Source organism: Nesoenas mayeri (assembly GCF_963082525.1).
Source record: "Nesoenas mayeri genome assembly, chromosome: 12".
NCBI lineage: Eukaryota > Metazoa > Chordata > Aves > Columbiformes > Columbidae > Nesoenas > Nesoenas mayeri.
Window position 1 is genome coordinate 750,473 of NC_137547.1, and position 144,179 is coordinate 894,651.

General features: G+C 43.5%; 1 protein-coding gene across 1 annotated transcript; it reads left to right on the plus strand.

Moving 5' to 3' along the window:
• Window positions 1-35,892: 35,892 nt before the first annotated feature.
• Window positions 35,893-91,443, plus strand: LOC308044945 (netrin-G1-like; the record flags this gene model as incomplete). The annotated part of the gene is given in 3 exon segments (XM_080351931.1): window positions 35,893-36,138; window positions 90,799-91,059; window positions 91,063-91,443. Coding segments are annotated over 3 exon segments (888 nt in total).
• Window positions 91,444-144,179: the final 52,736 nt, after the last annotated feature.

A 144,179-nucleotide genomic window follows, 5' to 3' on the forward strand; every position in this document is an offset into this window, starting at 1 on the left:
AATAGTCACAAACCTATTGAGGACTGTTCACCTACCCTTTCCACCCTCTCCCTCTTGCTGAGCATGTCCCCACCATCTCTGAAATCTGTTGCAGCAACTGTTCTCATGTAAGAAATTCCCTTGGGGCCTTGCACTGTCCTGCACTAGCCTTCTTCAGTGGCCAGTATTTCATTTATGCTTTGTTTCTCAATGGTGCTTTTTTTTAATGTGTCTTAAATCCCAAAACAAGTTCATGTCATTCTATCCAGTTAGTGTCCATCCAGTAGCCTATGTGAAATGAGTTGGTGACCATTTTCCAATTTTGCATCAATAAATCCATTATCCCAGACAGCATGTGTGCTTGTCCCATGAGACTGAGCATTTCATCTGAAGTCCTGCAAGTGCCAGACCTCAGGTTCTGCTCTGTGACGTGATTGTGACAAGCAAGAACTGCTCAACCAAACCATGCTTGTTGTCTAAATGCAGCATCTGCTTCTACCATACAGGCTTCAGTTTGCCTGGAGATATCCAGATATGGGTGGAAGAAGGGATGCCTGATCATCTATCAACTATACCTCGTCTGCAGAAACCCCTGGTGTAAAGCCAGTGACACCAGCAATCTTGCACACTTATCAGTATAGCTAGGATCACCCATCAGAGCTGCTCTTAGTTTATCTGTGGTAAAGCAGCCAGGCCAAAGATGCATTCAAAATAAGGATGCACTGTGAGGGTACTGGTATTTCCCTGCTGGGGCAGGGTTCCCAATGCAAAGAGAGCTAAATCACATGTGTCTGTCCAACCCTGCCATGCTGTCACTTCCACCAGTGGTATCAGCCCTCCTACTGCCAGATTTCCCCTTTGCACGCAGGGAGCAAGGAAAGGGCTTTCATGCTGTTCCCATGAAATGTGAAAGGTCAGGAGTAACTCAGACTGTCAGGATTTATTCTGAATCACCTTTGTCCATAATAAATAGAAGTCCAGTTCTCTCATGGTTAAACAAAATGAAATGCACGCAGTGAAAAAAATTAAAGCTGCTGAGCCATTAGATGACTCATAATTACGTGCATAAGCGTTCCGATTTTAATGGTGAAAGGTGTGAGTGTTAGTAATTAATATTAGATGTTGCCAGTAAAGATTAAGCTTAATTATCAGAACACTGGCTGACCTCTCTAAACTCCAGATCACTGCAAATGAGATCCTTTTTTTCATTACACAGTTAAGTGTTCACATACAGCATCCTATTTCTGATGAATATAGCAAGCAGAAGGGGTATTTCTTACAGTGATTTCCCTACAGGTTTGAGAAGCCTGGAGTGGAGAAGAAGGAATTTAAACAACTAGCTGCTGACAAGTTGGTTATACTATAATTACTATCATAAATGATTTTTACCTGAATTTTCTGTTCTATATTTCAGTTGTGAAGGGGTGAGGTTTTTTATTTTTTTGGACTGAGCATTTTAACTACACAAAGTATAATTTACATACCAGGAAGTGTAATTCCAGGTCTAGTTTTCAACAGTAATTCTAGAGAATTAGGGAAAAATACTTAACAGCTGTTCCCCAAGTGACAATTTTTGACTGCTGAGCATTCAGCCCGCAGCAGCAGACCATGTGCTGGACAGTCTATGGGGAAAAAGAGAAAAGTATCCTCTGCTAAAAACTGATGCTAAAAGTAGCTACCGAGTTATTCGCTTGCCTACTGTTTATTTCTGTTTCCAGTAGAAAGCAGGAGACTCATTTTCCGTAACGTTCAGTTCAACCCAGCTGGTGGTGGGTGGGTGGCCAGCCATGTCCTTCCTTCCTTGTCTCTGTAGTGACATGATCTGCCCTGGAGCCCTTCAGGCACATAAGGGATGGCCACCTGCTGGCAGCCACAACAGCAGACATTGACCCTCCGCAGCCTCCTCGGCACTGACTGGAGCAGCCATAGACTTTCCCTCTTTTATGCAGCTGATAGGATCAGCACACAGGGAAGGAGTACTGTTTGGGAAGAGGGCAAGGGCAGCAGGCCAGGAGAACCCAGCAAGAGCTCCAGGTGCCTCTCCCTGTCAGTGCTCTCACACCTGGCACCACCCCAGCACCACACTGCATGCACAGCAGCAAAGGAGAGGATCCCAGCCCATGAAACACTCCAGTTCTGCTGTGTCTGGTGGAAACAACACAGCAAAAGCAGGATTCCCCAGCTGTCCTCATATCCCACCGCTACTTTCAGAGCAAGCTCACCCAGACCTACCTATTGCCTGTTTTTACATGGCATTGTCACCAAGTTTTCTTCCATTACACTTTATAGTGATATGCAAAGTACTTAAAGATGTAAGCTATGAAAAGCAATTAATTTTCATTGGCCATTCAAATCTAACAGCTATGCTCGAATAACCTGGCTGCTCAAGCCTCCTCCCAGCCTATTTTGTTGCAGCATTAGATCATCCCAAAGTAGGGGAAAATGGGATTCACTTCATGAAAACCTGAATAGAAATGATTTTTGTTTTACACACCAGAAAAACATTGAAGTGAAAGAGGAGAAAATTACATTAAACAGACTCAACTCTATTTGCTAAATTATTAATCTAACAAAAGCCAAGCAAAGAACACACATTCTAGAAATACTGCATTTTTTTATTAATTAGCCAAAAAGAAAGAAGCCTCCCAGTAGCTTGCTCTAAGACTCACTATTGCTTAGTAAAGAGGATTTCTAAACAAGAAAGTTAAATTGGTTTGTAATTAGCATAACTTGTAATTCATCATGTGTGTGAACTAACAGGTATATTAATATCACCATTTTTACAATTACTCCTTGTAAAAGCCCACCCATTTTACATCATACAAAGGAATCACGCTGGGCTTTATGGCACACAAAATATTCCCCATGGCTGAAGTAGCTACTGAGGTTCAGAAAACTTAGAGGTTATACTTGGGAATGCAATAGCTCTTCTTCACCTGATAGCTTTCAAAGGCTGGTTCTGACCACCCTTCCTAACTACTTGCCTCATAAACACAGTGCCAGGATAAAACTTACTATATCTTTGGATATCTGAACAAGGCAATGGTTTCACTAGGTGATGGGTGGTCACTCGGCATGCAACACTACACAGCAGCCACCACCAGCCTCCAGCCCAGCTCAGGCTCCCAGACTGGGCAAAAGACTTGGCTCTTTCACCTCTAAGCTGTAATCTCCCAAGAGGATTTACCTGGGGAGGCAGGCAAAGTCTTTACCAGGTGAGGAAATACTCGCCAGGATATATCACAGGGACAAGAGTTGTCTTCCTACTACAGAGTTTCTAGATAAAGAAAGCATGAAATCAAATGGAAAGCCATCCACCTTACAGGCTTTCCAACAATTCCTCCGACTCCTACCATAAAGCCACAGATAGGAGCTAGATTTATCAGTCTGTTCTATTCCTGGTTTAGAAAGAGATTTACTTCAGTTTCTCAGATAGCTTCCTACCCAATACTGCTGCTAAAACAATTTTAAAAGCAAAAACTCTTCTATTCCTGTTCCCAATTAAAATACATGTTCCAGAGTCCTTGAACACAGGTATTCCTTTTCAGTTTTGGTTGCTTGGTTGGGGGTTTTTGTGTTGGATTTTTTTTATTTGAAAGAAAGTGTGATAGAAGTTTATTTCGTTTCTGTAACACATAGATATATACCACCATCATTCAAGTTCCTCTTGGAGAGGGACCTCAAGTTGGCCCTGCTTTGAGCTACCAGATGGAATAGCAATGTAGTGTTTGCAGCATTACTTACAGATACCTTATTAAATGCATAGTGTGCCCTGCAATACGCTTAGGAGCAGTTATCTGGCAACAGCACAGTATTACCAAGTCAGTTCCTAGATGTCAGTCAAAAAAAAAAAGGCAACAAAAACATCCATAGCATTACATGCCTTGGCAAATTGTGATTAAAGAAATAGGTAATTATTTGTACATGAAAGTACCTAGACAGTAGATCACCTGATTCTCCTGTAACCTTCTTGCTGCAGAAGTTGTCTACTAGAAGTTTTATTTAGCATTTTTTGCTTCTTCACTTTTTCTTTTTGTCTTTAGCAAAACCTTTTCCATCTCAATAGCACAAGCAGGATTTTTTGATAGATACAGAACTGCTGATGGCAGCACAGACATCTAGTATGGTTCATACTCAGTCCACTCCAAGCAGGCAGGCACGGCAGAAGCTCCACATAACCTGGGATAAACAGGCAACAGTATTCCCTCCGCAGTTGTTTTGCACTTGTGTACAGAACTAGGAACCAGATTGCCAGTGTCCATGTCACTACAGCCTTATTCCACCCAACCACTAGACAGGAGCAAGAGCTGATGCTACAACTGGGATGATGGGCTGTGTTTCCTCTGCAGCAGATGCAAGTAGCCCTGTCCTGTGCAGAACTGTATGGGAGGTATTGCAGAGATTAAGAGAGATCACTTTCTAACAGTCTGAAGGGATGTGCATGTGTAAACATGTATTTATCACAGAAATAACTCTTATAAGACAGAAAGTAGTTTTCCACACCAGTTCTCCACTTGGTGCCACAAACCCACAATATGTAACATAAGGGAGGGGTATGATTAAGCGTTTACAACAGGTGTTGCAGAGGCGAGGTCTGACAAGGGGAGGCCAGGTCTAGCCCGGCACTGAGTGGGGGGAAGCATCTCCCTACTGCAAGACCATTAGATGTTTGTGATGCAGGGGGGAACCTCACCAGCATCAATAAGGACATGGAAATTTTAATGGCTGATATAGGAGGCACCAGCCAGCCTTTCTAGTGTCTGGAGGAAGGAATGTGCCTCCTCTGCTTAACCCCTTAGTGGCCTGCAGGAACTCTTGCCAAGGAAAGGGGACATGGGAAAGTGTCTGCCGGCCCCTCATAGCGTGTCCCAGTCTGGACGAATGCCCAGGCTCAACCTTGCCAGCACACAACCTGCTGCAAGGCAAAGCAGGGCTGGAGAAGCCTCCTCTCTCCCACATCCTGGGCGTACTTGAGGCTGTGGCTGCTCACTGCTCCCCCCGCTTTTACAGCTGAGCTCCCCTCTCCACTTTTCCCACTTAACCAGGTGCCTTCTGCACACCCTCCTATACAGACGTACCAGTACCATCTAAGGAAAAGCTCACTTCTATTACAACAGAAAAAAATCAGCAAAAACTTAGACTTTCAAGCTAAGTAGAACATAGAGACAAATTTCTGGAAAGAAATAGGTGAGTGGTTGTGGTTTATTTTTCCTCTATTCCTACTAAGGAAGACAAAGTAGCGGTGCAGGGGCTATGTGAACTTCTCACCATGCATTACTGTTCCTTACAGAGCCTCATCCAGCAGGGAACACCAATCAAACAGGCCATGTGAAAGATGGAAGCACCATTAGCACCCGAGCAACAGCTAACAAAGGTGAGGTGCAGCCCTCTGCAAGGGCAGGAATTCAGCTGTGCAGCCTCCTTCATCTTCATCATCCCATAACATGACTGCATAGGGTTGTAAAAGGAAGATCCTCCTGCCGAGACTGACCGCAGATGCAAACATAACTGTCTACAGAAATTAGCAAGGCAAATAGATCAGCAGTCTCTTAGCGAGGCTTGTGACCACTATTATATTTGGCTGCTGCAGCTTTCCTGGTGGATATCAAACACTAAGTGAAGGGAAGAAAAGAAATCTATTGCACCATCCCTGTCAGTGAGCCATGCGCAACCCAGCCTGTAAATAGCCGAGCTAATTAGTAGCCGTCACATTTATAAATGCCACTGAAATGCTGAAGAGAATGCAGAAATCCAGAGCCGTGCATTGTCCCTGATCAGCCAGAACAACGCTACCAACCCCTGCTCCTCTCTGCCAAAGGGCACTGGACTGGCTTATAAGTGTAATTCAGAAGGTCAACTGTCAAAGCAGATGAAATGCATGTTTTCTTCCCAGCCTTGTGATGCAAATCAATATGTCCTGTTGAAAAATGACAACCTCAGGTTTCTTTCTTGTACCCAAATAAAAAGGTGCCGGCTCTCAAGATCTGCAGAGTCATATGCTCTTTCTGTGCAGGGCAGTGAGGGCAGCCAGCTACACCAAGAGACTTGCCAGCATCCCCTGCCAATGTGCTGCATGCCAGACCTCAGGCACTCAGGCAGGGGTTGCATTGAGTGCAGCGTTGATGGACGGTGGTGTCCACTAGGAACCAAACTGAAAGCACAAGTTCCCTACGCCTACATTGCTGCATTCTGGAAGAAAATGTAAAACACCTGTTTGTTGCTAATTGGGAAAGTAATGGACTGTACTTAGAGAAAAATAATAATAATAATAAAATATATATATATATATTTGCATCTTGTAACCTTGTCAAAAAGCAAATGTCATCTGTGCTAGGGTATGCACAAAAATGTTGCTCATGTCTCACCCCTGGTGTGAGAATCAGATTGCTTCAGAAAACATATTTAACATTATAGGAGTTTAAGCCTCTGCTGAAACCTTTTAAAAACATCATATACAGCCCTTCAAAACTCAAATCCTAGAGCCTTCCTGAGGATAATGGAGAAGTTAAATCAACTTTACTCTGCGATTACCTTGCCCTTCCAAGTCTCCCTTTGGTCAGAAGTAATTTATTAGACGATTACCTCCATTAAAACAAAATCTCTACCCTCCTTGTAAGTATTCCATTCCAAAGAGTAAAGAGCTTATGTTGCACTTTGAAAAGCTGGTTAATCAGAAGGATATGAGTTAATTTCTCTAACATTCTTCACAAAGTGCTGCCATGGAAGATGATCTGGTCAGGTTTGTGGCCAACCATCCAGCCCATTTTTCCTATATTGATTACAGACAAAAATTCATTCTCCACCAAAGTTGCACACATCCTACTGCTTTTAGTAACATCCTTGATATGTGAGCAGTAGGTGAGCTTTCTCGTTAACAGCAACTGCTTTTAGTCTGTGTATCTGCTTTACAGTACAACAGCTGGAGCTCTCTCTGCCTAACTATATAGGACGATAAATAATACAACATAGGAAAGTGTTAATGAATCTGTAAAGTAAGATAGCAGACAGGGTCAATGTTGTATTTATTGTCTTTAAAAATAGATCAATCTGGCTTAAAAGGTGGTTCTGCCAGTAGAAACATGTGAAATCCCTATCTGTTAGCCTATGATGTAGAGTAAGCAAAAAGAGCTTAAATACCAAGTTTTCTGTGCCAAGTAAACTGTTTCAGAGAATGCATAATTCAGTGCTTTAAAAGGGTGGAGCTGTCTTTTTAATATGTTTAAATTATATTTGTTTCTTGCTCAAGAACAATAAAATGTGAGAACAGCAGAGGCCTTAGCTTGAGGGAACGCAAGCCAAGGAAGTGTTTGCAGTTTTCCCTTGCATGTGGTTAAGCACATATATAGCAGTACTCTGTTTCTATGTACTCCGTCCACTCCACTACTGTCCTGCACAGCCTCTGGCAGCTGAAGAGCAACCACTGCAGGTGGGCAGAAAGGGGGTACCCCGTACCCTGCTGGAGCAGGATCAGGCTTCCTGTCCAAATCCCACGCTCCCCAACAAATCCCAACTCCAACAAGAACCCTGAGACAATGAGAAAATTGAATTAGCCAAGAACATAAAATGTTAATTCAAATACTTGGATGATAAGCAGACAGGATTTCAGCTGCATGGCTTTAAAAAAATCAACAGATATAAAAGGATCATAAAAGTGTAATTTCAGATTTCACACGCAGAAGAACTGGGTTTCATCGATGATGCACTGACATAAGAAGCACTAGAATAGAGTCTTTGCTTGTTTCTGACATCCCTTTTACTGTTTGGTGGTATGAGCTATATCAGTGCAGCATCTTTCTGGCATTTCAGATGCGTGTTCTACCTGCCCTCATCTCTCCCTACCCTCCCAATACCATCATTTACAAAAGGAAGGATTTTGATTAATGAGTTCTTCCTGCCAAAAAGCCTCACAAGCAGCAGAATGAAAATAAGTTAGATTGTATGGAGCCCATAAACACAATCCTTCTGCACAAAAATCTCCAATTAGTAGCCAGGCATACTAGCTTATGAGTCATTAATGAATACTTCTATATGTGAACACTCATATCTTTCTGTTTGTGACACCACCTCCAAGCTTGACCTCCTGTCATCACATCAAAAGGATCAAGGTTTGTAAATGTGATATTAACAATTTCTTAAATATCTTTTTTTAAACAGCATGGAAAAACTGTGGAACCATGACTGTTAAGTCATAGATGACTATTGAAAACCCAGCACATCATCTCCTCAGTTCCTCAGTAGCTGAAGGCATGAATGCCACGTGTTTCACCATATATAGCATTCCTGTATAAGAATGCAGGAATTTTTGGCCATGCAGTGAAGTCTTTGCAGGCAGCTTCCCTGCACTCACATGGAGATTTGTGGGTGCAGACAGCAGAAAAGCCAGGTTCTGTGTGACAGCATCAGGAGGAACTCACCTGTAATTTGCTTTGACTTCTAAAAGGCAGTTTGATTCCACTAGGTATATAGATTGGAGAGAAACTTAATTTGTACATCTTTTATTCTTCAGCTCTTTTTACTATCCCTAAAACTGTCTTTTTCATTATGTACAACTTACTCTTTATTTTAAAGTGAGGTAATTACCAAATCTGGGCAAATTGCAATTGTTTTAAATTTAGGATGGCTGATGCCATTTGGTTCTTGAACCATGTCTCTAACAACCGTAACAGTGAGTATCACAAGAGTAGTAAACAAGGGGTCTGCAAGGGTGGAAGTAGTTTCTTTCTGCTCTCAGCCCTGCCCTGCACAGCAGGGACAAACCCAACAGCTGCAGTCCCAGCTGTACTCAGTTCTCCGACCCGTCTCACGCTCCAGAGCGCTCTGCACCCACAATATGTTTGCTACTGGTTGGTATTGGATATGTTTAAAACCACCAAATTTCTATAGTATTAGCGTGCTCCCAGGTTGGGCGCAGCAGGGCTGGCCACAGTGTGATCCCCAGTGTTGTCCCAGTGCTGGGCACGATTCCTGTCCCTTCCACAAAGCTTCCAGGTTCAAGTCCAACATGCGAGCAGCTGTGACACAGTCAGATGGACTCTGCTGGGGACATGGTCCACTGTTCACCCTGCCCCTCCAAAGAATCAGAGGATTTTACTGCAATCTTGTTCACACAAAAGCAAAGGACGAAGATTCAGATATGTTCATCTGGCCTCACTGCTTAATAAATGAATGCTGTCAAAAGAAATCCAGTTCTTTTTATTTTGAGGCTTGCATAGGGTCATTATATGATGATTGTTCCTCAGCAGTGGAGGAAAAAAAAACAAAAGGAGGCTATTTTTGTGGTAGATTGCTCCGTTATATATGAGAAACTGTGCAAGGCAGAGGATATTAAAAAAAAAAAAAAATGCGCAGAAGAGGCTCACATACATTATTTTCGGCTGAAGAAATACCTTTCAGTGAGAGACCTAAACAGCTCAATCTGTTTATCTTACCAAGAAGAAGATTGAGTGGTGAGTTGATTACAACAGATAAGCACCTCATGGGGAGAAAATACCAGGCACTAAAGGGATCTTTAATCTAGCAGAAAAAAGTGTAACAAGAAGCAAGGGCTGAAAAGCAAAGGCAGATTAATTCAAACTAAAAATTAAGAACATATTTTTAATTATTAATTCAGCAAGTTATTGAGCCTGATAGCAAATGGGGAGAAACTGAAAGGTGTAACAGAAAGAGAAGGTTTAACTGGCTGATCTCAGGCTCCTTCTGGCCCTGCACTCCGAATTTCAGAGTGGGGTGGGGGACTGGGAAACACTCTGGTTTAAGAAAGTGCAATTCATACTTCTTGTCAAAATCAAACAACTTCACCCACCTATGCTTGTTTACTTTCTTTCACTTGTTGGTGAAACGGATATTGTTAATTTTGTTAATTAAGAATATTTCAACAGCTAAATCATTCATGTATTTTAATGCAAATTTATTATTATAACTCCTAATGAAGTCACATCCAGATAGCATGTTAATAAGTACTGGGAAGTACAATTCTCTTCATATACTTTGCAGAGGAATATTCTGTCTATAAGTGTTGTTCATAGTAACAGAAGAATAAAGTTAGAGAGCTAGAACTGGAACCAGGTGAAGGAAGGTTTTAAAGGTTGATTAGATGGGACAGTTCCAAGGGATAAGAGTAGCAGCAGTGTTCACCTCTGGCAGAAGCCAAGCTGCACCCCCTGGGCCCCTCCCCATCCCACAGGGGTCCAGCCCACCTCACACTGTGGACGCACCACCTCGGCTGGGACAGGCAGGGGTCTCATAGTGACCAGCAGAACACAAACATGCCATGGGGGCCTCATTCCAGCCAGGCTAAGAGAGATGTAGCTTGGGGTTCTCTTCCATGTCCCACCGGCCATTTCTTGATCAGGCACTTGGACAGGAGTGCTGGAGAAAGCATTATGCTTATGTGAAAGCAACTGGTTTTGTGCATTTTCAGTTCCAGATCGCTATATCCACCAGAAAACCAGTGCTGAAAAATAAAGCCTGTATAGAAATTGACTGCTTTCTCGTAGCACTCCCTGTTGTGCTATGGGGAGCTATAAGGCTACCGATGTTTACCTTGAGCTTTATTTTTCTATTTACTGTAGATTTCAGTTAAAGTAATTGCTCTGGAAACCCTCATGCCAGTTACTATGATCTCAATATATACTGTGCTTTTCTTTAAATGCACACATGCTACAAAGAATGCAAAGAGTATCATAGGAACTACTACTTTTTAATTAGAAATTGCATTTAACTTAACAAAATGTAATAAATTAAATTCTGCTCAGTTTTAACCATATAATCCAAAAGACATCAGTACAATTACATTCATGTAAATTAGTACAGGATTTCACCCCGTAAAGAATGAAAAAAGGTTTTAATATTTACTGAAGAAACAAGAAGAGGATCCATGTTGTGGTCATTGTTCCATATGAAACAAAACAGGTACTTTAGATACTGCAACTTTGCCCAACTGGACAACCTGGTGGGTGAAGAAGCTCGGTGCCTGGGAACAAAGTACAGCTATCTCCCAACTCTGTATCAGGATTCCTAATAATTCTCAAGAAGGAAATTGCATACATCAAAAACACAGTTTGGGTCGCTACCCGAAGTGACAGCCAGGAAGCTTCAGGAATCACCAGAAAACATTTGACCAACACTAGAAATGGAAATTGTTCATGGTGAGAGCTGAAATTATAAAACCGATTTGACTATCTCAGAAAAAAAAGACAAACAGCGTAGATGCTGCATAATACGTTATGCAGTGTGAAGATCTTTTAAGTGTTCAGGATTTTCATATCTGTAGTAAATGCTCTTTACTAATCAGCTTAAATAGTGATTTGAAGTTCCTATGGACAAGAAGTCCTTTGAGGCCACACAGGACCAGGCAGCCTGCACTGATGGGCTACCTCAACTGAAAGGCACCCACAGAAAAGGAAGAGAAGCTTCTACACCCAAATGACACATCAAAAGATTCATCTGCAAAAGGTTTAAAGTAAACAGAATATCAGAGATTTAGGCAGGTATGGGATGAATACGTATTTGGCTAATCAGAAGCCCTGTGGCAGGGTATGAGATGTCCAGATTAGCACGAGTAGGCTAAAGCAGAGCAGCTTATTCCTGTGGTTGCTGTGTTACGGGAGCAAAAAGCACATGCTGAAGACAGCTTAACTTGTCTGTGACACCATCTCATATATTTAATACAAAACGCATGAGATAGCTAAGCAAAGTCTGAGGATGTAGAGCCATGCTGCAGGTGTGGGATCACAGGCAGAGAAACCAGCAGGTCTCAATACAGCATTAGGCAGAGAAGTGGAAGATGTTTCTATTCTATAGGCTTGGCCTCAGGTTGGTAAGAGAGGGGAAACGGTGAGACAAGTAAAGGTTGTACCAATTATAAATTACCCACATTAAAATCATTACTATCTTTCAGATATGCAAAACTTAGGTAGAAGTTTGGAATAATAAATTTGAGTATTACTCAGTTCAATTCCATCTGTAGTTCTGCCTGCCATTTGATTTCCATAGGATAGAAAATATCAGGGAAAATAGAACTAAAAGCAAGAACAGCAGAAAAAATTTGCCTTTGGCTTACAAAGTGCAACTGCAGGAAGCAACTGGCAGAAGCTTGGAAGTGGAGAGCTCCCAGGGACCTGAGCACCATTTAGAAATGCTTTTCAGGGTAACAGTTGACATAAAAGATGGGGATTAATAATGGTCTCAGAGAGTAGTATGACAAAAGATAGTGAAGCTGCAAAAGGAGAATTTTAGGCTGGCTGGTTGTTGCCAGAAAAGCCGCTGTGCCACCTGGATGGTGCTGGGCACCCAAGCTAGGGACATGGGCAGCCTTTGGCAGCCTGACCTGTCATGATTTATCTCCTGTGCTAGAGCCCAGTGGCTCCCAGGCAGTGGAGGGAAAGCAAAACATAAGCAGACTGGTGCAATAGTTCATGGAATTATTCTCTTAAATATTACTTAGGCTACTTGCTAATCATAGCGCAAACAGCTACTTCTTATCAGATTGCTGTTCTGAATGGGGTTTTCTCTGTCTCCTCTAAACTTTACTTTCATCTGTTAAAAAAAAACAAAAACAAAACATAATGCTGAAAACTTGATATTCATAGCAAGAACAGTTGCTCTTTGCCCCTCTGTACTCTTAATATGTTACCGATAAGTAAGACTGAGTCAGATTTACAATTAAGATATTTGGTCATGCAATTAATGATGAAATTATCTGACACGTGTGTCAGTAGTGCAGCAGGGTTCCTATGGAGGCTGACAGTTCTACTTTTGACTTCAGTGGCAGCAGAGCCAGCCTAATGGCGAGCAATTCAGAGTTTTCTAGCTTAATGCTTTTTTAATGCCATGAATAGCAGGCTGTATCCTTGGCAGCATGTCTTTGAGGCTATCTGTTGGCATGGCGTAATTATCCAGTATCAGTTTTCAATTACAAGCATATGAATTCTGACATGGCTGTTAGAAGTCTAGCAGCTCTTTACCCCAAATTTACCTGCATTCTCTGGTGTTTTTAGGCACAATTTTTCTTCCCTGTCATGGCAAAATGTGACCTCTTTACTGGCATTAGCAATGACATTGTAGTTCATAAACTATCTTTAGTTGGGTTTGAAAAGCATTGTAATGATGTGGAATATTTCCCTGGAAAAAAATAGATTCTGCCTGCTGAGGCACTGCCTGACAGCTTCGACACTCAAGAATCAGAATACTAAAGATATTTTAAGTCAAAGAAAGCTTATAGTAATAAAGTACAGCCCAGTATATACAGGAAGAAGTCATTGTCTTAAGTGTGAAAATAGAAGAGGACTCTGACTTCCACCACATTTTCTCTTAGTCTTATAATGCATCTTATTACATCTCTCCTGCAACTATGGTGACAACAAGACCAGTTTAGAGCAAATCTTCTCTAGGACTGCAGTCCTGGAGGTCACAGCGAGTCTTGGTGTTCCCAAAGGCAGCACGCTACCCTGCTGAACTAGGATGAGAAAAATGGTATCAGTGGGAGCAAGCTACGGAAAAAATTATTCTTCTGGAGAAAAGCTTCCTAATTCTATTATGATTTTCATTATGTTTCCATTTTAAAATGTCCATATGATAAACTCACAAACATACATAATAAAAATAGTCAGACCATTAACTACAGTCAAATGCATTATCACTATAATAGAACTCACAGGTGCTCCTAGAATCATCAAAGCAACATGATTCACATTAAACAAGGAAGAGGGGATTCTTTGAAATCTTTTACTCCTGCTACCAAATATTTAGAAAATGCAGTTTTAACACTTCAAATTATGTTTCTTTATGTTGTTATTTTCCTGAACTGGATGCTGTGACAGCAGTCTGCATTTGATACGGCATGTTTTCCAACCAGCAAAATCTATTCTCAACAGGAAATATGCTCCACTTAGTCAAAATGTTCTGAGGACATCAAACATTTGTATAAACATGCTGCATGATAGTTGAGAGACTTGCTAGTACTCGGGATTTAGACAACACTTTACAGCTTCAAGGTGCTGTACAAACATTTAACTTGTTTATTAATAAAGTTTTCTAACTATGGACATAACCTAGATTTAGTTAGAAGGTAGCTGTGGATGAGAGGAGGTTGGGTAAACACATTTATCATGTTTATGTAAAAGACTGTACCAAGTCCTCTTAGAAGAGCTTCCTTACCAAAACAAAAAGGCAAAATTGAGAAGTTTCTAAAGCCTCTAATCCCTGGTAGGCAACCTAATGGGCAGCTGTGCAACAGGTCAGCTCGGACAGACCAGGCAGAGAGTTTTGGAGGTATTTGTCACTGGTCTCCCCAGGTTCTCCCAGGGAAGCAAATATGCTTTCCACTGAATTCAGTGCAACCTGGATGAATATTTAGGAGAAATTCTTCCTGCCACTCAGCCATGTCCTTCTCTACTCTATAAACTAGAGCACTGCGAACCATCAGCCTCAGTACTCCTGCTCTGGCTTCTAGTTTTTATTACTGTACTGGGGGATATTTTGAAAGAATCAGTTGGGAGTTATGACCTAGATTTGGAAAAAAAAAAAAAAAAAAAATTGTACTTCCTGTTAGCTGCTGAACATTCAGTGACATCAGCAGACTCATGGCCCATGTCCAGCAGGGTTTTTGGTAAGAATCATTTACCTCACAACTGAATTTTGCCCAAACTCTAAAATTGCTTGGAGTCAAACACAGTATAGTTAAAATCATCTGCGCTCTACGGGTTTGTGTTCTGACAACAGAGGAGAGTGAAACTCTCTCATCTGATATAGAAGTGTCTCTGCAACTTATTACTCTTTCATTGGCACATAGTAAATTGAGCTTTGGCAATAGCAATACTACTGTGAAATAAAGATAATTAAGAAACATAAAGCATGTCACTCTTCTCGAACCCAGTGGGAATCTTGGTTTTGTGTGTCTCTCATCATAGGATTATGAACCTAGCTTTAAGCCTGTATTCTCATAATTTTACATAATTGACCATTTGCAATCTTCTATAATCCAAAATGTCTAATAACTACGCACAGAAAGTGAGCCCTTTCCATGATATTTATAAAGATTTCATATGAACTGGAGTTAATACAATTTATTTATAATGCATGGGAGTCTGCAGTGGGTTTATAAAAATAATGGGTGTTAACATGCAGTCATGATTTAATAATCAGAGACTAACTTCTAAAATACATATGGAGAGTGGCTGGTTCCAGTAATTGGCAATGGGATTGAGAAGTGTAGATATGGAGAGATCACTGAGCTATGGTTAATAAACCATACAGGGGGGAGCAAAGATGACATTAACAAGAACTTCATCCTACTTGTACCTTTATGCTTTTCAGTATCTGCCAGGAAAAAAATAACTTGAATACTTTCTCCGGAAATCCTCAGGCTGCTGGATTAATTCTATCCTCCTGCTAACAACCACTGTGGTAGAGGATGATGTCATATATATTATGTCACCATGCTGCAATAACACCACCCAAGGATTCTGACCTTCTCAGGATGCTGCCAAGGATCCAACAAGCTACATGAACCACTAACCAACTATTAACTAATTGATTCCAAATTGTTAAAAGGCAAGAAATGTTCTTTATCTGTTCCACAGTAAATGCCTCTCTCTTATCTGATGCACCAATGTTGCTTAAGCAATTCCCACAACATTTTAGAGATCTACATGGCAGACGAGAGTGAAGAAGCCTACCTGCAGGAGAAAACAGCTGAAGTTATTAGGTCGACTGGAGAACATGCATACAGCTGAAATGGACCTTTTGGATTTTATTTGTTGTGAATAAAAGGACGTAGAAATAAGCAAGTGGATGAATCTGATGGTGATAATGATAAGACTTTGGCTGCAGCGAGACAACCACACACAAGTTATCCTAGAGAGCACCACACCAAGGGAACATACTTTCCATATTAATGTCACTTTTTACACATATCTCAATTAACTTCCCATACTCTTTTAGCAGCCTGTATTTGGAAGATGATGGAACAGCAATTGTTCATGCCACTAGTTGCTCATTTCTGCATTTGGGGGAGGGGAGAGCCATAACAGCCACAATTAGCCCATGAGATTGCTATTGCAGTCATGCACATGCTTCCTCCCTGCAGTTCCAGCTGCACATTGTTTATTATTCATTATGAGACTAATCACACTTTCTATGATGGTCCAGTGACAAAATGACGCTAGATGTATTTCTTCAAGATTTTTTGCACTACTCAGCACCAATAAACTGTGAAATGTATTAGAAAACAATGTTTCTAATGGCTGTCTCTTAAAATACATTTCAAGCTGTTCATGTTGAGAAATGCTCATCTTTCCAACTCTCAGATTGCTGGGCTGAACAAAATGTGGCCTTTAAAAACAAACAAAAAAACCTCAACCAAAAACTAGTTAAGATCCCCATTATAATAGAATTTTTTATAAGAATCTGAAAAGAGTAAGCAGCTATTTCAGGGCAGCTGGACCAAGTTCCTCAGAAGTAAATAGGTGTTCAGGCAGCAACTTGTGCTATGACATGACCCTAAATATTGCAATTCCCTATTGTAAGAGACTGTGTTTTCTGTTTGGTAAGACATCCTCCATATTTTTTTTTTTTTACAAGAGAATGCAATTACAAAGACAAAAGAACCCTTAGGAACTAAAATGAAATAACTCACCTAAGTAGAGTTACCTACAAGCTTCAGCATCTGCAGTTACAAGCTGTACTGCCTCAACTCTCATAGGAGTATTTAGCATCTTCCCACTGGCTCCCCTGCCCCATCTTGCCTGCTGGTGGTGCCCGTTATGGGTTGTTCCAGCAGGCTCACTTCAGATTGCAACCAAAGTAGCATACTCTTATTTCCTGTAAAAATATTGGTTAGATCCATGGCACCAAATATTTACAAATGTAAAATAATATATTTATGACTCACTATAAATAATATATTTTTTTATATGTTGCAATATATATCAGTCAAGCATACGATGTTTCTCAGCTTGGATATAGCTTGTGGTTTCAGGCATTAGGTGAATAATATGAAAAATGAGAACAAGTATTTCAGTCTATGTTCTAACGTATGTTGGCTATGCTCTTTGTGCTCTACTGCTTCAATGGCCAATTGTATGTTCTTTGTATCATTTTAACTGCAATTTTTCTGTTCAGGAAAAAATATAAAGAGGCACTGAAAACCAGACAGTCAGAAGGATACACATGGCCAATACTTAAAGTCATAGCTTCAGTAAACAAAGCTGCTGAAATCAAAGAGCCAAAGAGGGGGTAGAAGGCCCAAAGGACACATTGCAGGTGTCTTCAGAAGAGCCAAATCTGCCCCTGCACCTGTTGAAAGCAGTTATGGCTTTAGCATCAACTACAGATGGATGTTAGATGCATACCCTTGGCATTTAACTTCTGGTTTCAGAAACTTTTATTTCTAATCTTTTTTCTTTGTGCTAAAGTCTTAAAAAGAAAAAAAATAATAATAATTCTGTTCAACTATTTGCATTTGGAGATCTTTCATACTTTACCAGCAGATTGTGCCCATCACCCAGCCTTCTGCTCTTAACAAATCCCAGGTTCAGCATGATCCAGTTTTGCTTTTCTGGAATTACTTGTCTGTTGTAAGCAGTCTATTTCAAGCTCTCTTTTATATGAGAAAATTCAAGGTTCACATCTTTTGTTCTCTTCACATGCCTTTTTGGAGCCTGGTACAGCAAGTACCCATCCTCTCAGTTCCCAAAATCAGTCCTTGGACCCCACAAAAGGTCCAAACTCAGAGGAGGAGAGGGCATGCAAGTACCCTTCCCCAGCAGCATCAAGGTCACAACTGTGTGTGATGTCCAACACAATGCCTTTTCAGAGGATGTGTCAAGAAAACGAGGAAGAAGAGATTAAGAAAAATACTTACCCACAGAAACCTTACTTTTACATGCCCTGGAGAAACACAGAAAATAAACAAAAGAAATCTCCAGAGACAGATTGCCCTGTGGTCTGAGCTCACAAGCCTGAGGCTGGTCCATGTTTTAGATGGTTCTGACCTCCTCCTGCCTTCCCTCTTCTCCAGCTCTTGTTCATGCCAGACACCTGCAGTCTGTGCTCCCTGGCCTTCTCTGTTCTCTTGCTCAGATAGACAATGTTGTCTGGGAGGGCACAGCCACTTGGGAGGTGGCAGCACCTTCCATACCCAGGGACAGCCTCACCTGCGCTCCTCAGCTTCCCCTCATGCACAACAAGCACCACAGCTAGTGAGCCAATGTACAGACATGGTATCATTTCACCTGGGGGAAATGGGGTTTTTTTTATTATTTTTGTTTGTGTTTTTTTGGTTGGTTGGTTGTTGCCATGTTTGTTGGGGTGGGAGGTGAAGCAGGAGGAGAGTGTGTGTTTGTTTGGGTTTTTTGTTTGTTTTTGTTTGGGTGTTTCTTTTAGATGGAAGCCCCACCAATGCATGGAAGCAAGGAATGCAGAGCTCCTCAAGGTCTCTGAACAACAGCAGCAGCTTGGGCAATCAGGGGTAATCAGTGCTCAGGCTGAAGTGCCAGGGGGCCACGTGGGTAACCTAGCATACTTTTAACACGATAACACAATAATAATGATGTATATGAGAATAAATGTGTAAATATTACTGATGAAACTTCAGATCAAGAGATGTTTTACATATCTGAGTAAACATATAAACTTCAGTGTCAGCTTAAGCTTTTAATAATTTAATTCATTTGTTGATTGATTTGTCTTTTCTATAATCTGATCTATTGGTGTGGTTCTCCAACATAAAAACCATTATTGCAGCAAATGTGGCTATTTTAATTTGTAACCAGTGTCTCAGTTGCATCCCACAAAATATTATTTTAATTCCTTAAAAGGAGAAGGGGAATTTTTCCTGAATTAATTGGACAGTCTTGCACATGAACTATAGTAATAAATGTCTTGCAACACAGGTGAAATTTAAAATATGAATAAATATTGTTGACTATAGGAATGTGAAAATCCTGATATTTATGTTTAGTTAGTACACAAGCCTGCTAGAGAAAGAAAACAACTAGAGTCATCTTGGCCCTGGCAACTTCCCTCCACTACCGCAAGGCTGAAGGTATCACATATGTGTGTGAAAGAGAGGGTGAGGAAATAAAAGCAGCACCACTCTCAAAAGTGGTTTAGCAGAGCTGTCCTGTGGCTGCAGTGACAGGGCCCAGGGGATCACGCTCCTGGAGCCTGCCCCAAGCCACAAGGCTCCCAGTTGAGTCCTCTCTGCAATGAATCTTCCCTAATTCAGCTCTCTTTCCTGACAGGAACCTTCACCTATCTCATCCCCTCACACCAGAGAGCCAAGGTAACTCGCTTAGATTAAATACCTGCTTTTCTGTGCCTGGAGTGCCACGGATGTCATTCCTACCCTGTTCTCCACCACTTGGACCCTTTTTGGCAGGTAGTCCAGCTGTACACCAGAAAGACTTCTGTGAGGACATCTTTAAAAAACCCTACTGCAAAACATTGCAAGTACACATTAAGAGACACAATCTGAATTCACATTAGTACTTTAAATATTGAGAGTGCATAAAACAACAACAAAAAAAATCCAGATAAAGCAAGGAGTTCTGTTAACTCTAGCAACTGTTTATAACTTTTCTGATAAACTGGCTTTTTGCTCACAGCAGAGGTATACACAATGATTATTCATACATGTATCACACCCCAAAGCTTCTGAGGTAAATAGGTGCTTTTGGAGTAATAAGTAAGGGCTTTCTCGACGGCTGGGCCTTAGGCTAATCTTTACCATGTGCCTACAAAGGTAATCGGCAGTGAACCACCCAAAGGGTCAGCAGGAGTCATGCCACTCAGAGCTGCTCCTGGAGACCCTGGGCATGTTCTCCATCTCTCTGCAGCCTTGGGACCACCCTGGGTCTGCACAACCCACCATGGACTGGCACGGCAGCCAGAGGCGACAGCGGGCAGCGCAGAGGGGAAGAAGACAGTAAGCCTGAGCGTGTGTATGCTTGCAATCTCTTTAGCGCTAAAATACTCCTAGTATTAGAATAATTATTTGCTCTGTAAAAAGGAACAATGCTGCTAATTAATATTGCTGATAGCTATTTGAATACGAATGGAGAGACCCTTCCCTACTATAAAATCACAGTGAAGTTCTGTACTTACAGGGTATTCAGTTAATCATCTAACAGGACTGATTCATCTGCTTTTCACAGCCATGACAAATACTACAAGCCAATAGATGAACCATTGTGTGCATGAACTCATAGTATAACATATCTTCCTATGGAAAGCCAAGACATTTTTGCTGGGGGCGGGGGGGGGGGGGGAAGTTGTTAAAGTAATTTTTACATGTGCACACGGGCATAGAATATTTAAAATGAGACTAAATGGTAGAACACCTTCTAATTTATTCCCTCCCAAACACCATAGTAAATAAGACAGAATTTTGAAAGAATTTGTACAAGTTTACAGTTAAATTTTCAGACATGAGGAAAAAAAATTGCCAATGAAAGTTCTTTCCAATATCCTGCTATATTGAGTATAAAGATGAGTTTATTAGATATAGCAATCATTATTTCCTATAAAAAAATGCTGAAGGAAATTTCAGAAATAAATTAATTAATCTCATGTACCAATTTGTGTAGAAAACCATACCTCCAGTGTTTTGAACTACAAAAATACCTGTATTATCCTTGACACATTTCTGATATGAACCATAATTCAATCTGCTAAAATCTGTTTTGATGCGTAGATCCTATGGTATAACCTAATAAAGCAATTGAACTGACCATACTCTTAGCAAGAGATTCAGCTTTTCAATAAATTAAATGCCCTTTCCTAAAATCTATTATAAGTAAGCTGTTAATTTGTAGCTGCAGGATTCCACTCTGATGATTACAGAATGCTCTTAAAGGTACTGTTTCGCACTAACACAGCAATGCAAACAATTTCATAGCAAATCCAACCAAACAATTAATGTTTATATCATTTTAAACTTTAAAATAAAATTAGTGATCTTTCTAGTTACCTAAAACAGTTGGTTAGTGCTGCCCTTCACTGGCTTATAATGGTATATCACAAATCAAAACTAATGGTTACCTGACAAAAGTGTCATTCAACCATATGAAAATTGAGTTTTCCCTACTACTCTTTCCAGGAGTCCCAAACTCCTGTCATATGAACAACCAAAACCACCTCTTCATAATCCATGTTTTCAAGCAGTAAATGTTTTTATATACTTATTTTTCCTTTTCATTGGGAGGGAGAAGACAATTTCAAATACTGTCTCTGCCCAATATTCTTGTATTTTTATCCCATGTCAGAGCACTACCGTAATTCACTCTGGAATGTCAGGTTTTGCTTTGCCTTCATGAAAGAAATTCATCAAGAATAGAACAATGAAAATCATCCCTGGAGTGTTTCTATTCAATATTAGAATATTGGGCTGATTAAAATTGGTACTAAGTAATGTCCATATTTGTGCAGGAATGCATGTGGGATTAGAAAAAATTACCAGTCATTCTCAATGTATGCCTTTTGCCCTGCTGAGGGAACAGAATATAGCTGGTTCTTTAACACAACAAATGTAATCATCATTGTACCCAAACATTAGGCTCCATTTGGGAACTGAATTTGGAGTGGCTACCTATCACATACACACTATGAGAGCTATACATCTTTAAACAGCTATTTTTGAAAAGGAAAGATGTTTAGGATAGTATTAACAGCTAGAAGATATCTGAAAACAGGTGATGAATTTTTGTTAATGACTGTGTGTAATATATATAGCCAGTCCAGCCTTAGATGCATAACTCAGATGAGAACAGTGTTAGGTTCTGTATATAAATGTAAGAAACAGTGCCTGACTCCAAAACCTGACAAGTCTATCTGCTAAAAACAAACAAAAAAAAAAAACCCAAACAAACAACCCCCAAAAAAACCCTACAAGCACATGAAATATTTTCAAAACACAGAGTTAAAAAATGGAACCTCCATTTCAAAAACAGGCTCAATATTTTGGGGCAAATAATCTATTCCATTTTATAATATATTATGCTTACTATTATGCTTGAAAAATTGCTGAAGTTTGCATTGGTGCTGGCCATTGCTATAGAACATCTCATTCTTAAAAGCCTTTTTCAAAGATGCAAAAAAACCTTTGCTGTGTACATTTTTAATCAACTGTATTGACAGCTGTACCCTATGGTCACCCACATGGGTGACCAGGCTCCCCCAGGACTCAGCTCCATTACAGCAACATGAGCCCCCATGAAGCTCCACATGCCTGTGGGTTTCCAGCAGAAAATGTGCCCAAGAAGAAGGTGAAGTGAGCAGAGAGAAATTCAGAAAAGAGTAAATTTTGAACACTTTCCTCCAAAACACTTTGGAAATACCAGTCAGGGATTTTGTCACTGTAAAAATGGCTGAGTCAGCACAGCCTGGTTACTCTGAAACCACCCTCATTAGGGTGCTCTATTTTCATTTGATCAATAAGGGCTGGCCCATGAATAGCACTTGGACTTTTATGATCTTTGTCTTCTACAGAATGCATAATGATAACGTGAAAATGCTCCAGATAAATCTCTTCCATCTCCTCTCTTATTTCATGCTGGAATATTAAGGTTTACTTTTTCTGGATGGTTTGACGAATTTCTGGGCACCCTCATGTCATCCACCCTACTAATCATAACCAATGAACTGAATAGCTAAATCTTCGACAAAGATGAGAGTTATCAGTTGGTTGGAACAGAATGAATAAGAGCAGAACAAGCACAGAAACTATGAAGTCTTCACACAACAGACTAATAAAACAGCCTCTGGTATGAGCATATCACTACCTTTCCCAAAACGTCAGCTCAACCTCCACTGGAAAGCCAGCTATTTTCAGTGCAGTTTAGCAAACCAAAGTTACATGTGGCTCGACTGATGAGAAGACAAACTACATTCCATCTTTTACCAGTGTTAAAACACCATGCAATTTGTTGAGTGGGGCTCATGAGCAGAGCTCCAGCTCTCAGCCCGGTGGCTGCTGCCGGCTATGCTCGTAGACAGGAAGGGCCGTCACACCATAACCCAGAGCCAGCTGTGTTGCCAGCCACCAGTGGGACAGCCATTAAGAGCAATACAACCCAAAGGTTTTGTCAGGAGGTTACCCAGCTACTGCTGGTTTCTATGAAATAATAAAACCTAAAAATACTGAGCTCTGAAGAGAGGAATCAGTAGGTGAGAGAAGGGGTACCTACATCTGCCACTCTGCACCACTCTAGTATCTTGTTCTGCACCATGTGGAGTCATTCTCTGCCCAACCACAGGAGTGACTTTGACCCCAAGAGGTCGTTTCACTCTTTCCACTTCAGAGATGAGCACTGATGCTCTTGTATCTCACGTTCTCATCCCTCCATTGCTGGGATTTTGATATTAGCCACTTCCTCTTTTTTAATAATTATAGACTAATTTTCTGCTGAAAAAAAAAAAAAAAAGAATGTGTGAAGTATTAGTTCTTTTCAAAGGAAAACGTTTAGTTTAATGACATGTTTGTTCACAAAACAAATCATGAGTGATTGAAAATAGGATGTATGCTACCACTTTGTGAAAGTCATTTACAGCATAGAAAGACCACTTTGGCAGACACATTTATGTCTATACAAGATTAAGTTTTGTATTTATTATGGGCATGTGGCATATTATTAATTATTAACATCAAAAATAAATGTTTATGTTTGCAGAAAAACAAGCTGCTAAATTCTGAAAAAATATTGTGAAGGATTTCTACATTGTGTCATGTGTGTTATGTAAATGGAAACAGCAGAGATTTGGTATTTATTATTAGGACAAAACGTTTTTCATCCTGCGAGTGGAAATCCAGTCTATAATTTACATGCACCTCTGAATCAACAAGTCCAATATTTAAGAATAACCCTTTGTATATCAAATAACTGACTTTACCTTCTCACTGAGGGCACACCTCATGCAACTCCTTTGTCCTCATTTCCCAGAGATCTGCTCAGGAATTACAACAGCACTTCTCCCAGGAGACCTGAAGTGGTTCATTTTCTATCCTAAAGTGAGGAGTAAGTTATGAGGTCCTGCACCCTGCCATCAGGAAATAATCCCAGTCAAATGAAAAACCCTGCTGATGAGGTAGCCTCTCTCCCAGATTTCATACATACCCATTTTCAAGATTTCAGACCAAGATGTCCTGTTCAGAGTAGCTTTCAGCCCTGAAATATGATTGGGAAAGATGTCCTTACTCTCTAAGGAGAAAAAGTCATTATCAAGCCATATGGAAATTGAGGCAGGAGTAGGATGTCAGACTCGCATATCTCTCTGTGTAATGCTCATCAGTGCAACATCATACTCCCAGGTGGCCGCCCAAATTACCTTACTCAGGGGCTGGAGGGCTTTTGAGGGTGCTGCGTGCCTCCACTGGCCTTTTCCATCAAAACTTCCCAGCGCAGCTAGACGGGTTGGCTCTGGGCAGAGTGCTATGATGTAAGTCCTGGTCTAGACAAGGCACTTGTAGCTGCCAGCATCTTTCTGTTCTGCCATTCATCCTGCTCAGAGAAAACCTCTTGCAAAGTGTACTGTGATGGAGGTTTAAGAGCAAGGGGTGACATTTTTTTTTTTTTTTTCAGTAGTCTCCCTGTCTGCTGCCTTCAAGCTGTTTTGGAGCTCAAGTAGTGGCAAAACACTGCTTGGAGATGTCTGCATTTTTGCTGTCTTCCTGAATAGAGTCAGGATTTGTCCCCCTGCCTGCACAAATGCAGAAACCTTTTGATTTTGTCATTTATCTCAATACAGTTTTCCAATCATTCTGCTGGAAAATACACTGCTGGAGGCACTAAAGTTGCAAGTCCAGACCAACACTCAAATCCTCACCAACCACTTGACTCTATAGAAGGTTAAACTACTGTGGGCAAACCAGCAATAAAGTGGACACACCAGCTCTGCCTCTGGGAGAGTTTGCTATTTCTTGGCTATTTCTACCCCTGTCTCACGCCAGCAGGGAGAGGCAAGGGCAAACTAGCACTCCTTCTGCTCTTGCCTCCAGCACCTCTTGCCTGCTGCTTTGCAAAACCTTTGCAAAACTCCTTTAGCTGACAGCAAAAGAAGTTCAGAAATGTGCGTGTACTGTGCTGGAGGAGCAGAGCAGCACATGGAGCGGGCAGCAGCTCCACAGCACAGAGATCCCCGCTCGGCATAGGGGGACCTCCCCTGCCACCGCTCAGCCCTGAGCGGCTGCACCCACTGCCTGATCCTGCTCCCCTGCCAGGGCACCAGCCCCACGGTGATTAGCCTCTTTGTTTTGAGGTCAGGCGTCAGCAACTGCATCACGTCAATGTCCACATATTTCACTTCAGGCCTCCGATACCACTACTGACTGTGACTCCAGACACTTTTCCAGGGACACCTGCTACTTCAGGTAAAGCCAGGGGACTCTGCTGCTGTCCAGTGCAGTGGTCCTCTGCTGCAGGAAATGCATCTGTAAAATAATTCTGCTGTATCATTAGAGGTCAACTAGGACTAGAGCAGGTAATAAAAGGTTCATAATGGCACATGAGGGGATGCATTAAATATCTAAACTGCAGCTTGAAATCATGCAAAGCTTGATTAGGTTTAGAACTTGGTTAAAAACTCGCAGTTCAGCTGGTGTTTCACAGAAAAGTTTGTAATCAGTGATACCACTTCTGTGTCAGCAATTTATGCTGCTTCCAGTATAAATTATGCCTTGTAGCAAGGAGTATCCTAACAGGCATAGGTGCTCCCATGTTCAGGCCAGTAGTCAAAAATTAATCCCTTTCCCTCATTCCGCTAGAGGCCGATACCAGCTATTACTGGGAAGACATAAGAAATACTGCTGGAAGCACTTTCAAGATAACACCTTCTCAGTTTTGTGACTTTCCATCTTTTGGTATTTAATGACTGGCTAAATCTTCGTTTTAGCCAATTTCCAACCTACTCAGGCAGGTAGTGGGACCTGCAGTAGCCTTTACCTTTAACCAAAGTTAGAATGGAATATTTATAATCTTATTTCTGTCTAAATATCAAATCTGCTGTAGGAATCCTGCTAAAGACCAGTCTCAAGGTGATGTGGCAGCAAGTTGCCCAGTCCATTTACATGTGAACAACTGTTACTCACTACTAAAGGGATTGTCAGAAATTCAATACAGGCATTCGTGCAGTATTTTCAGTTTGATTTAAAAGGCATCATCTTTTCCCCATTTTATTCTAGTTTATGACTCCAACAAGAACAAAAACAACACAGGCAAGTCTCCTCTAGCTGCTGAATTCCATCTGCTTTTCCATCCTTGCAACAGCCTTTGACAAAGAATTTAAATCAGATCCCTTTTTCTGATGAGCTTAAAATTCGGCTGTGAAGTCTGGCCTCATTGTCGGACTGGATTTGGTTTTTGGCCATCATTTTTACCAGTATAGGACATCTGATCTCAGACTTGGAGACACTGCACTCAAACCAGCTGCTCCAGCTTTGATACAGAAGGGGCTAATATCATTAGCATAAGAACTTAATGATGTTTGACATATCAAATGACTTGGTCCTGCCTTTAATCTTTGTGGACAGCCAGTCCCACCAGCCAAGTGATAGTCTCAGCAGACAGGCCAAAGACCTGGCACAGAGAACGGGAAACTTCCAACACTACCACGTAGGTAATGTTTAGGGCATGTCACCTGAGCAGCACAAGGTGCAGAGTGGGCGTGTATGGCATGCTCATTTCTGCTGTCCACCAAGTACACCTCTGTCACTGGCATTATCATAACATGAAGAGCTGTGCTCTCCATGTGTGGAAAGGAGGCTTTCTCTTCCCAATTCAAGAATAAAGCAAGAGAGCCATCCTCAAGCAGTCACAAAGCCTTCACCTTGCAGCATCTGCAAACAGCCAAGCCAGACCTGCCTACAGCCAGGCAAAGCCACCAGCCTGGGGCACCTCTGGGCAAACGTCCCCAACAGCTGTCATGGGCAGCAGGGCTGGTCCACCCGCACGTGCTGCTGCAGGGACTTGGCTCACTGCATACAGTGTCTTGCATTTTGCCATACAGCCATCCGTCTTGTAAACAGGGAAACAACCAATTTCTTTCAACTGCAGTGAAACCATGCCCCTTTCCTTTACAAAAGACCCTAAGGAGCCTTGATGCCTGACACACTTCCAGCTCAAGTTGTAAAAGAAAACTACTGATTTTCGTCTTCTATCCTTTTGTACCAGCTCAAGGACAATTTTCCTGCACCAGGAGGCTGCAAACAGAGCAAGAACTGCTTTAGGGGCTGCAAAACCCCAAAGCTAAATTTCCCCACCCCTTTGATCATTCCTGGCTTTCCTACACAAAGGGCTCTTCCATGTATGTGGCACCTCCGCTAACACAGCCACAGAGATGCCAGAGGACGAATGGAAAGTGCAAAGCAACACCACTGCCCACATGAGAAAACAAAAGCTGGGAGGAACTAGAAGGCATACTTTTGATTCTGCTGGTTTACCTGTCCATAAAGGGAAGAAGTAAAAAGTCCTTCTCAATGGATCCTGCCAGTTATTTACACAACCTACCGGATTCCACAGCCCAAATGGAGAACAAGTCTGTTAGTCTACCAGAAATCCACTGTCTCATTCCATCTGGTTACATACTGGCACTTCAAATTGCCAAATTTTGTCAACCAAATACAATGGTAACATTACCTACATAAATGCATTTAACACTTCTTAAAATGAAAAACACGCAGGCTCCTGGGCGTTCACAATACAACCAGTGCCTGGCTTCCCAGAGCTGGTATCTGGAGTCGGTCAAACTCAGTAACCAGGTAGTTGCCAGGAGTAAGCACAATTCCTACACGGGACTCACTAATCATTATTAGACAGCGTTTTACAGCCTGGAGAAGTGTGAAGGGGAGAACTGTGTATGCCTCTCATACAAACAACAGAAGCAAAGCAGGTGCAGGAGGGAACTGGGCAGGCAAAGCACACCGTGAGGCCGGAGTTTTCACATCTTTCTGGAGCCCAGAAGAGCTGGTACGAGCGAGGCGGTCACAGTAGCACCACAACAGCACAAGTAACGCGCTCTCTCTGTTTCGCTGGCACTTTGGTGCTGTGGGCAGAGAAGAGACCAGCGCTTTCCAGGCACCTCCAGCCCTGCGGAGGGACCCTCCGGCGGGGCAGGCGAGACGCTGCCCTGTCCCCGCGCCCGAGCGCCGCTGCGGGAGGGCGCTGGGCTCAGCCCGCCCGGGCTCGGACAGCAGAAGCACTTCAGGCGGCCTCCGTGTGCGTGTCACCGGGCTGAACCCGAAATCCACATGGAAAATTAAGGCTGCTCCAGCGGGAACGGAGCAGCCGCAGCCCCGCCGGAGCCGGCGCTGCCGGGCCGGGCGGCTCCCGTTCCCAGCGGGGCTGCGGACAGGGGGGCGGTGGGTCCCCTGCGCGGGGCGGGCGGCGCCGAGGGTGCCCTCCGTCCCTCCCCCGCCGCGGCGGTGCGCTCGGCGGGGGCGGCGGGGCGGGGAGCGCGGCGGCGGGGGGCGGGCGCGGCGGCGGTGCTAGGGCCGCGCGTGGCGCGGGCCCGGAGGCGGGGCAGCCGCGAGGAGCTCGCTCCCAAGTGAGGAGGCGCCGCCGCCGCCCGACGTTTGGCCGCGCGGCCGGAGACCCGCGCGCCGCAGCCCCGCGCCCAGCGCCTCATGCGGCGGCCGCTCCGCGCGGGGACGCCCCCACTCTGAGAGGCGGCGACGGGCGAGGAGCCCCGGCGGGCAGCACCTGCGCGGCGCCCGCGGCGATGGTCTGCGCGCCCGCGCACCGCCGAGCGCCGGAGGAGAGCGGCAGCCCGCCCGCCCAGCCGCTCGCCCGACCCGCCGCTCATCGCCCGCCGCCCGCGCACCGCCAAACTTCGACGCCGACGAGTGCCTAGGGCCGCCCGCCCGCGCCCCGCCGAGCCCTCGCGCCCCGCCGGCAACTTTCCCGGGGAGAAGCGCACCCCGCCCGCGCCGCGGCCCCTCATGCCGCCGCCGAGGGAGCCCCAGCACGTCCCGGCGCCGCGGCAGCTCCGCACCGCCCCGCGGTGAGGCGAGGGCGAGCTCGAGGGGTGAGTACCGCCCGCAACCCCGCGCACGCCGGGACGGGATGGGACGGGATGGGACGGGATGGGACGGGATGGGACGCGGGGCTGCGCGGCCCGGCTCTGTGCTATGCCGCTGTATGCGCGGCGTCCCCCACCGTGTCCCCCCACCTCCCACGGGAGGCCCGGGCCGCGGACCGAGGGCGGACCGAGGGCGGATGGGCGCGGGCCGCGCGCCCCCTGCCGCCCGCGCGGAGCGAAACGCGGCGGGGGCCGGGGCCGGGGCGGCGCTGCCTCCTCCGCGGAGCTGGGGTCGGGTCCCCCGGGCCTCGCGCCGGGCTTTGAAGGGGTGCGGCCGCGGCGCGCGGGCGGTGGGAGAGTCCCGAGGGAGGGGCCCGGCCCGCGCGCCAGCACCCGCCCTTCCGCGCGCATTTTCCCGCCCGGCGGGGGCGAGGAAGAACGAAAGTCCCGTTGAAGCGGTGGTGCCGGGAGCAGCCGCGCTGGCCGCGGAGCTGCGGACAGCTCACTGGTGCTGAACCTGGAAACAGTTCCCTCCCTGGCATCGGAAACTGCAGGCGGCTTTTCTAACCGCTCACACACAAAAAGCCTCTAAAAATCCCCACATGGCGGTGAGCGGTGCAGATCAGCTAAACCCGATAAAACAGATGCTTTTGTACTCTCAAAGTTCGTGCATGTGCATTTTCCGCCTCTGCTGAATATACTTTTATTGTTCTGCAATCAACTTCTCAATATTCCGGATCTGATGTGCTAGGAGCCAGCCTGACTTCTGCGGAGATGTTAGCAGAGACAGTGAGTGAAACAAACAGCGGAGATGCTTTTGAAGGGGAATAAATCATTGTCATGCCTAAGGACAATGCGGTTAAGGATGAGAAGCTGTGGCCTGGGCAGCCAGTTGAAGGGAAGAAAACCACAGCAGAACTTTCCCTGGCTTGTTTTTTTTGTGTACATGTGGGGGTTGTTTCGTTTCGGGGTTTTTTGGAAACAAAGAAATATTTGTTTCTGGCATATTTTTGGAGTTTTAAAGGATGTTTACCAGAGCGATTCCAGCAGTTAGTGGGGATATTCTCATGCAGTCATGGACTTTCCTATCCACCCTCAGCCCTGTGACACTGATAAGAAGTGGCATGAACTTTCTAGCTCCGTATGTAAAATCCAGCAATAGCACAGAACAAATTTAGGGTCCAGTAGGCTTTCGTTTTCATTCGTTTTTTAGGCTAAGAACTTGCAGTTTGAAAGACATCACCCACATCACAACTTGAAAGCCTGGTTGCCCTGTACCCAGGATACACTGCTTGAGGAGCGGGTATTACCTTATTGAGGGTGAAAAATGATAAAAAAAACCTGCAACTGCTCCAAATGCTAACTCTGGGGGAAAAAAAAAAACCTAGCAGAACAGATTGATACTAGGTACAGAGATATTTGAGGCAAGAAGCCACAATTATAAAGATTCTGGAGGAAGAACTTAAAACACGTAAGTATGAAGGCTCTAAAATTTTAGTAGCTGAAGTGCTTTTACTCTGTATGCTGACAGCTGATGGTACCTGTCAAATAATGGGAGTAGGTGTCACTCAGCAAAGAATTATGTAGGAAAACCAGAAATATTTTAAGTATAGTGCTGAATCCCAGTTGTTTTCTAGCAGAATGCTGTATTTTATTTTCTTCAGCCAATAGGTATTGACATTTTAAATTCCTCCTGAGGCAAAGAAATCTTTTTCTGCTAAATAGTTAAATAAGCCAGATAAAAATAGAACCTAAACTTTGGAGCAGCATTTGAATCCAAATGCACCACAGCAATTGTTTGGAATATACTGTATTTCATGCAAGTATGGTGGAAGGTGTGTATAAAATCATTAAGTACAGGGTCCCTTTCTCTTTGCGTAGCTGAATAATTTTGCATTTATAAAAGAGGCTAGTATGGGTTTATTTTAAATATTGGAACTTTACATATGCCAGGTTCTCAAGTTTTCTAGGTGTAGCAAAGTATAAACCACTTGTTTTTTATTAAATATTTTAACTCGCAGGTACTTTTATACATTGTAAACTGCCTTTAAATAATTAATAACTGGAGTGGACACAAAGGATCTTTTTATCTGACCTGGATTAGATACATTCATCTGGTGAAGCTGTTAAGGATAAAAACTTAAAACATGTATCCTTTGGAAAAAAAAAACCAACCAACAAACCTGTTCTGGAGGTGCCAGTGCTGGGAGGTTACAGCCAGCACCCCTTGCTGTGCTTCCTAATTTTAGCCAGTTCTCCTCAGGCTGCCATCCATTATAATTACTGGGGGTTTGGCTCTCATTCTTACTTGTGCACAGTGGCAGTTTACACTTTATCAAATGCACATTCTGTGTGAGAGGCAATCCCTTGCTATTTTATTACCTCTTTTACCTGCTGTTTGCCAGAAAGGGAGGCCAGGAGCCCACAGTGGGCTCCCAGCAGGCACAGGGACTTCCCAGCAAGCTCCCAAGGGAGCTTGCATAGTGTGTCACAGAATCACAGAATGTCAGGGATTGGAAGGGACCTTGAAAGATCATCTAGTCCAATCCCCCTGCCGGAGCAGGAACGCCCAGATGAGGTTACACAGGAAGGCGTCCAGGCAGGTTTTGAATGTCTCCAGAGTAGGGGACTCTACAACCTCCCTGGGCAGCCTGTTCCAGTGTTCTGTTACACTTACTGAGAAGAAGTTTCTTCTCAAATTTAAGTGGAACCTCTTGTGTTCCAATTTGAACCAAATCAACACTGTTTGTGCTGAGGGAGTGATTTGGGGAATGGAGTGGATTTTCACAGTGACGGAAAGAAAAAGAGGAGAAGTGTTTTCTAACAACCCCTGACAAGACCTGAAGTTCTTTACTAGCACCCATTCTGCCAAGATGCATTTTAGTCAGTTTGTGAAGGGGGTATCTGCTCAAGCTGCAACGTGAGGTGTGACTTACCCACCTGGAAAGGGTTGCATGTGCTCAGAGCTGCCTTCACAGCTGATTTTAGTCTGGGGGATCAGCTGTGTGCCATTCTTCTCAAACGGCTATAACATAGTCACTGTGACCTGAGCGTCCAGCACTTTGCAGACAGAGCGGGGCTCTGGGGGATGGCAGAGACAGCAGAAATGGCCTTTGACACTGGTACCTCCCATGTGTCTCTCAGCATTTTCCATATTATCAGAGACTATAGCACATGGGAATGTTCAAGGCTCAAAATGTCCTGCAGTCCATACCGCTATTGCCCCACAATGGAGATCTCCAGGAACACCATGCTCCAGAGGCTTTGCGTACTTTACCTAATGTCCTCCCAGCAGTTCCCCATTCCCTCACCCTCAGTCAGTAAGGATGGTGCTGCTCCCCCTCTTTGCCAGCCCCATGGCCCCCTAACACCTGGGGTATGTGACTAGCAGAGCACAGTGAGTTTCAGGGGATTGAGGTACCAGACATTAGTTATTCCTGATTTGTTTAATTGCTTTTTTGTAAGGTCAAATGCACAGGCTTTACAGGGGACAAAAAAACATTACTTTGTGTTGCCTACAGCTAGAAGCTTTGTGCTATGCAACTGGTACAGCTGTAAACTTGAGAAATGTTATTGTAAACATTTTTGGTTGTGGGGGTTTTGTTTGTTTTTACAGAATAATTCAAATAGACGTGTCCTTAGCAATAGACCGCTGAAATGTAGAATGCATAGCATAAATGACTCTGCAGGAACAAGTATAAGCAAGACAAATTGTATAGCTCCATCAGAAAAACCCCAGCAGTGCTCAGTACATGATCCTTAATGTGCTTTGGTCAATATATTTATCTGTATCAATGGAAGACCATTAAAAGAAGATATTGCAGACTAACTGAGCCATGCCGTATTAGTTCTTGCCAAAGCTTGATATTTTTAATACATTAATAATATGTCTGTAATGTAATGGAAAACTATTAATCAGAACCAGTTATATGCCAGAAATTTAAGCTGTAATTGGCTGCTTCTTGTCAGGAACGTCTGTTGTACATTGCTACAGCTGCCTAATGCTCAGATGTCTTGCACTCCTCCGCACTTTTTCGTTGTCAGTGCACTAAATTCGATCGATGCTTTAGTCTATAATTCTGTGTAACGACCATCATTATGACTCTAGCTTACTTTAATGAGAATTCGTTATAGGGGAAGTATTTTAGCACACTGTGCTAAGGTAGGGGCTTGTTTCACGTTATTTTAGTCTATTCCAGTCCTGTTTATTAGTGGATCCAAGTCTCAGCAGTTATAAAAGGTTCTGGACAACTGAAGAGCTATCAAGGAAAATAATAAAAAACCCCAAATCTACTTTTGCCTGAATATACAGGCTTTTAGTCTAAAGACAATTAAACAGTAACTTCTTATTTCTGCACAGAAACATGATATTCCTCTTCTGTTAATTCCAGCTATGACCAAGCCTTCTCCCATACAGAGTATGTTTTGATTTGTCACAAATTTAAAATAATTTTGCTCCTTTTTTAGCAGAGTAGTTGTTGCCCTTTAGTATTTCTAAGCTATGGAGTTTGGGGGGTGTTTTTTTTCACCTGCAAAATAGTGAAAACATTGGAAAGGACTAGAGGAATAGTGCATAAGGTGTCTTTAGAATGATACAGAAAGTGTTCTCTGAATTACTAAATTTCAACATAATAAGTAAATATTCCCACTGAAAATAAAGGATATAAGGTCACTGACCAAAACAGTAATACTACACAGTGTGCTTCTTAAAAAGATTTAATTTTAATTTGATCTTAGATATTCCTGCTTTTGTGTCAAATTCAGATTTGAAGCTTAAATATATTTGAACTAATCATGAATTGTTATTGCATGAAAATTCAGATGTTCTCTGCATATTCTGATAAAGTATATGAGAGTTGTATGGTAACACTTGATAAAATGAATATAGTAGAAAATTGCATTTACGTCCATACAGCAATTATTGTAAATTACTTTGCTATGGAAACACAATTCAACCATCTGTTGGCATTTCACAGTGTCTGTAGTTTAGCTCAATTTAAGATGAAGCATTACTTAAATACAGGGAGGCCATTTGCGAATAGCTTTGAAGTTTTAAAAATGTGTATTACCAAAGTAACATGCTGAGGAGCTCATGAGGTCATATACCCTTCTTGTGGCTTGGGGGTACAGAAGGGAGCATATGACACTGGGTGTAATTTAAAACTGGGAACAAACAAAGCAGGCTGCAGAAAGCGGTGACTTACGGTTGTTTCTTAATTTCTGTATGACGGGTTTTCTGAGATTTTATCATCCAGACGAGTGCAGAGGTGCTGCAGCGGCTGGCTGAAATCCTTCTCCTGCAGAGAGCCCTGTGTCCCGGCTCCCCATCCTTGGCTGGCATGGGTTGACGCCCAGCACAGGCTGGGAGAAAAGAATTGGAGTACTTAGCCCTGGTTTTCCTTCTCCATGCTTAGGGTACTTCCTCCCTCTTTGCAGTTTCCCTTGTACATAATTTGTATTTTTACCTGTGGTTTTTAGCAAATATCTATATTTTAAGTCATTTTAATAACATCCTAGGATTTTGTACCTTTAATAACATGATTGAGGTGGTACAAACTGAGGGAATTTCTAGTTGTTTTCTGATGAGAGAAAAGTGGATATACCAGCTATGAAATAAACACTGAGTACACAGGTACCCCCCACCCACAAACCTAGGAAAATAAGACTGCCATAACAGAGGGGGAAAGCATCCTTATAGTAACCTACAAGTGAACCGTTATCTTTATCAGTAGTTTATCATCAGTGTGCTAAGCAAATGCAGTTCAAAGAAAAAAAAAAGGCAGCAAAGCTCTTCCAATACTAATAAAAAATTTCAAGGAAACGGAAGTGTGCATGCAATATCTCTGTTACAAAAAAAAAAGAAAAATTAAAAATAAAATAAACAAACAAACAAACAAACAAAAAACCCCACAAAAACACCCACCAAACACAAACAACCAACCAAAACCCAAACACAGCTAAGAAATGCATAAGATAAGGCTTTTGGAGCTTGCTGAGTTCATCTTATCAGGGGACTATCAGCACCTGGTAGCACTGCTACCCATCTCTGTGTCACTTTAATATTATAAAACAGCCTTCCTGCAGCTGCCCCGCAGAGCTGGGCTGCCTGCTCTCCTGCCTGCCTCTGTGATCAACGGTTTTGCTTGGTAGTTCACTCTCTGGTTTTGCTAGGGTGAAAATACAGCTTTGGAAACATAAACCTGTAACTCACCTGGAATGTCACCTGTCTTTGTTAGAGAAGAGTTAGATCCTTCATGTCAAAATACTTTTCACTGTGAATGATTTTGGTAGTTTGTTCATTCTAGCACAGCACCCACAGTAAAGGTTAGCCATGTTATACCAGTTTGCTTTATATTGCATCAAACCTCCAAAATGTCAACATATCTCATATTTTGTAATGCATTGATTCTTGGACAATAACTCTAACTCTTATTGTTTCTAAAAGGGTGATGGTGCCAGAAGAAGAGAATGATTGATGAGAAACAGACACCAGCCCGTAGACACTCATCCTTTTGCTTCGGATACTGATTTATCAGTGTGCCTGGGTATCCCCTGCAAGCCCTGAACACGGAGGATCACTCAGGGTTATCAACAGTGTAGCTGAAGACCTGCAACTTTGCAAATTATCTGCTATTGGACATCTTTTACAAGAAGCCCTGACAGATAAGTTATGAGACAAAGGACAAGCACTGCATTGCTGTGAAAAGCTGTCATTGGGGTCTGGGTGACTTCTACCAAAGCCTTCAATTAGTGAAATGAACACTCTATCCTAATGCTTCACGTTTGACTTGGAACCTATTTTATAAAATATATACATATATATGTATGTATATGTATAATCTATAGACTGCACATATACCAGTACTGAGCCTCCTTATGAAGGTGACGTACAAGGATTTAGAAATGTATTTGTCAAGATTCCTGTCACTTCACACCCTCTGGGTTACCGTATCCTCCATGATGCAGCACTACCCTTCTGTGTGGGGACACTATGATGTATGTAAGAGGCAGATTTACACAGAAGAAGGAAAAGTATGGGATTACATGGCCTGCCAGCCAGAAGCCAGAGACATGATCAAATATGTAAAAGTGACTCTGGATCCCCCAGACATAACGTGTGGAGATCCTCCTGAGACTTTCTGCGCAATGGTAAGGCAAGCTTTTCATTTTACATAATTAGTGAGTATACATTTGTGATAGATGGCTTCAAAATGGAAGCTCTAGTGTGCACAGGTAATTATCCAAGAAAATCTTCATCTTACTCCAAATGTGAAAGGTTCTGCTGAGCAAAATGCTGAGCAGCACATTAGGCTGGGCAATGAGATGTTCTACTTATGGGGACCTAACATGACTTTGCCTGAATTCAATGTCTTTCTAGGTCAACTTTTAATGACTTGAAAGAAAGCAGCATAGAACTCCCAGTGCATTAATCCATAGCTGGGGTGTGTTTGCCTGGGTCACAAAAGACTTGAGTGAATTATTTCAAATACGATCACCTGAAAGCATCATAGAGTGGTATAATGCAGCATCATTTCCAAACATGAGACTGTTGTTAGAAACTCAAACTCCAGAAGCTTAAAAAGCGGTGGTGGGAGCTGGGCTGGTGGAGTCTTTCCAGCAAGCCCACCTGGCTGCAGGAGGTGTTGCTGAAGCTTTGCCATGGCACAGCAGGTCCATACCTGCGTGTATGGACAGTGGAGGAAGACACACCTCCAGGTGGGGGCCACCTCTACCGCCTACTGACAGCTTTCTTCTTTAACTGAAACTGTAGGCATTCCAACCAACTGAAAGAGACCAAAGTCAAGTCCCTTAATTCAGATGCTTCTAAAATTTGAGACTGGTTTTGGAAATTTTGAGCTTGGTAAATAACTTTATGGGTATGAAAAAATGAGCAGATGCTATATATATCAGCCTCTTACAGCTGTGGTTCTCCAGAGTGTTTCCTAGGTTGTCCTGTAAGAAGTCATTCAAGTTAAAGGAAATCTTCAGCTTGTAGGTAACCTGTTTCTCCTTCAGACATGGAGAATTAATTTTCTTTGCCACTCAATATTTGTTAATTATTAAGTTGAAAATACAGTATTCCTTGACTAAAAAACATGAGTTTGAGGTGCAAGACATATGTACCTAAATCTATTAATAAAACACCAGGAACATATATCACTACCTACATAATTTAGATTTCAAAACCTAATGAGTTTTAGTAAGTGATGTTATCGTAACTGAAAAAAGTCTACAAGAGATTTATTTGCCTGTATACAAGTCATCATTGCTTTGTGACAACATCCCCACAGGAAGGAAATTTGCTTTCAAATGCCTTATGGTATCATTTTCAACCACTACTGTTCTGTAAGGAGTTCAGGTCCAACCACCTATACATTTAGGGCATTATGTGCACACATGAAGCTGCTTCCCACATACATTATGGTAACAGCCACGTGATAACTTGCAGAGCTATGTGAATAAATTATATTCACTGTGAACCTTTGACCGCACCATGTGCTCTCTGCCCACTAATCCATCTCTGCTGATGTGGCTTTAACACTTTAAACCTCCAAGCAGCTTCAAGCAGCCACTGTTTAGAAACAAATAAAAACAACATGCCCTGTATAATATGGTCTTTTTCTTTATCCTGAAATGTATTTTCTCCCTCACAATAATAATAGCTGTGATTTAGCCCTCAATCAGTGACATTTAGTAACTCATCTTGTAGTGAATAAGAAAAGTTGTTCTTTTAATGCAAAATAAACTGCCCAACAAAACTTGTTTCTTCCTTTTAGTGCAGATAAACATTGCAGCAGTTCCTGTCTTAAGTAATTAAGTTTCTGAATGCCTTGGTTATCAGTCTACTCTCTAGTTAGAATAATTATTTTAAACCAAAAACCAAAACAGAACAAAAAACCAAACCAAACCAAAACACCATGCCATACAAAAAACAAAACAAAAAAAAGCAACAAAAATACAAATTAAAAAAACCCCACCAAAAAGCAAAAAACAAAACAACCAAGAGACATTTTGATTAAGCATTAAAAATGGTGCCAGATCACCCCTGAAGACATTTCACCTAGCAAGGTCTTTGATGGAGGATGAAAGTTCGCTTGGGAATGAACTGAGGTTACAACTATAGTTCGCTTGCTGTTGAAGGCCATCAGAATCCTGATGTGAGAAGTAGGGAAAGAGGAAGAACTGGGGAGAGAGTGAGCGCACAGTGAGGGTGTGTATTTAGTGCTGTGAGTGTAGAGTGACCAACTGCTACATGATAAGCTGCTGTATTTTCATTCAGTGTAGATTTATATTGTACATATAACACTATATTCAGATATGCATGGTAACAGCTTGACTTACTTGAAACATTAGGAAAATGACAGAAATATTTGATGTTTCTGAGGTATCACACAGCAGTAGAGCACTCTTATCCCTAAAAATGCTTCATGTCTGTGTACTGTATCTACATGTAGAAATTACACATTTTCTTCAAAATGAGGTTTTACATATTTATAGGGGTAAACCTTTGGCATTTCCCAATTAGATCTTTTATTTTTGTGCTCATTTTTAGTTTTAGAAAGTCAGTTAAGATAGCACTGGCATACTTGGAGAAGATGCGCAGTGGGGAAGAATGCACTTCTGTTAAGCTTGGCCTTTCACTAAAAAAAATCCCAAATTTGAAATGACAGAGATCCAATGGTTTCTTTTCAGCATGGTGAAGTGCCAAACAGACTTATACAAATGTTTAGTTTTATTGTTGTAAGTGTTGAATATTTCCATGGTAAACCTGTGTACTGGTGTTTTGTTATTGAAATCAGGTTAATGCTGCCTTGGAGGAGATGAGGATCCTTTCAGATATCCTAACAATAAGCAAGGGTGCCGAACAGCCAGGACTGCTTCTACAGGAAGAGATGGAGGTTGAAGCAGCCTCCTGTTTTGTTTCTATATCAGTTCTCTGATCAGGTTTAGTAACTTTCTGTTCACCGCAGATTTAGGTACTAGCTTTTGAGTCTATGTCAGCTATCAGTGTAGTATAGATTATATCCCTGAAACACAACCAGACTGAGATGTTCACCCAAGTCCTGCTGGGAGATTATGATAAAATCTAAGGCGTTTTGTGAGAGGGACATGATAATAATCTACAATAATGCACAATGCAATTGTGTGTTGCAATGTGCGCAAGCATACAATACAGAGGAGATGGGAAGTTAATGGTAAAATTTGCTTCCTACTTATTTCTGCATATTCCCCAGGGACTTAAGTGTTGCTACAAGTCCATTACAAATTTTTACTCTATGAGCTTGTTTAGTTAACAGACCAAATAACAAGGTTTTGCACATGCAGATTTGTTGCAGAGTGTGATACTCCTCTAGTCAAGTAGCTAAACCCAGAACGAGGATCTTGTCCCTCTTTTCTCTTCTGCTTATGGCCGACATTAGGAGAGGACCTTGCTAGTCGTCCCTGCGAACTGAGGCCTAGTGACAGACTGAATCCAGCTCCGGTTGGCTGCAGAGTCCAATCCAGGACTTTGGGTGCCGGCTCTGCAGTTGCTGAGACTTTCAAGATTGGTTTTGTATATTTTGTATTATTTTCTCTATTCTTATTAGTAGCATTAGTAAAACATCTTTAATTTTTTCCAACTCTCTTCTCTCTGTCCTTCTTTTTTCCTCCCAATCACCTCTCCTGAGTGGAAGGGGGGAGAGGGAGGGACAAAAAGGGGGAGGTGGGGGGGAGAGGGGATTAACAATACATCTGCCAGGGTTTTATTGTCACCCCGCAATCTTAACCCTCGACAAGTTCCTAGTGACATTCAGTATTGACAACTCGTGATATTATTCTGAAACCTCAAACCCCTGGAGTCCTGTGATTATGTGGGATTCTCAGCTTTCATTTAAAACATTGTCTTTATTTTCTTAGTCCTTCTGATCGCAGAGAAATGTTTGAAAATGAAACAGAGAGGCTCAAAAAGCAGAAGCCAAATAAATAGCTTTCTAAATTGTTATTTGTTTAAAATCTCATAATTTTTAAAGTTGCTCAGGATTTTTAGGGCTTGGGAAAGGATTTTGCTTAAGAGGAGAGAGACATGAAAGAAACATATAAACAAACTTAGAGTGCTTAGAGTGGTGAACGCTCATGGTTTTTGGCCATAGAGCTGCTTGTGTCTGTAAGGAGGATGTGACGGCATCCTTCCCCAACAGGCAGCATTCCTCCTATCTGTGGGATAACCAGCCCCCTGCAGAAGGGGTTGACTGGTCACCTCTGGCTTCACTGTACATTTTAAAGCAATCTCTTGCTGCTTTGAGTGAGGCACATGTGCTGGCAGGTGATGCATGTCTGCTTTCTGTGGCATTTCTTCAAGGAAATTTGGCCATTCTTTGTCAGTCACAGAGCTGGACTGGATGGTCACAGTGTTTGAGCCAGTGTGAGCATTCCTGTGGGTCTGTAATTCATGAACTTGGAGCATTTGGCATTGGTAAGAATGTGTCTGGCACCACACGCTTGTGCTTAGTTGGCCTAGGAGGAGAAGGAAGGGGAAAGAGAGAAGACAAAGAAGCTACTTCACATTTTCGGAACTGCAGGATTCACTTTGCAGAGGTACTGTAAGCAAATTTTCAAGTACTTGGGGGGTGCTAGTTCTTGTGGCCTGCAGCATTGCAGTTTACGAAACAAATCTCCTTTAAATCCCTGGGAGTAACTAACAGTTAGTGAAATCTTCTACTTCCCTCTTTGTAAGTGCCTGTTACAATTTCACAAAACTGGTTATAAAATGAAACAAATCTGACTTTTCATCTTTTGCCTGCAGGAACAGCACACAGGATGCTTCTGACTTATTTGTTTTTAAGACATTTGCTGGCTGTGGCCTCAATATGAGCATCAGGAGCCCCTGCGGTGCTGCTCATGGCTCAGGGGTCCCAGTGCCCTGAAATCCACCTTTTAGTATGGGGTTTGTATTCCCTTAGCCTTTATCAAAAACTTAACCAGGAGACTCCTAGTGGCTATTCCTTTAATTTGTAAACTGGAGGTGAAATTTACATTACTGAGCTGTGTTTGCAGCTGAAATGGCAACATAAAAACACAATTTTCTGCTTATGCTTTGATCTCGTTATCATAACACCATTCCACGTCCCAGTGGTTAAAAAATAATGAAATTATTGGCAATTGTCGCTGCCTGCATCTAATTTCCTTCATAGTTCAAACAGAAGCTTGAAAAGAAGGCTACAGACAGGAGTCCTGTGCATTTGTACAATTTATAGAGCAGAAATGTTGATGACAGTAGAAATTTGAGCCCTTGAGTACTCCTCTGTATTTCGTAGCAAACCAAACTAAAGTAAGAAACAAAGATTATTAAAATGTCTTATGTGCATGTAATTCTGCTATAATATTATGAGGTAGACATTAAATTTTTCCCTCTGAGACATTCAGCATCATTAATATAGCATTCCTTTAATTACAAGTAGGCTCATATTCCTTAAAAAAGGGAAAATACTCCATAGTGTAGTTAGCAATACCATTATTATGTTTACTGAAATAATTAAATGAAGAGATATTCTTCTAAGTAACATATAAATCAAAATGTGAAATATAGTTTTGGAAGCATTTTGACATGCATAAATGCATTATTGGGTAAGACATTTTAAAACAGTGTTGAACCATTAAGAGATGTTGAATAGAAAAAAGCTTTTTTCTTTCATGGGCTGAATAAGGATATCAAATCCTTCATTTTAGTTCCATCTATGCAATCTTATTAGGTAGCGTGGGGAGAACGGGAACAGGGAGTTAAAGATGAGACTATTGTTACTGTCTTGTTTAATGTGGATTTTCATAGTTGTATTCTTTAAAAGTATGTAAAAAAAGTCTGCAACAACTTTGAGTTGTACAATACCTGCATTCATCTATTTTGAACTATTTTGAGTACTTTTAATTAATACAAGTGTTGTTTTGTCATTATTGGAAAGAACATTATCCTTCAGGAGATAGAGTTTTTATTTTAGTGTTTAGAGTTTTTATTTTAGTGTTTCCTCTTAAGTTACTTGATATTTCATTTCTAGTACCACAAGACCTATGTAGTGAGCTACAGCCCCACCACCCCTTCTCCTCTCTCCCGCATACGGCAGGACACCCTCACTGCCCCACTGACGTGGCTGCTCCCATCCAAGCAGCACTTTGGTCCCTAACTTCCAGCCTCGGAGTAGAGCAGCTAGCAGGAGGAGAGCAAGAAGCACACACCACACCCTCTGCTCCTGCTCACCCCCCCAGCTCCCTCCTGTGGGGCAGCGCGGAGGCAACAGCCTACCTGTGCCTGTGGTAGCAGCCTGCCCGCAGACACTTCCAAGGCTTCTTGTTCCTCAGGCCCCTGGGAAAGGAGTTCTTCATTTCATAAAAGAGGAAAAAAAAAAAAATATCCTTAGCGACAGCAGGAATTTTTTTTTTTTTTAAGTGTTTTGGTAAAAAAATCTCTTTTCTTCCAACTGGAAGCAATCTAAAAATTAAAAATTTCTCATAAAACAAAACTGAGGATTTCCAGTAAAGGAGATTTGCATTCTATTCATTATCATACATCAAGATTCCCCAGTAAATCATTAACAAATCTCTACCCGGTTGCCTTTTTTTTTTACCTCCTCAGTTACACTTTGGGTACTGGAATGTTTTCAAACCTTAAACAAAGCAAAAGCACGCTCACAAAAACTTAAGTTGTTAAAAATATTTGGGAGTAAAATAAGGCTCCTAAACAAAGTCAAGGGCTTCTACTTATTTTCAGTTGCAGAGTTTTAAGGCATATATCACTACTATGGGTAAAAGCACATTCTTTTAACAAGATGTATATTTTATAAATTCACTTAATAGAAACTGTTTAACTGCTGCTTTTAACACTGCCTTTATTCTGTTTGGTACTTGCTCTCCTATTTTGTTTATTCCCTTGAAGTTAACTGAAAATATTAGATATTTGTAGCTAACACAGTGATCAATAAATGATTATTTTGAGACCATCTAAGGAACCTGAAGGTGTACAGGTCCGTAGGACCTGATGAGATGCATACAGAGGTCTTGAGGGAACTGACAGATGAAGTTGTTAAGCCACATCATATTTCAAAAGTCACGGCAGTCCAGTGTTATTCAATATATTCATTAACGATTTAGACGAGGGAATAGAGTGTACTATCAGCAAGTTTGCTGATGACACTAAGCTAGGAGGAGTGGCTGACACGCCAGAAGGCTGTGCTGCCATCCAGAGACCTGGACAGGCTGGAGAGCTGGGCGGGGAATAACCTAATGAAATTTAACAAGGAAAAGTGTAGAGTCCTGCATCTGGGCAGGAACAACCCCAGGTTCCAGTATAGGTTGGGAAATTACATATTAGAGAGCAGCGTAGGGGAAAGGGACCTGGGGGTCCTGGTGGACAACAGGATGACCATGACCCAGCAATGTGCCCTTGTGGCCAGGAAGCCAATGGCATCCTGGGGTGTATTAGAAGGGGGGTGGTTAGTAGATCAAGAGAGGTCCTCCTTCCCCTCTACTCTGCCCTGGTGAGACCCCATCTGGAATATTGTGTCCAGTTCTGGGCCCCTCGGTTCCAGAAGGACAGGGAACTGCTGGAGAGGGTCCAGCGTAGGGCAACAAAGATGATTAAGGGATTGGAGCATCTCCCTTATGAGGAAAGGCTGAGGGAGCTGGGGCTCTTTAGTTTGGAGAAGAGGAGACTGAGGGGTGACCTTATTAATGTTTATAAATATATAAAGGATGAGTACCATGAGGATGGAGCCAGGCTCTTCTCGTTGGCAAACAATGATAGGACAAGGGGTAATGGGATCAAGCTGGAACACAAGAGGTTCCACTTAAATTTGAGAAAAAACTTCTTCTCAGTAAGGGTGACAGACACTGGAACAGGCTGCCCAGGGAGGTTGTGGAGTCTCCTTCTCTGGAGACATTCAAGACCCACCTGGACATGTTCCTGTGCCACCTCACCTAGGCGTTCCTGCTCCAGCAGGGGGATTGGACTAGATGTTCTTTTGAGGTCCCTTCCAATCCCAAACATACTGTGATACTGTGAAGTTCCCACTGACTGGAAGAGGGAAAACATAACCTCCATTTTTAAAAAGTGAAATAAGGACTCAGGGAACTACAGACCAGTCAGCTTCACCTCTATGCCCAGCAAGATCATGGAACCAGTCCTTCTAGAAACTGTGCTGAGGCACGTGGAAAATAAGGACATGATTGGCGACAGCCAGCATGGCTTATAAGGGCAAATCATGCCTGACAAATTTGGTGGCCTTCTACAACAGGGTTACAGTGTTGGCAGATAAGAGAAAAGCCACTGACATCATCTAGCTGGACTTGTGCAAAGCAGTTAGTACTGTCCCACACAACATCCTTGTCTCTATATTGGAGAGGCATGGATTTGATGGATAGATCATTCAGTGGATAAGGAATTGGCTGGATGGTCACACTCAAAGAGTTGCGGTCAATGGCTCGATGTCCCAGTAGAGATCAGCAATGACTGATGTTTCTCGGGGATCAGTATTGGAACCAGCACTGTTTAACATCTTTGTTGGCAACATGGACAGTGGGATTGGGTACAACCTCAGCAAGTTTGCTGATGACATGAAGCTGCATGGTGTAGCTGTCATATTGGAGGGGAAAGGACACCATCCAGGGAGACCTTGACAGGCTTGAGAGGTGGGCCCATGTGAACCTCATGAAGTTCAATAAGGCCGAGTGCAAAGTCCTGCACATGGGTTGGGGTAACCCCAAGCAGAAATACAGGCCGGGCAGAGAATAGATTGACAGCAGCACTAAAGAGAGGGAATTGGGGCCGTTGTTGATGAAAAGCTATACGAAAAGATGGGGACAGCTTTTTTGTTTTGTTTTTTATCAGGGCCTGTTAAGACAAGAGGTAATTGTTTTAAAATAAAGGAGCGGAGATTCAGGCTGGACATGAGGAAGACATTTTTTACAATGAGGGTGGTGAAACACTGGCACAGATTGCCCAGAGAGGTGGTAGATGCTTCTTTCCAGGAAACATTCAAGGTCCTAGGCTGGACGGTGTTCTGAGCAACCTGGTATAGTTGAAGATGTCCCTGCTCATGGCAGGGGGATTGGACTAGATGACCTTGAAAGGTCCCTTCCAACGCAAACTATTCTATGATTGGGCAACATGCACTTACAGCCCAGAAAGCCAACCACTTCCTGGGCTGCATCAAAAGAAGTGTGACCAGCAGGTCAGGAGAAGTTATTCTGCCCTTCTGCTCCATTCTTGTGAGGCCAGTTTGGAGTACTGCACTAAGCTCTGAGGCCTCCAACATAAGAGAGACACGGAACTGTTGGAGAAAGTCCGGAGGAGGCCACAAAGATGATCAGAGGACTGGAGCACCTCTCCTGTGGAAACAGGCTGAGACAATTGGTGTTGTTCAGCCTGGAGAAGAGAAGGCGCCAAGGAGACCTTATAGCAGCCTGCCAGTAGCTTAAGAAGACCTACAAGCAAGCTCGAAAGGGACTTTTTACAAGGGCATGTCGTGAATGGACAAGGTGTAACGACTTTAAAGTGAAAGAGGGGAGACTTAAATTAGATATATGAAATAAATTCTTCACCTTGAGGATGATGAGGCACTGGGACAGTGGACTGCCCAGAGAAGCTGTGGATGCCCCATACCTGGGAGTGTTCCAGGCCAGGTTGGATGAGGCTTTGAGCAACCTGGTCTAGTGGAGGGTGTCCCTGCCTGTGGCAGGGGGGGTTGGAACCAGATTATCTTTGAGGTCCCTTCCAACTGAAATCATTTTATCATTGTAGTAACACTTGTTCTTAGAAAGCAAGGTATTATAACATATAAAATTTCAGCAATAATAGAAATTATTTCAGGGCTTCTGTCACCTGGTAGGAGGCATACAGTGCACATGTTTGAACACAACACAGCTATGAGGACATGCCATTTACTGGTGGGTTATTCATGGCCATAGCAAGACCAAAATAATTTAGTCTTGTTTTAATTTATTTTTTTTTTAAACTACTGGGGAGAACTTGTTTCTCAAACATTTTTCTCCTGTCAATAGAAAAATTTCAAATAGATAATTCCTGGAGGGCCAGCAAAGTGATTGCCACAGGCTGGGATGTTAACATTGATGGAGGCAGGGTGGCTCACAGCACCACTGTGCTGCCTGCTGCTACTGTGCTGTCTTGTGCCCCACTGCATGTGCATCCTCTCACTGGGGCAATTTTGGCTTTGTGGATGAGATTCTTGCAAACATGCAAGCTGGTGTACCCCCTGCTGCCCTCAGCACCCTAGGCCCCCCGAATTGCCTTCCCCAACCAGCTGAGGGGAATATGTGGGAGGAGCTGCCCAAGTACTCTGCAGAAACTTGACCAGTTAGTCTTATTTTGGTGTGGAAACAGCAATTTTATAAAGAAATAAACGGCTTCCACTGTAAAATGGATACTCTGACATCCACAGAGGAATCTGAATGGCTTGCTGTCAGTGCAGCTGGATCAGAAATGTCCTCTCAGCAGCATCTTTAGTGTCACCTTCTGCAGTAAAACAATACTACTTTATAAATAAAATCTTTACTAGCAATGTATTGTAACTTGTACTTCTTATGGTGAGGCAGAGGTGATCTCAAGCCTGTAGCTCACTGCAGGCAGACTCTCCTAACAGGATTTGCTGGGTTAGAGGGACAATGCAGTAAAGCAGCAGCCTAACTGGCACTCCTCATTTGGAGTAAGACAGCACGTCACCCCCTATCCTCCTGGGCTCAGGGATGATGGCAGCAGGTGACCCCACTCCTTCTCTCCTAGAAACCTTAAACTGAGATTGTATTTTTCCAGGGGGATAAATCCACCTTTCAGCAGAACGACCTTTGCTTTCTAATCTGCTGGTGTCACGCAGTCAGCCCAGAGGGGCAGTGGTGTGGGATCGCTCCCTGCATGGGGTGCAGCTGCTTTGCTTTCGCACATCTTGGTCAGGGGTGTGATGCCTTATGGTCCCAAGTCAGCTGTGCAGCATTGGGCTTTCCAAGCTGCTGTCTCATTTTAAGGACAGTATACAAGGAGTGTAGTATTTTTCCTCCCACTGTGATGGACAAGTCTCAGAGTGTGAATTTTGGGTTTACTTAGCAGAACTGAGCAGAGCTACTGATTTTATCCTGCTCAGGTTTGTCCAAATTATCTGGACAAACAATTTTTCCTTCATTTAGTACCTGTACATCTCTAAACCCCAGAGTTTCGTGTTTCCTTTTTCCTCAGCTAAGAGTTCTGCAGACCCTGTGTACGTCTGGACAAATCTTCTAGTTAGTGGGCTGCCCTGGAGTCCTTCAAGAAAGCAGAAGTCAGTAAGTGGACTCCCAAGTGATTTTAACATTTAGACATGTATGTTACTTACAAACCAAACACTCCCAAATACAGCTCAAAGTTGCCCCACGCAAACATTTAAGTCCACAGTATTCTGCCAGAACATTCAAGGAAAAAAATAAATGTACAGACTGAAATGATAATCAGGCTCTTTCATCCCTTCTGCTCTATGCTCTGGGGCAGAGGGGGAGAAATCTGGACAAGCATTAGCAGTCCCTGTTGACAAAGTATGGAAATTGCCCATCTCCTTATGCAAGGATGAAAACCTTTAGAAGGGGCTGAATTTGTGGGAGCTGCTGAATTTTAGTGCAAGTACCACTGCTGTTTGTTTTTTGTTTTTTTTTTTTTTTTAAAAAACAATACTGATACTGTTTTGCCAAAGCTGTGATTTCCAATACAGAAAAAAACCCACACACTTATTTCAGAGTAGCTAAAACCAAGAAAAAAAAAAAAAAAAGTGTTAAACCAAGTATTTCTTGACTTTTTTCAAGGCCTATAAGTACTAGCTGGATCTGAAAGTCAGAAATAATTCCAGATACTATTAAGGTCATTGACTGATGAGATGCACTGGGATGCTAATCTTACTACATGAAAAGTAAGAAGTAGTTCTGTACCCAATTTACATGTAGAAACGATGGCTGTTGATACACATTTTAACTATAAAAGTTTGTATTTTCACAGGTCACTTGTCGTGACACAGTCTCGATCCACAAGTACAAATATAGCTAGGGATGTGAAAATCCTTAGCATTGAGCTGGCTTGGCAATGTGCATCAGTGATCTCGTAGCTTTGATGTTTGCTGTATCATATTTTCTGTAAAATGGCTTTATTTCTTATCTCCTAGTTCTCTAGGTAGATTGTTTATAGGGAATTTAGGAATAAAAAAGGTAAGGAAAGAAAAGGTTGCAAAGGATTTTTAATTATGCTTATTACAAGCAAGAAATCTACTGTATCAGAGATACTTTATGTCAGAATTCAGCCTAAGGAGAATTTTTATAGGTAAGTAGTTGTAAAATATTTAAAAGAGAACACCATCATAATGAGAGAAGCGTTTTCTTACATGTACACACTGTATCTTTCCAGCATCCTGGTGCATTTTAGATTTGTATCTATAAAACTGCCAGGAGCCATAATTTAAACTCATCAATTTGATTTTTACCATCTACACCTGCTCATAAGACACTTTCCTCCAGTGAAAGCTAGAAACAGATCTGTTTGTGGGTGACATTTACAAATCACTGGGAAAAAATAAGTGATTAAAAAAAAAAAAGAAAAAATAAAAGAAAAGGAGTAGCAAAGAGTTACACAAAAGAGTTACATCTTTTAGAAACAACAATGTGCATAGCTGTAGAAAAAAAAGTACAGAATATCATTTTTTGACTGCTAAAACAGCTCTTTCTACATGTGCTATTTTTCCTCATCTATTTTTATCACAGCCTTCCAGACTTTGACACGCCTCTTGGCTTCCTTGACCACATGGATCTGCCAAGCAGTATGAATACTGTAGGGATAGTCTGCAGAAATAGCCTAGCAAGGTGTCTCACTTTGCAAGAGTTTGCTCAGACTTTCAGAACCGTTAAGTAATGGGCTTAAGGTGTTCAAGCATTGTGGCCTTCCTCACTAAAATTTTGAGAAAAATTTTTGCTACCAGGTTGTACCTGGAGTCCCCTTTTTCCTGAAATAGAAGCAAGAGAAGCTTTTGAAAGTAAAAGAACATACAGGCTTTTTGTTATCTGAAGCACTGGCTTTGATGATTTTTTTTTTTAAAAAAGGTATCCTTCAATAACTAAGAAGTAGGTAAAGGTGATATATTTCATGCCTAAGAGTCAGTGTTTGACTTTCCATAAACAGAACTTAAAATGTGATCCTCCACTGAAATTAATGTGCCCTGTATAAGTCAAAAGAAGGACTTCTACTGACAGCAATGCATCATACCCAAATATTGCTTCCCTCAAAGTGCATATTTTCTTCTGTACCGTATCAGTTTGAAACTCTCAACTAGAAAGTTTAAAATCATCTTAATTAAAAGCAAAATTAACAGTATGACTTTATCTTTTAATCTTTTTCTTGTCAATTTTACTGAAGTTCAGTTATTTCCAGCCTTTTTCAGTTATAAAATCTTTACACATTGTATTAGTGCTTGGTCTCGGATTACTTTACTCCTGTGAGCTCCAGTGCAAGGCTAATTATCTCTGGTGATAGGACAGGGTTTGGTTAAAGTGGTGCATTTTTTTTCTTGGATACAGTTTTGGCAATCTTGGGGCATGCACCAAAAACATATGTTAGACCTTCTAGCTGGAAAGTGCCAGCTAGAATACATACATAGAATACATATTGGGGTTTGCATTTAAAAATATATTACTTTAGCTTTATGCATCTCATGGCTTATTTGGAAATAATTAAAAACGAGAGAAGGCTATTATTGAATGGTCTTCTCATAGTTCTTCATAATTGCACCATCATCGGTTGCAGCACTCAGCATTAGCTAAGCATCATCTGTTATGAACCTCAGGTTTTATAGCTTTAACAGCAAGTCCCCAAACAAGAGTTCAGCAGTTCCCTTTTTCCATTAACCAGATAAGACAGTGTTTTCAGAATAACACTTTGTGAAATTTTAAGCTGTAGTAGGTAGCATGCCATTTTTAATCATTAAACAATGGACAAATTATTCATATCTGAAATTCACAAGCGTTTTTTTTTTGTTTGTTTTTGAAGCCATACACACATTTGTTTTCCCTCCTTCTACAAGTTGTTTCTACAAGTCCTCAGCTGGTATAAAGTGGTGTACATGTATTGAATGGGATGGTGCAACCACCATGGAGAATGTGGCTCCATACATCTGCCACCCGTGCCACACCTGCACCTGTCCCCAGAGCCAGTCCCTCTCTCCAGCCTTGCTGAAATGGAAACTCTTGAAAATGGTGGAGAAAAGGAAGATTGAAGAGAGAAATGGGGGGTTGCTCCAAAGAACACAAAAGCCTGCCTTCCTCCTGACTCCCTCTCTCCTCACACCTTAAGGGCTCTGCAGCTGGAGAAGCCACCAGAGCTGATGGATTTGTTCTAACTTGCCCTTCTCCTATAATTTTTTGGGCTTTCTTTTTAAATGGTGCAGACCCATATAGACCTTCAGTTGTGCACCTTAGATGGGAAGAGGTGAAATGTTTTTGAAATCCTTTTGAAGCCTTAAGGTTAAGAAGTTCAGCAGTAGGATGGGAGAAGCATGTACCAAAATGTGGATTGGTTTATAAGGACCCCTTCATCATGCTGCTTTTCCTAGGCACAGTCTCCAAGACAGTATATATACATAGCAGGAGCACAGAGAAAGCAGACATAGCCTTTCTACAGGCAGCATTCGACTCTCTTGATCAATAACAATCTGACTAAGAATTTGGAGTGAATGTCATTCTGGTGATTGTATCTCATCAAGGGCCTTGTACTGATAAGTGATGGAATGATAAAATTGTGCATAAGATCAGAAACAAAAATCAGACAGAAGCAGGGCCCCAATGAATTTAACCTTAGCCTCAGGGTTTGTTTTTCTTTTTTCAGTTTCCATCCTCAAGGTCACTGCACCTATGCTAATGCAATTTTGTCAGCATCCTCCTCCTGCCAGGACAGTTCCTTCTGATACCCCAAAAGAAGATTTACAGAAGCTGACCAAAAGAAAAAAAAAAAAAAAACCACACAAAACTTTTCACAAATTCACAAATTAGAGAGATAAATGGCACCTCTGATGACCTATTTTAACACTTTTTTTTTTTTTTTTTTAATAACACCACTTTACATGAGCTTATGTAAACTCCTGGCATGTAAGCCAGTCACAGTTGGGTTTTTTCAGCTGTCAACCTAGCCAATGTCCAGGGCCTCAAAGCAGATGTAAGGGTGATGCTAAGCAAGCCTTTGCTGTCAGTTCCTTTACGCTGGATTAGTAATTGGTTTGTTTATAATTATAACCAAATATAAATATAAAGCCTTGCAAGAAAGGTAGAACATGTTTACTTTTACAATGATGAAATAAATCATAAATTGGAAACACCTTTGGAATTTTGCACCTTTGCATTTTGGTCGTCTCCATTTCCAGGGAGAGGATGTAGAGAATTTGCAGAATTGCTGAGTTTTTATGGTATTAATAGTGTTCATTTGGGATTAAGTCTCCATTGTCTGCTGCCCCATATTTTGTCCCATCTTAAATGCCTACAGAAATTACATTCTTTTGCTCTTTTTGTAACAAACTGTGGCTATTTACTGCATAGTATCTGAGATGGATCAGAACCACAAGTCTTGCCAGCTAAGAATAGCATTATCTTAAGTTTAAAATACTCCCTTCTGTTGTTCCTTTTCAGTGCTGCTTCTTGTCCTTCAGAGCAGACCAATGCATTTGTAGGCGTTTTGTGTGATAAATGTGGAGAACTGCGAGTGCATGGAGTCAGTCCCTTCTCCAGAGCAATGACTTACATGTAACTGGGGAGGCTGACAGCAATCTTATAGATGCATGAATTCATCTAAATTACAAGGGCCAGAAATGAAGATGTACAGTGGTAGGTGATGCTTCAGTTTCTTACCGTGAGCTGAAGCACAGAGTGAAGTTGGAAGACTGCTTCTGAGAAATGCAGATGTGCAGCCTCATGACTTCCATTGCACTTAATATTTGTGTAGTGGATTAAGTGCATGATAGGAATACTCTCTAAAGCCTGAAGACCTCTGACTCAATGTGGTGTATATTGTGATCTTTCAAGTTCATCTGAAGTTCTTGTGACAATCCCTGTAGTTTCAGGAATTACAATGAATGGGAGTGAACACCTGCACCTCATCTTGCTCCATTTCCATGCGTGAGCTGGTGACTTCCCACATTGTTTCTAAACACTTTAGTGTGCAAGCTCTTAATGAACACTGTGATTAAGGATTCTCCCAGAGGAAAATTAATGTAAGAAAGTTACGGGAAACCATAATTATTATTTCCTTTAACTGTCTCACTGTTCACTTTAGGTACCTTTTAATTTTTAAAGCTTTAGAGGCTACACTTAGTATCTCAGAACATGAAAGTTCCTGCTTTTTTACAGAATTCTTAAAAGTCACTCACTGTGGTAGCTTTCAAGGAATAGCTCTTGTGTTTGCCATGCCAGCTACATTTAAAAGATGACTGTTACAACTCATGCATTCCAATAAGTTAAAACAACAAAAAAGTTGATGGTGCTGTTATTGCAACTTAATAGACTTCTGCATGACAATGTTTCCTGTTATTTCTCACATATCACCTTGTTCAGCTAAGCAGTCCAGCCTTTTCAGATTCTCTTCGTCTAAAAATCTTTCCATGCCTCTCATCCTTTCTTGTCACAAGGGACTCTGAGTTCTCTGAACACCAAAACAGCACAAGAATAACCAACAGTTACAACAGCTAAAAAGTTGTGGGGAAGTTAGACAGGGTACTATTACACTGCATCAGCACTTAACCATACATCATTTCTATAAACTTAGCAAATATGGGAGTTTAACTGGCTGGTTCCTAAGTGAGTAGTTTCTATACCGCCACTATAAAATTATTTATACAACTGTATTGTTTATTAATAGGACCGCCTGTATTTGCGAGCCCTTCTTGTGCTAGCTAGGTGCTGTTCAAACATCTGGATGATGCCTTAACCTGAACGTAGACTCTCATTTTAAGGAGACAACAGGTACATGTTGTAAAGCACAAAGTGGTAAAGGGTCAACACCAGTCAGCATGATAGACAGTAGTCATTATATAACACGTGATTACTATTTAGCATCACATTTCCACTAGTCATTACTGCAAAAGAGAGGCTTTTAGGGAGATCAACTTAAGCAGATTCATTATCTCATTTTATTGATTTTTATGGAGAACTCCCAAGCATGAAAAGCAGCATGGGAGAAAGTATGAGGGTGTCTGTGTAATAAAAAAATGAATAAAAATCAAACAGATGAAGAATGAAGGTTTTTATCATCAGGCATTGATAAGAGCAAAGGGTTGGCTTCCCAATATCAAACTGGAGGTGAGTAGGGATAGGCTGTGAATGGTTTTGAAAGTGAGGGCAAACAGCTGATGGTTGATGAGATGAAGGAGGGGGATTGGTGCTGGAGTGCAATGGGAGCCTGTGGTGTCTGAAGCAATGAGCTAGAAAAATTATCTTCACAGCAGCATTCTGAATGGTTATGAACAGGTCAAGATTGCATTTGTCAAGGCCAGAGAAAAGGTTGCTCCTGTAATCAAGACACAGTATGGTGAGAGCCTGAATGAGAGTTTAACTGGGAAGATGGATAGGAAAGACCATATCATAGAAATATGATAGTTACCGTAAGTCATCTGATGGAGCCAGTGCACTCTCAGCAAGGTCAATTAGCCCATGATGAGCACTGCATTGCCAAAGCTAGGCTGCTGTTACCCAAGTGCTTGGGTTTGTAACTAACACAGCAACATCTAAACAACAGATTTATAGCTAGCTCAGATCTCAGAAAGGAGTTAAAGACTCCAGGTGCAGAAGGGTTACATAACAAATGACTATTACAAGCATTAGATAATATTAGATTTCTATCTAAAATTTGTATTTAGGGGTTTATTTCCATTTTATCTGCTTCAGACCAGTGCAATCATGACTTTTCTCTAGACCTATGTGGAAGAGGAAAGAGGTACCTTAAGCTTCAGCACAAAACCAGGCTGTATTTGAGAAGACAGTAGCTCCTACTTAGTGTTTCCAAAGAATACAAACAAACCTGTTTGCCATCCCCCTCCCAAAAAAAAAAAAAAAGGAGGTGAGAAAGACCTCTGTTCCTTTCATTTTTCTGTGGCAATTTAGAATGGTGGGCAATTAGTGGTACATTTATAAACGTCATTATAAAAAATGTTGTTTTCAGCAGAATAAATTCAAGGATCTCACTCACTCATCAGTTTTAGATGAGAATTCCAGAACTGCAAGGTCAAAGGTGTGAGCTTATGCTGTTGCCACTTTCAAAATACCAAGAGAAGGATTTTCACTGTAACTCTGCTTTGCCCCAGGGAAAAGCTCACTCCATTATCTTTTTAAATTAAAATGGATATGAAAAAACACTATTATATGAATTAAGAGAAGGGAGTTTACACTGTGGCTCAATTTGGAATAATTATAATTGTAGGGAAGTATTTTTCCAAGTACACTCTCCCTAATTAAACCCATGGAAATGCCTCATTTTCTGGTTATTGCTAAAGTGTGTTTCAAACTAGAGTAGAAATGCCTGACATTAATTTCATTAGAATTCCATTTCTCCAGGCTATACAGATGCAATGAAAGAAGAGGTAAAATTAATTAAAACTGTGGACATGTTTATACCCTCCAGGTGTCATAAAAGGTGGTGGCCAAGACATTTTTCAAGTAATTATGCAGACAGTTCTGCTTTTTCTGATGAGTTATTGTCCTTCCTTCTTTAATCTGTGTAATCTCCATTTCATCATGGAGCTATTGTCAGGTGATGAGATTGCTCTTTACAGTCAGCATCCCTCTTGCACCACCACGCGCTAGTCGAAATCACATCATCACTGCAAAGATGCAGCGACACGCGGTCGGCACATTTCCAAAGCCAGGCTTCGTATGCCAAGGTCTGCCCATAATTTAGGCTAAAAAGGAGATAATGCAATTTTCAGTTTAACCATATATGGGTTAAATAGCTTGAGTGTTTATTTGACGCATGGCACAGCTTCTGCATATAAAGCTCAGTTCTTCTCAGTGAGCGCAGCATTTAATCAGATTCATATGTGTTGGTGGTGTTTCTGCTATGGATGTGTTGGGTTTTTTTGTTGGTTTTTGTTTGTTTTTTGTTTTTTCCATTCTGTTTCTATTTTGTCAGGAGTTTGTCTTCTGGCCATGAAGAAATAATCACTAGTTTTCCTGAGGATGTGCAAATTGCATCCTCAGGCAATATTGTGCATAAGGCTGTAATGATAGCATTTTCTGAGTTTTCAGTGCAAGTGAGGAGCCAGAGTTTGGCATATTTTGCTGCTCTGCATTGTCAGGGGATATAAATATGCCTCTTTTCTTGGGGCTTCCAGTACCATAAGCACAACCTCTGTATATCTGCTATGTATCATTCACATGGCTAGGGAATAGCATCTATGGCGCTTTCCAGGCTCCGACACGGCAGCACATCTTTGGTACCAAGGGCAGGGCCAGCCTGGTCATATGAGCTTGGATGGAGGAGACTGAGCCCATTGTACTCCTGGGACAAGGCAGTGATGCTGTATCCCCTCACACAAACCTCGTGGAAGAGCCACATTAGCCCCGTGCTCCACACAGCTCTGCTCAGCGTTATCAGTAACCACAACTGCTCCGTACATCCAGTAGCATCACTATCACATAAAGGGAGTTTTTCATCCAACATCCAAGAGAATGGTCTGGAGCCTGTATTGTACAGGAAGTTGTGCCGTTTCTGTATTTTAGTGTTTTACAGGTCTCTTGCAGTCCTGTAGCACTGATGTAAATGGATAATCAAGTCTACCATGCTTTAAGAAAAGTAGTAATTTCTTATTTCCTATTTCAGTTGGTTTGCACTTTGCAATCACTATTAACTAAATATTTCCTAATGGATTTTTCTTTTTTTTTTTTTTTTTTTTTTTAATACAGTAATAGAAGGCGTCTGCAAAATAGATTGCTCTGTATTGACAAAGCGAAACATGCTAACTGTATTCATCTGCAAGTGCCCATAGCAGTAGACATACTTAAAGCAAAACCAGTTCAGAACATTTGTGTCAGAATAACAGCATTCACTACATAGTTCCCTTTAGAGTCAGTGCCCTCCCTGAGCATATGTTTTTCTTGGTTTTTACTTAAAATGATATCAAGTTAATAAAGACTGAGTGTTAATTAGATTTGCTTTCAAAATACTGTAATATTCTCCTGCTCTCAAAGTTATCCCATACAAGGTCACCTCTGATACATTACTAATGCATTTAACTAAAGTGCACAAATAAAAAACGATAGCCACATTAAAGCATATGGGACTGCACTGAGAATAACAACTCAGTCCAAGCTTTTAAAAAAATAAAATAAAATAATAAAACCTTGAAGATGAAATAAAGTCATACACTTCCAGAACCAAATTCAGCTTGTGTGTACTTTGTAGCTGCTGTTCAGGAGATGAATTCAACCTTTTGAGAGTTGAAAACATTTTTTGAAACAGAGTTTCAGTGCAGTCTCTTACTATTCCTTTATAGAATAGGGTAACTTTTCATGACTATAGAGCCCTTTTTACTTGAACTTAAGTATCTCATCAGCAAGTTTTTAAAACACATTGTTAGAGGTCTGTTTTCTTCCACAGAACATATCAAACTTCAGATTAGAAAAAAGAATTTCTGATTGTGGATACTCTAGCACTGTGTGCACACTCCTGCTGCTGCCCTGCACACCAGGTTTGCTCTTGGACTTGCTGTCCATGAGCCATTGAAGCCTTTCCTAGTGAGCTAAGTGGACACAGCACACAACCTCACAATCCTTCATACCTGAAAGCTTGAGAACCAACATTACTACATAACTGAGTCAAAGCACTTCCACCAAGGGCATCCAGAACCGACCCATAGCATTGGTACCAGCTCCAGCAAAAACACAACCTCAAACAAGCAATTGCTTCCCTACCAACTTACTCCTCTGGCTTCCCACATCACCACTTGCTAAGAACACTTCTGGCAGGAACATACACCAGCACACACAGAGAAATTTCTACGGGTAGCCACAAGGACAGAAATAGCATTTCATGGGTAGCCAGTATGTTATCCATAACTTAATATACACAAAATTCTAAAGTAACAATAAAAAAAAAAAAAAAAACCACAACAAAAACAACAACCAAGTCCTATTCCATTAATTTGAAATTTACCTTGTTTAGAAGTGACCAACAGCCATCAGAACCTCCCAAACCTTCAGTAACACACACATAGACCAACCTTGACATGCTCATTTAAGCTCTTAGTTAATAATAACCATCACTGAGCTTAATTGGGTAAATTTGTGGAGCATCTCAAACAAGAAAAGCATCCACACCTAATTATTGCCTCATTCCTGAAAGCTGGGCCCGTAGTGAGGAGAGGCTTGCACCATGGCTCTCAAAGGAAGTGAACTTAAAAAATTCGGCTGAAAATATAAATGTATGTTATGATAGTCACGCTTTAGTTATTCAGAAATTGAGTGTTCTAACAGTATTGTCTTCTTAAGCAATGGAAAATATATTTGTGCACTGTATTTTTACACTTATAGCTCTTAGAATTGACAAGCTACTGTTGAGATTACATAGGATTTTAAGAATGCCTCCTTTTAGAAGGGTAATACTGTCTTTAAAATGTGAAACTAGAATCAGAATGGTAGCACCTGAGAAAGATGTAGGTGGATAAAACTTCACAAAATAAATAAAGCAGAGAAAATCCACTGTCACCCTTGGATATCTGAAGTGAGATTTTTTATGCTTCTCAGTAGAGGTTACTCTAATTTTATTTAAAAAGTACGTATTTTATATTGTAAGACTCCAAACTCATAAATAAATAGGTGTCTTAGAATAACACACTGAAGCTTAACATTCAGACAAGCTAACTGAACCAATGCTATTTGTACCTGTCTTCCACCCACTCTTTCCGTAGCCCACACACGTTTTTCTAGGTATGGGATCATCGAATTTTTATATAGCACGTAGGCAGTTATGTATGTAATTACCAGTGTGGCAGAAACAAGTTAGTTCTGATTAACAAAAGTTTTCCTGTGTGATTCACTAAGTGAGAATAAAAGAAAACAGAAAATAATTGTAACCTGTCTATGGCTAACTGTGACAAAGCTGAGATCTGCCAACAGGCACTGGAAAATAGCAGTAATCTGCATTTCTGTAGATGTCCCATCTCCTCCGCTCCACCCTTGCTGTGGTTATTGCCCATTTCCCCTTAGCAGAGACCACAGAGGGGACTCCACCACTGTTTCAGCCTGAGATGTCCTGGTTTAGCTTAATCCGCTGCCACTGGGGTAGTCAGATAAGCTGATGAATTTGCACTGAAGCGAGCAGCCAGTCTAGTATGCCAGCTCTGCTGGGGGTCTCTGCCCTCCAGGGAGGGGCTGTGACTTCCATCCCTCCAGCCAGAGTCATGGGGGAAAAGATGTCAAAGCCCTTTGTGAGCTGGAAGTGTCATTGTGTCTGGCTTCAGCAGCGCTTCATGTCTGTTGGTTTTGGATGGGTGCATTTATCTAAACAAAGGTCCTTCTCTGTTATAGTTTTTTATTTTGGCTTTGGGTTTTTTTTGTGTTTTTTGTTTGTTTGTTTGTTTGTTTGCTTATAGTTTTTGCATTTACAGAGATAGGGATCAAATTCCTTCAGCATCAGTTCTCCTCTGTATCCAATACTAGTTATAAACAGAATAACCATGGAATAGTAAACTTGTGCTGTCTCATACCAAATTCTCACCCTCACTCATTATTTTATCTTGGCCTTGTGAGAACATCCCAGCTGGCTCTCTCAGAAACACCTGCATGGAGCCATGAGATCTTTTTATTTCCTTTCCCTAGGTCCTTCGGCAGCTGTGTTGATGGAAATCCATGTGCAGCCTTAAATTGCTGCAAGCCATAGCCCTGCCTGTCCCACCCATGGTAGAATATAGTGTCTCACTAGCTGCAGAAACAACTCCCCATCTTTCTTTTGGACAGCTTGCTAACCACTGTCAAAATTGGTTTGTGACCCAGTCTCCTGCCAAGTGTCTTTCACATTCAGGCAATTACTTCCATAGTTTATTCTTTGAGAGGACCAAAGGCTATTCACAAGTCCTTGTTTTCTGCAACATCCTAAGCTTCATGAGGCAGCTTGGGATGCCCATTTTGTGCACTTGCAACTTACTCCTTCATCTGGACCATTCATATCAGCAGTAACTCTTGCACTTCCAGACTGCTGAACCCACAGCAGCCAGTCCCCGAAGATACTGTGGCCATGTACTACAGGCACCGTCCCCCTCAGGTCATGCCAGGTGGGCTCTGAAGTGCATGGTGTTTCTTGGAGACATTCAGAGGAACATTCTTATTGCCCAGGAGCCCCAGCGCCTGGCTAACTTCCAGTTGTGCAGCCAGATAGGTTTCTGCTTTAAATAAGGCACAAACTTGCATTTTTAAGGAACACGGTAAAACATCCTTTACACATTAAGACAAAATTATCGATTTTCTTCTCTACCTGTTTAGTCTTCTTCTGTTTTTCCTCATAAAATGGAAATTTTTAATGGAGGCAGCAGCAGTTTGCGCTGCCAGGGAGGCCTGGTGTCAGTCCCTGGCAAAGGCTGAACTGTGATTGTGCCTGACCTCTCTGTGCTGACCTCACTGTACCATTATTTACTGGAGATAGGCAACACAAGGAAATGTTTCCTTCCTCATTTGCACTATTTTTGCATAAAACAGATTTTTGCAGTAAAGGATTCCTGGCTTTTTTGTATACAGTATACTGGTACAGCTATTTTAGGATTGCATTTGTAGGTATTTCAGCAATTACACCTTAGTCTTGGAGCTTCTGTAGAAGTGCATTAGTTAATAGGCCAGCAATCTGACCCTAAGGGGTTTGTATATTCAATTTTATTAAAGCCATCAGTATTTGAGCAACTCAGGATTACTGTGATTGGCAGTTCAAAAATACAATGATCTTTTGTGTCTAGTGCATGTTATGCTGGAGAATATTTAAATCAATAATAATGCTATCAGAGCTGGAAATCAAATGCAAAATAATTCCCTGGGCTTCCAGTGTATAATGACATTTGCTCTTTTGATGAATTGCTAATGTATTCTTGGACAGAAGAACCGGCAGTCCAGCCAGCTCCTCTACATAAATGGCAGAGCGGGGAGTATGGGATCGTATTTACCTCTATTTACTGCTAACAAACCATGCACCTTTCAACATGTTATCTCTCTGCTATGAAGTATTTCAGTTCTGAAAAAGCAACATCTATATAAACTTGAAGACTAGTTTTTTAAGAATTTACTGTTGTCATCAATTAAATGTTGGCTTGCGTTGTTTTGTAGTGACAGTATCAAATTGAAACATAATTATATTTTTAAAAAGGCAAGAATGTTTTCAGCTGTGGTGCCTGCCTAATTCTCCAAGCAATTTCCATGGCTCTAGCTATAACAGTTAGTTGGTTTTTTCCTCTGTTTGTTTCTCTCATGTTTGTTTCTGACACCCTGCACAAGAGAAGCAGCCTGACTAACCATCAGGCAGACCTGCACTGGCAGCAGTGAACTAAATCCCAAATACTGTCCTACATATAGATGATGAAGGGAAAGAAGAAAAAAGAGAGAGAAAAAAAAGCCTTGAATATTTCCATTTTATACAGGGACTAATTTGGGGTTTTTATCTTCAGCACTAATTGGCTAAAACTCATTCAAATAACGAAGCACAGATAAATCTGAGAGGTGTTTTACTTATTTGTTTAATAATGTCACCAGAAGGAAAAAAAAAATGTGCACTGAATTTGAGTTTTACTACCATGAATTATAAATTTTGTTAGCATTTTAAAAGAATACTAGTTTTGAGATTACTTCTAAGCATACTGCCGTGCTATGATTTCTTTTCATACTGGATTCATAAAGACTTTAAAAGCATGAAGTATTTCTGATTCCCAAAGGACTCTGGTTTTGCTGGAAGATGACACCTATAAGACTGTACAGAAAAATTTATATTAGTGTGGGCTCTAGTAATTTTCAGCAGATACAGCTTTTTATCTTCTGATTGGAAAATAATATTAATTCTCTGTTTCATTTAGCATGTTCACTATCTTCATCAAATACTCTACATTGTATTTGATACACCTGGACATATAGCTATATTTAATAGGTGTGATATGGAAAGATTTGAAACCTTACTGGCCCTTTTCCAAAAATCAAATACCTTTACACATATTTACTTATTGGTAGTTCTGGCATTTTCCATTTAGACTTACTTATCTACCAGATGTTACTGTGATATCATATCACACTGCAGCTGCTTAGAGAAATCAAGAGAAAAAATGAAATATATTCATTTCAAAAACAGAAACATACTTCTTGGCTTTGTGCATTTTCTAATGAATATGAATTTTCTAATAAATATATTTCATTCCTTATGAGTGATTCAATGGTTATGACAAAAAAAAAAAAAAAATCCAAAACAAAACAAAAAACCCTCCACCAGTTAGAATTTAATCCTTACAGAGAGAAGTTAGCAATTCATAAGATGCTAAGTTCAAGTAATACCTTGCTTTTCATTAGTTAAAGCTGTTTACTGAGACTTCTCATTTCAATCTCGTGACTGAGTCACAGCATCACTGGGTATCTGGACATTTATTTTTTCCAGTTCTTGCTGGATTGCAAACTGCTTTCAGCCAACTACACAGTATTTTCCCCTCACCCCATCATGAGTACCTTCAGTGGGTTTCTCATGGTTCCTGTATGGCTCTGCAGTGCTAAATGGATCTATACAATGTCTGACATAATAACACTTCACTCTTGAGATTTCCCCGCAGAAAACCAGAAATCGTGAATAAGATTAACCATGATCAGCTATAACGAAAATTGCATCAATTCAAGAGCAAACTGGTAATCTGGGCTGCACTGAAATGAAAGACAAGGTTCCCAGGGGACCAGAGATCACCTTTTTCATGTATGGTGGAACATTAAATAGAGTACTCTCAACTACATTCAGATGTAGATGAAGAGGATAAATCACACCAGGTGTAGGACAAAGGGCTTTAACCAATGTTGAGGGTTTAGATTGCGGGGTGACAATAAAGCCCTGGCAGATGAATTGTTAACCCCCTCTCCCCCCCCACTTCCCCCTTTTGCCCCTCCCTCTCCGGACAGGTGATCGGGAGGGAAAGAAGGACAGAGAGAAGAGAGTTGGAAAAATTAACAATGTTTTACTAATGCTACTAATAAGAATAGAGAAAATAATACAAAATACACAAAACCAATCTCGAATGTCTCAGCAACTGCAGAGCCGGCACCCAAAGTCCTGGATTAGACTCCACAGCCAACCGGAGCTGGATTCAGTCTCAGCTGGATTCAGGCCTCAGTTCACAGGGACGACTAGCAAGGTCCTCTCCTAATGTTGGCCATAGGGAAAAGGAAAGGAAAAGGGACGAGATCCTCATGATCTCCCACTTTTATATGAAGTATTCACGTGAATGGAATGTTATACATAGTTGGTCAGTTTCTTGGTCACTTGTTTCTCGTCGCCCCTCTCGCGAGATGTCCATCCGTGCTTATCAATAAGTTTGCATTCCATTGCTAGGTTTACCAAAACATGTGTCTAGTTCTCCAGGAAAATGCAGTTAATATGAAGGCTTTAGCTGACAGGCAAAATCACTAAAAGAGAAACTTGTTTTTAACAAAACCAGAACAACCAAATCCTTTGATACATGATGCGCTTACATCTTACTAGAACTTCTTTCCCAAGCTATCTCAGCACCAAAAGGATGATAGAAATAGCCCCTTTATGCCCCAAGGATAACAGAGACACCAGACCTGGTGGTGGGGCTGCAGGCTGCGGCTGCTTTGCTGGCTGAAGACAGGCTCTGGTGGTGCCTTGTCCTGAGCTTGGGCTGCTCAGGAGGGAAAGGCAGGGCAATGGTTTTGGAGTTGATGCTCCACCAAGATGTGTGTTTGTTACATCTCTGTTATTGAAACTCAGACTGTTCCACCATTCAAATTATGCTTTTACTTTTTCTGTTGATGCTCTGTACCTCTAACGTTTAGGTATCTTATAAGCTTAGCTCGGAAGGTTTTGGTGTGATTATATGACTAATATCTGCAGTCCAAGACACTACATCAATCCAGCTCTTGTTGCCTTTAGTGTTCCTGTTAACTGCCACCGAATTCCACAAACTCTGCTTAAAAATCCTCAACTGTGTGATATACAGTTTCTAAAACATTTCTCAAAATGTGTGTTAGACTGTCAGAGAGGACCAACAAGTTCAGGTTTTCTTCTTCATGACCATCAGTCTTTACCTTGACAAGCACACAGAAGAGCCAGGTAGCAGTGCCCTGGCAAGACTGCCGTGCCAGCCGCCTGGCCAGTGGCACACACAGCCAGCTTATCTTCCATTCGTTTTGTTTCCATGCAGGAGCCACAGGGACATGTAAAAATTAGGTGATTCCTTCTTCTGCTTTCTCCATTGCTCCAGAGTCTTGTATGTACAGGATTAGGCTCTTCACTTATGTAAATTGCTGAGCTCAAAATATCCCGAGTTGTGTGTCCCTGTTAAAGACTGCAGTACTCACTGCTGTGACCCTCCTACCACAGAATGATAGCCGATTTATTCCGTAATGCATCAAGTGCAAATTTTACCAGGACAATGGATTTCATAAGAGAATTTTTCACTGATGAATTCTGTTTCTATTCTCCCCATTGATTTGCCATTTCAAAGGACCCATTATCTCTCCCATTTTCTATACCATTCCATGAAAGGTCATATTGCTGTTTCTGGAACTTTTTGAAGAAAAAGATAAAACTGTGGTTCTTTTTTTATCAGATCTGAAAAAAAGAGTATTTCCACAGCTGTTGTTGAGAAGGTTAAGAGTGTGCCAGCAGCTCATGATTAGCACAGTCTGCTTCTCTGTGCTTGTTTGTGGAGACATTCTATGCCATCCTGCACATTCCTCCCGTTCTCATTGCAGAGCCTGGCAGAATCCGGGAAAACTTTATCTGTGAGAAAAGCAGCTTGGTGTCAAAGCAGTTTTGCTGATAAGATTCAGCCTGGTTCACTCCTGGTGCTGATAGGTGGCTTGTAAATAATAGATATGTTTGTACTGCATGTGTTAGCTGTTGTTATGTGTATAAGGAATGCAGTCTTGCTGGCTTTTGGCTTTTTGTAGTGAAGTGTTTATCAAAAACAACTTCTCTAATGGAAAAGCTTCATTGGCCTTTATTTCAAGTGTCTAAACATGAAGTAAACTGTTTTTAAGGGTATCTATGTACTTGAGGGTTTAGATTATCAACAGGTCTATGATATGCACTTGCATTCACATGTTCAGAGCATTAAGCCCCCTTAGATATAACTACCTCTGAACGGAGGTACCTGGTAAGACATGGGAGTGGAGAGTGGCCCCACTCACTGTTCCCCTGCCACCTTGTGCTCCTGTGCCGGGGCTGGGGACAGACTGCAGGGACAGGCTTCTCTTGCCCTGCCATCAGAATGCAAGCTTGCACCTGTGCATGTGTGCATACAGCCCCCCAAGCCTCACCAAATCCACAGATGACCATGCCACAGGAGGCTGAACCTATTTCTGAGCAGTCACTTAAACTGCACAGGCAATATTTCTTTCTCACAACATCTAACATGGGTGCTTTTGCTGAATGTCTCTTCCCCAACTAGAAGTGTGATTCTCCATGGCAGGTTCTGTGTGAGATTTAAACATGAAACCAAACCCTAGTGTAAAGTGGGCACTCTCCTCAGAGGGAGATGAAAAAGCTGCCAACTGTTCAGTGCCAACTGCTGTGGGCATCAAGCAGCTCACTGCGTCTTCCCCAGAAACACAGACATGCACATAAAATATCTAACCATTCTCACTGGAGAACATGTCAGTCATACATTAGGTATTCATCTTTCATTCCTACCTATTACTAGTTGATAGATGAGGTCTTTAGTATTCATCATATCTCATTGCACATCATAGCTGTAACTATGTTGAAAATACAAAGACTCCTTAGAGCTAAAGATTTGAATGAGGAGACTTTATAAATGTTAGTTTTATATGATGCAGCCTTTTGTATGGTAATTACTATTCTCCAGCTGTTAAGGTCCACACTCTGCTCTCATTTGCATGAGTTAAATCCAGATTAACATCAGTGTTTTTACCAGAACTAGTACAGGTTTGCTCTCCTTTTCTCTATCAATAGTAGTATTTTTCAGAAATGGCTAATGGTCCCAGTGACCCAGGCCCTACCATGGTAAGGGCTCTTGAAGCATTTAGACAAAATTTGGGCTTCAGGAAGGACAGAGAGATGGGAGAGCAGGGGATGAGACAGGGTGGGCTTTGTGCTTCCTTACCTTCCCTCTGCACCTCGCACCTAGCCTGGGATTCGTACTGGAGCTCTTGCTTGATGCCAAGTCTAAGGAAACTAATCCATTCTTCAGAGCAAAAGTCTATTAGTGGGGTTCCTCACTATTTCCTCTTGATTAAGAAACCATTTCTAATTGAGAAAATTGCAGAAAGAAAAAATCTTGGCTATTTGAATATCCCTTCCAGCAAAGTCGAGCTGTAGAGCCGACTGCCTGCCCAAAGTAAACTTGAAATCTTTCTTCTAGTTTTATTGCCTTGTTTCTTACCTTTCTCTCTAAAAACCCCGCAGAAAATTCACTTGAAATGTTGATCCATCTGAACTTTAGGTTGACATCTGCATGAACTTGTTACCTGAAGTTTTGGGTCAGCTTCCTGGCTGCTGAATATACTTTTAACGTTTTTACTATTTTATTTTTCTAGCCTTTTTCCTCTTGTCAGATTTTAGCAGTTTTAAAATAGCACCCAGAGGCAAAAATCAAACAAAAAACAAGCAAACAAACAAACAAAGAAAAAAACCACTGATTTTTTTTTTTTTTTCTCTGTTATCAATCAATGGAATGCAGAGAAGGAAAGGAAAAGAGAAGAAAAAAATAAAAAGAAACTTGAGCAACAGAGCAAGGACTATTATTTTTAGAACAGGTAACTGCTTCTGATGATTCACCTAAGGTAGTTTTCTTTTTCTCCATAGGACTTGAATTCATTCCTCTCGAGACTTCTGTATTGAACCTCATTCTTTTCAGAGTTCCTGACCTCCCTCCTTTCTTGTCCCAGCCCAGCTGGTATGCTTTAATGCAGCTTCACTAGCTTCTCAGTGCTTGCATTTTACATTTCAGCAGGGATACCTTCAACACCCTTACTCTACTCATTTATACCATAGCAACTGAACTGGTTAGAGATAGACTCTGGGTTTTGGTTTGGCTTTTGTTTGTTTTAATAGCAAATGTTATAATTGAAATAAAATGTCAGGTTGATTTTGCCACAGCTATGAAAATCTCATGAATAAAAGTCATGGTCTGTCTAGTGCTGCCACTCCTTGCTTCTGTGTATTCCACTTTTTTTTCTTCTTTTTTCATGCCCACTCAAAAAAAAAATCTTAGAGTGTCTTGTGTCAACATTTTTAACAACTTAGATGCTAGATACAGAAATTATTATTGGTGGAAATTTTCTTTCAAGTAAAGTTTTAAAATTTAAACCTTTTCAGTTTGATGTCCATCTCAGAGCCCAGACTTTGAAACCTCGAGCTCCTTCACGAGCTACCATTTCTGTACTCTTCAAAACACGACTGGAAACTGCCTGACCGCTCTTTCACAGTCTGTTCCCATTCGCTCTCTACAAGGGACGCTTCTGCACATCCTGTGCCTCGCTGTCCCCGTCACCATCTGAGAACCCATCTGCCTGCCTTATGGCTCCGAAGGTGGAGGAGCAGATCCCCCGAGGCTGGCTGCGGGGCAGCGCGGCTGCCTGGCTCCCTGGGGCAGTGGGACCCGCATGTGAACGTGCTTGAGGGAGTCAGGAGGAAGAAGGAGCTCTTGCTGGTACTAACACATAAGAGAAATCCCAAAGGAGATGGCCCGGTGTTGTTACAGGGAGGACAGCGGGAATAAAGAGGCTTCCTTCCTAAAAACTGCATTTTCTGTGGAATGGAGGACAATAAATAAAATAAATAAAATAAAATAAAATAAAATAAAATAAAATAAAATAAAATAAAATAAAATAAAATAAAATAAAATTTGGGAGCTGCTGATTCCTTCTTTGGTGAAGGGAAAGAAAGTGTAGGCCACTATGGAAATGGCAACAGGTGCTCTTTCAACAGCTGAGAAATTAGGAAAATAACTTTTTAAACTTCTACACTATATGGAGAAGGAAAACATAGATGTGTTTTGAAGTGTGGTAAAGGAAGTGAAACAAGAGCTGTCTGTGGAGACACCACAGAGAAGAGCAGAAAATAATTATCGAAAAGGAAAAATCTTGAATAAAATATATTTTAAGTTCAATTAATCATGCAGGTTTTCTTCTTGACATGTAACTATGCGATGGTTACCTGCCAGAATTTCCATCCTTTGGCCAGTCCTATCTTTTCATGTACCTGGTATAACGTGCATAGTTAAATGTAAGTGTGTAGTTAAATTTAAGTGATGGATCTAATGACTCACAAGACAATTTCAAGTGTCATTTGAGAAAAATGTCATGATTAACATTTCTTGACAGTCCCTAGGGAACATCTGCCCAATACTCAGCTTAGTTTGGGCTACCACCAGGGAAAAGACAAGGAATTCCTTTTTTCCCCCCAATCATTTTGAAATGAAAGCCAAGCTAAATAAATAAACAGTGTGAAGGAAGTTCCATACTTAAACATATCAGATACTGAAAGTTAGAAAGAGTCACCTGTGTTTGTCTGAGGAGGAGCTTATTTTCAGCCACATTTCTTTAGGCATTTCCGATGTCAATTTTAGTAGTTAAGATTTGTAAAAAGAAAAGCTGTGAAAAAGAAAAGGGTGTTAGAAGTGTGTATGGAAGATAAGTGCATTATTTTAGTCCTTCAGGAAAGCACTCTTGCTCCTATTTAAAAACACCTCTGCAGTATCACTTTTTAAATGTTACTGTGCACAGTTGCTCCCAGCCTGCCCGCTGGGGAGTGAAACCTTCCTGCCTGCTCTTATTGCCCAACACGAATGCAAAGTGAAGAAAACCTTCAAAATTCACGCACTTTGTAAAATTTTTAAATGTTACGTACTATTTCAGAGAAGGAAATATACTGTCCTAAAAAAATTGCCTTACTGGACTAGATAAGTAAAATGGCACTAGGCTGACTTAAACTGGCTATGGATCAGCCTGTAGTTTTCAACATGACGTGTCTCCCTAATTAATAAAGGAAAGCTAAGTTTACAATGCCTAAATTGAGCCTAGGCCCAAACACATCTCTTTTCTGCCACTTAATGTTCACAGACCACAATCGCTTGTCTGAGGCTTTGTGGTTAGAGAACTGGGTTTGCTGGGTGTTCTGTGTTAGGTTTGGTGGGTTGGGCTTTTTTTAGTCTCTAAGTGTATATATTCTTTTGTTCTGCTGGGATATTGACATTGTTTTGCTTTAATTTGAACACATAGGAACAAACAACCTGATCTGCCTAAAACATTTGTGTCACCTTTCCCTCCTGAAATTATTATTCTTCAAAACAAACCAATGTGTTTATATTGTATATAACATCCTAACTGTGACAGCCAAAAAATGAGTACAGTAGGCACAGCATTTGAAGCTGATTATATTAATTGCTATTCAGGTCATAGCTTAGATTAATTATTGTGTTTGTGTAGGATGTTCGTTAAGAGGTTTCCTCATTGCTGTTTAGAAGATTGATTACTTGTTACATTTATAATACCTTGTGGTTTCTGTGGGGAAAACATCTTTTGGGCTTCAACATTTGCGAACGTACTGAGGCCAGGCAGGGCCACTGAGAGGTGAGGATACCTACACATGCCACAGCGAAAAGCCATGACATATGTCTGCATTAATACCAAGATACAATATAGAAGATGCATAAACCAGACATTTAAGGTGCCTGAGTCTAGAGATAGTAATGTAGCTGTAGGCACTAATGGACCTCTCATAATTACAGTAAGGGAAAAGAAATTAAAAAGCATACAGAAAAATGCCAGTTAGCAGATCTGTGTAGATGAGGAAAATGATTCACAGAACAGCTCACCTGAATCCTTGCTGTACCCATCATGACATTTGCAAAAATCCAAGTTTCCATGCCTTGAATCTCATCATTTGACAACAGAGTGACCGAGGCTTTGCAGGCAAACACAGTGAATCCTTGATGTTTCTTCTAGAAATTGGCTGGTTTGAGGCAGAAGTGGGAATATGAGGCTTCCTGTGAAAAAAAAGCACAATGTTCCAGTAAGTATCTGGGAGATTTTACAGGTATTTTTAGACACATTAGCTTTAAAGGAATTCAATAATAAATTCAAGTGTAAGTCAGATTGGGGGACATTCTTGGACCTGGTGAAGGATAAAGGCAAATGTGAACCATTAGGTTTTCTTCTATCTCCTGTAGCCATTTGAAATATTTTAATTAGCCAGATGGATTCTCAGTCCTTATTTCCTGACCTATTCTTCATTATTTGTCCAAACACCACCACACGATCATAAACAACTGTTTACTACAACAAATGTATAAGGCACTGAAATGAAAGATTAAAAAAAAAAAAAGTAAACCAGCAAATTTTCCTTGTCGATATTCTCATGCATTGCATTTTAAAAAATGGCACGTTAAGTAAAATTTCTTAGTATTGCAAGCCATAAAAATAAATTAAGAGCCCACTTCTGGTTCACAAACTCTTTATAAGAGCATCTTTAGACTTTTGGGGAAAAGAGGGAAGGAAAAAGAGGACTTACAAAATTGCAGTTTTGGCTCTTCTGCATGAGTTCTTGTCATGATCTTTACCACTTTTTTTGTCATTTAGCATAATATCCACCAAGATGGAGGAATGAGAAATTAGGCAGCAGGGAAAATGACTTAATGGTAATTCACTTTTTTTTTTTTTTTTTAATCTAACACTTTTCCATCTCATTTTCTTTGCCCTTCTTTAAACAGTGACTTTTTATTTTCTTACGCTTTTCTTCTTGTGTGCAAAATTCCTCCCTGTAGATAGGCTGCTGCCTTCATATCAGAAGCTCAATTCTTTATCTCACACATAGTAAAATGAAGGTGTGATTTTGTGTATATGAATGTAGTTATGCTATTTGGACTTTGTTAGCACATATTAAAAAAAGGTCAGAATGAGGAGCCAAGACCTCTGGGAACTCCAAGGAATGTGTGATCGTATTACCCCACACTTTCATTGCTAATGTTACCAACACATGATAGAGTCTCACTGGCATAGATTGGCATTTTTTGGTTGTAGTTATTCCCTGAGTTTCCTATGTGAGTATATCCGCTGGATTAAGGGTGGGTGAAATATTCATCACTTTCTTGCTGATTATAATGATTGTCCTTCTGAGGGAAATTCCACTTCCTGCAGCGAAGAAACTGGGACCACAACTAAAATAGTGACTATGGGCTTGAGTGGTCAGAAACGGAGTTATGAGGAGAAATTGGCACAAGTACTTTTTGCTACAGCATCACGTTCTAGGAAAAGGAAAGGAACCATAGCCAAATATCTGTGAAAACCAGGAAGAAGGCTGAAGGTGAAAAGGAGGGGAAAAGGTACTTTTTAGCCAGAGCCTTGCCTGGAAAGATGCTTGGCCTAGTGAATAAGTAAACTACCTCTGGGTGTTTCCCTCAGAATGCCTGATAAGCCAGACCTTCTGCATACTCATAGCAAATAAGTAGCATAACTTCTCCATCACCTATTTTCAAGAGGAACCAGCAGGACTCCCACTATCATCTTACCATTTAGGAAATAAAGACCTGGCTGTGACTCCATGGCTTTTATATTCAGGGGAATGACATGAAACGAGGATTGAGGATTAAGGAGGAGGAACACAATAACAAAAAGAAGTAGTTACTTTTAAACTTCAGTTGGTTTTTGCCTTTTTTTTTTTTTTTTTTTTCTGATTACCTCAATTCTTCACACTCCTCCTTTCCTGTTTCATACCATTATCACCTCTCTATTTCAGTTTTACCTGATGTTGCCTACAGTTGTCACTAACTTGTTTCAAAATCTAGTTGTACACTTTCCCCCCCAGCTCCCACCCCACCCAGTGACTTTCTCTTCAGAGCACTTTCCTGGCCAAGGACAGACCCCACAGCCTACCTGTAGCAGAGCAGGAGGAAGGACTGCAGCGCCTTAGAGCTGGATTCCTGTAAAACACGCACTCCTGCGGCACTCTGGTCACTGATCACGTTTATACAGCATCGCAGGTCGTTCACATGATTGGCTCTCAGATACAGTTGCCGTGACTTCAGGGAGGCTACTTTTTGAAATGAAGGCTCTCAGCTGTGAATAAAGAATTCACATTTTATTCTCTGGCCAGAAGGTTTGCAACAGCATGTGTCAGTAAATGCTTCCCATGAAAAGCGCTGCCTGAGAACTGCTCCTCTGTCCCTCAAACTTTCCACTTCCAAAGCAGTTGACCATTTTGTGGCACTTTGACAAGAAAAAATCCCAATAATGGTACAAGCATCAGTTGTGATTTGTCAAGGAACCAAACACAATTTAGTTCACACATATTTGAGTATCAAAATCTTCACCTTTTGAAATCTTAATGCATTTTTCAAATAAAATGTATTTTAATGAAAGACACCACAGGAAAACCTAATACATGTTTGAGGATTTCCTAATTTTTTGGTCTACCTGTATCTTTAATAGACAAAAGTTATTTCCACTTTATACTGACTTACACGGATTTCCCGTAATACTTCAGTAAAAATGAGAATGTAAGCAACGTAGTGCAGATTTTAACCAGATTTTCACAGCACTAAAGACTAAGTGTATACTTTTCCAGAGATTTTATTCAGCCACTGTTGATACCATTCGGGAGGCTAAAGATGATCTTGCCTCAAGCTATGGAGTAGTTTAAATATGTAGCACAGAATCTCATTTGTATGTAACTTCTGCATTATGTCATGTGAGAACTGAAAAAACATGAGTTTCTTCTACACTGAAAAAGTAACTGTACTAAGGCAATTGTATTTTCCTTGCAAGTACTTGGTTTGACTTGCATAATTGCAAAAATTAAGTAAGCCTTCCCCAGCCCTTCTTACTCATCTGCTTTTCTAGGGATTCAAAACCCAAAATAAATCCTTCATGCAGCCTTCCCACCATTGGCTTCATTTATACTGCTGCTGCCCTTTAAAGAAGTATTTTAAAAATACAAAGCATGGAAACACTAAGGAGACTGGAGTCTTGGGTGCTGCTTTTATGGATGAATAGTATATTTTCTTGCAAGATATCTCTTACATTTAATTATCATACTTGGTATTTCACCAGTTCAGCAAAGTTTCATTTCCAAAGTCTAGCATACCGTGCACTATTACTGCCTGTTCTGCTAACACCGTGCAGGCAGCAGGCTGCAGCCTGCTCGCTAAGCAGCAGTTCTATTTGCAGAACATTCTGTCTATTCATAATTTAATTAAACTCATTTGGTGAATTATTTTAAATGTCACACTTCATAATTGGTGTTTCTTTTAAAAAATGCAGATATAATAAGGAATAATTAATTTTACATTAAGTGAAGTCCAGTAATAAAATAATTCCAAACAATAAAACACAGTGGGAGAGAAGTCCTCATCTGAGATGACTGGAGGGGTACATCACTTATTGCCATAATGTAATTCTTTTAACCTTTACAATTATTCATCATTAAAAAAAAAAAAATGTTTTTACAGTATCCCCCATTGAACACAATGTGTCCCTTTATTTTTTTTCTACAATTTCTTGTGGGAGAATTTCATTTTACAGACTTGTGGTGCTGTTTACATAATTCAGTGTCTTGAAGCAAATTTGCTTCAGTTTTAATCCATGCAAAGGTTTGCACAGTCTTTAGTGGGAGTTAAGAGGGATACATGAAGGTCCTGTCCATCCCAAACACCAGAGTAACAACACCAGATACATACAAGGCCTAACCTCCTTGTTATTCCTTGCAACATCTCTGTTGGAGCAAATAAAGGACCCTGCACTCCGATTCAATGTGAATCACGCTAGAGCCATTTATTACAGAAACAAGCCTCTTTATATACGCAGCTATTCTTTGATCATGAGTCCACGCTCCATTCACTAATTGGATATCATCTACGTTAATGAGCTGTCCACGCGCTGGAGTGTCACTGCTGATAGGTCTGTTGATTTACGTCATGTTGAGGCCCTGTTATTGTAGAACTGCCTCACCCCCACAGCAGGTCCTGTTTTCAGCTTTCTGAGATTGCCTTGAAATTCCTTTGGGCCTGGCTAGTTCAACAACAGATCTCCATCTAACAAAAACTCATCCACACACCTGAAGTTTTCCTACTCCTGATTTACTCAAGACTGTAGAATCACAGATTGTTAGGGACTGGAATGAACCTCAAAAGATCATCTAGTCCAATCCCCTGCTGGAGCAGGAACACCCAGATGAGGTTACACACGAAGGTGTCCAGGGGGGTTTGAATGTCTCCAGAGAAGGAGACTCCACAACCCCCTGGGCAGCCTGGGCCAGTGTTCTGTCACCCTCACTGTGAAGTTTCTTCTTATATTTAAGTGGAACCTCCTGTGTTCCAGTTTGCGTTCCAGAATGTAACTGTTCTGTATCCCCTTCTCCAAGGCAAAGCATAAAGTGAATACCTGAGCTTTGCTAAAAGCAGTGCATGACAGCATCTCATCATGATGGTGACAGAAGAACAGCTGGCTATCAACAAAATAATAAAACTGACAATCAGATGTATCAAAACAGTGTCAAGATGGGGAGGGAGTGCCTCATGCAGGGGTTGTCTTCAGTGCCATTTGGGCAATGCCCCTCAGCAGGCTGCAGGCTCAGCCCACTCACTGACATGCTGCAATACCCATGTGTAAACAAATAGGAATAGTTAATATATTCAACACCCCACACAAAGCTCTGATTTCTTTCTCTGTTCAGCTTAGACCATTACATTAATCTTGTTAATGTAAATGAACTATAAACATTTTACTCAGATCCATGGTATTCAACATAGTTACGTCTTTTGGACCTCAAGGCAGGCTGAAAATGGGCTAGCAGTCTCCTCAGCTGCAAATAGGAATTAATAGTGGGATGAGAAACACTGAGTTTAGAATCCATCTTTGGCATATAATGTGCTTTTTCACAGCAAATGTAGGCTGTCCAGTACAAAATCAGAATTTCAGCACCATTACCAGATAACTTACCCTGAACTCCTCTGCAGGATGATGATCTTCATTATTGCAAAAAAGCTAGTCAGAACCTCCACAAATTGGCCTTTTCAGTCTGTTCATCTCTCGTAGCTACATCAGCCCATGCCTGGCTTTGCCCTGCTAGCCTAGCCTCGGCTAACAGAGCCGTGCATTTGTAGGAGGTATTGAAAAAAAACAGAATTCTATTCATGATGGTGACTGACAAACATCAAGAAACTTAAATGAAGGTGCCCTGAAGGACTTACAGCCTGTGGTGTAATTTAATTAAGATATCAAAGTGATAGCAATTATATCATCTATGACAGCTGTTCTATAATAAAGCATTTCTTTGACAAAAGGTAATACCTGGGAAGGCAAGCATTGCTACGAAACACACTTGCGTTACGCTAGGAGAAACACGGTTACTCTTCAGATGTACTCTAGTCACTTATTTGCTTTTCTGACTTGTCTGCCTTCAGATGGGGCTGTGCCTGCTGTTCCCCAGTCACACAGGCTCCCCACAGCCCTGGAGCACACAGGGACCTCATCCTCAGCCCTGCCTCATCTCCAAGCCCCAGAAGCACAGTGGTGACTCTTAGTTTTTCTCACTCAAAAACCGGTGCAAGTCACTTTCCTCTACCAGCATCAAAGAGCAGCTGATGGCAAAGCAGGCCGGCTTCAGAGAAGTGTGATGTACGTGGAGCTAAAAGCTGCTGGGAAGTGACAGGATGATCTAGGACCTCAAATACTGGGATATCTCCTGAAGCTTTTATTCAATTGCTATTCAGGTTTTATTCAGTAAGAATATGTGTTGGTTTCAGTGAATTCTTGACTAGGAATTAAATTAATTGAATCCCAGGATAGGATTTGCCTTATTGAAAGGAACTTCAGTGAATTTAAATAAAACCATATAGTCCTAATAAAATATTTTCTGTGGCATAAGGTTATTTTATAATAAATATTTAAATACATCTTATATTCAACCTACAGTTTAAAATGGTTTTCTTCTTACGTGCTTGCAGATACCAGAAAAATAAAAACAACCCACACAACAACACAGAAGATCCTATTTTTGAGCATCATACACAAAATGCTGGCATCAGCCAGGTTTCTAGTCATCCACATACACACAGGCAGCTTCTCCAGGTTTGGGGAGTACAGGACCCTACAGAAAATGCTAAGCCAGAGAAAGCTTTTTGCAAACTTAAACATTTATTATTGCAACTCTCAAGTTTCTAACTCATACATCTGCAAAATAATGTTTACAAAATTAGGTCTAGAAAAGCTGTCTAAGAAATATTGGAAATTTAGAAAGGAACTCTACTGGGCATAATGTCAAATGGAAGAATTGATTTTATAATCTAAAGCTAGTCAGTACTGTGTTCCAAAATATATACAGATACATATAGAGATATAGATGGTGGTAGAGTCACAAATATTTGCAAGGAGGAAATAAAAAGCAGATTATTTATTTTAAATATCTTCTATGACAAAGACAAGTATCTCTCAGCTTGCTTGTCAAATAACTTATGCTAATAAGTCATTTAAAATAACCTTAGTATGTCATTACAAGTTATTAAAATCAAAGATATAATAACTTCAGAGGCTTGCTTTCTTCTTATGTACATTTTAATAGTCTTAAATCCATTTAAAATTACCTAGAGCTCTCTGTTGACTTCAGTCATAAGCTAAGATTTAGAATTATTTTCCATTGATTTCACTGCAGCATTTTCAGTAAATGTCCAATCAAAAATTTAGGAGAAATAAAAATGAAGGAATCTAAGGGCATAAATCTTTTCAAGATGCTTTTCCTTCTTTTATTTGTGCATTACCATATCACAGATGGCCATGTTAAACAGGGTGATTTTGTATGTTATAAGCACAGCTATGCCACTTTTTGTCCTTAAAACACTTTATTAGGGCCTGAAAATACTCGGATGGTATATGCAAAGTATTTTTATATTAAAAATGTAAATACTGCATATCTAAAGAGGCATATGGCTTTGATTTGTAGAATAGTGCAGCCCTAAATTCAGTGTCAGAGGAAAGAATACCTCACCCTCTGAGGGATTTTATTTTTACACCCTTACAAGTAGCAACTCATTTTATATACCGCTATTTTTCCCTCTAATAAGTGCACTTCATATAGCTCCTTTAGTACAAAGTGGGACCTAAAACTCCCTTTAAAGATAAATGCTGCATGGCACAATTGTTTAAATTACAGAGTAACCATAGGAATACATGGAGGCATATCTATCCTTGTGGCAAAGCAACTTTGTGCTTTTCTGCCTTTGAGTGCTGCCTTACCCAGCCACAAGAGCAACTGACATCAGAGGCACATCCAGGTGTTAGGGAGCTGATGTCACCATCAATCATGCTTCTCACCAAGGCAGCTGGAGATGGAGCTGGGCTGTCCTGGTACACTCCTGAGCATCCCTGACCTCTGTGCGGTGCAGCTGGGATACTGGTGTCTGGTGCAAGGTTTTGGCCTTTCCTGTACCACTGCAAGAAGAAAGGACTGTTAGAAAGTGGTCCTACCATAAACCAGCTAGTCATTAAACAGCATTTTTTCCTCAAAAAAATGGTTGAACAGCTAGACAGACTGGGATAAGGAAATGCAATTTTTCAGATTTCAAATGGCAGCAGTTAATTGCATTACTTTGAGGTGTTTCTCTTTATCACTTCTTCTGTAAGACAAGGCTGTGATGAGTAGAACTGATAGGGAACATAATATGCTGTAATTTATTACTTCCCAAGGTGGTACAGTGGAAAGAAGCATACTTGGAGCTCTTCTTATCAACTTACTCTGTAATAGATTGAAATGTATTAGGATAAAAAATCTCTGTCCTTAAACTTTACCTTCAGGCGTCCCAGCAGGCAATTGTAGAAAGTGTATTTTTTCCACTATAGAAAAATTAAGTTCAGTCTCTCCTTGTAAGAAACTTCCCTACCTAATGTCTACTAAATGTAAAATATTTTTTCTAGGTTATATTCATTCTACAATATTCATTAGTTATGATTGTCTCATGCTGGCATATACACCCAGGCTCTATCGTGGTAGAAGTTTAACAGCACAGTTAAAGAACAACATCTGTGTAGGCAAACAGCATCAAAATGCTGAGCACCACCACATGGCCCTACTAACGAGGTTGCAGGACCTAGCCCAATTAATGTGCCAACAACTCCTCCTTGGAGTGGAGGCATACAGAGATTCAAAGTGGAACATTACATTGCAGCAGTCTTACCACATGGTTAAAGAAATCTCTTCAGATTTGAATTCCTTTACAATCAACTCAGGAAGCAAGTTTAACAGAGTTCAGGGCAGTTGCTTGCACACTACACATCTGATACATTAACTGAAAGTATTAAGACGCTATCAAAAGCCTTTCTTACACTTGGAGATGCTCCTGTTTTATTTCAGGTAGAAGATTCTCATTCAGACTTGGGAGGTAGTCTGTGTCATTTGGGACAGTAACTGAGGCCATGAAATATCATGGGGGCTGGTTTTATTCCCAGTTCCCATTGCTCTGAGTCTCATAGCTGAGGCAGCAGAGCTCGAGAGGCAGCAGCAGGGATCATGCAGGAATTACATCCCTGCCCTCTGCATGGCAGAGCAGCTGCTTTCCTTCCCCCTGCCCTGCTACCCAGACAGCTGGGATTCTCCAAATTTCAACATGCTGCGACAAAATAAGTCTTGAAAATGACAGGTTGTTAGCAGTCAGTGCAAACACATGCACACCTGAACTGTAAATTTGCAGATAACAATCAGTACAAATTATTTTGGGAAATGATTGTATATTTTTCAGAGCTGTGTAGTTATACTTCGTCATGGATATATGGAATAAAGAAAATTATATTACAATCTTCAGCACAGAACTGAACAAATTACTAGTTTATCACAAAGTTTGCAACCCTTCCTCAAAAGATACCGTATGTTTTTCTGATTCAATTACTTATATTGGTGCAGTATCCTAATGTGGATTTGCTGAGTGTCTTCATTCTTTTTCGAAGCACTATGTGCTATTATCTGAACATGCAGAGACATCACACAGTTCACTGGGAATACTAATAAGACGTCCCTCCATTGTATAATCAAATTCAACTTTTAAATTTGTTTCTGTAACAATTCCATGCTATGTAGGTATACACTGTAATTCATTAAAAGTAGTTATTTTATCATCCTGACAAGCACAAATTAAGGGAAAACAGCATAGTCCACCTTTTAAGAGAAATGAGGTGAAATTAGATTTCACTTACATTTGCCATTTTTGTTTATCTTCTTTTTCATTCTTCCTTTAAGTGGCTCACATAGACACAAGGGTCCTCTGAGCCCAGGAAGTCTGTTACAGAAAATGATCAAATACAATAGAAATGAGAGCAGATTCTGTGGCAATAGTGAGACAGATTTTTTTAATATATTAAAAGCAGTGTTTCTGCATAACATCAGCAATTCTAATTGTGGTGTTGACATTCAGTGTTAACCCACCAGCTCTAAAGTTTATTAAAAATGGCAGTAGATACATTAGTAATACAGGAGTAGGTCAGAAATTGTCAAAAACAATACTGTCATTAATAATAAGAAATAAAATTACATTTATTGTAGAAATACAATTTTGCATGGAATCTACAGGCACAGAATCAATAACACTTTGGAGTGGGATGAACAATGCCTACAGATGCAGTCCCAGAAGCACAGCTGAGACATCCCCAACAATAAAAGAATTTCTTGAGTCTCTTCAGTTGCTTTTATTTGTTGTCTGGCTTTGCAGTTTTCTCTATGGCATTAGGCATAGAATTAATACAAAGACCAAAAAAAATTCTCTTTGGAAAAAAAGGCGTGTGAGACAAAGGAAAAGGGTCAGTTCCAGGCCCAGCCACCAGTTATCTGAACACTGATTACCTCACCTCTCTCTGATCTCCCCCAGCTGCAACTGCAGGCAGCTGAACATACCTGCTTGTAAGTAATTTGGAGATTCACAGCTGAAAAGTAATATGCAAGGCATTAAATAAACGTGGATTGATAAAGTTTTCTTATAGCTTTAAGTGACAGAGTTTTTGTTATCCTTATTCATAGCAAGTACACTACATTCCTACATCCTGTTACATTGGTAGCCTATTAAAAATGGTGTGATTACTATCACAAAATAAGGGACTATCATAGTTGAGAAAGACAGCTTGCCTTGACTTACCAAAACTGTCTACTTCCAATGACAACAACGTAGAAGACTCTTCAGATTTGGGGAATTTACTGTTTATTGAATTGCACTCAGCGTTTGTCTCATTGTGATGAACAGTAAAACATCAATTTATTATTCTGGTACTGTTCTCATGAATATACACATTACTTGGTGAAGCCTGTAGGTATTTGATTAGACCATGTCTTCTAAGAAGATGAATTTCTTTTGGAAGAAATTAAGCAAACTTTGAGATACTTTTTTTTCTAAATATGTTTTGTGTCACATTTGACAAAGGTTACTTAACTATTCCTACTACTTATGAATCCTCTCTAGCAGTCTTAAAAGTCTCCCACAGAGGAAGCAGGAATCACCCCAGGAAAACTATTAAAGCTGACAGTGGTTTGTCACTGGCAACCATTAATGAATACCATGGAGGATTTGGGATCCTTTTGCTACTTGCCTTGCCTTAATTCATACACAGTATCCCACAGACTATGCAGAATGACTGTTGTAGCTGCACATTTATGCAAGCAGATAGTATCTCTTAAATTGGCAGAAATTATAAGCAGGAAATAAATTGTAAGGTCAGTTTCCTGAGGGTGAATACTTAAAAAAAGGACTCTGTCTTTACAAAGCCAATTATGTTTGGGGTTTGGTTTTGTTATTTCACCTTTTAGCTTCCTGGTATAGGAGTTGTGTGTTTTGGTGCATGAAAACAGTTTTGTATAAACTTTGCGTCAGCCAGAATAGCTTGATACAGTACATTTTGGTATCTCAATCTTCATCATGACAGTTTGCCAGTATTCAGAGTAAAACACAAAACCTACAGTCATAATGAGATAACATACCTTCCATCAGACTCAGCTGTACTTCCCAGGTGTAGCATATACTACAGTTCCATTTTAAGAAAGAATAATATTTTCAATTGAAGCAAAGCAAAAAAAAAAATCTGAAGCATGCTCACAGACATGTACATACTGAGAAAAAAATACTGTCTGTAGAAAAATCAGAATTTTTCATACCTGAATTTAGATTGTAGAGATTGCCATAGAAATAGCCTCAGCGCAGACTCCAGTAGCATTTGCAGGTGCTATGTTTACATCTGTGGGAAAGAAGATAATCTGAATTTGTTGTCCTAAATCCCACTGCCTTTTGTAAGAATAAAATAATAATGATGTCTTGGGTGACATATGTAGAGAAAGTAATTTTCTTGGGACAGAACTGCTTGTGCCCAAGTCCAATACATATTTACACCCCCAGACAGTCTTTCACAACATAAATAACACTCACACATGAGTAGCCATTTGTATGTGCAAATGACCTTTTAACAGATAAGCATGAGTATGACAGCACAGTCATAATTTAGCTCTTTGTTCACAATTTAGGGTGCGTTTTCATGTCACCCTTAAGCCACTCAATCCATCTGCACCACTTCGCTCTGTCTCCAGCTGTTGCATCCCTTCTGGCAGTGTCAGCACTGACCTGGCCAAGCAGTACATCAGATCAGAGACTTGATTCAGTGGAAAACTAAGACTGGAGAAAAAAGTACTTGCTGTTCAGATACATCAGCCCTCTCACCCAGCTCACCACACGGAGGAATAATTGCTAGGCCCAAAGGTGGCATGTGCCAGGTTTACTAGACTGGACAGAAAAGTGGCACAATAGGATTTCTTAATTTTTTTCCCAACATTTTCAAGGCGCTCCTCAAAGCCAGAAGAGTTGTGGTTTTGTTTGTTTTTTAAGAATGGGCTTATTCAAATTTAGCATAAAATTAGCATTAGCAACTGGAAGCCCTTGGTCTGTTTTGCGGTGCCGTGAGAAGGTAGGGCCACAGGCAAGCAAGTGGCTGCAAGGCCCCACGAGACAGGAACCCTCTGTGCCTGTCTGCATACATGCAGCCTTACATCCACCTTTACAAATGTGGCCTTCAAACCACCCATTTGTAACTGTATAATACTGCTCTGTAACCACAATTTGAGTATCACTGAATCTGAAGACTGCTAAATTATTCAGCACTAATTATAAAGCATATTACCTATCATGTTGTTCAATCAGCCAAGTCTAACAGGTATATTGAGCTATTGTATGAACCACATGAATAAGTGCTCAAGTTGTTTTTGCCATACTCCTAGTGGGACATTGACATTTCAGACTTCCATTACCTAGTTTGAACTTGCACAGAAGCCAATAATATAGAGGTTAAGTGGACATCATTTTAAAGAAGTTTTTCTTCATAGTATTTGCTTTATAGTGGCAGCCTGTACTAGTATGGACTTCTGTTATTACTCCTGTCACGGAATATTACCCCAAGGTTAATTTAAGGGACAACAGGGTCCAAAGCAATCTTTATTAAACTGGTGAGAACAGGGTTTTAATATTCCAAAAGTGACTTAAATACAGGTTCGGATATCAGCTGAGGAAACTTATTTAGGGGCAGCAACCACTACCGCAGGCGGTTCACAGAGTGCATGCACGTGGCTTCACTCAAAACAATGCCGGAGTCGCCCCTGAGTCCCGGAGAAGCACACACTTGCCCAAGCCTATCGCAGAATTATTTTAAAGAGATACGCGTACTTGTAATGAGTACGGAAAGTGTACACTTGCGATTCCGCGAGGGTAAATTTGTAATACACTCGCAATTGTGCGAGAGTTAATTTACTTACACGTGCAAGTGTGTACGGAATATTACACGTGCTTACGTGGAAGCACGGGAGGAAAACACACTCGCGGTCATGCAAGGAAATAATTTAAAGTACGTGTGCAAACGTGCACAGAAAGTATAAATATACTTGCAATCCTGCGAGAAGTTTAACTCACAGCCGTGGTGGCGAGGCGAGCGCAGTCTCCATCCCGGGGAGCTGCGGGGCTGTGGCTCCTGGCTGCAGCGGCCAAGCTCGTTCTCCGAGAAAACTCCAAGGCCAAAGGGAAGTTTTCGACGAGAGTCCCGTTTTATAAGAGACCTTGACCTGACTGCAGTCATTCCTCCTGTTCCCGGAAGCCCCCCGAAAACATCTCCCACCCTGGGCGTGGGCGCCCAGCGGTTTTTGCCACTAACGACTCTGGTCAGGGTGCTCTGGGGCCAGACAAAGAAGCTGTTAGGCCCACAGCGGCCGGGAGAGAGGGGGATGTGCCCACTCCTCCATACTGAAGGAGGGAGGGGGAGAGTGGGGGCAGAGAGGGGGAGAGAGGCAGGGGGGCGGTTGCATTCTGCCACAACTCCATACTTAAATACAGTAGGAATAGACAAGAAAGCTTTGATTATTTAGCAATAGTTGGGTTTTTTTGCACTGTACATTTCTATATGTGCTTTTGTAAAATTGAATACAGTCTTCCACTCCACTCTTGAATAGCTGGACACTGTAGAAGAGTTGTGTCCTATTACAAAGACATGACAATCTGCTTTGGTGGACAGTCAGATAACTCTTGAAGCTATGCTAATGAGCAACACAGTGTTTTAGAAACCTACCAGATTGAAAATTACCATGGCTAAGAGAAAAAAGATAAGGGGGGTTTGTGCATCTTTCTCAATTAGTAAATAATGCATGAAACATTATCATTAAGCTATTTAAGTGATAATTTGATCACAAAGTTTTAGACCAGATATATTAAGGACAAAAGAGTTTTAAACTGCAGTGTAAGCCCATCCTGTTATATCCAAAATCTTACCATCATAAGATACTACTAGCCAGTAATAGCTTGATCAAAACCAGTTTTCACTGTAACTCTTTTCAATATAGAAACACAAAAATAATTATAATTCTGTCCTGTAATAGAGAAATCCAGACCCACATAGTTTTCATTTAAGTCATTACAAAACCGCACATTCATTTTCCAATAACTTTAGAATTGTGTTTCTACACTGCTCATGTCTAACCTCATCAAGGGTTAGTATGTGCATGACTGTTACTCTTTTAGGACTGTGATGAATAGTCTATGTAAAGAGCTGTCCATCAATTAATCATCATATTGGTGCTCTCTTCTGCTCACTTCACTTGATTTTTACAGAAATCAGGTTGAAATTTTTGACTTGTACCTGAAGGAACTCAATTGCCAGGACTCATGGCATCAATACTTTGCATGAGCCTCCACAGAAATTACTCAAGAGCTATCCACCAGAAAGACAAGGAAACCCTTACCACAGAAGTAGGGACCACAGGTGCAGAAGATAGACCTCCCTTGGAAACCAGTTGGAAAGAGCAACCATTTGCAGAAGCCACAGCTATCATGTCCCACCTGCCTCCATCACTGTTGCAAGGCATTATGTATGTCTGTGAACAATAAAACCATAGGACAAGTTAAATTTAATTAATTGTGTTAACTACCAGAAGAGAACCTCATGCCACTTGCATATATCTCACCGATTGAGAGGAAGCACCAGCCAAGTGCAGCTCACAGTGATCACCCTGTCCTGCATGGGATGGTTTGGTGGCTCACCCTCAGCAGCATGGTGTAGGAGCCCACCCAGACTGCAGTGTCCCAGTTTCCTCACACCATGAGTCTTCCTGAAATTTTTTCCAACACAAAATTTCTATGGTCCCATAATATGAAATCCCATTATCTGATTTCATACTCAGCTAATATAAATCTACCCCACTGTTGCCTAGGGCAAGCTGTAGAGCTTTGCATTTCTGTTATGTCCATCTCCTCACTCATTGCACATACCTCAGCAATTACCAGAAAGCAGCAGGAGCAGAGTGTCCCAACACATCGGCACACATGGAAGCAGAGGACCACTCCAGCACCAGACATGCCCTCACCTACCTTCCACATGGCCTGGGCACAGCCAGGAGACACAAATGTCCCATCAGCAGCCCCAGGCACAAGTAGTGGAGAAAGAAGAGCTATAAAGGGAGCCCCATGAGCAGGAGATATGGTTACAGCACAAACCCACCCAAGAAAAAATGCAAAATGAAACACCCAGCCTGAGCTTAAATAGTGCCTGGGCCAGAGTCCAGGTGGGGCTGGTGAGAGTTCTTAGCACCTGATGCCCAGAAGGGACTGGTCAGAGATGTTAAGGGCTGCTGGGACCCTCCTTGCTCTCACAACATGTTTCTCAGGCTTTTTGCTATCCCCAGATTTCATTTGTGGACCAAAAATCTGAATGCAATAATAAAAAACCAGACACACATACACAAAGAATTGGGGGGGGGGGGCTGTTCTCAGTACTCTGATTCCCCCTTTTACTGGTCAGTGCCAGTAGAGCTGTCTTAAGGTACTGTTAATGCCAGAATGTTCAAGTGGTCAAAAGAACCTCAGCAAGGTTGCCAAGTCAAAGATAGCTTCAAAAACATAATATTACTAACTATGATTAAGTGGACTTGTCTCCCTAAAAAGTGGGTAGAGATATTTCAGAGGAAACATAACTCCATAAAGTAAATGGGAAAGCATTTTCAAAAACTAACTAGAGTAACTAAAAAGAGAGAATGTTCTGCTAGGAATTAAGTGCCTTTGCCAAATGAACCAATGCATTTGGTGCTACAAATATTAAAAAGTTTTACTATTATACATTTTCAGTTCATGCTATTGAAGAGAGGCATGATCTCATGATCTGAGAGCTACTCTGAGTGCCAAGAATGATTTCATGTGATCTATCAAAAGGCTTTGGAAGAAACAGTACAATATAGTCAGGGATTACAGAGTTCATAATGCAAAAGCATTTCTCTCTAATCCTGCATCTATATGTAAATTTGGGATAGGATCCTGTACCTCATGGAGGTGTTGTCATGAAGATTAATTAGCTAGGTCTGTGTTCCACAAGACAAAGTGCCAGATCTTCAGATCTTTAAGTATCTTTTCAGTATCAGAACTTTAACGGCTCACTTGCATTGAGTTTGTTGGAGGATCAGGTCCATAATCTGCAGTGTACTTTCAATTTTAAAAGTGCAAGAAGTTGTTAAGCATTATTCTTTATTTTTGGCCAGGCAGATCCTCCCTGATTTAATCTTTTTAAGTGTCCACAGAAGTTATTGATTTAAACATGCTCTTATTTTCTTTTTGCTGTTTTTGGAGGATGTACACTCTTCAGCCTACAGCTCAGAGTTCGAAGTGCTTGTCTGGCCATCCTCTCACTTGGGAGTTCTGTGAAAGAGCATCAAATCTTCCACTGAAATTTTAGTACTTTTATTTCTTAACTTAAATCACTTTAACTTAAAATGCTGTCATTGCAGTGATGAAAGGCTATTGATGGTAAAATGTTCTTGTCTACAGCTATCCCTGTCTTGATCACAATAATTCTGCAGACATTGACCAAGATGCTCTCAAACCAGCTAATCAATGTAGTGAGTTTGATAACATCAATTACCACGCGACAGGTTCTGTGCCTTGCCAGTCCTGCATCATGCTAACTGTTTGCCCTTAGTAGGACAATACCTAATTTCTCCCAATTGATGGTTTCACAATCTGGCACTGTTGTGGTAAACATGTAATCCTGGTTAAAAACCATGTGCAAAATGTAAGCATTAGGGCAATTGCTGCTGTTAGCTATTTCTGTCTAATTAGTCATCTACAATGTATGGCACAGCATGAAATGAACTACTTCTAATGACCTCTTGGAAAGGAAAACAGAAATACTCTATTATTTCCAAAAGTATGACTTGAATGCAGTAATTAACTGCGCAGCCTCACTCCAAACGTGAGTCAGGTTGTATTTATTTCTTGTCTTATGCACCTAAGCTAACTGCCTCGAGGCAATGGTATAAAAATTGGTTGCTGTCACTCGCTTCTCAAAAATGTATTTTTCTCCTTCTTAAAATCTTGGCCTGCCTGACCTCAGCAACCTTCAGAAGCTTGAAAATGCAAGTTATAATCCTCTGTAGGGAATTAGTCAGGTGTCTGTTTCAATCTCAAGACATTGAGATATGTAACTAATCCCAGCCTGTAGCCTATGATCCATCTTCCAATATTCACATTGCTGAAAAGTTAAGCCCCTCTGTCTTTGTTTCTGAGTAAAATAGTCCATGAGGTGCTAGTGTGGACAGGAAGTGAACTGAAAGAAACAACATCTTCAATCAAGCCCTAAGCCTGTGTGGATGCCACGGAGGAGCCATCCTGATGAGAGATGGCAGTGCTTGGACTTCAACCCTTGAACGGCAGCTGCAGCACCCCTGCTGGCTCCCCTGCTGATGTTCAAAGCTCATCCTACTGCTAGACCTCTGCTTTTAACCAAAATCCTCACTTTAGGGTCACTTTAGGGTCACTGTCCTATCCATCAGTGAGTTGCCCTGAAGATGCACTTGGCAAGACATGCTCCTTCCCAGTGGGAGCAAGGCCAGCCCCAGAGCCCCATCCCAGGCAACGACACCTGCAGAGCACCTCAGACGCCACTATAAAAGTTCAAGCTGGCTGGCACAAACAGACATCATTGTGTGCTGAAACAAACTAAATCCAGCTAATTGAGGGAACAATCCAGCAGCTTCTCAGGTAACTCTGCTTTATCCAGCTGGGGCTGAGCATGATACTGCCACGTGCCCTTGCTGTGCCTACAAAACAGGTACCTCTTCCTAAAGCCAAAGCTTTTAGACTATGTCAGTAGTTTTGGTAATATTTTTAATTCCTTGAGTGGCCTAAAACAAAATAAATAGCAACTTAATTTGCCTGCCTCCTGCCTGCAAGGAGCTATTTAATGTCAACCTCCAATTACTGTACAGGAAAATAGTGGGTTTCTTTTAGATGGTTGTGGTGTTGGGAAAGCCTCAGCTACCTTTTACACTAATTGGCAGTAAAGTGTTTAGAAGTATTTATTAGTGTTTAATTATTTAGAAATCTCCTAATGGCTTAAATATCATTTTGAAAAGTTATAAATATTTTCCACTTTGTCCAGCTGAAGAGCTACTACTTGGAAGGCTTAAATTAAGATCTGTTTATGGCTGCCTGCTGGTCACAAAATTACTTACAGCTGCGAATACTCTGGTCCTTTGGATGTCCCCAACACAGAATGGGCTTAGTTTTCACAAACTGGGGAAAGCTTCTCTTTGTTGTATTCATTTTCCTGAGACAGAGGTCTTAAAGAGGATTACCACAGAGATCAAGACATTGAGATATGTAACTAATCCCAGTTAAATTAATTGTTTTCATACTAACATGTACTAAAGGACGTTCATGCAGGGTAACATCCCTTTACAATATTTTCATAATGTAAGTATCATTTAACATGCAAATTTTATTTAAGATGAATTAGAAACAGTTTAAAACCAGTTTAAAAATAGTTTGAAAACAGTTTAAACAGTTTAAAAGTGGTAATCTGACTCCAAGCCTCTGAAGCAATAATCACATTAAATATTTCAAAATTATGTCAGTGACTGCCATGTCAGTAGGCAGAGGGGAACTTACCTAAACTCATAATTTCTTTCCCACTCCCTGTGTTAGAATTCAGGATGTTATTTTATCAGTTTATATCAGCTTAGATTGTTTTTTCTCCTAATTTCCTCTGTAAGATACTGAACTCCACACAGGTTATTTTGGCATCATCAAATCATTCAAAACTCAAAAGAGAATTGCATGCTATAGAATTAGAAGAATAATTAAATTATTTTGGGAGGATATGCCTGAAGGTTTTTCTTAGGATTCTCATCTGCAGTGATATTCTTACCTCAGTGTTTTAGTGGTAGGTTGTGCCACTGATGTTACCAATGGTAAGAGTTTCAGGTGCAGGTCAACACTGTGATTCTGACCCATTTCTCACTATATTCTGCCATTAATTGGACTAACATTATCTTTCCCAAAAAGCTTTGTGCCAACAGAGATATAGACTACCATTCAGTAGCACATTAGGGCTGATTTTTAGTGTTCACTGCACCATTCTTTTAAGGTACCTTGTTGCTACCAGTTTGCATGATCTTACTGCATTCCCACTAGCTTGTTTTTTTTGAGAGCCTCAGCTCCCAGTGTTCTCTGATTATATCGGTACCTCAGCTTTTGCTAAAAAGGAAAAGGTGGAAGAAAATGGAGCAAAAGAAATCAAGTCATATACAGAAAGAAGCAATACTTCTCTCACAATCTGTGTTACCTGCTGGAAGTCATAAAACAAGCCTCCTCCAGCATCTGGGGACTGGCAGATCAGAGCAGCTTTAGTTTTCAACATGGAAAATCACAACAGGCTCGGTGGCTGCTTATAGAGTAGGAAACCAAAGCCATCCCTCAGCAGTGCTTAATGCACCTCTCTACCTGCCCAGGAGTATTTATTTGCTGTGTTCCGATACCCATGACCTCCCAGTGAAGTTGCTTTTGCCAAAGTGATGACAGAAGCATATACATTATAGGTACACAGACAGCTTCATGGTGACAGGCACAGAAGTGATCCGATTTTTCTAGTAAACTTCAGAAAGGTGTGATTTATGTAACTCTGAGCAAATTTACGTAACTTTTCTGCAAAACTGATATTTACCTATGGTCAAAAGCTCTGGAACCTTACAGATTTCACAATATGTGTATTTTCTCTAAGGAAATAAAAGGTTAGCAAATCTTGGAATTTGTGTCTGATATATTAAATGGAGATTAAATAATAATAATAAAAAATAGTGTTTATTCTACTTGAAATTTATTTTTGATTTTCACTTTTTTATTCAAAAGGAAGGCATAGAAATAGCAACCGTGTGCTGGAAATCAGAGCTGTTATAGGGACTTATTATAGACACGTTTTACAGAGTATTTTCAGTTACAGCTGCAGGCTTTGAAGCAGTGTGCTGCTTCTCAAATAACCCTTTTTGTTGTCCTGTAGTTTTTTCTAACTTCAAGTCCCAATGAATCGTTGTCAGTTTTAGCGTTCAGCTGTATCAATGGGAAAGAGAGAGAAAGCAAATACTATTTTCCTGCCCAGGTAAGAGCAAGTTGCTGGTGGGGAGGTCCAAGTGAGTGCAGAGGCCTTTTGCTTGTGTTTGGTGGGAGTATGTCGAGGAGCAGAGCAGTGACTAAGGTGGAAAGTCATGTTTGAAACCCATTTCCCACACTGGATGGCATTGAATCACTTCATTGCTCTGAGGCCTGGAGATGGAGAGAAGCATAACTGTAATTATAAGGAAAGGAAAGGAAAGGAAAGGAAAGGAAAGGAAAGGAAAGGAAAGGAAAGGAAAGGAAAGGAAAGGAAAGGAAAGGAAAGGAAAGGAAAGGAAAGGAAAGGAAAGGAAAGGAAAGGAAAGGAAAGGAAAGGAAAGGTTGATTATCATACCAGGGCTTGTCCTATTTTCAGGGTAGGTTTCTGATTAATGACAATAATAGCTGCACTTATGCCCCTATCAAGCACTGCTAGGTACAGGCATGTGCATCCTTTTCCCCAGCAGTGCTGGCCGTCAGTGAAGAGAGGCGTAGCTTCTTCCACAATCCATGTGTAAGGCAGTGAGAAGGATACAGAGCAGTGGTTGCTCTCTGGAACAAACGCAGAATGAACAAGTAGCAAAATATTAATATACTGTTGAAAGCTGAAATTTGATAGACGTGATTCAGTGCAGCCTACAGAGTCTGATATCTTGGCAACTGCTGCAAGATATCCCAAATCTACAGACAAAATAGCCTTTGTGAAGAAGCAGAAGATCGTAGTGTGCAAGTTAATGTATCAAAAGGCCAGGAAGAGAATAATTCACTTTCACTTTGCAATAGAAGACAATCAACAGTAAAAGCTGCGTACTATTGGCAAGCTTTTTGTGTTGCTGTTTTTAACTCAGCCTCCAGTTCAGAGCTCCAACCACCTTGGCAGCGTTCCAGCTGGAGCCACTGACATCTTCCACCTAATCAAGTGCGGGATTATCTTGTCCTGAAAAATCAGAGCCAATGTCTCATGAAAAGTCTTTCCTGAAGTATTTCACTACCCTGTAATAAGACAGCAGATAACTAAATCAAGCCTCAGAGCTGGCAAAGCACTGTTTTTCTAATGGCTTTTGGTGGTGAGCGTACATGTTTTAAGGGAAGCCAGTGCTAAGATGGGAGCACAGTTAAGCATGATAAATTTCATGCCCATGAAAGGAAACCTGAAAGTGTACTGGGTCCTGGTTCGTACTGAGTATACACAGGCTGCACAGACTGCACCTTAAAACACTTGCCCTAAAAATTATTCCTTTTGTGAGTGGAGCTCTTGAGGAACATACTTGTTTTAAAAATAAATTTTCTTTGGCTGCTGCATCTTTCTAGGAAGAGTTGGAGTTACAGAGCTATTAGAGACATGCTTACTGTTCTAGGTCTTTTGTGACCCAATCACTGGTCTAAGTCGTCCAGAGTAAATAAACACTTTTCTTTCTCTAAAACATACCAAGAAAAACGATTATGTTACAAAAGCAAGGGTGCTGTATATGTATGTGTTTGTACATTTACTTCAACAGGTAAAATACCCAAGATAAATCTCAGTAAGAAAAAAGTATTCCTTGAAAGCATTTATGTTTTATTTCTTGGTTTCATGCTTGGAGAAAAAGCAGCAGTTCTCATATGCCAGACAAGAAACATCTTTATGTGTTAGTCACCTGTACTGTGCCTCTTGTAACACTGCTTTGCTCTTTTCCAGGGGAACCCCTACATGTGCAACAATGAATGTGATGCGAGTACCCAAGAACTGGCTCATCCTCCAGAACTGATGTTTGATCTTGAAGGAAGACATCCCTCCACATTTTGGCAGTCCACAACTTGGAAGGATTATCCAAAGCCTCTTCATGTTAATATTACACTTTCCTGGAACAAAACTATTGAGCTGACAGATAACATAGTTATCACTTTTGAATCTGGCCATCCAGACCAAATGATCCTGGAGAAATCACTCGACTATGGATGAACATGGCAGCCCTACCAATACTATGCCACGGACTGCTTAGATGCTTTCCACATGGATCCAAAATCAGTGAGGGATTTATCGCAGCACACAGTCCTAGAAATCATTTGCACAGAGGAGTACTCTACTGGGTACATGACAAACAGTAAAATAATCCACTTTGAAATCAAAGATCGATTTGCTTTTTTTGCTGGACCTCGGCTTCATAACATGGCTTCTCTTTACAGCCAGCTTGACACAACCAAGAAGTTAAGAGATTTCTTTACCATCACAGATCTGAGGATAAGACTGCTTAGGCCAGCAACTGGAGAAATATATGTAGATGAGCAACACCTGGCACGCTACTTTTATGCAATTTCAGACATAAGGGTATACGGAAGGTAAGAGATTATGTACCTTTAGAAACAGGCATGTATGTTTGGTTTTAGAAGTTATTCAAAACCATGTATTTCTGCAAACATGATGACACTTTCTGCCAAGAAATGTTCATGGAACTCTGGCTCAGCTGAAATCTGTTTCTGGTCACACACAAGTTTCTGGGTGTTCACTGCCACTAGCCTGGGGCCTTCAGCCCTAGATCTCACAAGCAGGATAGTATTAACCGTTTCCTGTGTTGGCTCAGGAATTCTCCCTGGCATTAGGACATTTTCTGCATTTCTACAGCAGGAGCCTCATCTGGTGGCAGTTAACTGAAAAAAAAAAAAGAGGTTCTGGTTTATCACCTCACTTTTTTAGGCCTTTAATGCAAGCTGTGATTGATACAGCAGCCTTTGCACAGACCCTTCCCCCTAGGTCTTGCTATGAACTGCCTACAAAAAGGGAAGGCAGCAGAGAGTAGAGTCCGTTCCAGGTACTTTAATTAGCTCTGAAATAAGTGAAGCTGAAGTAAATTGGAACGAAACAACAGTGTTTTGGAGAGACTGATCTGAATATAATAAATATGATTACTCAGCTGGGTTCAAGACAAATAGTCCCTCTGGGGCAAGCAGTGACTAGTATCAGGTGTCATAGTCCCAAAAATAATAACTGTGTGATGACATTCCTATCAGGAAGCTTTCTTCTCAACTCAAACTAGCAACTGACTGATGATCTCAAGCAGGAGGGTGATGACCTTTACATGTGTTTTGGATGCAAATCTGTTCAGAAGAAATACATAGGACCTTCTGTATTAACAATTGACTCACCTCTCTATTGCACCTTTTCCTTCTGCTGTTTCTTCTACAGAGAGTACCTATCTTCCTTTTTAAAAATACTTATTTTATTTTATTTTATTTTTTTTTTAAGAAGCTAAGTATCAGAACAAACAGAAAAGCTAATTTATCTGGGAAGGACAGGGCGTTTTTTGCAGACATGGGACTGAGTGAAAAAAATAGAGACAGTTATTATATAAAACAGAGGTGACTATATTTTTATTTCTCCTGTAGTGAGTTTGACATTTTCTACTACCTTTATAAAAGCTTTTCATATTCATAAGCATTTCTATATTGCAAAAATTGATACACGAATTCAAAATAGAATCAAATTACTGTGATGTAATCTTTTGAAAAATATTCCTCTAAAGGAGTTCTTCCTATAAAAAGGAAGGGTTGATGCTGTATACAGATTTAAATGCATGTTTTTGCAGTGCTGATATATTCTAATGTAACAACAAAATACATTTCTTAGGACCATAGATTTATCATGTAGTTACAATCTTCTCTGTCCACACCAAATACATATGCATACACACAGAATCACTAATTAAACATGTGAAAGCATAAGAGAACTATCAATGTTTTCAGAATTCTTATTGTAACTCTCATTAGTTACATTGTAAACTATTTTCCAGAAGTCTCTTGAGAGGGATAAGTGGATCATGGATAGCTTCAGATACTGTTTGACATAGTTTAGTAACATTAGCTTCAGTATATAAAAAAATAACATGTTCTATTCAATGTGTATCCTTCCTCCATCGCCTCCACATAGGTTAGCTCTACAGAGGTATCATATCAAAGCTCAGGATCTGAAGGTCCTTCTGCTTTAAGGAAAAGCTGTTCCCCATCTGAAAACCCATCTGGATCTTAGTTTGACTTTAATTAGGCTATCAGTATTTTATCAAAGAAAGCATCTGGAGGATTAAAAAAAAAGTGCATAGCATGCAAATTAGAAATAGAAACCTTCCGAGCACATCTGGGACATGGCAGTCTTGTGAGAAAACATCTATAAAAATGAAGCATGACTGTACAGAGAAGTTATCTGATGCTGATGCTTGTTGTCTAAATGCTGCAGTAATTGGACACATGCTTTAAAAGAAATATCTGATGTGTAATAGTGTCTCACTAGATTAGATTCATGTGAATTCTTATCACTTTTCTGCTAATGAGGAGAACAGCTCTTTAGGGATTTGGTGGCCTTTCCTTTCATACATAGTGAGCCCTTCTTGTTAAAGAATTTATGGCCTTGCTTACTGCTAAGTAGCTGTGGAGCTCCAGTACACAGCCCAATTACTTAGTTGTACCAAAGGTAACTTGCAATAGGCCCACTGTCACCCAGTTTGGGGTATTTTTGGTTTAATAAAAGAAACTTACAGGGCCCCCAAAAAGAGTCTCCAAATCAGGATCATTAGTCACGTGCACTGGCATGCCCTGAGCATGAGGACGTGACAGAGGGGAGCAAGGGTTACCAGGGCATTTGTGCTGCCTTTGCTGATTCAGCTGAGCTTTCCAGCCCTTGCAGTTATTTTACGATGTTAACTGGAAGTTACAATTTTTATTTTTTTTTTTTTTTTTGCTACTAATGTTTCATATTCAGGGCTTTGAGACCTACACATTTATATACATTTAGTAAAGTTAGACTGGGCTGTTCCATGAGGACAGGATACGAAGGAACATTACCAAGGAGCTTGTCACCTGGTGGATGAGTGATGCTAGCAGACACATTTTAAAGCTAGTCCTTTTACTGAAAAAAGTAACCTGTAGGTTAAATATAGTTAAAATCACCAAAGGCAGCATAAAATGAAATTTGATTCACACTGTATTTTAAAGATCCATGACAGTGAAAAGTATCTATCTCAAAGCTGCCATATTTAATATGCAAGATGTTAGAGTGGTTAATACGTCACAATAAATTATATATAGGACATTTGCCCTCTTAATATAGGGTTTGTTTTGTCATTGCTTTGCATTTTGGCATGAAATAAGCTCAATAGATGTTGCATTAGAGATGAAAGCCTGTGCACTCTCAATGAACACCTTACATCCTCTATTACCATCTGTTTATTCATCTTCAATTTAACACTTCTATTGTGTATTTATTAAGATGATGAAAAAAAAGGAAACATGACTGTTAACAATTTCAGCAACCCCATTGTGCACACGTTATTCAAGAAACCTAATAATCCACATGAACTAATTCTGACTTACCGATGGTCTGCTTCACTAAATCTTGGTGATTTTTTCTAGTGAATAATGGGCGATGCAGTGTGCCAGTATCTTAATTAAAGAGAGCCTCTCTTAGTCTTGATCTCATTTTAATTTACAGGGTAATACTACAATAATATCACTAATGGAAGGTACATTAAAGGGTATCAAGTACCATTAGCTGCATTAAATTATTGCACTTGTGTTAATTAACTGCTGAAGCAAGATGTTCCTAAAGGCTAGAAAGGTCAACTAATGCATAAATAAAGTCTTCTGGGATGGGAAACCAAGAAAGAGCAGACATTCTCCCCTCATCTGGCCTTGCTGTGGAGAATCAGAGGGTGTGCTGTGCCATAAACTCAGGAAGGTTTCTCTAGTTTCCCTGCCTGCAGCTCTGCCTGTCTTCAGTTCTATGTGAAGGACAGTCCTGGCAGTAAGCTGTGAGGCACCACTCCCTTTTTTAACATTTGAGGGTTTTTTTTAAGAAGTTCACTAAAATGCTGATAATAATTCCTTTGAAGCCAAGCAAAAGATTCCTAGCAGATTTTGGTTCAGGCTGCTAAAGGTTTAATGGTGTTCATTCCAAAGTACTTTTGTTTTACTTGTTATATTGTCAGTGATGTGTACATTCATACACTATAAATTAACTGTAATTCCAGATACTAGTAAAAAAACATTGCTCCATTGGGCGACTGAATGGCTAACTGGCTGAAACAAAGGATCTTATTGCCTTTGGGTGATTATGTTTTTATCTAAGAGCCACTAGTTTTCTTCTGACACCAGAATATCCAGCCTCTATATAATGTTACTGAACTTATTTTTACATTCTTCTCACCTTGAAGCTTCTGTATTTAAGCCCCAGGGTTTTCTGACCCAGTCTCAGCTACAGTTGCAGTTGAAACAGAAATAGAAACCTCTAACATTACCAAGTGAAAAGTATCATCAGTTTTAACAGTTTTTTGCTCGCACATTTTCTCTTCTAAATTTAAATCCATCTTGGAATCTGACTAGATTACTCTGAAGAAAAGCATATTTACTACTAAAGAGGTTGGGTCTTTGTTGTTTTATTCGGCCTGCCCCTCCTGCCAGCTGTGACCCCGAACAAGTGAGTGTGGCTGCAGTGGGTTTGGGGTAGGTGGGTGCCCGTCCTCTTGACAAGAGCTGAGCTGCGCCCTGAGCTGGATGTCACATGGCAGCTTTCAGCAGATGGTCATGCCAGGAAGGCTGGATGGTACCAGGTTCAATCCTCTTGCTAATTCTGCAGATCCATTCTATGGATGGATTGATTGGATTAAATCTGTATGTTATTCTGGCATACGCTTGACAACAATGTAATAATATCTCTCTGTAATTTACCCCGAAACAGAACTTTGCCCTAGGGAAGTGGTAATGTAGAAATGCTTTAGTTTTATTTAGAATAGAAAAGGTTTTCGTTAATGTTCAGTTCAGAACCAGACCACCAACATGAAGATATGTAGGTTTCAAGCTTTTAAGAATACAACAGAATACCATTCTAGTTTCTAGTATTTAGTTACTGTACTTGAATACTCTTTGTTTTATGAGAACACTTGCATTAGAAGCTGGTTCTCCTTTGAGATTTTCACTAGTATATGGAGGGAATCTAGCAGTTTCCCCAATTAAATTAAAAACTCCTTAGAGAATGGGAAAGAAAAAAGCATGTATGTATTTAAGAGCATGTCAATTTATCTTAACTCCCAAGTGCCATTAGCTTTTTAATATATCTACTGCAATATGTCACTAAGGAAAATAGTCCTTCATTTTCTAGGGTCATCAGGAATTGAAATAATTAAATGGTTACTGTGTTTATTCACACCTGAGCACTCCCCAATGTTCACTCAGTACAGGTGTCCTGGGTGGGTTTTACTCCTGCCCATGTTCAAATAATACTGGTTTCCACCCTCCATCCTGGTGGCACAAGTCCTGTAGATTAGCTCAGAGTGATCTCAGTCTTGTAGTGGCTGGAAGGGGAGCAGAGCATTAGAGTCTGGACAGCTGACCAGGTGTCTAGTTCTGCTATACACTTTAAAAACTCATGGGTTTAAATCACCAGGTTTAACTCACCACCTTTGCTCTTTAGCATTCAATCACCTTTTCTTGGCCTGTTTTGCAAGATGTCAAGTATTTCCATACTGGCCCCCCCTAGCTGTCTTTCAAGGAAGCTCAGTATCATGCAGGATCAGTGTGTTTGAGGAGAGGCAGCAAGCCTTTCTGTAGTATAAATCACTCTGCCATTGAACATTAAAGGAGCAGAGATGAAAATCCTGACGGAAGAAATGAGAATTTTTTTTCTGTATTACTTTTTATGCTGAAAAGCTATTCAAAGAGCCTTTCTGAATAAAGTCAGGGATTCCAATATCTTGCAGAAACTTTCTTTTCTTTAAGCGTTTCATTTCAAAAGAGTTCAATTTCATGCAAACACTGAAATAAGCTTAAGGATCTGCTGGATCACATATACAAATGATTCTTGGCACAGGGGTGTCATTCAGGTTGAAGTTAAAGCTCGAGTGATACAATACATTATAATCTTAAAAGTTCAAAAATTTCCAACTATTTCACAAGTAACAGGAACTATCAACTTGTAGAGTTTTCTTTTTTATTTTTTTTTCCTTGTTTTTTAATTTAACATTCTGATCTCTTCCAAGGGTGCCAGTGTGGTGAGATTACCTGCTGTTAGTTTTGTCCACCCCAGTATCTAATTACACTCACTTAGGAGATGATATTTCCTGGATGCTCCTCAGTGTGTCAAGGGCCTCAGAAGATAGTAGTTGAACCTAGAATATCCACTTGCCTTCTCTTGACACAAGTCTTGTTTCTCTTTTTATGTTCATCTTTTTCTTAGTTGTAATAAATGAAACATCATTCATTTAGGGAAATACTTGAAACTAAGAGAGTTAAACTTGCTGCCTTTTATCTTATTTCCCTCTAGTACAATGCCATGGTAAATACTGTGTATCGCTCCCTACACATTAAGAGAAGTATTGAAACAAGAGACTAGACCTGATACTAGTTTCAGATGCCACCCTGTAAATCAGGATTAATTTCTGTGAAGTTACCCACACTGAACCAATGAGTTTCAAATGCATTCAATGTAGGAGGAGTGAGAGAAAACCAGTGATGGAGAGGGAGGACAGAAGGAAGAAAATAAAGGAGGGAAGACAAAACTAAGGAGGCTGTCCCAGCTTCTGTTTAAAAGAAATGAGAAAAAAAACCCCACACCTCTCAGTCTTTTCATTCTGTTTCATCTTTGTGTGATAAGGCTGATGTAAAGCAGGACAGTTCTGCTAGGTCCTGTGATTCAGTCACATGAAAACACCTATTCAGATAATTGGAAAGTGAATTAGTAAAGGTAAAGGTCTAACGGGTCTGTGACAACCCTTCCTCTCCTTCACTCGAGTCCTTTTCTGGGATTAATGCGCCTCAGCAGTACCAGGGACCCATGCACAAAGGGAATCATCATGGTTTCTACCTGACCACAGCAGGCTGTAGTGCAAACAAGTCAGCTCCAAGGATCCTCAGTAAAACACAGGTGAAACATCTTGTTAACTGGGCTGAACAACAAGGGAAGTTTTCAACACTGCTGTAACTCTGTTTTCATAGAATATAATCTTGTTAATGAAAAAAGTAAAGAAGGAGCCACTGGAGAAAAAAAAAAAAGAAAAAAAAAAAAGAAACAGAACTGCAGTCTGCAATGCTGTGAATTTAGCAGGTAGCAACATGGTCAGGGAGAAAGAGATGAGGGGTCATGCTGCAGGTAGCTTTCCCAATAGAAAGTCTGGCTGCTAATGCATTCAGGAATGCTTAATGTGAACTGCAGCCCTTTGCAGGAGAACAGGCTGTGTCCTGGTTAGGTTCATGGGACATGGCAGAAATGAAAGGATGCTCAGCGGCAAGAGGTATCCTAATGACATTAGGAGAGAGCAGGAACTGGAGAACTTCTTGACATACTACCACTCCTGTATGAGCCTACTTTTAATTTTTGTAGGATACTGAGTTCTTGGAGCCTTAAAGTCTGTCCGTGAGCAGCATCTGGTTGCTTGCACAACAGTTCATCCAGACTTGTAAGCAGGTAGTAATTAACAAAAAGGAATGATTGTTAGAACTTTTATGCTGGAAATGCTGCCATACTCGAGTAATGTATCTGATGATTATTTTGACACTTCTGGGGTGATGACCACTATTTTAAAACAAGCCTAAAACCAAACAAAAACATCTCAGGAGGAGGCTGATAATCCATAGCTTCATACTGTTAAGGCAGATCAGGCATTGGGACATACTATGGAAAATGCAATACATATGGTACATACACGTGCCCATATCCCAGTGCTGGAGGGCAGTTTTCTAAAATTATGCTTTTTCTTTGAATCCTTGACTCTATCCTCCAAGTTTGATGTTTGTGTGAATGCCAATAGTTGTCTGCTTCTTCCTTGTAAATGCCCTGGAAGACCTTGTGATTCTCTTCATTTTCACCTTTAAATCCATTTCTGTCCTTATGGGAGCTATGCAGAGTGTCTTTCCTCTCTGCCATGCAGTATTCCTGCTTCCATCCTCTCTAGGTGAGTGTTGACCTGTAATGTGAGCCAGTATGATATATTAAGATTCGTAAAGTACTTTGAAATACACTTAAGAAAGATCAGTAGAGAAGCACAATGGATTTTGATAATCTGTCCTCCCTGCACCATCTCTCATAAAACAGGGTTGTAACAGGAGTACTGGTACAGATATTAATGACAGCGATGCTGTCCTGATGACGGAGAAACATAGCAGTTCACATTTAACTCCCATCAATATTTCTGTTACACTGCACATTAAATCTATTAATGGCCAAAAAGATAAAATTTGATCACAATAAGGATATATACATTGAGATATGTGTCTTCACACTCAACTAATTAGTTGCCATCAACTGTTTTCACTTTGCTAGGTGACATGTGGTATATAAATCATTACAATATGTTAAATGCAAATGGTTGGTAATAGGGTAACCATCTGCTCACTGTTGGAAAGTTAGCAGAGGAATACAGTAAGCTGTACTTCTAATAATGATGCTAAACTCACATCCCTGAAATACCAAATAGCTAAAACCAGCTGCTTCCACTAATGCCAACATTACTAATACATCTCTTACCCTTTTCATTTTCAGAAGTAAACTACATATTTTAAGAGATAATTTTGTTCTTCTGCATGAACTTGACTTCAAGGCTAGAGTTGGTAACAGCAACGTGAACCACCGTGTCTCAGAGCCTGATCTTTTTCTTAGGTTGTACTAAGCACTTTTGAACAGCAAATAAATAATCAGGCTGGCACCTTTTCTTGGGGCATCTTTTCATCTACAAATACAACTAAATGCTCTTCCTTCCTCAGCCCCTGCTGCCAGGCCCTTTTCCAGGGATGACATTATTTTGTCACTGATAGATAGTTGGCACATTGCTGTCTGGAAACATAATACGCTAGAGACCATCAAAGGATGCCTTCCATCTAATAACCTACCATGGCCTATGAATGTTAGAGATCACCGCTGCAAAGAGGGATCAATTATTTTGCCACAGACATGTATTATCAGGAGCTGTCACATACCTTAGTAATGAGCATTTCTGGATACCCAAGTGGCAAAGTAATGCAGTGGAAAATTAGTACTGGGACAAGAGTGAAGGACTGCCTGCCAAAGTTGAGGCTGCGCCTTCAAGCTAGAGCAGCTCCTTCTCTCCTTATCCTTTCAGTCATCTGCTGGTCAGGGTCACTGTCACAGTGCTGATGTGCTGGCTCTCCCATCAGTAATATATTGCATTATTGCCTATCAGAGTGATTAATACATTCCTGTACTGAATTCCCAAGACATGGCTCTCAGCGCTAAAGAAGCTGAGGAATTAATTCAGCTCCCACTGTCTGAATGGAAAAGGAGTTTGTGCTTTCATCAGTCAGATTCTAGTGTGGCTGTGGCTCTCTTAAGCCACGTTGGGAAGGAGGGGTTGGTGTTTGGTTGGGGGTTTACATCTGGCATGGCAGTGTCTGATTTAAGATTGTGCTTCCAGAGAAGCACCTGCAGAGCAAGAGGCTGCAGGAGAGCTCATTAGCCTGTCCATTTCATAGCCCTGGGATGAATTACAGAATAAGATACTTGCTCTACAAGGTCTCAGAAACCTGCGGCTTTGTGTAGGTGTGCTGTCCTGCAAAGCTTTTCAAGTTTAAAAAAAATGTTACAGGGAGACTTCATGCTAACACGTTTTCCTTTGTTGCCCTGCAATAAAAGAAGCACAGTCTGAAGGCTGCACAAATTTGGTGATGCCATTTTGATTCACAGTGAATACCTGCCTGTTTCAAAATGGTGTGTCTGCACTTTAAAGTTATCTGGAGCATTTATAGACAGAGCTGGTATGATGAGCAGAACTTTATAATACCTCAAAGGCAGAGTGCCAGAGCTGAGAATTTGATAATCCAGGGTCCTGAATTGGATTCCAGCAATGGTCACAAGTTTTAGGAAGCTCTCATTTGAAATTACAAGCAGGGGAAAGACAGGTTTCTTTCTCTTTAACTGCATTAGTTTTATTGAACTGAAGCATTGCTTCAGTTCCCAGAACACTTTATATATATTTTAATGCACATTACCAGAGACAGAACGGTCGCAGGATCATTTATTGTTTCTGACTTTTATATTTGGTAAAACTGATTTTACTCATTTTCCCATTTAACTCTCCCATGCATTAAGAATCTTTAGACTTTGAGATGGTGTTTACCAAATTCATCATAAACATATTAATTTTATCTTCTTTAATTTGGTGGTGCTTCTGTAGGGCTTTTTTTAGGCCTGTTCAGAAAAGGCAGGTCAAGCCACACAAATGTGAACTGAAGTCCAGGAACCTCTGATAGTGTTTTGTGCAGGAGAGGGAACATGAAATTCATTCCTCAGTAGCTGATCCTTTAGGTTTTATTTGATGACTGCTGGTAGCATCCACTGCAACACAAACATCCTGGCTATTGAATGCTTCCCATCTGTTGTTTTGTGGGGAGAGTCATTTGAGAGGTTTGAGGTTTTTTAGCCTTACTTACCTTGGCTGTATATTTATAGCCTCATCACATTTTAATTGGCTCTAGATCTTCTCATTGTATTTAATGAACTGAGGGCTGCTTCTTCCCATGCTTCAAGCTAGGGGTGTTGATTTTGTCATATATGCACAACCAGGAATTGGCTTGGGGAAAAAAAAAAAAAAAAATTAATTATTCTTCTTGTCCCCCTTTTAGAGCACAGCAGGTCCTGAGACTTTCTGCACCGCTGGGGAGCGGAGACGGTGTGAACAGGGTACAGCAATGTCAGCTGGGATGGGGACAGAGCTGCAGTACGAGAAGTCATCTGTTTTGTTAGTGACCCACTTTTGGAAATCCTCCTTCCCTCCTCCCACACCATGCCTGTGTCCAGCTGCTCATTTCTCACTGTCTTTGCTTCTCTTATGGTGCTCATCACTCCTTCAGTTGTACGGCATGAGGAGTCACTGCCTGTGTGTCTCAAAGAAGGAATGGAAGCCTTTGGCAGGAACACCTCGATTTACAATGACAAAGCAAACCTATTATTCTTTGTCAATGCAGAAAATTGCTTATCATTTAACAAGCTTCATTAAAGATACTGGGCTTATGGAACCATGCCTCTCTTCCTTTGAATGCCCCTGAAATAATTCTTCCAGCAGGACAGCAGAACAGCAAGGAGCCAGTTACATTTTTAATCACTTGTATCCCATAGGAATCGCAGTCTGCCAGCAAGGGCAGCTCCTTCCTCTCTGCAGCACAGGAGAATTAAAAGACGGGAAGCTGTGGTTCCAGAATGGTGTGTTACAGTTATTAATGAGCTAAAGATCAAACAATCTGAGTATCATTAACTGCTAATATTTTGCTACTGAAAATGTTTAACCCAATCCACACACTATATCTCAGGGGGGGAAGTGTCATCCCCATTTTCCTTACACACCCTTGTGTCCTTACACACCCAATCCACTTTTGTATCATTTTACATTCTGATCAGGTAGATCAGCTGATCGCTGCAGAAGTAGCCCTCAATGTGGTGATCCTATCCAAGTCTTGCCCTTTCCGGTGGATGACAGCAACAGCCTCAGGTCTGACATGTACATGTTTTAGACTTCATGTCTTAAAATATACATCTGGACTTTCGGTTTTTACAGATACAGAGGCACTGTATTGAGAGATTAGGTTCTGAAATCTTTCTTCATTCCAATGGCTACTTTTGGAGACTAATGAATCCTTGGATTTTGTCGTTTATACATTTGTTTGTCTGTTAATGCTTCATAAAATATACATGCTTTAAATAGGAGAGATACAGGAGAGTGATACCACCAGAATGACAAAACGTTATGTGTCTTGATTCCAAAAGCAGGTGAAGTATATACCTTGAATGTAATTCATTGGTTTCCTCACTGTAGAGTCACAGCCAGTTTTGACTTACAAATGCACAATGAGTGTGGCTGACAATCAGCCTGCTTGTGAATTGTGGAGAGGAGGTACATATGCTCTGTCTAAAGGCTTCATACAAAAAGCGTCGTGTTACGTTTTTAGAGGCATTTGCCACATTAAATTAAACACCTAAAGGCAGCTTAGTGCTGGCTCTTGGAAAAAAATCAGGATTTTGTAAATTTCAACTGTGTTTTATGATAACAAGACTTTTTAAAAATCTCTTGCACATATTAGGACCATCAATAAAGGGCTTACCCCCAGAGAAAAGGTTCTGCAATTTAAAATGGGCTGAGTGTATGCTGTAACAAGAGAGAGGCCTTTTAGAGTATTGTGCAAATATTGCTGCAGTGCAAACACAATTAATAGAACATAAAGTCCAGTCTCAATGCCCTGTATACAGGAGTTTCCGCCTAATTCCTAACACATAAAATGTATACTTTTTTATATCCTTATAAGCTTAGCGCATTAAAAAACAAACGAACAAACAAAACAAAAAAAACCACAAAACAAAACAACAAAAAAGCCCACAAACAAACAACATCAACAAAAAACACCAAAAAAACAGGTCTGAAAATTCAGTTGCTATAACTACTCCAGGCGAACAGAAGAGGAAACAAATTGCCGTGAGGCGTAGGTGAGACTGCATCCTAAGAAGTTTGTGGGCAGCAGCCCAGGGCACTGTCCTGCCTGGCAGCTGCAGAAGCAGGTGCCAATAACACTGAGTGGGAATGGCTGTTTTGTCACCGGTGTTATCAGAGCTCACAGTCTGCAGTGCATGCATCTCAGGAGAAGCCTGTTACAGACTAAGACTTTTTTTCCTTATAGTATGAAGTCCTTTGTCTTCAGAGATACGTCAGCATCTGAAAACACAGAGATTATCAGGAAGGGCTAAAACTGACACAAAATACAGGAGTGATTTGTGTAGGAAAAAAATAATAAAAAAGCTGTATACTGAAAGTTACATTCAACTTCTGTTACAAGAAGCCTGGGCAAGTGCCAGAAGCTTGTTCTCTTCATGATATAAGGCTGAAAAAGGTTATTAGGAAGGCGCTGGAGAGAGACTCGAACTCTCATGGGTTACTCTGAGCAGTATTTATTGTAGAAGATTCGCAGGAACAGCAGGGTTGGATCACCTCCTCAGAGAGTGACAATCATACAGCCATACAGCTAGTCATTATATAGGGTTCTAACAGGTATTATGCAACTAAGCAAAATTTATCACTGTCTATCACTGTCAATGTCTTCAGGTTCCTTCCGTCCCAGTGGTCTGCAGGTTTCACTTCTTTCTTCATGTTCCACTTGGCAAGTACCGAACGAAAAGTCCTTCGTTTGCATGGCTAGCTTTGAAGTTCTACTTGTCTCATTTGTTATCCATAGTTCATCAGTCTAGTACAGAAATCAGCAAACCTAAGAATAGCATTTATCAATGTCTAAGGGTACAAAGCAAGCATAAGGTAACCACGCTTGTGGTTCTGGGCAAGGGCTATACAGGGGACAAGCTGAGGCTTGCAGCTTTAGCAGCACAGCTTATAACACTGATACAGGCCTAAAATCCAAATTTCCTATTTTCCTACAACAGTCCCCCATTTTCTCTTTAAAATTTCCCAATTTACTGATAACAATAATAAAGCTTCTGTTGATTCAAGAGATTACAGCAACAATTACAGAACATTGACATACATTGAATCAAGACAAAAATGATCACAATGACAATTACAATGACAATGTGGATGGTAGGGCGTATGAAAAGCAGCCTGTATATCAGGAGCAACATAAACTTGCATTAGAACAGCAGCAGTAAAGTGCGGTCCCCTATCAGAATCAATAATTTCAGGGATGCCATACCTCGGAATGATATCGCGAAGCAGGGTCTTAACCACAATTTTCGAATCGTTCTTGCGAGTCGGAAAGGCTTCCACCCAGTGCAAAAGTTGATCAACAATAACAAGAATGTACTTATATCCCATAGAAGGGGGGAGTTCTGCGAAATCAATTTGCAATTTTTGGAAAGGAAAGTAGGCAGGCGGCCGCTTGCCAGGAACTGTTGTGACCTTTGTGACCCCATATTTCTTGCAAAGAGTACAAGAGTCAGTCAGGCGTTTTGCAGCACTGTAAACTCCAGGCGCTGCCCACAACTGTTTGATTTTAGAGGCTACAGCTTCAGGGCCCCCATGAGTACGATCGTGAATCCAGCGAGTTAGAGGAAGCACGTACCTCATAGGCAATAAGGGTTTATCACCTAGTTTCCAAATGCCGTCCTGTTGCGTTGCTTCCCAGCGTTTCCATTTGTTGAGCTCTTCTTCATCCAGTCCATCATAAAGGGCAGGACCAATGGGAAAAGGAAGGAGAGTAGCAACCACAGTCGTAGCAGGAGAGACATCGTGGACTGCCGCTGCTCTCGCCGCGGAGTCGGCCAAGGCGTTGCCATGAGCAAAAGAATCGAGGCGTTTAGTATGAGCAGGAATGTAAATAACAGCAATTTCTCGTGGTTCCTGGATAGCAAGCAGCAAATCATGAATTAATTGTCCATGAGCTATAGTACGGCCGGCGGAGGTTAAAAAACTGCGTTCTTTCCAAAGTGCGCCAACAGAATGACAAATGCCAAAAGCGTACTTAGAGTCTGTATAGATGTTAACTCGGAGACCCTTAGCAAAGGTCGCAGCACGAGTCAAGGCAATTAGTTCTGCGGCTTGTGCTCCAAGCGCTGGAGAGAGAGGTTCAGCAAGAAGTACGCGATTTTCAGTGGCAACAGCAAAACCAGTAAAACGCTTACCATGTAGATAATAACTTGATCCATCTGTAAACATGTTAAGGTCAGGGTGGGCGAGGGGTACATCTTGCAAATCTTCTCTGGTTTTAGAGTAAGTGGTGACAAATTGTACACAGTCATGTGGGTCGTTGGAAAGATGCACCTCAGGTAGAAGGGTAGATGGATTTAAGGATTTTGACTGTTTTAGAGAAATATTATCAGTCAGTAACAGGATGGCTTCGTATCGATGTGTGCGCTGCGGTGAGAGAGACTTGGTAGCATATCAGGTTAGTAAAAGTTCAACTTCATGAGGCACGGCAACAATCAATTTGTGACCCAGAACAAGTGGGCGAACTTTTTCCACTAACTCCACAGCTGCTGCTACTGCTCTAAGGCAATGTGGTGAGCCTTTGATAACTGGGTCAAGAGCGACTGAGTAATAACCCACAGGTCTTTCATAGGGTCCATGAGGTTGTACTAGGAACCCCTTTGCAATACCACCCTTCTCGGTAGCATACAAAGTGAAAGGTTTAGAGTAATTTTGCAGGCCCAAAGCTGGGGCTGTGACTAAGGCTTGTTTTAAAGATGCAAAAGCATGGGTTAGTTCTGGCATCCAGACAGTTGGCTCTGGAGCTTTGTCCTTTGTAGTTTCAATAAGTGGTCTAGCTAGTTCGCTAAACCCTAAAATCCATGGTCGACAGAACCCAGCTTGGCCAAGGAAAGCTCTCATCTGTTTCTTAGTAACAGGTGGTGTAATTTGAAGATTAGTATTGATTCTGTCGGGATCAATCTTTCAAACTCCTCCTGCTAAAACAAAGCCCAAGTATTTTACCTCTGGTTCACAGAATTGTAGTTTGGCTAATGAGGCACGATGACCCTTATGATACAGTCGAATGCAAAGGTGCTCTGTGTCAATTGCACAGGCCTCTCGAGTTCGGCTAGCAACAAGTAAATCATCAACATATTGAATAAGTGCAGACTTGTTTGGCAACTCAATATCTTGGAGATCATATTTGAGAATTTGCGAAAACAAGGTAGGAGAAGCAGTGAAGCCTTGAGGGAGCTGAGTCCAAGTCAATTGGCGACCTTCCCAGGTGAAGGCAAACAAAGGTTGGCTTTCTTCTGCTACAGGTATGCGAAAGAAAGCTCCTGTCAGATCTAAAACAGTGTACCAGTGTGCCCAGGATGGAATCTCGGTTAAAATTAAACTTGGATCTGGTACAACTGGGTGTGGGGCTTCAACATAATCGTTGATAGCCTGTAAATCTTGTACAAATCGGTACTCGGGATCTCCATCCTCATCCAGTCGATTTTTACTAACTGGAAGAATTGGGGTGTTAAAAGGACTCATAACAGGTTTTAGAATCCCTTCATCGAGAAAGGTTTGAATTTGTTTTCGCAAACTCGGTAGTGCAACAGCTGGTATTGGATACTGCTTAATAGCAGGAGGGGGGCCTCCTTTAGTTTTAATAACAACAGGTAGTGCAGATTTTAAAAGACCAATATATTTAGTTGTACGGCTCCAAAGTCCAGAAGGGACATTCCGCAATTCCCACGGAATGGCCACTTCTTTCTTCGGAGTATGATCTAAAGTAAAAACACTGCCAACAAAAATTAATTTAGCTTTATCTTTACCATAGGTTAATTGAGTGCCAAATTCTTGTAAAAGATCTCGTCCCAGCAAAGAAGTCGGTGCCCCCGGAGCAACAATAAAGTGAGCCCATGTAACTTTATCGCCTAAAGTAACAGGGAGCGGTTTAGAGAGAGCATGGTTAAGCACAGAGCCTGTAACACCCTTGATAGCAATCATTTCCTGCGATTTTTGTGGCACATCAAAATTAAGCAAAGAGAGAGTACCTCCAGTATCTACTAAGAAAGAAACAGATCTTCCATTAACATCAGCTGAGACATGGCCTGTAGATGAAATTTCTAAAACCATTATATGATTATACAATGCTTACTGAGAGTAGCTACGACGATACGGGGGTGGAGCAGAAGGAGCTCCAAATGGATTACCAGCAGCAGCAGGTGCAGGTGGAGTAGCTCCCGGTTGATACTGGGGTCGCAATGGGCATTCACGTTGCATATGTCCTAAATTACCACACCAAAAACAGGTTAATTGCGTTGCGTCATTCGTAGGGCTGGTAACAGCAGGGTTTGTAACTGGGAAAGAACCCCCCATGAGTGGAAAGGAACTTCCCGCCCTAATTCCCCTGCCAAGAAGTCCCCGACCACGAGGAAAACGAGCTTGGAATGCCCCACGGACCCCTCGGGGATACCCACGCCCTCGGTTTGCAGAAACTCCTTGAGCTATGGCTACAGCTAGTAAGTTCATATCTTCCTGTCTTTCTCTCCGATACCGGCGGCGTTCGACCTCACGTTCTTTCTCTTGCCGAAGGCGCTCAGCCTCCCTTTCTAATTGTAGCTTACGTTGTTGCTCTTCTGTACGGCCGTTATACACAAAATTAGCAACAGAGAGGACATTCTGCAAATTCTCTGCTTGCCAGCCAGGCATATGTTTTTGAAAATGCTTTCGAATGTCAGGGGCTGACTGATTGACAAAAATGCTAATAGCCAATGGTTCCTGGAAATTATCCTCTGTCATGCCCCCATATTGTATTAAAGCTTTTCTTAAGCGGTGCCAAAAGTCTCCTGGGTGTTCATCAGGAGCCTGTTTGCACTCTGTAACTTTTGACCAATTAGTCACTTTTTCATCACACTTTCGAATTGCTTCAATCAGATTATCAATTGCAACTAAATAGGTAGCTTTTTGGTCCTCCTCATGTAAGTTCCAATTTGGATCTTGTTCTGGCCAGGGAGTACGTCCCTGTGTCTGTTCAGCCAATTCTTTATCTTTAGCCAGGATCTTTTGTTTTTCCTCATGTGTAAATAATTCTGACAAAAGTGTTTGCATATCATTCCAGCTGGGAGAGTAATCTCGGGCAATAGTTCGAATTATTTTTGAGCACCACTCCACGTCATCGCGGAGTCGCGGCATTTTATCATGCCAGAGTAAAAGATCACCTGGCTTCCAGGGGTAATGTGTAGTTACTCCGAGAAGCGGAGGCTGGTTGCCAGCATTACTACGACCAGCTCTGGGATTTGCAACATAGGATAAAGTCATAGGGAAAATACCTGCAGGTGAATCAGTTTTGGACTTAGAATTGTCACTTATTTCATCATCCAGATAAGCAAGTAATTGGTGTTTATTCATGCTCTTTTGGAGTTGCTTTTGTTTTCTTATATCAGCATAGTCAAACCACAAATACAAATAGTCCATTTGTTGGGGCTGGCAGTCCTCCAGGATTTTACGGAGAGACTGCAATTTAGTTTCTTCAAAGGAGCCATAAATCGGCCACCGATCATCAGGGAAAGCCCCAGCCACTCTGCTTATAAAAGGCCAATCATCTTGGCAGAGGGCGATTAATCTTTTTATGTGCAACCCTGCGGTTCCTGACAATCTTCCCCAATTTGAAATAATTTCAGACAAAGGCGTATTTTTAGGAACTGAGGGTCCAGCCCCCATCCTTGTAAATATATTTAGAAACTTGAACTCTAAAATATTTAAGAGACTTGAACTCTAAAATATAAAGAAAAGAAACAAATCGGGAGAACAGGGGAGACTCGAACTCACCTGTCCCTGGCCAGGTCCCGTTGTTTCAGTTTGTGCTGCAGAGTCCCATCTGGGTCGCCAACTGAAAAAGGTTATTAGGAAGGCGCTGGAGAGAGACTCGAACTCTCATGGGTTACTCTGAGCAGTATTTATTGTAGAAGATTCGCAGGAACAGCAAGGTTGGATCACCTCCTCAGAGAGTGACAATCATACAGCCATACAGCTAGTCATTATATAGGGTTCTAACAGGTATTATGCAACTAAGCAAAATTTATCACTGTCTATCACTGTCAATGTCTTCAGGTTCCTTCCGTCCCAGTGGTCTGCAGGTTTCACTTCTTTCTTCATGTTCCACTTGGCAAGTACCGAACGAAAAGTCCTTCGTTTGCATGGCTAGCTTTGAAGTTCTACTTGTCTCATTTGTTATCCATAGTTCATCAGTCTAGTACAGAAATCAGCAAACCTAAGAATAGCATTTATCAATGTCTAAGGGTACAAAGCAAGCATAAGGTAACCACGCTTGTGGTTCTGGGCAAGGGCTATACAGGGGACAAGCTGAGGCTTGCAGCTTTAGCAGCACAGCTTATAACACTGATACAGGCCTAAAATCCAAATTTCCTATTTTCCTACAACAAAGGCCACTAAGTCATTTGGTTCAGTCAATTTGCTGTATATCACGATAAATCTGTATACAGCAGAAAATCCACAAAGTTCTGCCCTTTTCATCTCCTGAGCTTTTCTGCCCAGTATGAAAGCAGAGAACAGCTTAAACAAGATCTGGAGTCACTTCGGAGTCCTGTGCAACGCTCCCCTCCTGGCTTGTGTAGGCCAACAGGAGGAGATGCTGAGCAGGCATGAAAATAGATGAGGAAAGATGATGAGCTGTAAGGGTTGGGACAGAAAGTCATGACATCTGTGGGCACCATCCTAAATACCAGGGGACCTGTATCCTTCCTTCTCTGTAACTCTGTTGGTGTCTGAGAAAGAACACAGTATTAAAACATCAGAAACAAACTCCTTCATCCCCAGAAGTACTGTTTACAAAAATATTTCCTAATAAAGTGTCCATTATTCTTTCCTTCTGGGATTTTATTGGCATAATTCAGGAGGTTTCTGATAATTATGCTCAAGTTCATTAAGGATAAAGCTCTGTGTCATGCAGGAGTTCTTGTTAGATTCCTCTCCAGGCACCTCGCCTCTTTCTTGCTCATCAGGTCTTCAGAACAAATCCCTCCTCTTCTTTTGTGGATGGCAACTCTCTATCAGTGTGCAAACAAAAAACAGTTCATTTTGAACAGCAGTGTCCATAAGTCCATGCCCTGAAGAATGCTATAATGCAAGGAAGCTATTGTTCACCATCTGACTGTCCATGTCTCACACAGGATCCTTTCCAGCCTTGCTAGATCTTTTCCTTGCAATAAGCTGCTGGTCAAGAAACAGATGCTGTTAGACATCCCTGTATTAGTGACTTTTTTTCCTTAAAATCTAGGTTCTTTACCTGCATCTATCAGTTCTCTAGTATTGTATTATATTTGGTTTTTATATATTTGCATACCTTTTACTTCCAGATTAGTTCAAACATACTTTGAGAACAGAAACAGCCTGTACATTTTCCATGGGAGTTTGAGGCTGAGGAAGGCTGCTTGACATTTCAGGGGAAACTGAAAAGTTTGCATAAAATTTTAAAAGCTATGTTATACAAAATAGAATTGCAACGGTTTGTTCTTCAGTATAAACATATACTGATTGTTTTTGTCAGCAGTATTTCACATTTTGCTTTCCCCCATGAAAACCTTACATTATTCATAACTTGCAATCTGCTCCTTATATTTACAGTTATAAGAGTTTCCTGGTGGAGGTCACAGAATATGAAGGGAAGTATTGATCTGAAACATTTGAAATATAAATGAAGTTGTTTAGTTCTTGTGGGACATGGAATTTTATAGTCACTGGATCAAATTCAACCTCCCGGCATGCCTGTTTTCATAGACAACAAAAACGTGTTCCCGACCCCTCAGCGGACAGTGCAGCTCAGCTCTAGCCTCTGTCTGAACATTCTTTGATTTGCCCAGTATTTGTTAAAAACAAACATGAATAATAAATGCTTCAGTGCACTTGAAGGCCAAAAGCAATTGCTATTTTATTCTAGTCTGGCATTAGGTCAGAATCTTAAGACTTTGCTTTGAAACTACCAGTCCTTTGTCACTTAAACTTACGGAATAATATCAAAGCAGTATCATCAAGCCCATTTCACAACGATAGATGTTCACAGTCTCTTGTCCCATGTCACAGGAGTTTGAGGCTAGGGCAAGTATTAAAGCCAGGGGCAGACCTGGTTTGGCACTGGAGGAAAACCAGTCAGCACTACTGGTGCTCTGATGGGCCAGCGTACGTGCTTGTCCATACGTGTCTCCTGCTCGCTGCTCCAAGGCCAATGCCAGGGGCCAGGTCTCCTCTCTCCCTACCCATCTTGAGTCTAAGAGGTCCTTTCCAGCTGCATCTGAGAAGTGCTGAGGACTGCCAAGCTCTGGCCATCCACCTCTGAGAAGGCCAGATCGTCCATTAGGAGTCATACCCACACTCTCTATTAATTTGCTAAATTCAGTTGTTGTTGTTGTTGTTTTTTTTGTGGGTTTTTTTGTTTGTTTGTTTTGTAAAAAGCCAGTAAATTTGACCCATGACATCATCTATCTCAAGCTTTCTAATACTAAACAGCATTTGTAATTTTCCCACCTTTGTATAATTCCACTGACTTTAATAAAACATAATAAAATGTTTGCAGAAACTAATCAATTTAATGGCTTCAAGATAACAATAAGTAGTGTCTATAATTAAACAGTAATCATATGGTATTTTTGAAAAAGAAAGCTTTCTCTACATAAATCCAGGAACTGAAATACAGTAGGTGAAAGAAGAACTATATTCCCAAATTAAAAAGAAAAGATACAGTTAGAACTTTTTTTTCCTGAAGAATTTAAAATTAATCCCAGAAAATAATTTCATTCTGCTGTGTTGTTATCTTGATACCAACAGGGTTAGAGATAAGGTGACCCAATAGCTCTTTTTCAGTATCTAAGTTAGCTATTGGATGCTAAGTTGCTTTTGGCATACTTCAAACATGACACACAGACAGAACCTGCTCACTTTTCATCTATTTTTCTTCATCAGGAGAAAGGATTAGTATTTTTTAAGTATAAATTATTCACAGAAGAAAATTCTGTCAGGGACGACTAAAAGTATCTTCAGAATTCAAGCCACATTAATAAACAATTTTGACTAACTTTTTTGTGAAAGCTCAAAAAGGCATGATTTTTCTTTTGGAAATATTTTTGTTTGACAAATTGTCAAAAATAATTTCTAAAAATTGAGTAAAAACCTGAAAATAAAACTACACATTTCATTTGACACAAATAATTTTCTCTCCCGTTTTTTTTTTTTTTCAGTTTAGTCAGTGAACTGAAAAATCGATTATTTGCACAGCTCTACTGGTAAATAATTCTTATCATACTAATTCCAGAGGGAATCATTCTGTGGCAAGGAGATTATACTGTATGGAATTTAAAAGTTTTAAAGTTGAGGCTTGCATGATAAACAATGAGAAATGTTCTGATCCATTTTCCCACTTTTCTCCTTCAAATTATGACCTCCAATTGAGATGGAACACTATAAGAGAAAAAGGAAAAAAAAAAAAAAAGAGAAAACAAAAAATATCTGTATATTTTAAAGTGGATTTGGAGTGTCTGTTTTGGTAAAAAGAAGCCTCCAATCCACCACTTCCCAATTATTTTAGGTGGAGCCATGAGGCCTAAGCATTTTGAAAATCAACCCTCATGAAATGCATGAAAACACCAGAACAAAACCACTTTTGAAACGTTTAAGTCAGCTTCATTTGCCCTGAACAGTCGGTTATGCACTCTTAACTTTGATCGTTTATTCATTAATACCTTCAAACACACTCCAGAAAATAATATAATTATTTTTATAATTATAATTATCCCTAAAGTTCAAGTTCAGCAACGTGATTTTTCAGCAAGAGATCAATTAACCTGTCCTCATAGTAAGCAGTTCTGAGCAGCACCTAAGGGAGATACCAGCAGAGGACAATGGCCAGGAGACTGGAGCTGGTGCACACAGCAACCTGCCCGGTGCTTCTTTTTCTGGTAATGATAGCAGCACTGCAGAGGGAGAGAGGTGATTCAAAGTCCTTAAACTCAGGTAACACCTAGAAGTAATATCAGCTATAACCAGCAGAACAGCAGGACACAGTTTACCTGTGTAAAAAGGTGCCTTTAGAGTGTTTGCAGAGATGATTCTTGGGCAGTAGCTTCTCTGCAGATGAGGAGCAAGGTATAAGCCTGAAAAGAGGAATGTTACAAACTACTTCTCAGAATCAAGTGTTAATTTGGGGCTAGGCAGTGTATTAACAATTCAAAAATATTTTACATATATATAATTTTAAGATATCTAGGAAGAGGACAGGCCACTAAATCATATGCCAAAAGTTTTTATGTTTGGATTCTCAGGATTCTTAAAAGAGACCAACTGAATGACATTCCTGCTGCGCCCTCACTTATCCTGGTGGCTTTCAAAATATTTGGTCAGCACCTAGACATCTCTTGGTAATCATGAAAATTAAAGTGTGCATTTATCAACAGTTCTTTACCTTTCCCTCACACATTTCCTATAAAACAAGACAAATAAAAAAAAAAGGAAATCTGATTTTGAAGTACATGTAATTTTTAAAGTGCTTAAGTCCTGGCATTTTCAGGGGCTATTATGTTGTGTGTAACTATATTTATTAACAGAATTTAACTGGAAGGAGAACTCAGCATTTGTTCTTTACATGTGCTTTCTTGCTGGTTGTGCATATTGGTGGTACACCTGAAACAAAAAACGGCCAAAATATGTACCAAAAAAATCCCAAGGATATGTTCAATATCCCTTTTCTCTTTGGAGGAAAGTTCCTTCTGGCAGTTTTCAAAGGGAGGTAGGTGGGGTCTCCTGATCAGGCGCCCAAAGCTTTCCTGCTGGCTCCTACCCCTTGTTCCGACTCAGCTTCCCTGGCATGTCCCACGTGGCTGCAGGAACCTGCCCGGCCGGGTGCTGCGCAGGAACCACCATGAGCAAACGATTCTAATTCGCTTTTTTTCTTCTCTTTTCTTTTCTTTAATTCGCTGGCAGTCCATCGTTGGTATGCCCGAGTGTCCATCAAGGGTCTCCAGTGGTCCCCGGTGCCCCCCCGCCCCGGTGTCGGCTTCTCGACCTCATTTCTTGAGCACGTTCACTGTCATTTTGTGCTGCTACTCAAGTAGCTCCTTCTCTGTTAGGGAGTGGCTTAAAGATAAAGGACATGAATCCATGGAGCAGTTCCACAATCAGAGTTTGTTCTAATAAGAGTTGTGTTCTGATAAGTTAATGGTTTGACATGTTTTAGGAGCTCAGCATAACCAGGCCTCAGTGCCTCAATAGGCCTCAGCAGAGACTGCTGATCATGAGGGAACAGCAAGGACACTGTGACCTTGGCGAGTCTCGTAAACAACTCCAGGGAGGGGGGAGTCGAAAAGGCGCGAAACTCAGGTGGCCAGCTCGCCGCAGGTAGGAGGGTCAAGGCAAATGTATCCTTTGGACTTAAGCCAATCAGCAGGTGACAAGTATGCATAATTACTGTAACCTCTATAAGTATGTGTCGTTAACGGCAATAAAGTTGAACAATGCGTTATCACTCACATTGAGTTGGTCTAGCTTGTTCCTCCGCCACTCGCACAAATTATTTTTTAAGCACAGCCTCTCCTTGGGGAAGAAAAAACACCCACTCCGCGCTCCCAAACACTAGGCAGCCGCGGGGAAACCAGTGAAAGCCAAGACCGACAGCAGCAACGTCGAGTGCAGTCTGGCTTCAATTCTGATCACGCACTTAAAAGCCTCTCCCAGTCCTACCAATGACGGCTCCTTTTCTGGAAGGACAACCTTTCTTACCTGAACATCCTAAATTGAAGACTCCACGGAACAGAACGGGGGTTGAGCCACAGGACAACGTGCCATCGATTTACACTAATGGGGAAAAAAAACCTAGAGGTCAAACCCAAATTTAAAACTGCACGTGTCTTCTCCAAGCAGAATGAGCCTGTGATTCCACAAAAAAAGGAGGGCAAAGAGCAGGCCAGCTTATCACATCTCATCAAGGCTGCTCTACTTGCATTATCAGCAGGCGGTTCCCCAGTCTCTTTCCTGCCAGCTAAAATACCCCGCAACGGGCTCTTTTTCAGAATGATGCTACTACGCCGTCCTCCCGTTACGCGTCACGCAGAACGACGCGGCTCATCTTGGAACAAAGACAGGCAATAACTATCAACGCTTACAGCAGCACTCCACGGATAATACTAAAGCCTACCCACGACATACCGCCCTCACAAGTTGTGCTCCAACTTTATCCCACCCTCTCCAAAACAAAACAATTCCGCTACGCAGCTCCAATCTATCCAACACTCAGCACCGCAATCAGGACACTCTGCAACACAGGTGGCTTCACAACGCTCACGCCCCTTGTGCATTAAAGCCACGGCAGCTTCTGCTGTAGTTATTGCCGTTCCAGTGCATAGTCAAAAACCAAGGCTAAGCCGCGTTCTTTACTTCATTTCATGAGGTTACTTGTAACTGTTTAGTTTCTTGCTGACCACACATCTGTGAATTCTTAGTTAAATACAAGCTAAGCTCTCAGCTTCTAAACAACGTGTTACTTAACCTTCCGTCTCCCTCTTGTCGTGCAGAAGGATCTGAAAGGCGAAAAACGTCCCCTCACCGTGCAGGCGGTCAGAAAGCCTTTCCCGCACGTCAACCGCTTAAGGAGGGCTACCTCTTCTATAACTTCAGCGCAGCATACGTTAACTTGGCAGCTTCTCTTCAAAAGCGAGAAGAGAAAACAGGGACAGGCATCTGAAAAAACAAGGCAGAGAACAAAGCAGCTGGGACCATCGTGTCACTTACACGTGCACGTACCACCACCCCCCAAAAGTGGGGGGGCTCCCCTAGGAAAACAAAGCGGGGGCAGCGCCCCAAACAGCTGCAGCCCCCGGCCCACAGCCCGGCAGCTGCCCCCCGGCACGGCAATGCTGCTGGCCAGCCTGAGAAGGGAGCTGTTCGTGCCGGCCAACATCGATAACCCCCTTTTCCAGGCACTTTGGAGAACTCTATTGGCCAGTGTTGCCCTGCTACATTTCCCTCGTCCAGTTGCTCTTGTCTGTACCCTGTATACAGTACTAAGGTGGTTTTCTAGACACGTTTCACATTGCCGGGTCACTCGTTCGCAAAGAGTTTATAAATTCGCTCTTACCTTTTCGTCTAATCTTGATAGAGCACATCAGCTCCTCAAGCCGCCAGGCACCGCTGCCCTCCCGTCGCCGGTGACAGCTTCTTTGGACCCTAATTCTAATTTGGCTATAAATCTCCTATTCATTTCTTAGTCTCTTTGTTACAGTTTCCTGATGGTGGTTGGAGGAGACAGCCACCTGGGATCAGGGACGTGGCTCCTGTATCGGTCTCTGTCCTTTCGGTGGCTGGTTTTACAGCGGCGCCTGCCAATTTCTTTCCAGTTTCCTGATCAGTGTTTCCCTTCCGAGGCCCTTTGCAACGCATGGCGGCGACTTTTCTAGCAACAGCACAGCTTCCAGCAACTGGAGCATCATGTTCAATCTGCCTTCCTTGTGCTGTGAATAAACTTTATTCTTTTCAAATGGCTTCAAGGGCATGCACCATTCGAAAAACCTGCTTAGGATCAGTGCAAATATTAATCTTCTTCTCTTTGCATAATTCTAAAGCTCACGTGAGAGCAATTTCTTCAGCTTTCTGGGCAGAAGTCCCTGCAGGTAAAGGTTTCGCTCCCATTACCCGCTGGGCAGCCGTCACCGCATGCCCGGCTTCGCGTACCCCTGGCTTTACACAAAGCCGCTTCCATCAGCGACCCAGGAGCCTTCGGCATCCTCCAGCGGCCAGTCCCTTCAAGCCGCTTCTGCTGTTGCCAAGCACTCGTGGGCCACTGACTGCAAGACGGATCCACTGAGGAAAGAAGCTGCACCGACAACGTTAGCAGTAGCAATATTTACACCATTGAACGTTCTAAGGAGGCACCGAGGGAGGGATGTTGTTTGCACACAAACGGGGACCTGACCCCCGTTGGGGGGACGGACACTGACACGCAGAGACCTGACTGCGAACCCCGCGGGTCAAACAGCATCTCTGCCCCCCGGCAGCTTCTCCGCAAAGGCAAGAAGAGAAAGCAGGGACAGGCATCTGAAAAAACAAGGCAGAGAACAGAGCAGCGGGGGGGACAGAGGAAAAGAGGCCGGAAGAGCACCGAGGAACAGGGCAGAGGAAGAAACAAATCGGCGCAGTGGGGCGGAGACGGGGCAAAAAAGCCCGGCACGGCCAACGGGACAGAGAGGAACGCGGCCACGGACGGGGAGCGGGACACGGGGACGCAGCGAGAAGCCACGGGACGCGGGGAGATACCAAAACGTTGGCAAAAAAGACTCTTTAACGCTGCTCTGAAAGCGTTAAACGACAGGCAATTTCAATACAGCGCCGCACGCTCAGAGGATCGCCCCTGTCATCGAGCGTGCACGTGACTCACGCTCCTTGGTATTTATTACATACACCTATTGCATATTCATTTGCTGCTAGTGCTTAGTTAATGCCTTAAACAGAAGTGCTTTCCATAACGCCACCCTCCGCTGGCAGTCCATCGTTGGTACGCCAGAGTGTCCGTCAAGGGTCTCCAGTGGTCCCCGGTGCCCCCCCGCCCCGGTGTCGGCTTCTCGACCTCATTTCTTGAGCACGCCCACTGCCATTTGGTGCTGCTACTCCAGTAGCTCCTTCTCCAGTCAGTGGAACGTTCCCTCTTCCCAACCTGCGAGCCAAGGACATCCCGCTTTGCCCCACCTCCAGTCCCTACAGAGCTAGTTTTGCTCCGTTAGGTTTCTGTTACGTTAGGCCTAGTCTTGCTACCTCATGCCGAGGGCTTTCTAAAAGACTTTTGTTCCTCCTATCAACGGGAAGCAAGAGGGAGAGCAACAGGCAAAACCGATGGCAGAGCGAGAGAGACCGTGGGGAGCACAGGGGGCTGGAGGAGGAAAGAGAGGAACGAGGAGCCCCGCGGAGAGACGGAGGACAGGGAAAAAACAACAAAACAAGAGAAAAACGGGGCAGGGGGCAGCACGAAGGCTCAGAACAGGAACGAGGACGGGAACAGTGCCGTACAGAATGAAGAAAGCCAGCAACGCGGAGCACGAGAAAGGCACAGAGAGACAAGGCGAAGGGAGGGGGGAAGGAAAGAGAAAGACAGGAAGGTCGGGGGACAGAGCAGCACGTACAGACACAGAGAGGAAGAGAGCAGTGGGGGCGAGAGGGCAGCGGGCACGAGAGAGCAGCGGGGACAAGAGAGCAGCGGGGGCGGCAGAGCAGCGGGGGCGACAACGGGCCAGAGAAAGCGTGGGGAAAAAGGAGACGGAGGGGCAGGGAGGCACCAGGACACACAAGCCGGGGACGAGGCCCCGAGGGCCAGGGACTCACAGCGGCTCTCGCTTTCGGTGGCTGCCAGGAGGCTTCTAACAGCTCAGACGCTCCTGTCTCCTCCTCTCCTCCCTCGAGGCGCTCGGCCGTCCTCAGCCTAGGAGAACACAGTGGGGTGTCAGGGCTCCCATGAGACGAGGCTTTGGGGACACGCAGCCTCGCTGGCTCGCTCACCACGCAGCCGTCCCGCTCCAGGATACGCACACGGACCCTGCCGCGCGCGTTGCCGGCCTGGCCCGCTGCACGCCACGCAGAGGGACCCTTCGCCCTCCGCAGAGAGGGGCTCTCTCTCTTGCCCGCCGCAGGAAGCAGACGTCGGGCCCACGGCCCCGCGTTTCTTCCTCTTTACCTCTCCCCAACCTCTCCGGCTCCAGCTGCGCCAGCACCCGTCCACGGACGGGACGCGCTCCCCCGTCCCTTTGCCCTCTGCGCTGCGAGACGAGCCTCGCCAGCCCGAGGCGGGCGCAGCCCACGGCATCCCCGGGGGGGCAGCGAACGGCCACATCCTCAGCGTGGCCTCTGGGAGCGGGAAAGAAGCAGCAGCGGCCATTAGCACCATAGCTCACCCCTGCCTGAGCCTGCTCCTTGCGCAGGGGCCACCGGAGAGGTGCCGAGGGCCGGCTTGCCGCCTTCACCGTGGGGCTCGGGAGCGGCCCAGGAACGCGGGACGGGTTCGCAGGAGCTGCCGGAGCTGGGGGCGGCTGCACGGGGCGAGCGGGGCCGCGGGAGGAGGCTCAGGGGGAGCTCTGGCGAGCTGGGGACGCACCCGGCACCTACCCCCGGCCGGCTGTCGCCTCCTGCTCCTCTGCGGCATGCTGGGGACGGAGGACGGCACCGCATCTCCCACCCGGGCGCTGCTCCCCACGTTCCATTCCCCGCCTGGACTGGGGGGTCTGCTGAGCATCGGGCGTTCGCAGCTCCGCCTCTGAAAAACAGAAATTCCAAATTAGAGTTCAGCGTCTGAAAAAAAATAGAGCAGGAGAAAGTAGAGGAATTAGGCAGGAGAAGGGGCAGGAGAGCAGCTGAGCTAACGGAGGATTCCAGGGAAACGGGCTGCCTCGAAATGCAAGGCAGCCTTGAGAAACCAGAGCGACTGGAGCAACGCCAGACGGCATTAAGACAAACTGACACCGTTTAGGACACGCTCAGCATAAAAGCAAACACTTCCACTGGTGCAGGAAAGCATCTCGCGCCTTCCCCACAGCAGCGCCACAGGAGACAGCCCTGTGAGGCCACGGGACGGGCTCCTACTGAAACGGAGCAATTAGCGAGACAGCAGAGTCAATCACGCTGTTGAGCAGGCAATGTTTCTTTCATCAGCACTGGGGAGCTCTGGGGATCGTCCTCTCCAAGTGCTCCCACCACTGGATGCTCTTGCATTGCTTATAGTCACACAATTGCTACATCTTCATTACAATTTTTGGAAATTTTAAACATACAATATATCTAGCCTAAGAAATGATTGATGATGTTAGTTATAAATGTTTTGTTTCTCAGTGACAATACATCTATTAGTTAAATATAAACTAAGCTCTCAGCTTCTAAACAACGTGTTATTTAATCTTCTGTCTCCCTCTTGTCATGCAGAAGGGTCTAAAAGGTGAAAAATGTCCCCTCATCGTGCAGGGGGTCAGAAAGTGTTTCCCTCACGTCAACTGGTTAACGAGGGTATGAGTTCTGTAACTTCATCGCAGCATACATTAACTTGGCAGCTTCTCTTGAATTCCCCCCTTTTCAATATACTTGCAAATTCTTTGGCAGTATAAATCTACAAAATACTATCAGCGCGTGCTGCGGTACAGCACAATTATTTGTTACCCAATAGCAGCACCAAACAGAACACTGTAGCATAATGCAAGTAAAAATGACTAGCATCAAAATCAGCGTGTCCTGGTTTTGTTAAAAACAAGTTTCTCTTTCAGTGAATTTTGCCTGTCAGCTAAAGCCTTCATATTAACTGCATTTTCCTGGAGAACCAGACACATGTTTTGGTAAAACCTAGCAATGGAATGCAAACTTATTGATAAGCACGGATGGACATCTCGCGAGAGGGGCGACAAGAAACAAGTGACCAAGAAACTGACCAACTGTGTATAACATTCCATTCACATGAATACTTCATATAAAATGGGAGATCACCAGGATCTCGTCCCTTTTTCCTTCTCTTGTTCTTATGGCCGACATTAGGAGAGGACCTTGCTAGTCGTCCCTGCGAACTGAGGCCTAGTGACAGACTGAATCCAGCTCTCGTTGGCTGCAGAGTCCAATCCAGGATTTTGGGTGCCAGCTCTGCAGTTGCTGAGACTTTCAAGATTGGTTTTGTATATTTTGTATGATTTTCTCTATTCTTATTAGTAGCATTAGTAAAACATTGTTAATTTTTCCAACTCTCTTCTCTCTGTCCTTCTTTTCCTCGCGATCGCCTGTCCTGAGTGGGAAGGAGGAGAGGGAGGGTCAAAAGGGGGAAGTGGGGGGGAAGAGGGGGTTAAGAATACATCTGCCAGGGTTTTATTGTCACCCCGCAATCTTAACCCTCGACAGATAATTTGGCACCCAACGTGGAGCCAGAGAAAGGGGTAAATCTGGAGATTTTTGGCTTTTCTACTGCTCTGATGTACCTTTCAATTTTCTTGGCACAGTGCCAACGCATAGAGTTGTGATACTTTCGCGTCTGTTTGCTTTGGACATTATTTAGTGGTATTAAGGCAAAGTGAATTACACTGATTTAAAGATGTTATGGCTTAAGTTGTATCAGTTATTTTCTGCATTGTGCTCACTGATTTCATATCTGTGCTGGGCCTTCTTTTTAAATCGAAGTATTCATTATATAACAACAAGGAACTGGACAATGATCATGCTGATACTGTGTGGTTTGTCACTGGTTTATTTAATTATACTGCAGCCGCTAATGAATTTCTACTTGCTTCTGCTTTACCTTGAAAAGCCTCCGGGAGAGATTAAAGAGCAGTACGGCTCTGTGTTTGCTAATTGGTCAAGCGAATCTTTAGAAAGGCTGACTAACAATACTTTCGTTTTTTCACTAGGACAGTTCACAAATGTTTTAGAGAGCTTTGAATATCCTTGGAGTTTTAATAGAACTGTGATGGTGTTATCTGGTTTGCTGAATGTGTGTCAGTTTTTGCTTCTCTTAAGAGAAATGGCGTTCAACAGGAGGTTTGCATCTCTTTTCAGTCCTGAGATTTGTGATGCGTCTTCGGAAGCTTTAGCAAAAAGCACTCCTGGCCGCTCGAGAAAGAGCAAAACAGCGAAAGCTGCCGCTGCAGCCACTGCCCCCCCAACGGCGGCTTCGCAGGCTGAAGCTACAGCTCCTCCGCAGAATTCCTCTGCCAAGCTTGCTACACATAACATTACTTCTCCAGCCTCAGAGGCTAACAAGGCAGCCCCCCCTCTTCTTCACACACTGGGTACTGTTGCCGCTGTAACCATAGCGATCACTGTGACAGTCATTCAGACTCTGGAAATGAATCAAATGATGGTAAACCCATATCAGCATCAGTTGCTGGTTGTAAGAAAGTCACTAGAAAGACTACCCGTGCAGCAGATGATGGCACAGGGCCAACATCAACCCAAGGGGCACCATTAGGACAGGGAGGAGATGAAGTGACCACCACTCAGTACTTTTCTCCAGGTGAGCTGAGAGGTCTGTGAAAAGACTTTAGTCGTCGTGAAGGAGAGAATATTTTAACCTGGCTGCTCCGATGCTGGGACAATGGGGCAGATACAATTGAACTGGAAGGTGGTGAAGCCAGGCAGCTGGGATCTCTGTCAAGAGATTCCACCATTGATAGGGCAATTTCAAGAGAGTCTAACGCCACTACTCTCTGGACCCGACTCCTGGCAACTATGAAAGTAAGATTTCCCTATAAGGAAGATTGTATATCCAAGTTAGGGAAATGGAATACTATGGAGAAAGGTATTCAGTTCCTGAGAGAATTAGCTGTGCAAGAGATCATCTATTTTGGACCAAACAGCTGAGAGGGGACAGACCCAGATAGAATCAATTGTTCACGACCTCTGTGGCGCAGATTTGTACAAAGTGCATCACCTGCATATGCTAAGTCATTGGCAGGAATGCTCTGGTCATCTAGAGGTATACAAGATATTACTGAAGTGATTGAGCAGCTCCGGAACTTTGAGGACAGCCTTACTGGTTCTCTACAGGCTTATGTCTCTGCCATAGAGAGACTGTGTGAAAAATCTGATGACCGGTTTGAAAAGCTATTGCAAGAAATCAAAGAACTCAGAGAAGACACATACCATTCACGACCTGCACAAACCTATGTTTCAGCTGTTAGGAAAAGGCGTTTCCAGTCTCGAGAGAGAAGACAGAGGCAGCCCACAAAAAGAGGTTCACTGTGGTTCTTCCTACATGAGCAGGGAGAAAACATGAATAAGTGGCATGGAAGACCTACCTCAGAACTTCAGGAACGAGTACGTGAGATCAAAGGAAAAACTCCTAGGAAGGTGGCTGCTCCAGTTTACAAAAGGAGAAGAAGAGATTCTGATGCTCTTGAAGGAACCTCTAATTCACACCCAGAGACTGTGCAAAACAGAAATTAGAGGTGCCCTGCCTCCAATCAGGTGGAGGAAAGGGATAACAGAGTTTATTGGACTGTACAAATACGATGGCCTGGTACAACACACCCCCAGGAGTACAAAGCTTTAGTGGACACTGGTGCACAGTGCACAATAATTCCTTCTAATTATAAAGGAACGCAATCCATCAATATTGTTGGAGTGACTGGGGGATCCCAGGAACTGACTGTTGTAGAGGCTGAAATGAGCCTAACTGGAAAAAACTGGCAAAAGCATCCCATTGTGACTGGTCCAGACGCTCCGTGCATGCTTGGCATAGACTACCTCAAGAGAGGGTATTTTAAGGACCCAAAAGGGTATAGGTGGGCATTTGGTATAGCAGCTGTGGACACTGAGAAAATTGAACAGCTGTCTGATTTGCCTGGTCTTTCAGATGATCCTTCTGTTGTAGGACTGCTGATGGTTGATGATCAGCAGGTGCCAATTGCTACCATGACAGTGCATCGCCGGCAATATCACACCAATCGAGACTCTTTGATTCCTATCCAGAAGTTGATCCGTCAATTGGAAAGCCAGGGTGTGATCAGTAAGACTCGCTCACCTTTTAACAGCCCAATCTGGCCAGTGCGTAAGTCTAGTGACGAGTGGAGGCTAACTGTGGACTATCGTGGCCTGAATGAAGTTACACCACCACTGAGTGCTGCTGTGCCTGACATGCTAGAACTGCAATTTGAACTGGAGTCAAAGGCAGCTAAGTGGCATGCTACAATTGACATTGCTAATGCATTTTTCTCTATTCCTGTAGCAGCAGAGTGCAGGCCGCAGTTTGCTTTCACCTGGAGAGGCATCCAGTACATGTGAAATCGCTTGCCCCAGGGGTGGAAACACAGTCCTACCATCTGCCATGGACTGATCCAGACCACGCTGGAGCAAGGTAAAGCTCCAGAGCACTTGCAATATATTGATGACATCATCGTATGGGGCGACACAGCGAAAGAAGTCTTTGAGAAAGGTGAGAGAATAATTCAGATTCTTTTGGATGCTGGTTTTGCCATAAAACGAAGCAAGGTCAAGGGACCTGCACGAGAGATCCAGTTTTTAGGAATAAAATGGCAAGATGGCCGTCGTCAGATCCCAATGGATGTGATCAACAAAATTGCTGCAATGTCTCCACCTACTAATAAAAAGGAGACACAGACTTTCTTGGGCGTTGTAGGTTTTTGGAGAATGCATATTCCTGACTACAGCCAGATTGTGAGCCCTCTCTATCGAGTGACTTGTAAAAAGAACCAATTTGAGTGGGGCCCTGAACAACGACAAGCCTTTGAACAAATTAAGCGTGAGATAACTCATGCGGTGGCCCTTGGACCAGTTCGGACTGGACTAGAATTTAAAAATGTGCTCTACACCGCAGCCGGAGATAATGGACTTACCTGGAGCCTCTGGCAGAAAGTACCAGGAGAAACCCGAGGTCGACCCTTAGGTTTTTGGAGTCGAGGATACAAAGTATCTGAGGCCAACTAGACTCCAATTGAAAAAGAGATACTAGCAGCATATGAAGGAGTTCGAGCTGCATTAGAAATGATCGGTACTGAAGCACAGCTCCTCCTAGCACCTCGACTGCCAGTGCTGAGCTGAATGCTCAAAGGGACCCTCTCCACATCCTGTGACCGAAGTTACGTGGAGTAAATGGATTGCATTGATCACGCAACGAGCTCGAATTAGAAGTCCCAATTGCCCAGGAATCTTAGAAGTGATTACAGACTGGCCAGAAAGCAAAGACTTTGGGATGTCTCCAGATGAGGAGGAAGTAAAATGTGCTGAAGAAGCACCACCGTATAATACGCTTTCAGAGACTGATAAGCAGTATGCACTGTTCACAGATGGATCCTGTCGTCTTGTAGGAAAATATCGAAGGTGGAAAGCTGCTGTGTGGAGTCTCACACGACACGTTACAGAAGCCACTGAAGGACAAGATGAATCTAGTCAGTGTGCAGAAGTGAAAGCCATCCAGATGGCTTTGGCAGGTCGAGGCGGGTTATCTTCCCTCTCTGATCTACCCTGGTGAGGCCGCGTCTGGAGTTGTGTGTCCAGCTCTGGGCTCCCCAGCTTACAAAGGAGAAGGAATTGCTGGAGAGAGTCCAGTGGAGAGACACAGAGATGATGAGGGCTCTGGAGCTTCTTTCTGAAGAGGCAAGACTGAGAGAACTGGGTCTGTTTGGCCTGGAGAAGAGAAGCTGACAGGGGATCGTGTTTATGCTGCTAAATATCCCCAGGGTGGGTGTGAAGAGGATGGCTCTGACTCTTTTCAGTGGTGCCCAATGACAGGGTGAGGGGCAACGGGCACAGAATGACACACAGGAGGTTCTGTCTCAACAGGAGGAGAAACTTCTCTCCTGTGAGGGTGCCAGAGCCCTGGAATAGGCTGCCTTCTCTAGGATGGAGAGTCTCCTCCTCTGGAAACACTCAGAACACACGTAGAGGCCATTCTGTGCCACCCGCTCTGGTGAACCCGGTCTAGCAGGTGGGCTGGACTAGGTGATCTCCAGAGGTCCTTCCCAACCCCAAGCAGTCTGTGATTCCGTGTTGAGTTTCTCAGGAGACGAGAGGCCCTGCAGAGGCATCTGGGCAGACTGGAGCATTGGGCGATGACGAATGGGTTGATGTGTAACAAACCCAAATGCTGTTTCTGCCCCTGGAAGGGGGCAACAGCTGCACAAGTCTAAACGGGGAGAGGAGCAGCTGGAGAGCAGCCCTGCAGAAAGGGATCTGGGGTGCTGGGGGGCAGCGGCTCAGGAGCCAGCAGCGTGCCCGGGCTCGGAGAGGGCAAACGGCATCTTGGGGACGTCAAACACGGCCCGACCAGCCAGCCAAGAGAAGGGATTGTCCCACTGGGTCCAGGCTTGCTGCAGCCTCACCTGGAGCACTGTGTGTCAGGCTGGGCCCCACCATTTGAGAAGGACTTGAATGCCCTTGCATGCATCCAGAGGAGAGGAACAGCTCCCACTGGCTCCAGCCCGGACGCTTCTGCAAGCTGGGAGCAACCGCGGTCCTGACACCAGCCTGGTGGGGAACAGCGCCAGAGCCCTGCGCATGTGTAGGTTCAGAGCCTTAAACAGCAGCACCTACAGCTGCAAAACCTTCTCCCTGATCCTGGCACAAGCCGTTCCCAAGGCTCTCACGGCTCACTCGTTGCTGGTGACAGCTTTGCTGGTGGGGACACCGCTCTCCAGCAACTCATGAACCAACCCCACTGGTGCCCAGTGCCATGTCTCTGCAAGTGGGACCCCTCTGTGCACAGGGACCCCCTGTCCCCGGGTTGGCCGTGCCAGCACCCCCAGCCACCTCCAGCCCCAGGAACCCAGAGCGAGCAGAAACCACAGCTCTGCAGATGCAAGAAAGTGACAGAGAGCACAGGTCTGAAAAAACATAAATCAATATATTTACCAAAACCAACAAGCACACAAAGAAACAAAACTATGTACAGAAAAAACAACTACAGATAAGTACAAAAAAACCCTAAAACTCCTGTCTAATGTATAACCCACCCACCAATATTATTGCAGCGGCTGCAGGCAGTGGCTGGGAAGCATGTTCCTATCCGGCTGCTGGTACGTCCATCTTTGATCTTCAGCTATCCATCCACCTCCATTGCCTCCTCGATCTCTGCATCTACCTCCATTTCTTCCTCTGTCCCTTCGTCCACATCCATCATCTCTTCCTCCACCATCACATCAACCTCCATCTGTTCTTCCACCATCACATCTACGTCTGCCTTCTCCTCCATCTCTCCTTCCTTGATCCCAGCAGCCGGACATACAGCTCCCCAGCAAGAGGTGGTGTATCCTAAGCCAAAATACAAGCAAAAAAGTGCATTGGTCCTGCCCTGCCCAGCCCAGCGCATCTGTGGAACGGGGCTCTCAGCACCCCTGACCCCTCTCACTGCCCAGGGAGAGCTGCGGTGTGACAGGACCCCATGGTATGTCCCCAGCAGGAGCTGCCTGGAGTTTGGGCAGCTCCTGGGCCACCAGCACCCACGGGCCAGCACCTGCAGCCAGTGGATTCTGCGCTTTGTGCCCTTCAACAGATTTGGGAGTGACGCGGTCTTGCAGATGTGCGGGAGCAGAGAGGGCAGGGCTGAGCAGCCATGTCCCTGCCCTGCGGGGTGCCCCAAGCACAGAGCCCAGCCCCACACCTGCCTGGGGACCCAGAAGCCCCTTACCTTGCACAGGTGGGTTTTTTGCCTCTGCGCTGCTCCCCGGGCAGGGCTGGGCTGCCCTGGCTCCAGCCTGGAAAGGGGCAGAGGAGGCACGGGCTCAGGCTCCGGGCAGCACCAGCTGCTCCCGCTGAGCATCCCTCTGACACGAGCCCGGGGTGCCCTGGGCTCCCATGGGGACGTGTCCCACAGGTAGGGATGCTCGATTTCAGCAGGGGACGAGCAGCCCAGAAGGGCTTCTCCCAGCCCGTGGCCTTGCAGGGCTGGATGGAGAAGACAAGATGAGCTCCTGGCCCCTGAGCTCCCCAGAGTGGGGTCCCATGCCACGCCATCCCCCCAGGCAGCGGGGGCCGTACCTCCAGCAGCGCGGTTTTCCTCTTCTTCAGGACCTTCATAACAAAAAAAAAGTGGGAAGGGAAAGACGGGACTGAGTTGGTGGGAGCAGGTGAGAAGGTTGGATTTTGCAGCCAAGGCACGGGGAATGGGATACAAGGGCTGGGCTGGGAACAGGGCAAGTGGTAAGAAAGCAAAAAGGGAAGACAGGATGGGCTTTGCTCAGTGCTGGTGGGATTCTCTTTGCTGTGCTTGTTGCCGGGCACCAGCGCTGCGGGTGGAACACGGGCCGTGACATCACACCTGGGTTGCATGGGCACTCTGGGGTTTGCTGCGCAGCAGGGATGGGGATGACACCCCCTCAGTGGTGGTTAGGGAGGTACTACTCTACCTCCTCCACCGAATTTTGAATCCCAACCAGCTCTACTTCCATGCAGCCTTGAGCGGTTCTTCCCAACCATCCCGTCATGCCCGGCAGCCATCCTCACCCCTCAGAAATGTTGTTCTCCAGTTGGTTCCTGCCGTAGCTGAAGTTCACCTCCCTGTCCATGGCCATCCCTTTGCAGGCTCTGGTCTCGCTCTGCCCCTGTACAGCACAGCTGCTCTTCCACGTGGGCACCAATGGCACCGCAAGTCCCAGCCTGGGTACTGTCAAGGAAGACTAGAAAGCCTTGGGGGTACAAGTGAATAAATCTGATGCCCAGGTCATCTTTTCCTCCCTTCAACCAGTTAAAGGAAAGGGCGCAGCCAGAAATAGATGTATAATGCACATCAGCTCCATGCTTTGTGGCTGGTGGCCTCCTAAGCGTTTTGGCTGCTATGACAATGGGACATTGATGACTATAAGCAGCTAGGGAGGGATGGGATCTACCTGTCTAGAAGAGGTGAGGGAATGTTTGGCAGCAGGCTGGCCAACTTGGTGAGGTGGGCTTCCAACTGAAGGGCTTGGGGACCGTGTCCAAAGTGGCAAAACTCATGCCAGCACATCCAAACTGGGGCAAATAAGTCAGGCCAACCAGAGAAGTGACAAATGTTGCTGAGCTGCCTCCCAAGACGAGGACCGGAAGGCCAACCAGCTCCAGGGTGTGTATGGCTGTGGTGGATCCTTCTGCAGACCTCACGGGAAACCTGCACACTCGATTCCTTCTCTGAAATCTCTGTGCACCAGCGCACACAGCACGGGGAACAAACAGGGACAACGAGAGATCCGTGTATGGTCACACAGCCACGATCTCTTTGCCATTCCAGAGACACGGTGGCACAGCTCACACAACTAAAACGCTGTCACAGAGGGTCTGTACTTTTTTGGAAAGACAGGCCAGCAAGGGCGGTGGGGGAGTTGCGCTTTATGTGAGAGAGCAACTCGAATGTATCAAACTCTGCCTGAGGGGATGAAAAATGAGTCCAGAGCTTATGGGTAAAAATGAAGGGCCAGACTAATGTGGGGTGACGTGTTGTGGGCGTTTCCTACAGGCCCTGAGTAGAAAGAGAAGCCGATGAGTCTTCTCCCAAGTTGGTGGAAAACAGGTTGACCATGAGGCAGCAATGTGCCCTTGTGGCCAAGAGTCTCCTGGGGAGCATTAGGAAGAGCGTGACCAGCAGGTCGAGGCGAGTTATCTTCCCTCTCTGATCTACCCTGGTGAGGCCGCATCTGGAGTTGTGTGTCCAGCTCTGGGCTCCCCAGCTTACAAAGGAGAAGGAATTGCTGGAGAGAGTCCAGTGGAGAGACACAGAGATGATGAGGGCTCTGGAGCTTCTTTCTGAAGAGGCAAGACTGAGAGAACTGGGTCTGTTTGGCCTGGAGAAGAGAAGCTGACAGGGGATCGTGTTTATGCTGCTAAATATCCCCAGGGTGGGTGTGAAGAGGATGGCTCTGACTCTTTTCAGTGGTGCCCAATGACAGGGTGAGGGGCAACGGGCACAGAATGACACACAGGAGGTTCTGTCTCAACAGGAGGAGAAACTTCTCTCCTGTGAGGGTGCCAGAGCCCTGGAACAGGCTGCCTTCTCTAGGATGGAGAGTCTCCTCCTCTGGAAACACTCAGAACACACGTAGAGGCCATTCTGTGCCACCCGCTCTGGTGAACCCGGTCTAGCAGGTGGGCTGGACTAGGTGATCTCCAGAGGTCCTTCCCAACCCCAAGCAGTCTGTGATTCCGTGTTGAGTTTCTCAGGAGACGAGAGGCCCTGCAGAGGCATCTGGACAGACTGGAGCATTGGGCGATGATGAATGGGTTGATGTGTAACAAACCCAAATGCTGTTTCTGCCCCTGGAAGGGGGCAACAGCTGCACAAGTCTAAACGGGGAGAGGAGCAGCTGGAGAGCAGCCCTGCAGAAAGGGATCTGGGGTGCTGGGGGGCAGCGGCTCAGGAGCCAGCAGCGTGCCCGGGCTCAGAGAGGGCAAACAGCGTCTTGGGGACGTCAAACACAGCCCAACCAGCCAGCCAAGAGAAGGGATTGTCCCACTGGGTCCAGGCTTGCTGCAGCCTCACCTGGAGCACTGTGTGTCGGGCTGGGCCCCACCATTTGAGAAGGACTTGAATGCCCTTGCATGCATCCAGAGGAGAGGAACAGCTCCCACTGGCTCCAGCCCGGACGCTTCTGCAAGCTGGGAGCAACCGCGGTCCTGACACCAGCCTGGTGGGGAACAGCTCCAGAGCCCTGCCCATGTGTAGGTTCAGAGCCTTAAACAGCAGCACCTACAGCTGCAAAACCTTCTCCCTGATCCTGGCACAAGCCGTTCCCAAGGCTCTCACGGCTCACTCGTTGCTGGTGACAGCTTTGCTGGTGGGGACACCGCTCTCCAGCAACTCATGAACCAACCCCACTGGTGCCCAGTGCCATGTCTCTGCAAGTGGGACCCCTCTGTGCACAGGGACCCCCTGTCCCCGGGGTGGCCGTGCCAGCATCCCCAGCCACCTCCAGCCCCAGGAACCCAGAGCGAGCAGAAACCACAGCTCTGCAGATACAGGAAAATGACGGAGAGCACAGGTCTGAAAAAACATAAACCAATATATTTACCAAAACCAACAAGCACACAAAGAAACAAAACTATTTACAGAAAAAACAATGAAATACAACAACCCACAAAAGTCCCTCTCCAATGCACAACCCACCCACAAAGCCCAACAATATCATTACACTGGCTGCAGTCAGTGGCTGGGGGAACACAGGGGACCTGGAGGGGACATGAGGATCACGGGGGGCACACGTCTCCCACTTTTCCCTCCCTGCACCACAATTTACCCCCAATTCCCTCCGGTTTTAGAATCCCTAAATAATTTGTGTTCGAAAAGATCCAACTGTTCCCCTGCACCCGAAATCAAAACACCCGTCGCTGATTTACCACGGATCCCTTTGGGCCTTGAGCGTTTTATTCCCCCTGAGCGACCCCCGGATGAAACATTTGAATGCTCAAGTTCTCACGTTTGCAGCAAAATCCCCATTTTGCCCTGTTTTTGTTTCTCAAACTGAGATGAACTCCCTGGGCTCTTCTCAAACACAAAATAACGGGGGTTTCGCTGCCCTGTGGGCTGGACTTCGCTGCTGCTTAATGGAGATAAACTTGGCATTTTTATCAGCGTGAATTTCCTTAATTCGGATCTTCCCCACAATGCGTCTGTTGATTCCAGTGGGAGAGTCTTGATCTGACACAATTTATTTAAACAATGTGAAAAGGGGTCTGTGCCACCCCTGCTCAGAGGGGAGCGCCAACACCATCTGCACAATCAAAACACCCCCAAAAAAGCAAAAAGCAAATGAGATGCAAGCACAAAAATCCTGACTTCACGTCCCTGAGCTTGAGGATCTGGGGGATTTCCAGAAAAACGGCGTCCGGAGAGGCCAGAAACGCCGCCGTCACCCCAGGGCTGAAGGACGCCATTGATCGGGCTCCTTTTCCAGAGTTATTGTCAGAAAATGCAGGTGTTTCAGTGAGAAAAGCTGCACTCAAGCCAGGCTTAGCGGTGCCAGCAGCAGAGGGACCACAGGGTCGGCTGCTGTCTTGGCTGATTCGTCCTGGTGGTGAAGAGGAGCATGGTCTGACCTGCCAGGGCACGGGTGGAGGGGTCGGGGTCCCGCTCCAGGATCCTGAGGGCTGCAGGGAGAGAAATGGAGCCGGGATGAACCCCCATGTTGGCAGAGACACCCTCGTGTCCGCCGAGCCGGCCCGACCAGCCAGGAGAGAGCGGCTACGCAGGAATGCCCAAAATCAGCCAATTAGCCAACTGTTTTGGGTGGAAAAGCCCCTCAAGGTCATCGAGTCCATTAACCCAGCCCCGGCACTAAAACTTCCCCAAGAAGCTCGTCTGTTCACCCTCCAGGAGTGGCGACTCCAGCACTGCCCTGGGCAGCCTGTTCCAACGCCCCACAGCCCTTTGGGGAAGAAATCACCCCCAATTTCCACCCTCACCCTCCTTCTCCAGCCCCTCACCAGCTCCGTTCCCTCCTCTCAACCCGCTCCTCAGGGTTTTAATGGCGTGAGGTGATCCCAACACCCCTGGGGCCGCCAGTTGAGCCCTGAGGTGATTCTGCTGCCATGTTGAGCCCTGAGGTGATTTTGTGCCCCTGGGGCCACCATTTTGTGTTTTGAGGTGATTTTATGCCTCTGAGCAGGAGCCGCGTCCCCTCTGTCCCCGCTGTCCCCTCTGTCCCCTCTGTCCCCACTGTCCCTGCTGTCCCCTCTGTCCCCGCTGTCCCTGCTGACCCCTCTGTCCCCTCTGTCCCCGCTGTCCCTGCTGTCCCCTCTGTCCCCACTGTCCCTGCTGACCCCGCTGTCCCCTCTGTCCCTGCTGTCCCCTCTGTCCCCGCTGTCCCCTCTGTCCCCTCTGTCCCTGCTGTCCCTGCTGACCCCGCTGTCCCCTCTGTCTCTGCTGTCCCCTCTGTCCCCGCTGTCCCCTCTGTCCCCTCTGTCCCCACTGTCCCCGCTGTCCCTTCTGTCCCCGCTGTCCCCTCTGTCCCTGCTGTCCCCTCTGTCCCCGCTGTCCCCTCTGTCTCCTCTGTCCTCGCTGTCCCCTCTGTCCCTGCTGTCCCCACTGTCCCCGCTGTCCCCTCTGTCCCTGCTGTCCCCACTGTCCCTTCTGTCCCTGCTGTCCCCTCTGTCCCCGCTGTCCCCACTGTCCCCTCTGTCCCCTCTGTCCCTGCTGTCCCCTCTGTCCCTGCTGTCCCCACTGTCCCCGCTGTCCCCTCTGTCCCTGCTGTCCCCTCTGTCCCTGCTGTCCCCACTGTCCCTCTGTCCCTGCTGTCCCCTCTGTCCCCGCTGTCCCCGCTGTCCCCGCTGTCCCCTCTGTCCCTGCTGTCACCTCTGTCCCTGCTGTCCCCACTGTCTCCTCTTTCCCCGCTGTCCCCTCTGTCCCTGCTGTCCTCTCTGTCCCCTCTGTCCCCTCTGTCCCTGCTGTCCCCTCTGTCCTCTCTGTCCCCACTGTCCCCTCTTTCCCCGCTGTCCCCTCTGTCCCCTCTGTCCCCTCTGTCCCCGCTGTTCCCTCTGTCCCTGCTGTCCCCTCTGTCCCCGCTGTCCCCTCTGTCCCCTCTGTCCCCACTGTCCCCTCTGTCCCTGCTGTCCCCTCTGTTCCCGCTGTCCCCTCTGGCCCCTCACTCATGCGGCAGCAGCCGGAACCTGGTCACCTCGTCGGGCTGCCGTCGAGGTCTGATGGCCTGGGGAACATTCACCTCCTCCCAGGCCACCCGGGGTGGCTGGGCGGGTCTCTGCTCCAGCTCGCGGGGAAGCTTTGGTGAAAAGGAAAAGCTTCAGCAAAAAGGAAAGTCTTCAGGATTTGAGACGCACTCGGGAGCTCCTCACCAGGGAAAGATGTGAGATGGTCCTGGGAGATCCTCCCCACGAAGAGGCGTGAATTGAGATCAAGAGCTCCTTGCCACGAAAGTATGTGGAATGAGCTCGGGAGCTCCTCGCCATGTAAAGACGCGGGATGAGCTCGGGAGCTCCTCACACGGATCTGCCCCCGGCAGCTCGAGTCGAGTTGTGGTTGGACTCGATCCGAAGGTCTCGTCCAGACCAAATGAGTCTGTGACTCTAAAGAGACGTGGGCTGTGCTCGGGGCTCTCACTGGTCCCATCGCCGTCCTGCCACAAAGTGCAGCCGGGCCCGGCGCCATGGTGACCACAGGCGGTGTCACCAGTGAGGTGACAAAGGGCCCCATTGTCACCCCACAGGGGACTGCTGGGGATCTCCAGCCAAGCCGAGGATGGAGCAGGTGGCACACAGGGGGTCCAGGAGGGTTGGAGGCTCCAAACTGCTCTGGGCTCAAAGGAAAGAATCGAAGAGTTGTAGAATCGTGGAATAAAAGAATCGTAGAACCTTGGAGTCATAGAACCTTGGAATTGAAGAATCAGGGAATCAAGGAATCTTAATAACCCAGAATCAAAGAATCATGGAATCATGAAATCAAGGAATCATAGAACCTTAGAGTCATAGAATCTTAGAATGAAAGAGCCAGGGAATCAAGGAATCCTAATATCCCAGAATCAAAGAATCGTAGAATCATATAATCATAGAATCAGAGAATAACAGAATCATAGAATTACAGAATCACAGGGTTGTAGAATCACAGAATCACAGAAGCAAAAAAAAACCAAATCCATACCACAGAGTCATCGAATGAAATAATTGTAAAATTAGAAAATCAAAGAACCATAGAATCAAAGAATCGTAGAATCAAAGAATCATAATATCTTGGAATCAATAAATTATAGAATCAATTAATTATAGAATCAAAAAAATCAAAGACTAAAAACATCAAAGAATAATAAAAATCAAATAACCACATAATAATCAAATCATAGAAACACAGAATCATAGAATCACAGAATTACAGAATCAAAGACTCAAAGAATTATGGAATTGCAGAACCATAGAATCATGTAATGATAGAATCGCAGAATCACAGATTCAAAGAACCGCAAAATGACAGAATCAAAGAATCGAAGAATCACGGAATCGAAGAATCACAGAAGAATCAAATCAATCAAGAATCACAGAACCATCAAATCTTGTGCCCCCCGTCTGCCCTTGTACCCTGCACTTCATTCCCTCCCTTGTACCCCCCTGTTTAGCCCCCCCCAGTCACCGTGTTTCTCCCCCATCTTGTGACCCCCCTTGTGTCCCCCTAGTCCCTTTGTGCCCCCCCCAACTCTTGTGCTCCCCCCTCTCGTGTCTCCCAGGTCCCCTTGCTCCCTCCACTTCGTTCCCCCCCCGCCATTTCCCCAACTGACCCTCCCTCCCCGCAGAGCCCCCCGGGGCGGCCTCCGCGACCCCCCAGAGCCGCTTCCCCTCAACAGCAACCTCAACAGCTGCAGCCTGCGGGGGGGCCGAGGGCGGGGGTCGTGAGGGGCCGGGGGGGCCGAGCCCGACGGGCTGTGACCCCCCTCGCACGAGAGTTTGCACGAGGGACCCGCCCCGGGGGGCAGCGGCCTCAGAAGGGGGTCTGGGCCTGCGGGGATGGCGGCCTCGCAGGAGGGCTCGGCCTCGCCCCCGGGGCCGTTCTCACACAGGGACCTCGCTCTGCACGGGGCCTCAGCCTCGCACGTCGTCCTCCCCGCACACGAGGACCCGGCCTTGCACGTGGACCTGGCCTTGCACGAGGATCCAGCCTGAGGCAAAGACCCGGCCTTGCACGAGGACGCAGCCTCGCACGAGGGCCCCTCTGTGCCCCCCCAGCTGGACATGGGCCCCTCGTGCCCCCCCACCCCGTGTCGACATGAGGGTCCGTGTGCCCCCCCAAAAGCACTGGACCTGGGGGGGTGGGGGCTCCTTGTGCCCCCCACCCTGCACATGTGGGGGTGTGGAGGACACGGCCCTATTTTGAAGGGGGGCCCCACCAAAAGCCATCGAGGGGGCTCCTGTATCATTGGCAGCACTGAGCTGGGGCGAGGTGGGGGTCGGGGCTGAACCCTCGAAGACTGAGGGGGCCCCACCCAAAGTGGGGACCTCCCCTGACTGACACTTTTTGTTGCCAAAAACCCTCACAATCTCCCCCAAAAAGAGACAATTTCCTTGTAATATAGATGTAAATGGACCAGCCCCCCCCTCCAAAAGCCCCCCCCACCGAGGGTCCCCCCATCCCGGTGGGGCCCCCCTGCAAGCACAAGCCCCCCCCCCCAGCTTGGGGGCGCCTCTCTGTGCTGTACAGAGGGATGGGAGGACCCCCAGGAATTAACCCCAAAAATGGAGAGGGGGACAAAGGGACAATGGCACCCCCCGCTCAGGGCTTGGGGTCCCCCGCGGGATCTGGGGACCCTCCCCCAAGTTTTGGGGACCCTGTTCAATTTGGGAACTCCCCAGTATTTAAGCCCCCCCCACATATTTTGGGGACACCCCCCAAGGGCTTCAGGATCCCCCCCCAGGGATCTGGGGAACCCTTCCCACGTTTTGGGGACCCCTCTGGGCCCTGCAACTCCCCCGAATTTGGGGATCCCCTCTATGGTTTGATGCGACCCTCCCAGGGCTTTGGGATCCTCCCTTGGAATCTGGGGAACCCTCCAAGTTTTGGGGATCCCCCCCCCCTCAGACTTTGGGTGTCCCTCCCAGTATTTACACACACCCCCATATTTTGGGGATCCCCTCAAGCTCCCGGTCAGGGGGGTCTAGCCCCCCTCCCCAGGGCCAGGGGGACACCCCAAAACCCACTGGCCACTTGGGGACCCCTCACATTTGGGGGAAAGGAGAATTTCCCCCCTCCCCCTGGGATCCTGGGGTCCCTCCCCTCCCCCTCCATGTTTGGGGGGGCCCCTTTCCCCTCTCCCCAGGTCCCCCCCCCCAAATTCTGCCAAACAAGCTTTGGGTCAAGTGCGTCAAACCAATGAAACTGGAGGAATCCCAGGGGACAACGGGGCCATCAAGGGCCATCAGAGGCCGCCGTTGGGACAGCCAGATGGCCATGGCCACCACGGGCACGGTCACCATCAGAGGACACCACAGGGGACAGCCAGGGCCACCAGGGTCACTGCAGGGGTGGCCGTGGCCACTGGGGACGTGAGCAGGGTCACCATGGGGTCAGGGCCACTACGGGGACGGTCGAGGCCACTGTGGGGTCAAGGCCACCGCGGGGTCAGGGTCACCACGGGGTCAAGGCCACCGTGCGGACGGTTGCGGACGGGAACCAAACAAGGTGGCACCAGTTCTTGGAACTGTGTCGGAGCCCTCAACTCTGTGTGAAGGGGGGACATGGGGAACCTGGAGAGCACAAGAGGGTCACAGCAAGGGACACGTCCCCCACTTTTCCCCCCTTTTCCCCGCCATGACCCAGAGAGACGTATCAGCTTCTACGTTTCCATAACAGACCTCCCTGTCAACACGGCTGTGTCAGGAAATCAAGGATCCACAGCACTCTGAGATCTGCAGCCTTTACCTGTGCGTTTGGGGAGCACTGGGAATGGCAGTCATTGCCAGCTGCGCTCATTCTCACAGCGCCAAATGTCAGCGAAAGGCGCCAGCACGAAGCAGCCGGTGCCTCCTGCAGCCGGCCAAGCCAACAAAGGCGACTGCCGGCCAGTATAGAATGTTACGTTTCGAAAGCTCCAAGTGCTCCTCCAGCTTTAGTCCAGGAAGGCTCGTTCCGACTTCAGCCCTGAGGTTGAGACTCTTGTTACTGCATCAGCTGCTGAAACCATTTCTACCGAAGCAGAAGTCGCTGGCAGTGTTGTAACAAAAGCTGATCGTGCACAGCCCGACATCCACGGTCAGCACAAGGTCAGGAAAAACTCCTGGGGCCCTGAGGATGAATTTGGTGCCTCTCACCCTCATCTCCTCTGCTGTGGCCACCACATGGAGAGGTAACACAGCCAGACAGAGTGACAGCACAGGTGGCCAATCAGAGGTCACATCTCAGTTGAGGGGCGGGCACTGCAGTGCAGCAGCCTGAGCAGCCAGTGACCAATCAGAGCCAGCGTCACCTCAGGGAAAGGGTGGCCCAAACCAGGGCAGAGTGACAGCCCGGATGACCAATCAGAGAGAGCGTCACTTCAGGTGAACTGCATCTGAGCAGCCTGACCAGCTGGGGGCCAATCAGAGGCCGCTCTCAGGGAAGGGCGGGCCCCAAGCAGGGCAGAGTGATGGCCCAGGGGACCAATGTGAGGCAGCGTCACCTCGTGGGGGAGACGTCCCTGGCAGACGGGACTGCGAGACCCGCTCCTGCCAGGTGGGACTTTGCCTCCAAACGCGGCGCAGCCTCGTCCATTGTGACATCAGCCGCTGCCGTTGTGTCACAAAGCAGCGTCAGCGCTGAGGTCGGCACAGCAGGTGTAAGACCAGGGGTCTCCCTGCGCCTCGGTCACTCTGGATCTTGAGAGAACTGAGATCGCAGAGTTTCCGGCTCATTCCTGAGCGAGCGAGATGCTTGTTACCTGCACCTCAGCAGGTACCAAGCGACACACAGAGAAGGTTGAACGTCTGAACGGGTATGTTTGAAAACTCCTCCTCCCCTTTCCCCAGGTGTGTTTTCCACCTCATGAGCTGGGGTGGGTGGAGGGTGGGCAGGAGAGGAACACGAGGGCAGCCTGGGAGCTGGGTCTGGAGCTGCTGAAGGCAGCAGCCGCCTTTCAGTCTCTTCATGAACACAAGGGCTGGGCCCAGAAAGCCCTTGATCTCTGCAGAATGAGGGACAGCTCCATTTTGGATGGGACAGAGAGAGTCCCAGGGGTGGCCCAGACACAGCCTGCCGCAGTGATTGTGAGAGCTCAGCCCCGTCCTGTGTTGTGCTCTGCAGGGTGGGTTCTGTCCCTGAGCCTGCTTGGTTTTCCTCTCCATGGGGACCAGCAGGACACCAGCGTGTCCTCTGTTGGCCGCGGCTCTGACTTGTGTTCCTGACAGAGGAGGATTCCTTGGGAAACCTGGTCAGCTCCTCACCAGGGCTCTGCCTCAGGAAAGGGGCTCGAGATCCTCAGAGGGGTGCGAGGAGTTCTCTAGGAGAACAAAAGGGGTTGTTTATTCCTGATGAGTGTCACTGTGAGCCTGTTGAGAGCCTCCTGGAACAGGCAGGAGGAATTTCCCCCTTGCAGAGCAGTGTGTGCTGTGTCTTGGCAGATCAGGCTCAGGGCAGCAGGGCCCAGACACCAGAGGGTTTCTTTGGCGCTTCCTTGGTTGCCCATTGCTTGCCAGCACGCGTTGACATTCAGCCGCCCTCCCTCTTTCCAGTCTGCATTTGTCTGCAGTTCTGCCAAGAGCAGGGCCAGAGATAACCCGGCTGCTAAAGAAACGCTGCGAGAGGGGAGACACACACCCCCCTGGCAGCTGTTGGACTGCAGGGGCACAGGCTGAACCTTCTCTTGAGAGGGTGGAGAACAGGAGCAGCACAAGTGTCCATTGAATGCTGAGCAGGAGAAACAGGCATTCGTTATGTCCTTCCATTTCCAGAGAAGCCCTCTCCAGCCCCACAGACATGAAGTGTGGACACAGCTCTTGTTGCAACTCCTGCTCTTAGTCCGGAGTCAACCTTGAGCCCTTTGTCCCTAAGGAAACAATCTTTGCCGTGACAAATCTCCCACTGGTGCAGCTGGTGACACCTCCAGCAGTGACTGGAGCTGGTGCAGGATCAAGCCAATGCACACGGCAGGAAGGCCAGGCTCCAGGGCTGCAGTCCCTGCTGCTGCTCTCCAGTCTGCTGCTGATCTGCACGGGAACCGCCAGCTTCACCAGCCTTTTCTTTATCTGCTCTGCAGGACGATGAAGGCTCTCAAGGCAACGACCCTGGTGCTGCTTCTCGGTCTGTTCTCTTTCGGTGAGTCTCTGCAGATCTCCGACCTGAGGACGGTGCTTTAGGAGATACTCGGGGCTCCATCCTGCCCTGTTCCGCTGTGAGCAGAGGACCTCAGCCAAGAGCAGAAAGTCCCCGCAGAGCTGTGCCGGTCCCTGCTCCAACGGGACGGGTGTGGGTGAGGAAGGGCTGAGTTGCCTTCCCCAGGAGGGCTGAGCCAGTTCTCTTCAGCCCAGGGAGAGGCCGTGGCTCAGCTCTCCTGCCCCAGGGGCTGAGGATCTTCTGCAGGACAAGGAGCACAGTCCAGGGCAGGGAACGTCCATCTATTGTGGAGCCTGTACGCCATGATGGCCACTGTCAAAGACAACAAGAGGAGAGACAACTATGGCTCTTTGGAGAGACACAGAAAGGAGAGCGGGCAGCCCAAGGCACAGCCCAGCCTTAGACCGAGTTCTAAGCTCTGGTGTGTGTCTGACAGGTGTTTACCATGTGGGACGACTTGGCGCCTTAACCTGGAGCACCACAACCGAATTGGGAGACCTCAGCGAAGCCCTGTTCCTGCCCATTCAGCTCCGTAAGCTCCAGGAACAGCTTTATCATCTGCGCTGGAGCACAAAGGATGTCAGCGAGCGGGCTCTGCAGGAAGGACTGAAGCAGGCAAAGCTCACAGGCGTTACCGGACGAGTAAGGGCACAAGGCAGAAGGGTCTGCTCAGGGGTTTTATCCTCCATCCGCACGTATCCTACTCCATTCCTGTCACAGCCAACAGGCTGGTGCTGCTGGAACAAGTGCTGCCATGGCCACGCTTCCTTTTCCTGTTGCTCCACACTTCCTTATGGGGAAGAAAGAGCGTGACGGGAATGACAGCTGTCTGAGTTGGACCTTCCTCTGCGCCCAGATCTCGGGTCCTCCTCAGGGGAGGGCTGGAAAGAAAGAATGGTCTCAGAGGTCCAGAGTTAAGCCAGGCCTATCTCATGCCCAGAAGGCTTGTCTGTCCGTGCTGCCTGGCCTGGGGCCTCTGCACAGGAACAGCCCCTTCCCGCAGCTCCAGCATTCAGAGCACTGGAGTGAGCAGCCCCCCCTTTCTGATCCCGACAATCAGAGCAGAGCAAACCTGGGAGGCTTCCAGGCAATGTGGGCATTCCCTCCATCTGAAACGGGCCTTGTCCCCGCTCACCTTGGCTGGCCTTGCAGGGGAGCTGCTTGCCCCGGTCCTTCTCCTTCCAACAGGCGCTCTCCTTTGTTAATAGTTAAGAACATATATCAGTATCTAGAATGCTGTATCTGGGATGCTGTTTCTCGGATGCTGTATCTAGGACTCTGTATCTAGGATGATGAACCTCGGATGCTGTTGTATCTAGGGATGCTGTATGTAAGATGATGTATCTAGGATGTTGTATACAGGCTGTATGTAGGATGATGTATCTCGGATGCTGTATCTAGGATGCTGTATCTGGGATGCTGTATCAAGAATCCTAGATACACCATCCTAGATACATCATCCTGTATACAGCATCCCAGATACATCACACTAGATACAGCATCCTAGATACAGCATCCTAGATACAACATCCCAGATACAGCATCCCAGATACATCACACTAGATACAACTTCTAGATACAGCATCCTAGATACAACACCCCAGATACAGCATCCCAGATACGGCATCCTAGATACAGTATTCTAGATACAGCATCCAAGATACAATATCTCAGATTCAGCATCCTAGATACAGCATCCAGATATGGCATCCCAGATACTGCATCCTAGATACATCATCCTAGATACGGAATCTCAGATACAGCGTCCTTGATACAGCATCCCAGATACAGCATCCCAGATACAGTTTCCTAGATACAGTATCCCAGATACAGCATGCCAGGTACCGCATCTAACACAGAGCATCCTAGATACAGCATCCCAGATACTGCATCCTAGATACAGAATCCCAGATGTAGCATCCTTCATACAGCATCCAAGATACACCGTCGCAGATACAACGTCCTAGATACAGCATCCCAGATACAGCATCCCAGATACATTACACTAATTACAGAATCCTAGAGACAGCATCCCAGAATACAGCACCTCAGATACAGCATCCCAGACACATCATCTGGATACAGCCATCTAGATACAGCATTCTAGATACAGCATTCAAGATACAGCATCCCAGATACAGTATCTAAGTTACAGCATCCCAGATACGGCATACCAAATACGGCATCCTAGATACAGAATCTCACATACAGCATTCTTGATACAGCATCCCAGATACAGCATACTTCATACAGCATCCGAGATACAGTATCCTAGATACATCACACTAGATACAGCATCCTAGATACAACATTGTAGATACCGCGCCCCAGATACAGCATTCTAGATATAACATCCCGGATACAGCATCCAACATACATCACACTAGATACAGCATCCTAGTAACAACATCGTAGATACCGCACCCCAGATACAGCATTCTAGATACAGCATCCCAGATACAGCTTCCTACATAGAGCATCCCAGATACAGCATCCTAGATACAGTGTCCCAGATACAGCATCCTACATACAGCATTCCAGATACGGTATCCCAGATATAGCATTGTACATACAGCATCTCAGATACAGCATTCCAGATATATCACACTAGATACAGCATCCTAGATACCAAAGCCCAGATACATCATTCTGTATACAGCATCCCAGATACAGCATCGTAGATACAGCAATCTAGAGAAAGCATCCAAGATACAGCATCCCAGACACAGCATTCCACATACAGCTTCCATGAATCCGCATACCAGATACATTACACTAGATAGAGAATCCTAGATACATTATACTAGATACAGCACCCCAGATACATCATTCAATATACAGCTTCCATGAATCCGCATACTAGATACATTACCCTAGATAGAGAATCCTAGATACATCATACTAGATAGAGCACCCCAGATACAGCATCCTTGATTCAGCAGCCCAGATACAGCATCCCAGATGCAGCATCCCATATACAGTATCCTAGATACAGCATCCTACATACATCATTCCACATACGGTATCCCAGATACAGCATTCCACATACAGCATCCTAGATACAGCATTGCAGATACAGCATTCTTGATATATCACACCAGATACAGCATTCTAGATACAGCATCCCAGATACACCATCCAAGATACAGCATCCCAGATAGAGCATCCTAGATACAGCATGCAAGATACAGCATCCCAGATACAGCATCCTAGATACAGCATGCAAGATACAGCATCCTAGATACAGCATCCCAGAGTACAGCACCCCAGATACAGCATCTCAGATACAGCATTCCAGATACCGCACCCCAGATACAGCATTCTAGATACAGCATCCCAGATACAGCATCCTACATACAGCATCCCAGATACAGCATCCTAGATACATCATCCTGTATACAGCATCCCAGATACATCACACTAGATACAGCATCCTAGATACAGCATCCTAGATACAGCATCCCAGATATATCATCCCAGATACATCACACTAGATACAGCTTCTAGATACAGCATCTTAGATACAGCACCCCAGATACAGCATCCCAGATACGGCATCCTAGATACAGTATTCTAGATACAGCATCCAAGATACAGCTTCCTAGATACAGTATCCTAGATACAACATCCCAGATACAGTTTCCTAGATACAGCATCCCAGATACAGCAGGCCAGATACCGCATCTAACACAGAGCATCCTAGATACAGCATCCCAGATACTGCATCCTAGATACAGAATCCCAGATGCAACATCCTTCATACAGCATCCCAGATACACCATCCCAAATACAGCATCCTAGAATACAGCACGACAGATACAGCATCCCAGATACAGCATCCTTCATACAGCATCCCACATACAGCATCCCAGATACAGTGTCCTAGATACAGCATCCTACATACAGCATTCCAGATACGGCATCCCAGATACAGCATTCTAGATACAGCATCCTAGATACACCATCCCAGATACAGTATTTTACATACGGCATCCCAGATAAGGCATCCTAGATACAGCATCGTAGATACCGCAACCCAGATATAGAATTCTAGATACACCATCCCAGATACAGCATCCTACATACAGCATCCCAGATACAGCATCCTAGATACACCATCCCAGATACATCATCCTGTATACAGCATGCTAGATACATCATCGTACATAGAGCAACCCAGATACAACAGATCTACATCATCCTAAATACAATATCCCAGATACAGCATCCCAGATACAGTATCCCAGATTCAGCATCCCAGATACAGCATCCTAGATACAGCATCTAAGACAGAGCATCCTAGATACAGTATCCTAGAAACAGCATCCCAGATACAGCATCCTGCATGCAGCATCCTAGATACAGCATCCCTGATACAACAACCTAGATACAAGATCCCAAATACACCATCCTGGATACAGCATCCCAGATATGGCATCCTAGATACGGCATCCTAGATATGGAATC